The sequence below is a fragment of the Chanodichthys erythropterus genome, chromosome 5 (genome assembly GCF_024489055.1).
Source record: "Chanodichthys erythropterus isolate Z2021 chromosome 5, ASM2448905v1, whole genome shotgun sequence".
In the NCBI taxonomy this organism is placed as follows: Eukaryota; Metazoa; Chordata; class Actinopteri; order Cypriniformes; family Xenocyprididae; genus Chanodichthys; species Chanodichthys erythropterus.
In genome coordinates, this window is record NC_090225.1 from 245,630 (window position 1) to 389,808 (window position 144,179).

Genomic DNA, 144,179 nt, shown 5'->3' on the forward strand with positions numbered 1-144,179 from the left:
CCAGACAAAGGTGGACTGTAGATTGACTGCTTAAGTAGTGTGCTGTGATGAGCTGGTGCAGGTGTGCAGCGGAATTCCAGTGATTGGGATCATGTGGGTGGAGCTGAGAGGTCTGGTGTTGAGGGTGTGACAGGCTCCATGACATTTAGTTAACATTTAGTGAAAGACATATACATATAGATTGTGACAAATCAGTCTCCATTAATTATCTTTCAAATTATGTCTGCAAACAGAGCTCCTTGAAAATCAAAATCATATAGACTGAGAAAATTATATATGTCCACTATTCTACGTTCACAAACATTGTAAATAAGATGGAAAAACTGTGAACAGCCGACCCACGAACCAACAACAAACAGATATCACGCGCAAGTAAATGTCACAAAACCGGTCAGGAACATGTTTCACCCCAAAATCAACATGACATGTTTTGAAAATAGGAAATGCAGCCTGGATGCCCAAACTGTCAAGAGTTTGCTTTGTTTGTTCCTGTCTTGACCTAGTTTGTAGTCTGTGTTAGTTTCAGTTCACCTGTTGTTCATTAATTAACTCATTAGTGTCTCGTCTGTGTTACTTCATGTAAAGTGTTTGGTTTCCCGTGATTTCTCCTGCGTGTTTGTTTTGCTTTATTATAAAGTGTTTCTTTGGACTCTCTATCGTTGTGCGCATTATATATCACAGGCATCCGTGACACAAACCTGGAGAATAAATAAAAAAATAAATAAATGTAATAATAGAAAAATAAATAAAGTAATAATTGTTTTAATTACATTTAGTCCTAAATTGATTGTATTACTATTGTTTATTATTTTCTGTATTATTATAACTTTTTTATTCTTTCATGTTTCTTTCATGTTAATTTTTTTAAATATCTATTTTTATATTTCTTTATTCCAACATTTCTTTATTTCCATATTTTTTTATTTAAACATTAATTTTAACTTTTAGATTCATTGTCAATGATTTGCATTGACTTTTTTCATGACAGTTAAGCACATTTTACACCAAATTATCATTATAATGCTGTGTTAAGACATTTTATGACTGGGTAAATAATACAAGTGTAACCAAATATAGATTCACATTCTATATTCACAAATGTATAAGGTACATAAACTTGACTTTAATGTGACTTGGTTTGAATATGAAGTATTGCATGTTTAGCTTCTTGATTTAGTCTTTGTAACCAGATTTTTGATGATCATTTCTTATAAAGTCTGGCTCACTTACAAACATGTTCTTGCCAAGAAGCGCACACTTAGACAGGAAGAGACCATCTGATATACAAAGTGACCAGCCTCAGTTAATTTTGTTTTTATTCTATTAATAGAGCTCCTCCACTAGAGGGAGACTTCAAACTCTGCTAAAAACACCACATTATCCCATCAGAGGCTGTTCTGTTTGAATGGAAGTCCCTAGACTTTAGTCAGGGTAGAGCCATATTTCATTTTTGACAGAAATGTAAATGTGGCTGTGAGAAGTTGTGAAAATGACATGAACTCATTTTCATTCATGTTAAATTCTATGTAAAGGTCTATGGAGAAGTTCCTCAGAACGCAAAATAAATTGCTTTTCTGTGGAGAACGTTTGTCTGAGCGTCTGTCTGCTAGCCTTAAACACGTTTGGCATGATGTTTTCATTTGGGAGTGAGCTATATTTGGAAACAGCTCAGAAAAAAACAAAAATAATAAAGGGTTATTAGAGAAGTTAATAAAGGGATTATGGAAATGTAAACTTTGTGATCAGAATTTCTGTCCATCCAAGGCTAATAAGTAGGCCTAATATCTCACAGGAAGAAAACTAAGCGGCATACAGTTTTGTTCATGAATATTTAGTTAGGTGTCGATGAAGTGAAACCTGCAGTTTCCCAATTCTACAGTCTTCTTTCAGCCATTGTGTTGTGTACTTTATTCTTCTGTGTGTTTGTCACGTCTCAAAGGACCATCATTCTTCCCTACTGTGACCTTAATCTGGTCATAACTCTTTCTTCTTTTCTAGTCCTTTGCCTATTCTTCACAGCACTAACTTTATTTTGAATGGTTCGTAAATGTCTCCCTTTAGTCTCCTCCTCCCATTCTCTAATGGTTTCTTTCTGTGGGATGCTCTTTACTTCTGACTTTGACATATTTAATATTTACTTCAGTGTGTTATTTTTTTAACAGCTTGTTTGGCTGATTTGTCCACTCTATCATCACCCACAGTACCTGTATGAGCAGGAATCCCAATCAGTTCAGCTGGTCATCATCTCAGCACAATTTCCCCTTATTCTTGTGTATATTGTCATTATTGTGGACAGTATATCTTGACGACTATTGGACATAGCTGTCATGAGACTGTACAGAGCTGACACTAAATCACTTCTGATTAAAGCTTTTTTAAAAGAAAAAATATTCTAGTGCCATTATGATGGCATATAATTGAACTGTACACACTCAAGATCATTGGTGGTTCATCTGCGGACCTCACCAGATCCAGTCCTTCCTGTTTCTGGATCCTTTGATGCATCTGTATAAATCTGAATATAATCTTTATATTTATAATCTGTATATTCATAAAATTCAGCTACCAGACCTTGTTTACCGTTTTGATTTGAAGTAATTTGAAATCAACTTTCAAGGTTTCTAGTATCCACACAGGGGTATCCACTCCTTTTCGTACACTCCGAACTTAGTCTCTAGCTGCTGCATCTCCTATCCACCCATTACGTAACTTTTGTGCTCTCTCCCTTTCCCAGTTAGCTTGCAGCTTTCTTTTGGTTGGATGACTATCTCCATGTCTCCAATAATTTACTAGCAACTGTTTGCGTTGAATGTTGCACACACTGGCGATGTTTTTACTGCTCCTAAGCATTACTCTCAGTGCTTTCTCGCAAGTACAGGTTTGGCTGCTGACCCATACTCCATACTCCCATAATCCAACCTTGATCTTATTAAACTGAGGAGGAGAGTTGAAGTCAGGTCAACTTTATGGTAATGAGCTATGACATGGCTCAGCGGCAACCAATTGGAATGTAGAGGTCCTCCCTTGAGAGGATTCCGATTGGTTGCCACAATTTGAGGGTCATTTACTTTGACCTTCCAGCCGGTGGCGGTTTGATCGCACAGTAAAACATTATATTAATGACTTTTTTACACTTATCCTCCACATTCCTAATATGTTCTCCCCATGTTAACCTTGAGTCGAAGTGCACTCCTAAAAAGCTGAATTTTTTTACTCTCTCCAAGTTACTACTTCCTTGATCTTCCTTGAAAATTTTAAACCCCACTTTATCCCCCACATTTCAACCTGCTGTATCCCCTTTTCTTAACTATGTGTTCTACATTTCTTCCTCTTTTGGTAACACAGGATTGAAAGGAAGGTTCAATTTGTATGTCCATCCTGAAGCTCAGTTGACCTGCTCACCTCTTCCATAAATGCATGATCCTCTCTTGAAATTTCTCTGTTCTCAGAAGCAATCTCATTAAAGTTGTGATTGTACTGTTTATTGAGCGTCTCCTCCAGCTTGCCTACAGAAATACTATTAACAGTAACATCTGTACATTCGATCTTGTTCTTGTTGTCCTTGCTTCCTTGGAGTGGTCCATTCACGGTTTATGACCTCCCAGGGCTCCATTACCTTGTAAGCATTTGCTCCAGTTAGCAGATCTACATCAGCAGGAATTTAAGGGATCTTAACACCTTTCAGGTATGGCCATTTATCCAAATCCCCTTGAGAGACAATGTTTTCTTTGGACACTGGTATTTTCTCCTGAGTGAAGACATCTGGAAGACTGTAAAAGATGTCGTCATGAGGGCTAGACACAGACCGTTGATTGCCCATTGTTTTCAAAAGAATATTAGTTTTCTTTTAATTTCAAATTGTGCATTAAGTGTTCAGAACTAAATGTTGCAGGATCCAAGAATGCACATGTTTGAATGACCTTTTGTCCTTTACTGGATTTGACTTGAACTTGTACAATTGATAATGCACATCCTCCATCGCCGGCCCCTGTTGGACCACATGCTTGAAGGGCAACAAGCGCACAACTTAGGAATAAAATCATCCATCACTGAGTACACTTTTGTTGAATATGCAGAATGCTGGGATGCATTTGGCCACACACTGTGCAAGTCAAGCACGTATCACAATCTTTGCTCATGTGTCCCACACAAAGACAGCCAAAGCAAATACATTTCTACCAGAAAGACTCGGGAGGCAAGATAACGTAACACTGATATTTATTACCAAACAGCAAGCGGAATATATAAGGTTAATGATCTTTGGCGTAGGCCCCGTCCGTAGCTCACGTCCTGAGGGTTGAAGACTTTGCATTTCCTGCCTGAAGCTGAAGGCAGGGGCGTAGCCAACCCCCGGGGAGTATGGACAGGGACCATCCTGGTGGTGGTGGGGAGGATGGAGGTGAAAGTTTGCGTCAGCATCTGTGAACTCAGACAAGTGTAAGTACCAATCTTTTATACCAATTATATACTAATCTTTTATATCCAAGTGTTACATAATGATTGGTTAGATCTGAATTGATAAGTGATGTAACATTTGAGTCTTCCCGGCAGAACTTGCACTCGAGCTTCATTTCTTGTGTAGAAAGTTCAGTTTTTCCTTATGCATCTTGTTTTGCATTTGTTTACTCTGCTTCAACAAGTGATCAAGTTTGCAGCACAAACATACAACTTGAGATTTTGATCTTAAATCAGAGTCACAACACTGAATTGGTTTACTGTTAGTAACAACTGTTGCTGCAAAGCTGTTTCTAATTTTATTCTGTTCTGTTTTTTTCACAATTCAAGTTTCCTAGTTATGCTACCTAGGGACTAAATTAAGTCACCCAGTCTCACAAAGACCAGACTATGAAACTACAGTCTGGAGGAGTATCAGAACCAAACATATCTTTCCAGATAAACCCCGTGATATAAGCATACAATTGGTTCAACATTGCCTGTTTTTTCGTAGTTATATTAAACATAAAAATGCATAATAAAACTACATTTTGCAATGTAGACATCTTCAACCCAGACACTTTGGCCAGTCTTAATATATACTTTATTTGCCCTCTCAAATTACTTTTTCATCATCTTGACATCTTAGCATTTCCATTTGCTTTACTGTAGCTTTAATAACTAGTGATGCAAGATGGCGCCTGTGTAATTGGCATGTCGTCTGCTGCTCCTTTTTTGTGTGAAAGGATGTCTGTTTGGTTTATGAAACGCGGCGCACATTTGATCTATGACCGACAATCTCTACTGGATATTCGCACCTCATTTATGGACAGTTTTAAGCCAGACGTGGAGCACGTTTTTAATCAAACGCACAGGAACCTTTTAACGGATATTCCAGCATGTATCCACTGGTGGCCTCTCAGCACTTCGCAGAGAAAGCGTAGGAGGAAACGTGGTTATCGGGGAGGACTTACCATCAAACTGAAGGCACACCTTTCCTGCGAGTCGTTATAGGTGGCTTCAACCTGTTCTCCCCTGTCTCCTTGGATGGACTTCCTCGGATCGGCCTCTTGTTTCCTGTTCAGCTTCTCCATCTCGACTAGAATGGTCCTGTTTTATTGGGCATGATTTACCATCTGCCTCACTCAGCAAAGGACTTCATACAGCAATTTATTGAATTTATCTGCAATATTGCCATAAAGTACGACTGCTTTTTATTAGATGGCGATTTTTACATCCATGTATGCCTGTCAGTCAAACCTGTTATCGAAGGAGTTTTCAATCTTATTGACTCTTTTAGTTTGGTTCAGTGGATAAAGGACTCCACTCATGTTCAGGGCCATATTTTAGATCTTGGAATTGAAAAAAGATAAATTACATATTTCATTTCAATTGTTTAAAGACAGTCTACTGTCAGTCTCCTGCTACATCTGCTAAGGCTACTTATTTTTCTGATTTAATTTAAAAAAAAAACATTCTACTCCTAAAGTTCTGTTCTCAGTTATTAATTCTGTTGTTAATCCTTCTGTTGACACAGTGCCTGTTGCCTCCGATGCTCTATGTGAAAGCTTCTTGAGCTGCACCCTGTTTCTTGGGATGTTTTTAATCTCCTTACAATCACTCAAAGACAACATTGCTAATAATAAACAATATTTTTGTCCTTATGACATTATGCAACTCTGTTGATTCTGTGGTCCTGGTTCGCTAAGATTTATCAGCAGCATTTGACACTGTGGACCACTCTATTTTGACATCTAGACTAGAGTCAGACGTTGGCCTAAAAGGTACTGTCCTTAAGTGGTTTCAGTCATGTCAGACTAGGTAACTTCTCTTCCTCTGTGGCCTCCCTCGAGGCTCGAGGCGCCCTCCTTTTCTTTCTTGTACATGCTTCCTCTGGGTTCCATTCTAAGAAGGCATGGGGTGTCTTTTCATTTCTACGCTGATGATACCCAGATTCATTTACCTATGAAGAAAAATTATCCTTCACTAAGGTGCTTAGACGAGGTCAAAATATGGCTAGCTCAAAGTTTTTTACATTAATTGAAGATAAAATGGAGGTAATTGTTTTCAATCCTACTGATCATTCTCAGGCTACCAGCCTAGATCTGGGCAGCTTACTGACCTTCAGATCTTCTCGTGTGTGAAATCTGGGTGTCCTTCTTGATGAGTCTTTAAAATTGGACAAACACATCTCTTCTGTAATTGGTTCGAGTTTTTACCAACTCCGCCTGTTGTCTAAAATCAAACACTTTTTACATTTTACGATGTTAGAGATGGCTGTCCATGCTTTTATTACTTCATGATTAGATTACTGCAACTCACTTCATTGCGGTATTTCAAAGTCACAAATTTCTCGCCTACAATTGGTTCAAAACACTGCTTCTAGATTTCTCCAAAATAGTTGCAAATGTGACCACATCACCTCCCTCTTTTGGCTGCCTATTCAATTTAGAATCGATTTTAAAGTTCTCTTACTGGTGTATAAATCTTTACATAACCAAGCCTCTAGTTATCTCTCAGAGCTGTTGCATTTTTATATTCCCACTAGAAATCTAAGATCTAGTGATCAGAATCTCCTTTTTAGTTCCTCAGTACAGACTAAAACGTATAGAGGGGATAGAGCGTTTTCTGTGGTTGGGCATCGATTATGGAACAATCTGCGGCTTGAGATTAGAGCGGCACCTTCCCTATCCATCTTTTAAAACACACTTGTTTGATCTGGCCTACTAATATCCTATTCTTATAACATTGTATTATGATCTTGTTTATCTGTCATTTCTGTGGTTTTAAATTCATATGTTATTTTCTTTCTGTTTTATGTTTTTTTACGGTTTGATTTTAATGTACAGCACTTTGGTCAGTCTTGTGGTTGTTTTTAAATGTGCTTTATAAATAAATAAACTTGAACTTGATCTTAATAAGGGAAGTACACAACAAATTAATATTGCAATTCCCAAAAGCATTCCTAGTTTAGCAAACCATGCTCCAAACTTTAAATCAAACCAGTTTTCTTTAACTTCCGCACTTAAGCTTTTTAACTTGATCATGGCTTGACTAAATTCTCCTCCTGGAGCAGTATTATTTGGTATAAAAGTGCAACACTGATCTTCAAACATAACACATACACCCTTTTGTCTGCCAATTACCTATTAAGGGCTTGCTTATTTTGCCATATTGTTCTACTTGTTCCATGTAATTGTTCTCATAATACAGATAAAGCATCATTAGTGTAATTAATACATCTCTGCTGATTATTGTACATATAATTAATCCATTCTGTGTTTTTGTTTTGCATGATCCATATAAATATTGATTTAAAATAGGGCTGGGTAAAAATATCTATTTCTCATTTTTAATCGATTCTTATTTTTATGAAGCAATATCAGTTCTTAAATCTGAAGAATCAATCTTTAAGTCAATTCTGGAAATGTTGGGATGTTTTTAAAATTTGAATAAAATGGAAACTAAAAGACTTTCAAATCACATGAGCCAATATTTTATTCACAATAGAACATCGATAACATAACAAATGTTTAAATTGAGAAATTTTAAAATTGTATGCATAAAATGAGCTCATTTCAAATTTGATGCCTGCTACAGGTCTCAAAATAGTTGGGACGGGGGCAAAAAAATGGCTGAAAAAGCATCTAGCAACTAATTAATTTAATTGATATTAGGTCTGTAACATGATTAGCTATAAAAGGGATGTCTTAGAGAGGCAGAGTCTTTCAGAAGTAAAGATGGGCAGAGGCTAGCATGCCCTTTAATCTCTCACTTAATGCATTGTGGGTTGCTGAAGCTGGTTGGTGTATCTTAAAGGGTTATATCACACAAAAATGTAAATTCTGTCATTAATTACTCACCCTCATGTTGTTCCACACCTTCATTCATCTTCAGAATACAAATTAAGATATTTTTGATAAAATTCGAGAGGTATATGACTCGTCCATAGACAGAAATATAATCACCACTTTCAGAATCAAGATGAATTAAGTTAATATAATAATTAACCAAATTTGAAGCAGCCTCCATAGTGATAATTGCCACACCTGTGCCACCACAGCCTGTGATGTCACTCAAAAGTGTTGTAGAGTTAAATATGACCCTGTTGTTTCTCAGTTTTGGCTTCGGATTGATCCTGTCACCCACTCTCTCTTCTTCTCTCTGCAGTCGTGCCTTTGTTCTCTCCACACTTGTTGCTTCCATTGATCATGTCACTGTCATTGAGGCCATCTGAAACTTGAACACTCAGAGATCTGTATGAATCAAATTTAACTTTTATAAATTATAGTTCAAATCACAATTTTAGCCATCAAGCAAGACACAGGATCCTACACAGCCACACACACATGTTTGTTTTTTTGAATTGTGGGGACTTTCCATAGGCCGCAATGCATTTTATACTGTACAAACCATACTTTCTATCAGACTACTACCTTCAACACAATGAAGAACAATATACTTTTAAAAATGTTTATCTGTCCATTCAGACCTTTACTGATTGACAACAAAGTGGTATCATAGATAAATCTTGTTCATTCAGACCTCGAACAGAGTGGTATTCATGAACTAAACGCCAAGCAAGACTTTCACACTAAACATCTGTTAAACATCTGTTAAAACAAGCGTTAACTGTACTTCCGTGTGCAAGCATTACTTGCCATTGTCTAGACACTTTTGACAGTGTAAACAGATCAATTCCTGATATACTTATCAATACTGTAAAAACAAATCATTATACATGAACTGTGCCCTCTGATTGTGCCTTTCCAATAGCTCACATGCAACAGTTCTCCACTTTTCCCTTAATAACAAAAACAGAGCATAATTCTGCAGTGAACTAACATCCTCTGATTTTACTGAAGGCCATCCAAGTACTTTCTCTATATGTGCAGCAGCTATTTTAAACTCAATGCCAAAATGTTCCTTTAACAATGCTTTGTGCATTCATGTGCTGGCGACTGCGCACGAGTTCCTCAAGTTGATACACACACGTATTGTTCCAAAAGTTACAAACCATCTGGATTATTGTTGGTCCTCTATTCCATGTTAAAATGCTCTGATGAAAGCTCTATATGGTTCAAGTTGTAACTCAGAGTTGGTTGAACCTTCATATTGTAGAAAAACACTTAGAATGACATTTTTTGTTGTTGATTTTGTTTCTTTGACACTGACCCACTCAGAATGGCCTTGCGGGTCAGCAGTTGAGAAACACAGCTCTAGTATGTAAATCGAGCTGTCCGATGAATCACACAGTGATCTTCCTCTGCAACCCAGGTTATTGCCCTTTGACTATAGTTTGTTTGTTGAGCGATGTACTGAAAGTCACATAGACACAAACAAGTCTGGTCAGCTATTGAAACGGTCTTACACAGGAACAAAACTTGTGATCAGCACAGAGTATTCAATCTCGAATGGAGTGACAAAGAGCAAAAAAATATTTTACACTTTGAATGAAAACGAGTCTTTATGCATAATGAGGAGATGGATATGTAACCATTAAATAACAATCTTCTTTTCTCGCGAACATGGTAGATGATGATGTTCCCTTTCAGTCGGTCACTACTGATGTACATCTCCGTTCCCTCCTTCAGGGAACGAGGATTACATACGTAACCGAGACATTTTATTTTATTTTATTTTATTAACATTGACACAGACAACAGCAGCAAAATTAGGCTGCTGTCACTTTAAAACCGAATGCACAGACCGAATATACTGACACACATCCTGTTTCTTTCTCAACTGTTTACCTGTGACATAACCGAGAGAATAGTTGCAGAGATGGGTATTTTGACATAATTTTATGTGTATGTGTCCGTTCTACCACAAGTAAACGCGAAAGAGGAATTAATTAGGTGTTCGAGTGCTGTCTGAAACATGTCTCTCTCTGGCTTTTCGTCCTGGTTTTCATTTGACTCATTTGAATGTGTAAATTGGTAATACAAAACACGTCCAAATTATAAACTTTCACTCTATGATGGTTAAACTTAGCAGTTTAAAAATAATTCATTACCTTATAAACGTGATGAATTTACGTTAACGTAAACCTGTACTTGCCAGATTTCTCTAAGGAAGCAACACTCCTACCTACATCTGAATGAAGATTTTTAATTGTGAATTGCTGACCCTTTTCCATTTGTTTTATCAATCAAGTAATTCCTTTCAGAATTATAATTCCTTCAGTACATTATAACATGCTCAACTGTTTCTTTAACACCACATACCTCACAAAAAACAATATTTCTGAATATTATTTTTTATTATTGACTTAATTTCTACTAAAGGGAACGTCTAGGTTACTAATGTAACCCCCGTTCCCAGAAGGAGGGAACGGAGACGTTACGTCGATACTGACGTAATGGGGTCTCGCTAGGGAGCCCAATCACCTCCAAGGATACAAAACAAGCCAATGGGAATTGGCCTGTGAGATTTACATGCCGGGCCCCTCCCCCGGCATCCGGGTATAAATAGGGCCGGCATACTCACCTTCATTCATATTTTTGCTGAGGAGCCGAGATAGGTATCTGGCCGCTCAGCGGTGGCACAAAGCTATGGCAAGGGAACGTAACGTCTCCGTTCCCTCCTTCTGGGAACGGGGGTTACATTAGTAACCTAGACGTTCCCATTCAGTCAGTCACGTTCGACGTTACGTCGATACTGACGTAATGGGGTCCCGTGGAAAACGCCATAGCAACTGAACCACGTTACGAGTGTTAGGGAGGCAGGTGCTGGCAGGCTGAGGCGTGCCAAGTGCAAATGCGGCCCATACTCGCAACCCTCCAGCGCCCAGAGTAAGCCCAGGAATGTCTTCCATACCGGTGGGATGGAGAGGACAGGGCATTACCGTGGAGAAGTCGAAGCTGCTGTTCCTACCCCACGGGGGAGAGTGCTTCGGAACTCAATCCCTCGTTTTCCAGCAACGACAAAAACGCCAGGAAAGCGTTCCCCGAGGAGGGGAAAGCTACGGAGACCACACCCTGCCTGAAGGGAGGTAACGTGTGGAGACACATATGGACTGGTCTGAGAACAGTAACGCATATGGAAGATCTCTGATGTAGGTCCTACCTTTCGGGAGGAACGACTAGCAATCAGAGACGGGGCAAAAACGAAGCCGCCCAGGGAAAGACACGGGTTTACCGTCAGGGAAACCTTACCGTGGACAATCTCATATGGGATTACCCGAGGGGAATCACAGCATATGGGCATCTAGTCCAGTACAAGGGCAGACCAACTGGGCATACACGCAAGTACTGGACCTGGCGCCTGACGCCTCCGCCGCGTCTGGCTGCCGCAGGATGCAGGAGGAACTCCACAGGGTTCGCCGTTACGGGGAAACTGAACTGAGGAGCGAAAACAGTGCTCGCATTCCCTCTCCCGAGGGAAATGGCACAGCAAGCGAACACCCATGGCTAACTACGAGTAGAAAGCACACGGGTGGACACCGGTTCCACTCGGAGGTTATAATACCTCGCGAATGTGTTTGGTGTCGCCCAGCCTGCAGCTCTGCAGATGTCCGCAACAGAGGCGCCGTGCGCCAACGCCCAGGAGGAAGCAACACCCCGAGTGGAGTGAGCTCGCAACCCGAGAGGGCACGGCTCGCCTTGGGACTGGTACGCCAAGGCGACGGCATCCACTATCCAGTGGGCCAACCTCTGTTTGGAGACAGCCTTTCCCTTCTGCTGACCTCCAAAACAGACAAAGAGCTGCTCAGAGCTTCTAAAGCTCTGCGTGCGGTCCACGTAAACGCGCAGAGCACGAACGGGACACAGCAACGCAAGGGCTGGGTCTGCCTCCTCCGGGGGCAGTGCTTGCAGGTTCACCACCTGGTCCCTGAAGGGAGTGGTGGGAACCTTGGGCACATATCCAGGCCGGGGTCTCAAGATGACTTGAGAGTAGTCCGGCCCGAATTCCAGGCACGAATCGCTGACCGAAAATGCTTGCAGGTCCCCAACCCTCTTGAAGGAGGCGAGCGCGGTCAGGAGCACTGTCTTAAGAGACAGATGTTTCAGCTCGACTGACTCAAGGGGCTCGAAGGGAGCTCCCCGAAGGCCCAAGAGGGCGATGGAGAGATCCCAGGAGGGAATGAGGCGAGGCCTAGGGGGATTCAACCTCCTGGCGCCTCTGAGGAACCTGATGATCAGGTCGTGCTTCCCTAGTGACTTGCCGTCGAGCACATCGTGATGTGCTGCGATGGCGGCCACATAGACCTTCAGGGTGGAAGGGGACAGCCTCCGTTCCAAACCCTCTTGAAGGAAGGAAAGCACAACACCGACCGGGCATTTCCAGGGGTCCTCCCTGCGGGAGGAACACCACTCAGCGAACAGACTCCACTTCAAAGCGTAAGCGCGCCTCGTCGAGGGGGCTCGGGCCGAAGTGATGGTGCCGACTACCGCGGGCGGTAGGTCACTCAAGTCTGCCGCGTCCCGTCCAGGAACCACACGTGGAGGTTCCACAGGTCGGGACGTGGGTGCCATATGGTGCCCTGCCCCTGAGAGAGGAGATCCTGCCTCAGGGGAATGCGCCAGGGATGGGCTGTCGCGAGGAGCATGAGTTCCGGGAACCAGGTCCGGTTGGGCCAGTACGGCGCAACTAGCAAGACCTGCTCCTCGTCCTCCCTGACCTTGCACAGTGTCTGTGCAAGGAGGCTCACTGAAACGCATACTTGCGTAGGCCCCGGGGCCAGCTGTGTGCCAGTGCATCCGTGCCGAGGGTCCCCTCGGTCAGCGAATAAAACAACTGGAAATGGGCGGATTCCAGAGAAGCGAACAGGTCCACCTGTGCTTCCCGAACCGGCTCCATAACAGCTGGACTGCCTGGGGGTGGAGTCTCCATTCCCCCGGGAGCGTGAGCTGTCGTGAGAGCGCGTCGGCCGCACGATTGAGCTCGCCCGGGATGTAGGAGGCGCGCAGCGACCTGAGTCGGCGCTGACTCCACAGAAGGAGATGGCGGGCGAGTTGCGACATGCGACGGGAGCGTAGACCACCCTGGTGGTTGATATACGCTACCGCCGATGTGTTGTCCGTCCGGACCAGTACATGCTTGCCCTGCAGCAGCGGTCGAACCCGGCGCAGCGCAAGGAGTACTGCCAGCAACTCGAGGCAGTTGATATGCCAATGGCGATGGGATCCCGTCCAGGACCCCGACGCCGACTGGCCACTGCATATGGCACCCCAGCCGGTGGCAGAGGCATCTGTTGTGACAACAACATGCCTGGACACTTGCACTAGGGGCACCCCGGCCCGTAGAAAAGCAATGTCCGACCACGGGCTGAATGTGTGGCGGCAACTCGGTGTGATGACCACACGGAGTGAGCCACGGTGCCATGCCCACCTCGGGACCCGGTCGTGCAGCCAGTGCTGAAGCGGTCTCATATGAAGCAATCCGAGCGGCGTGACCGCGGCTGCGGATGCCATATGCCCCAGGAGCCTCTGAAATTGTTTCAGTGGGACCGCTGTTTTCCGCGAGAACGAGTTCAGGCAGTTCAGCACCGACTGTGCACGCTCGTTGGTGAGACGTGCTGTCATATTGACCGAGTCCAGCTCCACACCGAGAAAAGAGATGCTCTGCACGGGGCAGAGCTTGCTCTTCTCCCGGTTGACCCGAAGCCCCAACTGGCTGAGGTGCCTGAGCACCAGGTCCCTGTGTTCACACAACTGCTCTCGTGACTGGGCCAAAATGAGCCAGTCGTCGAGATAGTTGAGGATGCGAACGCCCACTTCCCTGAGTGGGGCAAGGGTCCCCTCTGCGACTTTGGTAAAGACGCGAGGAGACAGGGACAGCCCGAAGGGTAGGACCCTGTACTGATATGCCCGCCCCTCGAACGCAAACCGTAGGAACGGTCTGTGTCGAGGAAGGATCGAGACATGAAAGTACGCGTCCTTCAGGTCGATAGCTGCAGACCAATCCTGGGTGTGAACACACGTGAGAATGCGTTTCACCGTGAGCATCTTGAACGGGAGCCTGTGAAGGGCCCGGTTCATGCGCGCAAGTCCAGGATTGGCCGTAACCCCGCCTTTCTTGGGTACTATGAAGTAAGGGCTGTAAAACCCAGACTTCATCTCGGCTGGAGGGACAGGCTCTATTGCGTCCTTCGCCAAAGAACCGCAATTTCCGCCCGCAGGACAGAAGCGTTGGGACCTGTCACTGAGGTGAACAGAACGCCGCTGAACCTGGGTGGACGCCTGGCGAACTGAATCGCGTAGCCGAGTCTGACTGTCCAAATGAGCCAACGGGACGGGTTGGGAAGGCGTAGCCACGCCTCCAAGCACCGTACGAGTGGAACCATCCGGACAACAGAAGTACCCACGGGGGGGCAGCATGGAGCACTGTGGCCTGACTCGGGAGGCAGTGCGCCCCGAGGTCGAGGCTGTGAGTGGAGTCCACTCACATGGCTCCGAGTGGGCAGGGTGGCGTGGGAAGGCGGTGCGTTCCCGGGGCGCCAAGACCCTGCCCGTGGCGAAGGAAGGAACGGCTGAGAGAGAGGGAGCGAAAGCTCGCTCACCCCCAGCGCAGACCTTCTTATATGACCCAGAGGTTTTTGGAAATTGCTCTTGTGAAAATGTGGAACAGAACACAGGATTCTCCCCCGGGCCCTCTCCCGGGGGAAGGAGCGGTGCGGTCACCGTCTCCCACAGAGCAGTCTCCAAAAACCACCGGGTCTCCCGTCTCAGGGCCGCTTCTCGCCTTTCTTCTTCTTAGAAGAAGGCTTGGCGGTCTGGGCGGGGGGCGTGGTCTTCCTGCAGGAAGCTCGGGGAGGAAGGGACGAGTCCGATCTCCCGGAAGCCTTAGCCACAGGAGGACGCCCTCGGCGAGGAGCAGACGGAGGCGCAGCCTGTGGCGGATTGGTGGCATCATCACGCCGGGGCAGGATGTGTTTTATGGCCTCTGTCTGCCTTTGCACTGCCGAGAACTGCTGAGCGAAGTCCTCGACAGTGTCGCCGAAGAGGCCGGCCTGGAGGATGGGGGCGTCAAGAAAGCGAGCTTTGTCAACCTCCCTCATCTCAGCCAGGTCCAACCAAAGATGTCGTTCCTGGACCACCAGGGTGGACATCGTTTGACCCAGGGCGCGCGCCGTGACCTTCGTCGCCCGGAGGGCGAGGTCGGTCGCCGTGCGTAGCTCTTGCAGCAACCCTGGATCAGCACTACCCTCGTGCAGCTCCTTAAGAGCTTTCGCCTGATGGACCTGCAAGATGGTCATGGCGTGCAGGGCGGAGGCTGCCTGTCCAGCAGCTGAGTAAGCCTCGGCCGCGAGACGGGAGACGCGGACGGTTCCGCCAGGTGGCCGCGGACTGCGGGCACAAGTGCACCGCAATCGCACGTTCCAACTGCGGGACCTCCGCGTACCCCTTGGCAGCCCCACCATCGAGGGTAGTGAGAGTGGAGGAGGCAGAAGAACGGTTTCTGGCCGTGTGAGGGGCCATCCACGTCTTCTGGAGCTCCTCATGCCCTTCCGGGAAGAAAGGCACTGGGGCGGGACGCGGCTGAGAACCGCGCCCCTAGCCCAGAAACCAATCATCCAACCGCGAGCGCTCAGGACACGGTGGAGGGTTCCACACGAGACCGACGCCTGCGGCGGCCCGGGCAAGCACGGCCGCCAATTCAGAGTCCGCCTCAGACTGAGCGACCGCCCCTGAGGGCGGAAGCTCGAAGTCTTCGTCTTCCTCTGAACCAGCAAACCCACTCCCCGATGCAGCGAGCGACATCTGATCCTCCTCCGGAGCGCCGAAAGTGACACGAGGCACCCCCGAGGAGGGCCCCGCGGCAGCAGCCGACGCTCGACGGCACATGGCATTGCAGAGGAGTGGGAGGTTTGTGGGGACGGACCCGACAAAGTAGCTCCCACTGTAACCCTCAGATCTCCCAGAGTACTAACCTGGCCAGCGGCCGCTACAGCCGCTGGCGCTGGGGTAGTAACAGAGGGGACTCTCATTTCTGTTAAAGAAAGAGAGTCGCGATCTCAATGCCAACATGGACATGCTCTCGCAATGAGGGCATGTACCATCCACGAGCGCTGCCTCAGCGTGGGGTTTCCCCAACACGTGAGACAGTGATCGTGGCCGTCAGAGGAAGTCAGGAAACGTCCGCATCCAGAAACACACGGACGAAAAGACATCTTGAAAAAGACGCTGATCGCCCGTGCTTGCTCTTTTAGAATACCTCACCAACCGAAGCACACAGGGATGAGTGCAGCACCGTCCTGTGGGCAGCGCACCGTCACACCCACCGCTGAGCGTGCCTTCCCAACCAGCTGGAGAGATACAAACAGCCACCAGAGAACAGACAGTAAAAGCAATTAAAATTGCTGTTTTCAGGACCGAGTCCTTAGCAATTAAAATTGCTGTTTGCTCTCTTAGTTCAGAAATTCACTCTTTGAGGAGGTGAAAGGATGATCAGCCGATCGGCTCCGAAGCAAAAGTATGAATGAAGGTGAATATGCCGGCCCTATTTATACCCAGATGCCGGGGGAGGGGCCCGGCATGTAAATCTCACAGGCCAATTCCCATTGGCTTGTTTTGTATCCTTGGAGGTGATTGGGCTCCCTAGCGAGACCCCATTACGTCAGTATCGACGTAATGTCGAACGTGACTGACTGAATGGGAACCTGTGTATCCACTATTATCTGTTTTTTGGCCTTTTTTTTTTTTTTTTGCTAATACATCTACCCTTTCATTACCTTTCAACCCAATGTTGTGAGGGAGCAGAGAGAGGACCCAAACGCAAAGGTGCTGAAAACTAGATTTTTTCAGTTCAAAAGATAACTAGAAGATAAAAGATCCTATGGCAGAATGGATGATGCTGGACACAGAACTGGAATTTATCTCAGGAAGACTCGGCTTGGAAACTCAGGAAAGTCTCGTCACAGAGAGTGTAGCAACGTGAACTCGCAGCAGACAGGTGGAAGAGAGCGAACATCCCCAGCCGAGACGCACAACACCACGGTCAGCGTCCAGAAGGAAACACACGCCGGTAGCAGAGTACTGGATGGGGAAAAGGTGAGACACACACGACAAGACAAAAAAGACTCAACCTAACTGATAGACTTGAACTGCAATACATCAGAAATAATTCCATGAGCATAACGCGTCCAACAATAAACAGGCAACGAAGCCAGAAACAGGGCGACATTAAATAGCACTGGAGAGGAGAACAAAGAGAAACAGGTGCAATAGCAAATCAGCGAGTGCATGATTGCAATGTAAAACAGGTGGACCAAGGAAGGAAGCAGGGAGAGAGAGAGAGAGAGAGAGAGAGAGAGAGAGAGAGAGAGAGAGAGAGAGCGAGAAAAACAAACCTAACTCATGACAAATGTGTGCCAGAACCTACAAAAAATGTGAATATAACTCCTGAATAAATTATATTATCATGTCTTGTTTTACTTCTGATTTATTCTCACTTAAACTCACTAATGCTGAACTAGAATCTGAACATATTGTAGCCTTTGAAATTTTAATCTCACTTATCCATCTTTGCATTCCCCCCATCCATCAACCCCTCAGGACGATTAAGAAGAAACTACAATATATATATAGTAATAGTAATATATGAATGTATATAATAATATCTAAAATGTATATAATAATAATAATAAAAAAGGGAAAGTGCATACATTCAAAACATATGCATGTATATTTATAAGTATACCTACATGCATGCAGACACAACCATACTGTACTGTACATAAACACAAACATGCTCACACACTGAACAATCGGAATGAGAATCTAGTGAGGTCAGAATCAAAGAAATTTAGAATGGAGAACCAAGTTTTGTAGAATTTCAGTTGAGCCCCAGGTAGCGTACTCAGTTTTTCCAGAGAAAGGAATGACATAAGATCTTTTAACCAAGCAGTAGTTGGGGTAGATCCTTCCAGTGTAGCAAAATGCATGTTCAAGCAGCCAGGGAGGTGAAGGCAATAATATCTGCTTGTTTTGTGAGAAGAGAAGAGAAAGCAGACACACTGAAGATGGCAACCATAGGACATGGAGAGAGAGACATATGTAAAGCCTCTGAAAGAAAGTCAACAAAAGGAAACCAGTATGAGGCAGGTTTATGGTAACTAAAAAAAAATGTATGTACATGGTCAGCTGGAGAAAAGTAGCATTATAAGAATCATTTCTCTGTTTCTTTGTGAAGTCAAGCTCTGAGTTCGGTGCAAGACTTTATCAAACTTAATAGGGCACGTGCAGAGGTCAGCTTCAGAAAGCTGAGCTCTAACTCTTTCTTTCATGTTGACTTCAGTCAGGAGAGAGATTAGGTTCTAGATAAAAGCGACATTTACCATCTGGTTACCATTTGTTGGTGCTGACAGTGATTTTTCTGGCAACTGGGGGAAACTAGGGAAATGAGTTCTTGCAAAAAAAGTTGCAAATGCCCAAATAAGCCTGTAGTATGTAAATATTTGGATATAAGGTTGTTGAAAGTTGCAAAGAATCATCAATGAAAAGATCTGAAGAACATATATGCCTTTATCAGTCCATGCTTTAAAAATGTGATCAACAGCAGATGGCAAAAACAAGTCATTGTTGCAAATAGGGTGACCAAGTTAGTGAAATTATTCTTAAAAAGAGATTTAAAAGAGTGAGAAATGTTTCCCCTCAATAACAAAACCCAGTAGAAGAAAAATGAAAGGGTAGGGAATTCTTTTAGGAATTGGACAAGAGTTGTCCAGAATGAGTTGTGGATGGGATGAAGAAATCCCTGCAGTCTTTGCACAAAACTGAGACAAGTTGCTAGAGCAGAGGTCTCCAAACTCCAAACTGTCCTGCAGAGTTTAGCTTCAACCAGCTCCAACAAATCTGCCTGGAAGTTTCTAAACTAAACTTCTAAGCTAAACTTTGCAGGACAGCAGCCCTCCAGGATCATGTTTGGAGACCTCTGGGCTAGAGGAACTCAAGCTACTTTTGAATGAGTTTCAGCAGATGCTTCATACCCAACAATTTCTGGGAAATATGCAGTGCTCAATTACACCACTTCAGCGATGCTAGCAAAATCAGCTATGGCACAGCTAGCGACCTACTGTACGCTAGCGGTTCTGTCCATGTTGTTTTTGTGATGGGTAAGGCAAGGGTAGCCCAACTGAAGGTGATGGCTATCCCTAAACTGGAATTGGCAGCCGCAGTTATTGCTGCAAAAGTCGGAAAAGAATGTTGAGAGAAGAACTAGAGGTAACTTTGGATGACTCATTGATGTCTACACTCGAGAGATCACTTCCGGCATTAGTGTGTTTTTAGACCTCACACACCGGATGCTCAAGGCAGTTGGACATAATGGTGAATTAGACATAAAAAAATATATAAATACTGTTTGGTTTCTTGCACAAACCAAACGTTTTGTGTCTTAGGACATCGATGTGTCGTCACAAGCCGCAGGGTTTAATCTGGATTTGTCCGTGCATGTTTTTTTTTTTTTTTACTCTTATAGATGGAGTTCCCATTGCCATGCATTATACGACTGAGATCACAACAGTTGAAGTTAAAAATCATCATTGGTGTTCTTCTGAAGAAACAAAGTCACCTACATCTTGGATGCGCTGGGGGTAAGCAGATAAACATCACATTTTCATTTCTGGGTGAACTATCCCTTTAATGTTTAATTATTAATTCAGGTCTTAGCATAGGTTGCAGTTGACAGGAACATTGAATGTGTTGTAGGAATGAATATTGTTTACATGTGGTCACTTATAATCGCTCATCAAATGAGGCTTCTCTGATATGAACTGATTGTGAGAAGCCTTTTTAATTCTGATTTTCAGTCTTTAATCAGTCCTTGGTGAGGAAAGATTGCAAAGTCACATTCTCCTTTTTTTCTGTGTCTAGATTCCTAGTACTCCATTACTTGCTTTTTTCAATGTTTATCTATTATCATTTCTGCTATAGTTTATTTTCCAATCATCTGTTGTAAGGACAACAGATTTGATGTCATTGATGCCAAATGCCACTGGTTCTCACATGTCTCCTAACTAAATGCAGTGCCACTTTGTGAATGATATTTGATTTTCAGTAAGTAGTGACGTAAAGTCAGTCAGTGTCTCAAATTTTATCAAATAAGTTTAGAGAAATTGGAATAGAGCACACAATCATTTGGATTACTTTAATGGTGACTACATTTTTGAGCTTATTCCATAGCATGAGTAAATGATGAAACAAATTCATTTTTGGTGAATTATTCCTTTAGCATTATTATAAATGCACTGATGGAAATATTAAATTAAATGAACTAAAAGCTTAAGAAAGCAACAAACATGAAGCTGTAAAGATTTCCTAAAATGGAAATCATGGTGTTGAGGTGTGGCTTGATTAGTTTTTATGAACAGTTTCAGATTTTTAGTTTCTCATTCAGAGTCTCCGGGTTGGACTCGTCCCTTCAGTGACTGGGTTCTGTGTAAGTTCACCTCTTTACTCTCTTCCTTTATTATACTTAGAGCACAGAGCTGTTTGCACTGAGGTAGTCTGAGTATAATCCATGAAAAGGCATTATGATGATACTATGTTTTAGGCCCAGTTTCACAGACAGGTCTTAAATTAAGCCGGGATTAGACTTTAGTTCATTTAGGGCATTTAAGGGCTTTTATAAATGTACCTTAGAAAAATTAAATTTTTGGTGTGCATCTTGATATATTGTAAGATATGTCAGTGCAAGTTGGTTTCAGTTAAAACAGCTCAAACATGCATTTTAGTCTTGGACTAGACTTAAGCCTTGTCTGTAAAACCAGGGGTTAGAGTATTTAAAAAAAATAAGCATGTAGAGATGTTTTATTCAAGCCTATTTTTTGTGGGTTCAGATCTCTCATGACTGTCATGTCCACATTGGTCCTAAATGCAATAGGAAAGTAGTATAGAGCTGGCACACACTATCCTTGCAAAAACTGGAAACACATTTGTTGCTTATTCCTATTGGCTTGGGATGAATATGAAACATTAGAAATGTTTTTGTTTGTATCCTGATGTGTATAAATGTGACTCTTGTCTGTTAAATAGCATTTGAAAATGTTTGGATATTTAAAGAAAAGGTATCAAGACAAGGTTTACAGACAGTATTTTGTCATAAAAATATTGGTGCTGTTTATGAAAGGCTATGCAGTATACTAAGTCTGCTTTTATAAAATGTGATATTGAATTAAATAATTCTTATAATTCATAATTGCCAAAACAACTCTGAGGCTGTATCTCTGCAATGCTTTGGCACCAAACATTGCATGTGTCATTATCACCTTACTCTGACCACACCACATACAATTCGGTCACAGTGCCACCTATTGGTCGAAAAATAATAAACCATTAAATCATATTGTTAGTAACTGTATTTTTTAGCCAAGAGGAGAACCCCTAATGGTGCCCCACATAATCAATTAGACAACAATGGATGTGTTTTAGATAATCTTTGAAATGTTTTTCTAAGAAACATGACATGCATACATTTTACATGTTTTTGTATCTGAAAAATGTGTTAAATCAGTTAATAGATATGGAGTCTTGGTCTTCTAGGCTTCCTTTGTTACTACACTAATATATTTTGCTGTGCAGCGCAATTTCTGCAAATGCTGCTGCATTGGCACTTGATGAAGTTTGATCTAACTTGTAGTAGTGGTTTCGAGGTAGGTCTCTCGACATTTCGTCACTAGCTGCGTAATTCCTTTCATGGAAAATACTGATGCCTGATTTTCTATTGCAACTGCAATAACCAATGCCTCCAGTTGCCAATTGCCCTCAGAATCTTTCTCCTTCAATTCGAAGCCTACATCGCCATGGACCTTCCGGTGAAGAAGAAGACAATAAGTAGTTGCTACAAGGAATGGGTGTCTGATTGCCATTTCTGCGAGGATCTGCCAATCAAGACTCTCCGTGCGAGGCTTGCTGTTGCCCTCAACAGAGACCCTCCCGCCGTTATCAAGCTGTGGCCGGGGAGGCTGCGATGTGTTCACTCGGGAGGCTCCCTCGATTAGATGATGCCGGCCCAGCGTCTGTGTCCTCATCGTTCCCAGCTGTCCCTGATCTCCTATTCGCCTGAGGTCAGCCTTTACCCTTCTCCTGATGTAGAGGATGACACCATGTTTACTTACACTTCTGATCCAGGCGCTTGGTCAGAAGCCCCGTTGGATGAGGCGCACACCACTTCAGTAGCCCACCTAGAAAATATGGAATTGCTGAATATCCTCACTGAGGCTGTCAGTGATCTGGGTCTGGAATGGTCAGCCCTGGAGCAGCCACGAGAAAGTGGATGGATGGTGCTTATCTGCAGGCTGGCTGCCAGCCAGATGCCCCTCAGAGATGGCGCCGTTTTTCCCTGAGTTTCATGAGGAGATCACACAGGCGTGGTCCCAAGTGAGTCCCCTGGGCCTCTTTGGTGATTCTATGGGTGCTTTCCAGAAAGGTTTAAGGAGTCTCACAAGCAGAAGCTAACAGTCCCCCTCAGGTACGATCCAGATCGCCATGAGTTATCCTCCTGTTCCAAACACGGGGGCGTGACGTGATCCGGAGCCGCCTATGCGCCAAAAATCCAGGGACAGGAAGCCCCGTTTCTCCACGAAGCAAGGTCTTCATCCCTGCTCCTCACTCGCTTGCACGGGTGCAATCAGGCTGCAGTATTTTCGGTGAAAGGAGTTTCCCCAAAGCGTCAGCTAGTGACGCAATGTCTCGTTCCCTACTCTCAGGGAACCATGGTTACATTCAACCCAAGACCTGTGATGGCCATTTTTTACACAAGTTAACTTAAAGTGTACCATCTGGGACAAGGCTGCTGTGTGGTAAGAACATAAGTATTAGTGGTTGTAGGTCCATTAACACAGAAAATCACTAGAATTCAAATCTCAGTCTTTACAAAAAGAATGTGAGTTAGTTTCATTAAAAAAAAAGAAAAAAGAAAAGAAAGATAAGTGGGAAGATCTCAGTGTTTCACTATAAGAACATCCCTACTACCCTAATAGATCTGTTCATGCTTTCTTAAAGCTAACATCATATTATATTTACAATTCTGTATGGTGATGTGACTGTTGAAGAAATTTTAACCTCATTGGTTGCTTTTTTCAGGAAACAAGGAACTCAAGCATGGAGAAGGAGTGGAGATTACTTGGCTTCCTTGTTCTCTCATTATGTTTTCTTGTCAGCAATGGCCAAAAACGTGGTAGGGGCAGGATTTACTAGATAATTCTAGATGATTATATTCAGTTTTGTCTGATTGTTGCTCAAATGAAAAGTCTGTTCCCTTTCGTGGGAACTATCGACGCTGCGTGAAACGCATCGGGAACCTTCTGCGTGATATCGTCATTGAAGCACTCCTGTATCCAACCAATCGTGTAACGAGAGATCAGAGACGGGTGACGTCACGGACCAGGAAACTATAAAGCATGCCCGGATGCAGAGAACACTAGCTTCTGCTATCTTCAGCAAGCGCTCCATGTTATCCCGTGTGTCTTATTTAGTGTTTGTCTGACTCTTTATCATCTTTGATTTCACTCTTTGTCTGAGGACAAGAGTTTCAGCAATACTGGTGTATATTGTGATTGCTGTTTGTGCGTCCTATTTAGTGTTTGTTTGTCATCTCTTTGTCTGAGGACAAGAGTCTCAGAACACTACATAACATATACACAATAAAGACACGATATATATATATATATAATGGTGGAAGGCAAGCGGTTCAGGAAGTGTGCATCTCCCTGCACTCGTTTCATTCCTGACGGGGACACACACGATATGTGTGTCATTTGCCTGGGGGTTGAGCACGCGCAGGCAGCTCTCGAGGGAGCTGTCTGCGTGCACTGTGAAAGGCTCACCCTTAGAGTGCTGAGATCTCGCCGGGCACTCTTTGATAAGAAAGAGGGTGCCTTGGTCGGTGTTCCCCGCGGATCGGGTCCCGCTGCTGCCGAGGCGGAGCAGAGACTCCATTCGTGGGGTTCACAGATGGATCTGGCAGCGGGGGTTGAGACGGGCTCCGCCCTATCTCTCCCTTTAGCTGCCAGACCCAGTGTCTCTCCTGCTGCGGTGGAAGCACGCCCAGCGGTTTCTTCCACCCGGGGAGAGACATCGGCGCTTCATCTATCTTCATCTGAGGATGTTGATGTGATGAGCGTCGACGCAGGGGAAGAGGGACCGCCATCCTCTTCCCCCGCACATGAGGAGCTCTTAGGGGTAGTGACCAGAGCTGTAGCCAAATTAAATATCAGCTGGCCTGAAGCAGAGCGGGGAGACTGAGGTGTCTAGATCCTGGAACAGACCAGTACAACATCGAGTGTTCAGCCCCCAGACTTCGGTCTATAGTAATATCGTGGGGCTGAAACAGCATGGTTATGCGGCGATGCCCCGGGTTGAAGAGATGCTCGCGGGCTATCTCTCGTCTGAGTCGGCATCGTCCCTGAAAGCACCGACGCTGCCCACCAAGCCCCTTAAGACTACATCTAACTTGGTGGGCAAGGCTTATGCGGCAGCAGGTCAGGCGGCAGCGTGTCTTCATACTATGGCGCTGCTGCAGGCTTACCAAGCCGACCTGCTGGGGGAAATTGATACCAGCGGGGAGGCCACATTTGAGTGCATCCAGGAACTGCGCATGGCGACAGACATGGCTCTCCGTGCCACTAAGGAGACGGCCAAAGAGGTGGGCCGTTCTATGGCAGCCCTGGTGGCCACGGAGAGGCACTTGTGGCTGAACCTCTCTGACATAAGGGACAGAGACAAAGCTGCCCTTATGGACGCGCCGCTGTCTCCTGCGGGCCTCTTCGCGACGCAGTTACAACTGTCGTCGAGAGGTTCCAGGAGACCAAGAAACAATCTGCAGCATTTCAGAGGTTCCTCCCCCGCCGGTCTAAAGTCCCCGCCGAGACTGTTGAATGGGAGCAGTCTCGGCCCGCAACGAGCTCCTCAGCGCACCACAGAGCGCAACAGAAAATAAGTGTGGCCGCCCGTGCTCCCCCACGTAGATTCTGGGGACAGGGGCGAGCCGCACAACAGAAGCCTTCCCACGGCAAGACGGACCTGCGGGCCATCATTGTAGCGCGGAAGGCTTCTAAGAAGCGGTCCTGATATCTGTGGGTCAGGACCCAGGAGGGCGGCCCCCGTCTGGAGGAAGCCTGGTGTTAATACATCTGACACCCGCTTCCCTCCAGCGCCCTCCGGGGACCTCGCTATATCTGTCATCCAGTGTGCGTCAGGTCCCCACCGACCTTCCGAGGAAGGACGGTTGTCACTTGATTCGGCTGACTTTTGCCGGCATGCCGTTTCAGAGCGCTGAGCCAAGTGCTCAAAAAACACCAGAGACCAGTCTCGAGAGACTGGTTCCCTTAGTAGATTTTCTAGAAGAATGGAAAACTCTACCGAATATATCAAATTGGGTGCTGCTCATGATAGAAAAAGGTTACAAAATAGCCTGCCCAGATTCAACGGGGTCCTTCCCACAGTGGTGACCCCCGAGCAGTCTCTGGTTATGGAACAGGAAGTCATGACACTTTTGCAAAAAGGAGCTATAGAAAGGGTTCCTCCTCCCAGCAAGCTGTCAGGCTTTTACAGCCGTTACTTCATAGTTCCAAAGAAGGATGGAGGACTTCGTCCTATCATAGATTTACGTGTGCTAAATCAGTCTGTACAAAAACTGAAATTCAAGATGCTTACACTCAGACAGATCATTCCCTAAATCAGGTCCGAGGACTGGTTTGTGACGATAGACTTGAAAGATGCATACTTTCATGTGTCCATCCATCCTTCTCACTGGAAGTTCCTCAGGTTTGCTTTCGGGGGCGAAGCTTACCAGTACAAGGTTCTTCCGTTTGGCCTATCATTATCACCCCGCACATTCACGAAGTGCGTAGATGCAGCCCTAGCTCCTTTGAGACTCCAGGGCATTCGCATACTGAATTACATCAACGATTGGTTGATTCTAGCTCGCTCAGAGCAACAAGCAGTTCAACATCGAGATGCTGTTCTGTCTCACATGAAAAGGCTTGGGCTGAGGCTCAATGCCAAGAAGAGTGTACTGATACCAGCTCAGACCACCAATTATCTAGGTGTTATGTGGGACTCCACAACAATGCAGGCACGTCTGACTCCTGCCCGTGTGAGCTCTGTTCTGTCAGCCGTAAAAGGGGTGAAGTCTCTCACTGTGAAACAGTTTCAGAAACTGTTGGGTCTAATGGCAGCTGCGTCCAACATAATTCCTTTTGGCCTCCTGCATATGAGACCCCTACAGTGGTGGCTCAGGACCAGGGGGTTTTCCCCAAGGGGGAACCCTTTTCGAATGATCAAAGTCACACGGCGATGCCTTCGTGCTCTAGCCGTGTGGAAAGACCCCTGGTTCCTGTCCCAGGGTCCCGCGTTGGGAGCCTCTGGTCGTTGCGCAATGCTTACGACAGACGCTTCCCTCACGGGCTGGGGAGCGATCATGAACGGTCGCTCAGCTCACCTCTTTGGGAGGACCATCATCTCTCCTGGCATATAAATCGGCTGGAGATGATGGCGGTGTTTCTAGCACTAAAACACTTTCTCCCAGACCTGAGAGTCTTATATAAACCATCAAGGGGGTCTACGGTCTCGCCAACTAAATTACTTGGCCCGTCGGATCCTCCTGTGGTCTCAGGGGAAGCTGCTTTTGTTGAAGGCAGCATATATCCCCGGAGTCAGAATGTGGGGGCAGACGCCCTGTCGAGGCAGGGGCCGAGGAAAAACTTTGGTCAGGCACAAGTAGACCTGTTTGCTTCGGGAGAGTCAACCCAGTGTCCTCTCTGGTGCTCCTTCACGCATCCAGCACCCCTGGGTCTGGATGCCATGGTACAGACGTGGCCGAGACTACGTCTGTATGCTTTTCCCCCGTTCGCTCTGCTCCCACGAGTCCTGGAGAAAGTACGCCAGGAAGGGGTCAGCCTAATACTTGTGGCCCCGTACTGGCCGACCCGAATATGGTTCTCGGACTTAGCAGGTTATCATCACTCAATGGCTGGCTGTCTAAGTGGTGTGCGCAGAATAATATAGGTTTCATAGACAATTGGAAAAGCTTTTGGGGCAGACCTGATCTGTTGAAAAGAGATGGTATTCATCCCTCCCGGGATGGTGCTGCTCTTCTCTCTAGAAATTTGGCAAATAGTCTTAGAGCTGAAACATGACAAACCAGGGCCCAGATCAGGACGCAGACAAACTGGCTAAACCGACCGTCTGCTAGCCGCCTCTCGTCACAGAACTCAGATAATTCACAGCACATAGAAACACTTTCACCTAGATATTATCACATAGAGACTGTGTCTGTACCTCGAACTAGTAAATACAAAAAACTTCCAAAACCTTTTAAGGGTAAAAATTTAATTGATGTTCAAAAAATGAAAATCACAGATAAATCAGATAAACAAATGATAAAGCTTGGGTTACTGAATATTAGATCTATTTCTTCAAAAACACTTATTGTAAATGAAATTATCACAGACAATAAACTAGACTTGCTGTGTTTGACAGAAACCTGGCTAAAACCAGACGATTACATTACTTTAAATGAATCTAGTCCTCAAGGTTATGATTATCGACACAATCCTCGACAGAAAGGCAAAGGGGGAGGTGTTGCTGTAATTTATAGTAATATATTCAGAATCATTCAAAAGAATTTCAAATATAATTCCTTTGAAGTGATGGTGCTTTATGTAACATTATGTAAGTTGACATTTGTGCTGGCTACTGTATACAGGCCACCAGGGCACCATACTGACTTTATCAAAGAATTTGCTGAGTTTCTATCAGAGTTAGTACTGGCTGCGGATAAAGTCCTTGTTGTTGGTGATTTTAATATCCATGTAGATAATAATAAAGACGCATTTGGATTGGCATTTGCAGATATTTTAAACTCTATTGGAGTTAAACAACACGTGTCAGGACCCACTCATTGTCGTAATCATACCCTAGATCTAATACTGTCGCATGGAATAGATATTGATGCTGTTGAAATTCTACAGCAGAGCGATGATATATCAGATCATTATTTAGTCTCGTGTATAATACAATTAGCCAAGGCTACAAAACCACCACCCAGCCATAAATATTGTAGAACAATCACGTCGGCCACTAAAGATTGCTTTATAAATAATCTCCCCGAGCAGTTTCATCGCCTTAGTATACCTGACAACTTAAAAGAACTCGATGCTGCAACAGAAACTATTGGCTCTCTCTTTTCCAGCACATTAGATGCGGTCGCTCCTTTACGTCTAAAGAAGATTAAGGAAACTAATCCAACGCCGTGGTATGATGAGCACACTCGGGCTCTAAAACGAACTGTTAGAAAAGCTGAACGTAGTTGGAAGAAAACAAAACTAGAAGTTTTTCGCCTTTCGTGGAAAGAAAAATGATTGAGTACAGAACAGCCATAAGAAATGCTAGATCTACTTATTTTCAAATCTCTTAATAGAAAACAAACATAATCCTAGGTATTTATTTGACACAGTGGCTAAATTAACTAGAAACAGATATTCAACTGCTGACGTTTCCATAGAGCACAGCAGTAATGACTTTATGAACTTCTTTACTTGCAAGATTGATAATATTAGAGAGAAAATTATAAACATGCACCCGTCTACAGTTTTTCTTCAGACAGTGCACTGTAGTGTCCCTGAGGTAAAACTAGAATCATTCGCCGCTATAGGAGAGGAAGAATTATCTAAACTTATCAAATCATCAAAATCAACGACATGTATGTTAGACCCAATGCCGACTAAACTACTGAAAGAAATGCTTCCAGAGGTCGTAGGTCCACTTCTTGATATAATTAATTCATCTTTAACACTAGGACACGTGCCAAAAACCTTTAAGCAGGCTATTATCAAACCTCTTATTAAAAAACCTCAACTAGATCCGAGAGATTTAGTAAATTACAGGCCAATCTCGAATCTACCTTTTCTGTCAAAGATACTAGAAAAGGCAGTTTCAACACAACTGTGTTCCTTTTTAGAAAGAAATGGAATCTGTGAGGATTTCCAGTCAGGATTTAGACCATACCATAGTACTGAGACTGCTCTCGTTAGAGTTACAAACGATCTACTCCTATCATCCGATCGTGGCTGTATTTCTCTATTAGTGTTATTAGATCTCAGTGCTGCTTTTGACACTATCGATCATAACATTCTTTTAAAAAGACTTGAAAACTATATTGGCATTAGTGGAATTGCTTTGGCATGGTTCAAATCATACTTATCTGACCGTTATCAGTCTGTGGTAGTTAATGAAGAGATGTTGTATCGATCACAGGTTAAATATGGGGTACCACAAGGCTCAGTATTAGGACCGTTGCTTTTCACTCTGTACATGCTGCCCTTAGGAGAGATAATTAGGAAGCATGGTGTTAGTTTTCACTGCTACGCTGACGATACTCAGCTCTATATTTCCTCGCGCCCTGACGAAACCTACAAATTCACAAAACTAACAGAATGCATAGCTGACATTAAAAACTGGATGACAAGAAATTTCTTATTATTAAATTCAGAAAAAACTGATTTCCTAATCTTTGGACCAAAAACTTCCTCACGAAAAAACCTTGAATACTCTCTAACACTTGACGGGTGCTCCATTAAACCTTCGTCCTCAGTTAGGAACCTGGGTGTGCTCTTTGATACCAATCTTTCATTTGAAAGTCATGTTTCTAGTATCTGTAAAACCGCCTTCTTCCATCTAAAAAATATATCTAAATTACGACATATGCTCTCAATGACAAATGCGGAACAGTTGGTTCATGCATTCATGACCTCAAGACTAGATTATTGTAACGCTCTACTGGGTGGTTGTTCTGCTCGGCTTTTAAACAAACTACAGTTGGTTCAAAATGCGGCAGCTAGAGTTCTTACTAGAACCAGAAAGTATGACCATATTAGCCCAGTTCTGTCAACATTACATTGGCTCCCTATTAAACATCGTATAGATTTTAAAATCTTGCTACTTACTTATAAAGCTCTAAATGGTTTAGCTCCCCAGTACCTAAGTGAGCTCTTAATGCATTATAGTCCTTCACGTTTATTGCGATCTCAGAATTTAGGCCAGTTGATAATACCCAGAATATCAAAATCAACTGAAGGCGGCAGATCATTTTCCTATTTAGCACCTAAACTCTGGAACAATCTTCCTAGCATTGTTCGGGAAGCAGACACACTCTGTCAGTTTAAATCTAGACTAAAAACACATCTCTTTGCTCTTGCATACACATAACACATTATCAATACATTAACATTTTTCAAACCCGTTAAAGGATTGTTACGCTGCAATAATTAGGTCGGCCGGAACCGAGAACATTTCCTATAACACTAGATATACCTGTACATCAGAACAAGAATGGCATCTACGCTAATATCTGTCTCTCTGCTTATCCTGAGGTTTGCCGGGTGCTGGATCCAGGCCGTATCCAGGTCAGATGGAGAACCTGCGTCTGGACCTGACTACAACGTAGCCCAGGATCCCCGTATCCGCTTACATATATTTATATATAATCGATTTTTAAACTCTATAATAAAAATGTACAATTCAGATTTTGATCTCCATATACATTTACATATATATATCCAAGGGGTTTTTTCCCTCCTAGGACTTTTTTCCCAGTGCTAGCACGCTGGGTTTTTCTCCTAGGGGGTTTTTTCCACCCCTGGAAGTCAGCCGACATTGGCTTAATGTAGCACCATCTTGTATATGTTACATATTACCACGCTTGTTTGTACAGTTTTAACCACTTCCCTTTTTTTTTTTCTGTGCTTCTAATATGTAAAGCTGCTTTGAAACAATTACCAATTGTAAAAGCGCTATATAAATAAATTTGACTTGACTTGACTTGACTTGGTGTCCATGATAGACGGCTCTCCAATGGAGCTTCCCCTAAGGCCGGATCTTCTATCTCAGGCGGGCGGCGCGATAATACATCCCCGTCCAGAACTATGGAAACTGTGGGCCTGGCCTCTGAGGGGGCCAGGTTCATAGAGGCTGGTCTCTCAACTGAGGTTGTTGAGACCATACTTAGCTCCAGGGCTCCCTCCACGAGGAAGCTTTATTCCTACAAATGGAATCTATTCTCTATTTGGTGTAGACAACATGAAACAGACCCTGTTCATGCTCCTATAAGCTCTGTGCTATGCTTTCTCCAAGAAACATTCTCTGAAGGCCTATCTTATTCAACCTTGAAGGTTTTTGTTGCGGCTATATCAGCCTACCATGTTGGGGGGGATTCCTCGGTGGGTCGAGACCCCCTCGTGTCACGCTTCCTCCGTGGTACACTGAGGTTGAGGCCTCCAGTGCGCACAAGGACCCCGGCTTGGGACTTATCAGTGGTTCTACAAGGGTTAGCCGAGGCTCCCTTTGAACCACTGGAGGAGGTGTCTATAAAGTTTCTGACTTTCAAGACTGTATTTTTGCTTGCTATTACTTCTCTGAGAAGAATTGGAGATCTTCAGGCCCTTTCAGTGGCCCCCCCCGTATCTGGAGTTCGCTCCTGGAATGGTGAGAGCATTTCTTCATGCTAGACCGGGCTATGTGCCGAAGGTCCCCACCAATGTCCCGGGTCCTATTGTGCTTCAAGCCTTCCATCCTCCTCCATTTACATCCTCGGATCAGGAAAAACTGAATCTGCTCTGCCCAGTTAGGGCTTTGGATGCATACGTCCACAGAGCTGCCCTGTGGCGGAAAACAGAGCAACTGTTTGTCTGTTATGGCTCCCCTAATAAAGGCGGACCGGCGTCCAAGCAGAGAATGAGTAAGTGGGTGGTCGAGGCCATCTCACTAGCATACAAAGCGGCCGGACAGGCTTCTCCATTTAATGTCCGTGCTCATTCCACAAGGGGTATGGCGGCATCAAGAGCTTTGATGTCCGGCGTCCCTATGAGTGACGTTTGTGACGCAGCTGGATGGTCAAGCCAGCATACGTTGATCAGATATTATAACCTTGATGTGGACTCCACTCCGGGCTCCTCCGTACTTTCGAGCTAACATGAACAAGCACTTGAAGTACGGCACAGTTGGGATTGCGTTCCCAATGCGTTTCACGCAGCGTCGATAGTTCCCACAAAAGGGAACGTCTCGGGTTACAGATGTAACCCTGGTTCCCTGAGTAAGGGAACAAGACGCTGCGTCTCTTGCCGTACCCCTGCATGCTTGCGAGTGCTTGCTTCAGATTTACCACAGAAGCTAGTGTTCTCTGCATCCGGGCATGCTTTATAGTTTCCTGGTCTGTGACGTCACCCGTCTCTGACATCTCGTTACACGATTGGTTGGATACAGGAGTGCTTCAATGACGATATCAGGCAGAAGGTACCCGATGCGTTTCACGCAGCGTCTCGTTCCCTTACTCAGGGAACCAGGGTTACATCTGTAACCCGAGACATTTTCTTTCTCTCAGTCTGTACACAGGAGACTGTGTTTTGCCATTTTTTAATGTGTACATCTTCTAAAAGATTGTCAGCTTTCATGTGTATTATAGTAAAAACCAAAGCCAGCGTGACTTTTTCAGATGACTTCTCACATTATAATCATTTATCTTTCCAGAATGCAAGACACCTGAACTGATTGACATAATCTTCCTTGTGGATGCCTCTGGTAATCCCAATAAAGATGGTTTCCTGGAATTTAAAAGCTTAATGGCATATGTAGTGAAAAATTCTGTGGTTGGAGAAAGACGGGTACGATTTGGAGTCATCACCTACTCTGACAGCTCTCAATCTGAGTTCACCCTGAAACAGTTCAAAAGTCAGGCTGATGTTCTGAGGGTTATCTCAAACCTCAGACCTTCAGGTGGAAGAAGAAACACGGCCCAGGCCCTTAACTATACCCTCTCCTTCTTTGGCGAAACACATGGTGGACGACGGGCGAAGAATGTACCCCAAGTGCTGTTTCTGATTACAGATGGCAAGGTTAATGACCCGAGTGGACTGGAAACATGGCCTGAATCCCTGGCAAATTCAGAAGTCAACTTTTTTGCTATAGGTACTGAAGATGCCGATGAGGTCCAGCTAAGGAAGATGGCGAGAGAGAAAGGAAGAGTGCACTATGCAAGCACCTACCAGGATCTGCGTGGACAACAAGAAACAATCACGCAAGAGCTCTGCAATCTTACCAAACCAAGTAAATTTTACTGGTATCATCTTTTATAAGTGCCTGAATAACTAGCTAAAATGGCATGCTACAAATTTAAGTCCATTTATCAGTAGCTCAGCTGTTTTTAATATTCTGTAGATTTTTTAATAACAAGCTTCCCTGTTATATTGATGTTCATTTCTTTGTTAATTTCTTTCTTCTTTCTCTTTCTTATGTTATATTAAGCCTAAATGTATTTGTATTTTATTTCTGCTTATTCACTTGCATCTGTACCATACTTGTTTTTAAACATTTGTGACTGCAAATTCGATCTAGACTTCCCATGCTTAATGACAATATAATTCAGTTTAAAGCTCTGTCTTCACTCCATATGCTTCTTGGTGTTTGTGGTTTATGGTTGCTTCATCTATGTGTCTCATCCACGATTGCTTGCTCACATGTGGATTGCTTATATATTCAAGTTGCGACTTGTTTACATTTCATACCACCTTCTGAGCTATCTGTAGCTATCGGTACAAATGCAAGATCTAAAGTGACCAAGTGTTAATAGTGCCTAAATTATGAGTTAAAATGTTGCTTCACCTACACTAAGTTTTTGTCTCTATTAATGTTGTTTGTCTTTAATGTTTTTTGTTTCTCTTTCTAGTTTGTGAGAAGGAGGTATCAGACCTTGTTTTTTTAATTGATGGATCAGAGTCTATTAAGGAACCAAGTTGGAGTATTCTCAAGAAAACCATGATTGACATTGTGAAAGAACTGCATATTGCTGAAGACAAGTGGCGAGTGGGTGTCGCCCAGTTCAGCGATATACTCTTGCATGAATTTTACCTGAACACATACACTAGTTTTGCAGAAGTGGAGCAAGCTATAAACAATATTGTGCAACGAAGGCAGGGCACAAGTACTTGGGGCGCCCTGAAATTAATTAGACACTACTTCACAAAAGAGAATGGATCCAGAATAGATGAAGGAGTCGCTCAGAATCTCCTGCTGATCACAGATGGATACGCTAATGATCCAAAAGACTTGAATGCATTAGCTTATCTCAGAAACAAGAACATAACAATAACTGTTATTGGGGTTGGCAATGAAACAAAAAAATCTGAGCTGCGTGAAATAGCTGGATTACCTGACTGGGTCCTCATTGAGACTTTCGAAACCCTTGAACTGAAGACAACCATAAGGAAAGTGTTAAATTTCCTCTGTGAAGACCAAAGACGACCTCCTGAACATGGTAAGTAGTTAGTTTTTACAGTATAATTCATAATTATTAATATATTCTAAATACTCTACTCTACTCTATATTATAAATACTCTATAAAATTCTAATATATCTACTAAATACTCACGATCTGAGGTGAATTATCCATGGTTGCTTTCAGTACGACTACAAAGCTGAGAACACAAAATGATAATCAAACTAGATACTTTTAACAATAAATAAAGCACATAAACAGTACTTACGATTATAATTGCTTTACTTTGTGTTGTTGTTCCAGCCGTGACATCTTAGAAAAATAGAAACCGTTTCTAAAATAGAATTGTTGCGTGTTGTGGATGGTTAGGACAAAAACTCTGATTAACATGGAAAATATACCTTTTATCACATGTTGCGCCGTTGCGTGTAGTTAGGACACTGTGTTATGAGGGATCTCAGTGGGTTTTGAAACAGAGCAAATTGAGCAATAGTTAACAGAAAGATGGAAAGTAAATCACTTGATCTTTTGAAAATGGAGTAAGGAACTTTCAGAACTCAAATGCCCAAGTCCAGTAAGACTTGTTCTAATCTTCCACCTCTTTCTGACCTCAGACAGTTGAATACATTGACCATGTGACCATGCACATCTACATGTCAACAATGCCATCTTAGCTTTGATTTCCACTAGGGATGTAGATGTTGACTGATTAACTGACCTTAATGATTTTTTAGGCTAATGCCATCAGTTAATTTACATGTTTTATTTACACATTTGTTTTATTTATTTTTATTTTTAGAAAGACTACTCTAATTACTGCCATATTAAAATTATATCCAGGAAATGCTTATTACTCTGTCCTTTAGAGACTTTACATTTAAGTACTTTAATATCCACAAGATGAATCTAAGACTTTTAGACTGTAGACAGTTGACTGTTTTGTGATTTTGGGAAACACTTACTTGTTAAAAAGTCCTCTAACATGGTAATATACTGCAGACTTACATATGCATATATGTATGAATGTATGTATTATATAAGTATTAATGATAATGATGTATAAAAATTTGTCTGTTCCCTTTCTTGAATCTGTTTGAACAGTTTGCGATTTTGACGCTGCCTTTGGGTTTGACGTATCCAGACAATCAACGCAAACTCTGTTGAGACCTCCGGTGGAACCGATAGTTACTGCAGCCATCCACCGTATCTCCATGATGGGTGATCTGTGCTGTGTCAAAGCAGACAACATTAAAACTAGATTTGGCTATAGGCTAGTGTCTGCACGAGATGGCAGAGTTCTGGGTGATTTTAGCTTTGAGAAGTACAACGAGGATGTGGTCAGGAAAGTGATGTTACTGAGACCTACGGAGCCCCTGGCCTTCAACGAGATTCTGTTAGATTCCTTCAAAGACATGTTTATCAACTCCAACGCCAAGGCAAAGGTGGGAATGTTTCTGAGATATACAATTGACCATCAAAAAGATTGTCAGCTATATATTACATGCTTTATGTGAATGTTCCCTTAAATTGCTGATGCTATTTCCTAATGATTGTATGTTTTTGTGATGTTTTACTGACTAGAAACGAATCATTTATACAACCAAGGAAAAACTATGCACTTGTATTTGCTATATTTGACCAAAAATGGTGATTTAAATTACATCTGTTAGAGGACTATTGGGAAAAAAATATGAATTTTAAAAATGCGAACATGGTTGGGAAATCAGATTTAGCATCTTAATCACTTAGATCCATCTTGGTCACCTATATCACATTAAACATTCATTTCTCATTCAAGATAGCCTGAGACAACAGAACTCACACAGAACGATGCTGTTCAATCCTCTGACATTTAATTGTATGTTTGTGTCTAGGTTTTAATAATCTTTACAGACGGGTTAGATGATAGCATTCAGCGTTTAATGGCGAGTTCAGAGAGACTTAAACAAAGTGGTAAGTGGCTATGTCTTTGTCTATGTCCACATTATTCTGGGTATGTTTGAAAACAGTGCTTTTTTTATAAGCAGTCTCTGTTCATGTTAGCTTTTACAAGCATTTTCCAAAAGTTGTTTGCTCACTGAAACTTCTAAAAAAGCTTAAATCACCTTACTGAGCATGCAGAAAACATAATAAAAGCTCACTGAGATGAGGCAGAGTGACAAGACATAATAAAGTTCTCACACCATTCTTTTGGCAAAATCATTTTATTAGCAAAGAGTCCCACAACTCACTGGTTCATCTAGGTCACATTTAAAATTGCCTTTGCATATACTCTAATGCGCAATTTTAGTGTTTTGCCACAGGAAATTTTTTGTCATATTTGCAGGAATATAATGTGAAGATTTTACAAAGAAATATTTATCTTTTAATATTTAAAACTTCAAGTGTAGAGACTGTGACCTTGACCTTAAACCAATTCAAAGCTATTTGTGCTCATTTCTGATGTGAAATCTAGGGGTCGATACGCTGCTGATTGTGTCTTTGGAGGGAAGAATGGATGTTCACCAGCCGGAATTTGGCAGAGGTTTCGGCTACATGCAGCCACTGACCATCAACATGCTGAATTTAGGCAATGCTCTTATGAAACAGATTGTAAGTATCAAAGCAACATGCCCTGACATTTGTGCTTTTTTTCCAGTTTTTTATAAACATATTAATGATATTACACTGTATTCAGCACAAACTTGGCTACTATAATATGTTAACAAGTATGTGCATGTTTGTATTTTTGAGAGTATTACGTATATGTGTTGTTTTTGATAAAACAAAAAAAAAAGTAAATGAAATAAGGCCTCAAAATGCATACTAAATGTTTTTTCACAAGACTTTTGGGAATTGTATATTTATTTGAGTTTTTGCTTCAAAATGATGTGGAAATTATCCTGCCTACTCGGACACAAAAAACAATGTATTGATTTTAAATTTCTAAGACACTTTTTGTTTAAGGAGCCCGTACGCAAAGAGGCGTGAATCTTCATGAATAATGCTGTGATTCACTCCTGAGGAGATTAAGACCCTGCCCCTACTGAGCCGCATATTGAGACATTAGGTCAGGAGTGTGACTGAGTCAACTAAGAAAGAATGCAATGACAAAAGACATATCATTTTTTGTTTGAAGTTTATTTAAAATATAGTTATCTATATAAATGAGAGTCAAAGACACATTTTGAGTACACAGTTATACCTGGAAATAAATCTTGTTCAGAGATATAAGTGAACATCACATACCTGGCATTTGGTGTTTCTGCAATAGAGGCAAAAATAAGGGAAAAAAAAAAGAAAACAAAAAAAACTTTCCTGCTTCCAGTCAGTGATCTCAGTTTCATATGCGCACAGTCCAGTGTGGACCAATATCTGGTCACTCTGATTCTCAAATCTGTGAGATAAAGGAAAAAAAAAAACCTTCTGTGAGCATGCTGATAACAGGATCATATCAGCTATCGTATTAACATTAATATAATGTCCACTCTTAACAGAAAACATGATTTTTGTGATCTGTCACGTTCTGTTTTTTATGTCACATGATCTCCTTTGTTCTGTTTTCCCGCCATCATTAGTCACCATGGACACTAACTCGATTATCACAGCTGTTTGTCATCTTGGTTAGTTACTCTATGTATTAAAGTTCCTGTTTGCCCTATGTTCATTGTCCGGACTTGGGTGGAGTTACGTCGGTTGGTGGTTTGGCGGGTTTGCAACAGCTGTGCTGTGAATGAGGAAGATGGATACAGGAAGTTGGGACGGGGAAGAGGAGTCTTCGTTAGTAGATGGAGAGGAATGGTCCCAGGTACAAACTACTCAGAAGCGGAAAAACAGAGGATCGGAATCGGATGGTAACAACTCTGAAGGAAAAGAAAGGGACAATAAGACTAGGAGGATGGAAGCTGAATTTAAGGTTATGGTAACACTTGCAGATAAAGTTGAAAACATCAGTAATCCGATTAAACTGACCAACCTAATTAAAAAGGCTCTTGGTAATATTAAAGCTGCAAGATATATGTCAAACAACCGTGTGCTAATGTATTGTGTGGATAAAAAACAACAAGAAAAAGCTCTGAAAATGAAGGAATGGGGTGGAGTAACTGTCAAAGTGCATATACCGGGAGAAATGGAGAATGTTAAGGGAGTGATCACAGGAGTACCAGTTACACTAGCAGACCATGAGATCAAAGTACAGTTGAAGGAAGAAATGGTGATTGAGGTGCATCGTCTATTTACTAATAGGAATGGAAGTAGAGAGGCTAGCACTACAGTGGCAGTAACATTTAACGGCAAGAGACTACCTGAGCGTATCAAAATAGGATATATATCCTATACAGTACGCCCGTTTGTGCGTCCGCCATTGAGGTGCTTTAAATGTCAAAGAATTGGGCATGTTGCAGCGGTGTGTAAGGGTGGAAGGAGATGTTGTAAATGTGGTGGAGACCATGAATATGGAAGATGTGGAGAAGGAGTGGAAGTGAAATGCTGCAATTGTGGTGGTCCACACAGTGCTGCATATTTAGGATGTGAAGCTCAAAAACAAGCCATGGAAGCTTTGAAATATAAGACTCTAAACAATGTGTCATATGCAGAGGCAGTTAAACAAGTTCAGACTGTTCACAGAGATGTCAGGAATAGTAACATTTCTCCTATTCAGGGAGAAGTAGGAAAAGGAGAATGCAAGCATAGTTGCCCTGTTAATGAAAATACACTTGTGGTTAATAAGGTCAAATTTGTAGCATTCATTGCTGATGTTATTAACTTTACTGCTCAAACAAATAAAAGAACTGAAAAACTGAAGATCATAATAGCTGCTGCAGCTTGTCATTTGGATATAAATGATACATCAATTGAGCAGATTCAGTATCTGCTAGGTCAACCAGAGGGTGCATCAAGCTCCCAGGAATCAAAAGGTGGTCAGAAAACTAAAACTAAATGACAATTATAATTCTACAATGGAATGCTAGAAGCATAATTGCAAATGGTCAAGAATTTAAAAAGTTTATAAGTGATTTACCAACATATCCAGATATCATTTGCGTCCAAGAAACATGGCTTAAACCACAACTGAACTTTGTCATACATGGATATAAAACAATTAGGAAGGACAGGATTGTAACGAATGGTGGTGGATGTGCAACATTTGTTAAAAATGGGGTGGCATTTAGAGAGATAATAATAGACACACAAATAGAATGTGTAATTATTGAAGTGTGGATGGGTATAGGAAAGGTTAAAATAGTGAATTTTTATAATCCTTGTAATCAATTAACAATAGACAGCTTGAATTCAATAGGAGGAGATGGTAAAATAATATGGTGTGGGGATTTTAACGCTCACAATGGTCTTTGGGGAAGTTTAACTACTGATAGAAATGGGATAATTCTAGAAGAATATATGGATGAACAGAATTTGGTATGTTTAAATAATGGAAAAGGTACTAGAGTTAATGTTAGAAATTCATCAGTGTCGTGCATAGATCTAACATTAGTTTCAGGATCTATAGCATTAAAATGTCAATGGGATATATTAGAAGATACCACAATAGGGAGTGATCATTTTCCAATTATGTGTAGTATGGGTTTGGAAGTGATGAAGGAAACCTTTTTTAAACTATCAAAGTGGAGATTTGAAAAGGCTGATTGGATAAAGTTTAATAAAATATGTAATGAAGAACTAAATAATTTCAACATCATGGAGGATATAGATGAATATAATAATAAATTAACATCTGTGATAGTTAAAGCAGCAGAAGAAGCAATTCCTAAAACAAAGAGTAGAGAAAGGAAAAAAAGTTGTACCTTGGTGGAATCAGGAATGTTCTGATGCTATAAAACAAAGAAATGAAGCTTTTAGGTTGTTAAGAAGGACATTAATACCAGAATCTATCATTAATTACCAGAGAAAGAGAGCTCAGGCTAGGAGAATTATTAAAGAGGCTAAAAGGAAATATTGGCAGACATTCTGCTCTTCACTAGGAAGAGATACGCAACTATGAGATGTATGGAATATGTTAAAAAAGATGAATGGTATTTATCGAACCAATAATATTCCTGTGTTAATAGGAGAAGAGAGAACAGCAGTAACAAAGGAAGAAAAAGCAGAATTGTTAGTCCAAACCTTTAAAAAAATACATAGTAATGAAAATTTAGATGATAAATTCAGGGAAAGAAGAAAGGAAATTTTGGAACAGAATCAAAATATATATTATCAGAAACCTAATGGACATACTGCATTAGATGCAACATTTGAGATGTTTGAACTTAAAAGAGTACTTAATCAGGTTAGACATAGTGCACCAGGAAAAGATAAAATATGTTATATGATGTTTAAGTATGCTGATGAAGTAGTGCTTAGAGCAGTATTGGGGCTATTTAATAAGGTGTGGGTGGAAGGTAAATTGCCAAGGGAATGGAAACATGCTGTAATAGTTCCTATAGCTAAACCAGGGAAAGATCCATCAGTAGTAGGTAATTACAGACCAATTGCTCTTACATCTAATCTATGTAAATTAATGGAGAGAATGATTGCAAATCGATTGTACTATATATTAGAAAGTAAGAAATTGATAGCATCATATCAACATGGTTTTCGCCCTGGACATTCTACTATGGATGCACTAATAAGGTTAGAAACAGATGTTAAAAAGGCATTGGCAATGAAAGAGGTACTGATAGCTGTATATTTTGACATCGAAAAGGCATATGACATGATGTGGAAGGAAGGATTGTTATTAAAGTTGGAGAAAATGGGAATAGAGGGAAGATTTTATAATTGGGTAATGAGTTTTATGTTTGGCAGATCTATACAAGTGAGGGTAGGAGATATTTTATCTAGTATCAGTAATGTAGAAAATGGTACGCCCCAAGGAAGCGTTATTAGTCCTATTTTATTTAATATTATGATTAATGATATTTTTGAAGGAATTAATCAGGATATTAATAAAGCACTATACGCTGATGATGGAATATTGTGGAAAAGAGGAAGAAATATTACCTTTGTTGTTCAAAAAATTCAAAAAGCAGTAGGGAGCATTGAGAGATGGTCACTAGAATGGGGTTTTAAATTTTCCACAACTAAATCTTGTTGTCAGTTTTTTACTCGTAAAAAGATAGGACCTGATGTTCAGTTATATATATATAAACAGCCATTGGAAAGAGTGGTGGAATTTAAATATTTAGGTTTATGGATGGATTGTAGACTGACTTGGAAAATACATATAGAATTTATAGAAAATAAATGTAATGGGGTACTTAATCTAATGAGATGTTTAGTAGGACAGGATTAGGGTGCAGATAAACTATCAATGATGGGAATATACTATGTATATACTTATATATATATAAATATACTTCTTCGCTCCATAGTAGATTACGGATGCATTGTATATGGGTCTGCATCTGCATCGTTGCTAAAGAAATTGGATGTTATTCAATATAGAGCATTAAGATGCATTCTAGGAGCTGCTAAAACAACACCAGTAGCAGCAATGCAGGTAGAGCTATCAGAAATGCCTTTAAATTTGCGCCGTCAAAAACTATCTATGGCATATTGGATAAGTTTAAAGGGCCATAATAATAGTCATTTAGCTAAGGAAGTATTAGAGCAAAGTTGGGAGATTAGACAATTACATGGTACAGGATTTGCATGGAAGGCTCAGGAATGGGCAAAAGAAATGAGGATAGAATCAAAAATATTTGGACCAACTATAACAATATCTCCAATACCACCTTGGTTGTTAAGTGAACCACAGATTGATTTGACAATACATGACAGAATTCAGAAAGGAGAAGTTGGAGGTGAAGTCAAATATAAAACAGTAGAATACATTAATACTGTTCATTCAGCATTTATTCAGGTATACACTGATGGTTCAAAAAATCCTGAGACAGGACGAACTGGTGCAGCATTTTATGTACCAGAATTTAAAAGTGGGAACAAAGCAAGACTAACTGACGCAACTTCAGTGTACACAGCTGAATTAGTGGCCATTCAGATGGCAGTTGAATGGTTTGAAGAGGAAAGGTCAAACTCTAAAAGGAAAGTTTTAATTTGTTCAGATTCATTGGCATCACTTTTAAGCTTGCAAACCTTTCAATCATGTAGGAAAGACATACTGATTGCAATTTTGATTATTTTATTTAGATTAAGACAATTTGGAATTGTAGTGCAGTTTTTATGGGTACCAGCACATGTGGGGATACAGGGAAATGAAACGGCAGATAAAATGGCCAAGGAAGCACTCAAAGTGGATAATATTGACAGAGCAGTCACTTTAAGTAGGGTAGAAGGGAAGTCATTGATTCAACAAGCTTGTGGGAGTAAATGGCAGAAATACTGGGACTCATGTAAGAAAGGAAGACATTTCTATAGAATACAAAATAATGTAAAACCAAGTCAAATTAGTCATAATATAAATAGAAAGGAATTTATTATTTTTACAAGATTAAGAATGGGGCACACCAATCTTAATGCAACACTACATATCATGGGCAAACACAACTCTGGTTTTTGTAATGTATGCCAGCAAATGGAAACTGTAGAACATGTTTTGATAAGATGTAAAAAATTTGAACAAGAAAGAATGGAGCTTATAAGAGAAATGCAAGCTTTGGGTATTACAGAATTCACAATATACAATATTTTAAAAACAGGAATAGAGTATGGTAGACAAATACAGCATTAATGAAGTTCTTAAGGAATAGTGGCTTGAAATACAGAATATAGAGAATCTTCCATGTAACAGCTTCTTTCATACTCCAGCACAGTAGGTGGCGGTATGCACCTTTTCAGTTGGTTTGCAACCCGCCAATAAATCCACAGAAGAAGAAGAAGAAGAAGATGTTCATTGTCCGGTCTCGTTTTCCATGAGTTGTGCTGCGTTAATTCCTGTACCTGTTGGATTTATCAAGTAAAGTCTTATCTCCTATCTCCTTCATCGTGTGTTTTCTGCGCAAGCAACCTCTAACATGACTTATGATTGCATGTATTATTGCACATCATGTGAAGAAAATTTGTAAAGGCCTATATTTTAAATTACAGTACCAGTCAAAAGATTGGCCACATTACTATTTTTAATGTTATGAAAGAAGTCTCATGCTCACCAAGCCTGCATTTATTTGATCAAAAGTACAGGAAAAAAACAGCAATACTGTGAAATATTATTACAATTTAAAATAATGGTTTTCTGTTTTAATATACTTTAAAATATAATCTGTTTCTGTGATGCAAATTGTCTAAACATTCATATTACCTCTATGGCATTTTATATATTATATTTGTTGTATTATAGAGCCTAAATGTTAATGTGCAGTTTAATAAATTGCTAACACATTTTATTTCAGTATTTATTATGTATTTCAGTTGATTTCACTCATCTCAGTATAGCAGTATAGTTTGGGAATAGCCATGGCAATTTACTAATGTAAGTCGATCTGCCCCATTAATTCACACTGAGACACACAAAACTTGCAGGATTCATATTTAAACAGTCTTTTTGTGGCTTAATATTCACAGACACTATATCACAATTAGAGTAAAGAACTAAAGAATAAAAAAATCTTACCATTCACTGTCATTGGCTTGAGTTGATCCTCGAAATGGCTCTTCCACTGAGGTAAATTCTTTTAGAATTATTCTTCACCGCATTTTAAAACGATGAAAAGTATCCTACATGAAAGTGACCAAGCTTGATGCGCTTTTCCGAGCTGACATGGGCGTTCACTGTGTTGAATGTATCGCCTCAGAATTTGCGTCTGAATACGTGTGCGCTCAGTGGGTGTGGCCGCATTAGCGGATAATGAGCTGATTCACAAGCGTCTGACAGCCTTCTCTTTCCAAACAGATTACATAAACAGAGAATATTTGTTTCGATTTGACTTACAAGATTTAAAACCTGACCTTTCACTGTTTCTTTAGACATGTCTCATTTTTTGTGATTAGTATTCACTAAGTTACAGTTCATTTTCTGAGTACTATCAGAATGGACTTCCTTCAGAGGGAGACGACAGATCACGCATCATGTTAGTTTTCTTTATTTTGCAAAAAGCACAACATTTTGTGTTTACACAAAGAAGACATTCTATAGTTTCAATTGATATATTACTTCTGTCTCTATAACAAAAAATTACAGAGCTTTTTAAGTTGATTTTGCTGCTATGTGAAAAAAATCCAGCAAAACGCTCCTCTATGTTTTTCCCGACTCTGAGGTTAAAGGGCACCTATTATGCAAAATTCACTTTTACATGGTGTTTGAACATTAATGTGTTTCGGCAGTGTGTGTACACAACCACCTTATGATAAAAATCCACCCACTCTTTTTTTAATCCCCATAAATCAAGAGCAGTGTCTCAAAACAAACCGTTTGAAAATTCTGGGCAAAGTGACGTCACTACTAATAGTGGATAAAAGCAAGATGACAACATGAGTTATAACCATAATTAAAATATACCTGTTCTATGTCCATGCAGCATTCTCTGGCTCTGTAGGCATCATTGTCCCACTCCGGTTAAAACTGAACACCACTGCCAACAATTTTGGATTGTTTCAGTGCATGAGATTGTCTTGTTTGTTGCATGAGCTCTTGAAGCCCACGCTTTTCTTGAAAGGGGGCCAGGAGCAGCAGCTCATTTACAATTAAAGGGACACACACAAAAATGGTGTGTTTTTGCTCACACCCAAAAAGTGGGAAAAGTGGTTTGCCCTGGAACAAGTGTCGAAGCATGCTGTGGTCTCCACAGATGCCTCTGCCACCAGCTAGGGAGCCACGTACAATGGGCATACAGTTTTGGGTCTGTGGACAGGACCCCAACTGCAATGGCACATCAACCGGCTCGAGTTGTTGTTTGCGAATGGTTTGCTACTAGGCAAGCACATACTGGTCCATACGGACAGCACTGTGACTGTTGCATAAATCAACCATCAGGGTGGTCTACGCTCCTGTCGCATGTCACAACTCGCCCGCCATCTCCTCCTATGAAGTCAGAAGTATCTGAGGTCACTTTGTGCCATTCACATTCCAGGCGTGCTCAACTGTGCAGCTGACGACCTCTCACAGCAGTCTCCATCCCCAGGTGGTTCAACTGATCAGGATATGCTTCGAGACTACACAGGTGGACCAGTTTGCCGCCCCGGACAAGTTTTATTGCCAGTTGTTTTGCTCCTTGATGAGGGGACCCTCGGCACGGATGCGCTGGCACACAGCTGGCCCCAGGGGCCCACGCAAGTATGCGTTTCCCCCAGTGAGCCTTCTTGCACAGACACTGTGCAAAGTCACGGAGGACAAGGAGCAGGTCTTGTTGGTTGTGCATTATTGTGTCGCCACTGTTGCTGCGCATTTGCATGCATTTGAAAGTAAGTCTTTGGGAAAGCAAGACCTGATAGTCAGGTTCCTGAGAGGGGCGAGGGGATTGAATCCTCCTTGTCTACACTCTTTACCTTCTTGGGACTTGTCCCTGATGCTTACGGCACTTTGGAGACTGACCTTTGAGCCCTTGCAGTCAGCTGAGTTAAAAACCCTGTCCCTTAAGACAGTTCTCTGGTCGCATTGGCTTCTATCAAGAGGGTAGGGGACCTGCATGCTTTTTCAGTCGAAATTGTGCCTATAATTCAGCCCGGGTGATTCTCATGTTATCTTGAGACCATGGCCCGGATATGGGCCCAAAGTTCCTACCACTCCCTTTTGGGATCAGGTGGTGAACCTGCAAGCACTGCCCTTAGAGGAGGCAGACCCAGCCCTGGCTCTGCTCTGTCCTGTTCATGCTTTGCACAATTAAGTGGACAGAACACAGAGCTTCAGGACCCCAGATGAGCTCTTTGTCTGTTACGGAGGCCAGCAGAAGGGAAAGACTGTCTCTAAGCAGAGGATGGCTCACTGAATAGTGGATACCATTGCACTGACATCAGGGGTGTTGCTTCTTCCTGGGCGCTGACATGTGGCAACTCGCTGACAGATATATCTAGAGCTACCTCGACTATAATTGTATTTTAATTGTACTTGTTTAGAATAACAGCCGCGTTTGCAGACTTTATTGGTGTTATTGCCCGCACTTAAGCTTTAGTTAGTTTCGGTTTTCAGCCATTCACGGGTTTAGGCTTTTGCAGTGCTGATTTGCAAGGCGGGCCTGGCGAGGCTGACCATACTTAAACTCGTGTAATTCAGAAGTGAGCAGGACTAGCGAGCTGGCAGTGGTGACGGACGCATGAGCACGTAAGTGTTTTGCTTAATATCTGTTCTGGGTCAGTTGCTTCGTTTATTATTTGCTGCTAGGAAGGATTTAATTCGTATCTGTGTTTGTCCTATTTCCTACCTCGACTATAATTGTATTTTAATTGTACTTGTTTAGAATAACAGCCGCGTTTGCAGACTTTATTGGTGTTATTGCCCGCACTTAAGCTTTAGTTAGTTTCGGTTTTCAGCCATTCACGGGTTTAGGCTTTTGCAGTGCTGATTTGCAAGGCGGGCCTAGCTCGTTTCAATCACGTGTTAATAAGTTAATAAGCAGTATATTAATTGTGTGTGCGCGCTGTCGCGGAAGCGTTAGCGGGGTGAAGACCGACTCGGGTAAAGACCTGCGACTCTACCTGCGCGACTCCACCGAGCAACGACACCGGTAGGCACTTAAGTTTCTTCCCTCCTTTCACACTTGTCCTTCTTCCTCTGCATGTGCTTTCAACTCATTCCTGTTGTCTCTCGGCAACGCTCCACTAACCCTCGTAAAAGGCAGCGCAATGCTTCTAACCTGCGTCCTGTTTACTCCTCTTCTAACACTAACACTCCTCTCTCTGTCTCTGTGGGTCTATGGAATTGTCAGTCAGCAGTTAACAAAGCTGACTTCATTCCAGCCTTTGCTACTAATTCTTCTCTTAATATCTTGGGCTTGACTGAGACCTGGATTCGTCCAGAGGACTCAGCAACCCCTGCTGCTCTCTCTAACAACTTCACTTTCTCTCATACCCCTCGCCAGTCTGGGAGGGGTGGGGGCACAGGTCTTCTCATGTCTGACAATTGGAAATACTCGACTCATTCGTCTCTGTGCAACTACAATTCATTTGAGTTTCATGCTATTACAATCTCAATTCCTGTCAAAATTCATATCGTAGTAATTTATCGCCCCCCAGGCCAACTGGGTACCTTTGTAGAGGAACTGGACATGCTGTTGTCCTCATTCCCAGAGGATGGTAGCCCACTTGTAGTTTTTGGCGATTTCAACATTCATCTAGAGAAGCCTTATGCTTCTGACTTCCACTCTCTGCTAGCCTCATTCGATCTTAATCGGCTCATAACCACAAGTACACACAAATCTGGCAACCAACTTGATCTCATTTACACTCGCAACTGCATCACCGACAACATTCTGGTAAAACCTCTGCACTTTTCTGATCATTTTTTCATTACTTTTAATCTTCAACTCCCCATTTTTTCACCACCAACCCCGCTACCAGTTACCTTCAGACGAAACCTGCGCTCTCTTTCTTCTTCTCATCTTTCCTCTACTGTATCATCCTCTCTTCCCTCACCCTCACAATTCTCATCTCTGGATGTGAATACAGCAACAGACACTTTATGTTCCACATTAACTTCTTCTCTAGATAGTATCTGTCCTCTGTCATCCAGGCCTGCACGTGCCACTCCCTCTAATCCCTGGTTATCTGATGTTCTTCGTGAACATCGGACCAAACTCAGGGCTGCAGAGAGGAAGTGGCACAAATCAAAAGATCAATTTGACTTTTGTAGCTATCAGTCTCTGCTCTCATCCTTTTCTGCTGAAATTCATGCTGCTAAATCCTCCTATTTCCACAACAAAATCAACAGCGCTTCAAACACACGCACACTTTTCAAAACATTCAACTCTCTCCTCTGTCCCCCTCCACCACCACCCACCTCATCCCTTACTGCTGATAATTTTGCTACATTTTTCACTGACAAAACATCTACCATCAGCAGTCAGTTCTCCGCTCCACACACACAGGAACTCAGACCAACCACACACACAGCCACACACCTCCTCTCTTCATTCTCTCCCCTCACTGAGACAGAAGTATCCAAACTTCTCCTCTCCAATCATCCTACTACCTGCCCTCTAGATCCCATCCCCACACACCTTCTACAAGCCATCGCTCCCACACTTTTACCAGCACTGACACACATCATCAAAACATCTCTCCACACTGGCACTTTCCCTAACACATTCAAACAGGCTCGGGTAACCCCACTGCTTAAGAAACCCACATTAAACACGTCTCTTGTAGACAGCTACAGACCTGTTTCTCTCCTACCATTCATAGCAAAAACACTTGAACAAGTTGTTTTCAACCAGGTGTCATCTTTCCTATCACAGAGCAACCAATTGGATGTCAATCAATCTGGTTTCAAGAGTGGCCACTCGACTGAGACTGCACTGCTGTCGGTCACTGAATCCCTGCGGATTGCAAAGGCTGATTCCAAATCATCAGTTCTCATTCTGCTCGATGTATCTGCTGCCTTTGACACGGTGAATCATCAGATCCTCCTGTCCACCCTCTCATCACTGGGCATCACAGGTACTCCACTTCTCTGGTTTGAATCCTATCTCACAGGAAGGTCTTTCAGGGTTGCCTGGAGAGGGGAGGTATCCAAAGCTCATCAGCTGACCACAGGTGTTCCTCAGGGTTCAGTTCTTGGACCCCTCCTCTTCTCCATTTACACTACATCACTTGGTCCCATCATTCAGGCACATGGTTTCTCCTACCATTGCTATGCTGATTACACACAACTCTTCCTTTCATTCCAACCAGATGATCCCACAGTAGCTGCACGAATCTCAAGCTGTCTGGCGGACATCTCGGCATGGATGAAAGAACATCATCTACAGCTCAACCTGGCTAAGACTGAGCTTCTCATCTTCCCTGCCAATCCGACTCTAAATCACGATTTCAGCATCCAGCTAGGCACATCCTCAATTACCCCATCAAATTCGGCCAGAAATCTTGGAGTAATCCTTGATGATCAACTGACCTTCAAAGACCACATTGCAATGACAGCTCGGTCATGCAGATTTGCACTATACAACATCAGGAAAATCAGGCCCTTTCTAACAGAACATGCAACACAACTTCTGGTCCAGGCTCTGGTCATTTCTAGGCTTGATTACTGCAATGCACTTCTGGCTGGACTGCCATCATGCACAATCAAGCCTCTACAAATGATTCAGAACGCCTCAGCACGTCTCGTCTTCAACGAGCCCAAAAGAGCCCACGTCACGCCTCTCTTCATCTCTCTTCACTGGCTACCACTTGCTGCTCGCATCAAATTCAAGGTGTTGACCCTTGCTTACAGATCTGCCACAGGCTCAGCACCCTCCTACTTCCACTCACTCTTACGAGTCTACACTCCTACCAGAAACCTGCGCTCATTAAAGGAGCGAAGGCTTGTGGTACCATCACAGAGAGGCACAAAATCACTTTCCAGAACATTCTCATTCACTGTCCCTTGCTGGTGGAATGATCTTCCTGCCTTCATCCGGAATGCGGAATCCCTGGCAATATTCAAAAGACAGCTGAAAACCCATCTCTTTCGTGAGCACTTAACCTCATCTTAAAAAAAAAAAAAAAACAAAACTTCTTATTCCTATCCTTTCACTTCCTCTAATCCCTCTCTGTTGTAGCTTAGGATAATCTGAGTACTGCCTATAACTTGTATTATGAGCACTTTTTGTCTATTTGCCTCGTCATGACGACTCGCTTGTTGTATTTCCTCACTTGTAAGTCGCTTTGGATAAAAGCGTCTGCCAAATGAATAAATGTAAATGTAAATGTAGAGCTGTGGGCTGGGCGACACTTAACACGTTCGCTAAGTTCTATAGCCTTGGTGTAGAACCGGTAGCCTCCTGCATAGTCAGCCCTAGTGGCCAGTAAACGCCAGAGCCCCCCTTCTAGTGTTAGCTTGCTGTGCCATTCCTCTCTCTTCGGACCGGATAAGTGTGCTCATTGCTCCAGTAAGTTCCCCAGTTGGCGAACCCTGTAGAGTTCATCCATCACCCCTTGTGGCCTCAGACATTGTGGAGTGTCTGACGCTAGGCCTAGCACTCGTATGCACTGCTACATGTGTTATGATTGGTGCCATATGTTGGGACTCCTATGGCAGTCCCATGTGTGTATTCTTCCACAGTAACTCCCCACGGTGAGCCAGTGTTTTTCCCTGGGCAGAGGCTGCTCTGCCGTCCCCGCCAAGTGTTGTCTTCCCCTTGTTGTCTAGAGCCACCTCAGGAACATTCCATATGTTGCACTGCCCTTGGTTGGCCAGTCCATATGTATGTTCTCCACATGTCACCTCCCTTCGAGCAGGATGTGGATTCCACAGTGTTCCATAGAAGGGCACGCTTTTCCAGTGTTTTCCAATAGTCTCACTGAGTGGGTCATGCGGAACAGCAGTGATAGACTTCTTGGCGTAAGCCCGGTTCCTCTTCCGCTCCGACGTGTGGGGGGATTCTGCGGCTTACGAGGGGCACTAGAAGGGCAAGTAACTGTGGCATTTTATTAGGGATACCAATTCGTCGGTTCACTGATAAGTCTCAGTTACGCTTGTAAATTAATTTGTGGTAAAATACCCTAAAATTTGTCAAGTCACATGGCCTGTGACTTCAACAACAGTAAACGGTTTCACACATTGTGCACCTTTCTCTCCCCTCAGGAAACAGTGGTGCTGAGGAAATGCTGCGATGTGTTTTGTTCATGCACTGGTGTACCTGGACCACGAGGACCCTCTGGAAGACCGGGTCAAAAGGTCAGAGATCCTGGTTATGTGGATTTAATGGATTTTTCTCACTGTCGCATTATAAGGATAAAAGCATTGCTGCTTTAGATTTTGACATAAATTAGTTATCCTTGAAAGCAGCATGATTTTAAATATCCTTTGCAAAGGGAATATGCTTATAATATCTTTAAGAATTCTACTTATGTAGGGAGCTCACTCAGTTTTGTGTGTCAGCATCTCTTTTTTTGTTTTTATTATTTAGGGCTCTACTGGTCAGAACGGTCATCCTGGATTTCCAGGAGATGATGGTAGTGTGGTAAGTGAAAGTGTAAAGGCCCATTCACACCAAGAATGATAACTATATAGTTCTAAAAATCGTTCTAAATATAAAAGAATAGCAGTGTCCACACCACAGCTATAACAATATAGAGAAACTATATCGTTGGGATCACTTTCAGTCAAGCCCCCTTTTCAAGGATACTTTGTCCCCTTGAAATCATTGTTTCAAATCAGTGTTTCATTTCTGAGTGTGTTTTGAAGAAACCGAGTAAAATCAATCTAATGTTGGTAGCATACAACATTTAGATGTGGTGCTTTACATGTTGATGTGGTGTTTTATGTTGTCGATGTATGTTTTCCATTCTTCTATATGATTTGTAAAGCGCTTTGGTGCAACTTTTAAATTGTGCTATATAAATAAACAAGACAAGACAAGACATATTAATGATTCAGCGGACCATTCATAAGACTTGTTGAACTTGAAGCGGCGCTAGTCAAGTCAAGTCACCTTTATTTATATAGCACTTTTTACAATGCAGATTGTGTCAAAGCAGCTTTACATGGATAACTTTTGGCTGCACAGCAGCTCTTAAAGAATAGTGTCAATGCAGGCAGATCAGAAGCACTGTTGAATAAATGTCAAGAATACTGTTGAATATCAAATGTCAAGTCAAATGTCAAGTGTCCCCAACTAAACAAGCCAAAGGTGACAGCGGCAAGGAACCCAAACTCCATCAGGTGACATCAGGTGGCAAACAAGTGGCAAATGAAAAAAAAAACCTTGGGAGAAATCAGGCTTAGTCGGGGGGCAGTTCTCCTCTGGCGAACAGTGCTTTGTTACAATCAGGTTGCTATCATAAGTCTGATAGGATCGCAACATTCAAAGTATTTATTTCAGTTCCATCCAGTTGAGGATCGTATTCATCACGCCGGTATGGACGGTTTGTTGAGGAACTGTGCTACTGGCTGTCATGCCGATGAGGCCTTTACAATGGATGATCTACTTGATTCGATCTCTGCTGATAATCCAGGGCTGCATTGTGGTCGTGTCCAGTTGAGGATCATATTCATCATGCCGGTATGGTCGGTTTGTTGAGGAACTGTGGCACTGGCTGTCGTGTCGATGATGTCTTCACAATGGATGATCTAGTCGACTCGATCTCTGCTGATACTTCAGGGCTGCATTGTGGTCGTGTCATGGCACCAGTCCTTGGTCTCATCTGGATACGGCCCGGATCCGGTTGACTATGGTAAACCTCCGGATAAACAGAAAGACTTATATTAGCTTAGATGCCATTCTTTTTCTGATGTAACGAGTACATCTGGTGTTATAGGAAGTGTTCCCGGTTCCGGCTGACCTTATTTATGCAGCCTAATAGTCCTTTAACGGATTTGAAAATATAAATTGATAGTGTGTTATGTATATGCCAGGTTAAAGAGATGCATTTTTAGTCTAGATTTAAACTGACAGAGTGTGTCTGCATCCCGAACAATGCTAGGAAGATTGTTCCAGAGTTTAGGTGTCAAATAGGAGAAGGATCTGCCGCCTGCGGTTCATTTTGATATTCTAGGTATTATCAGCTGGCCTGAATTTTGAGATCTCAATAGACATGAAGGACTATAATGCATTAAGAGCTCACTTAGATACTGGGGAGCTAAACCATTTAGAGCTTTGTAAGTAATTAACAAGATTTTAAAATCTATACAATGTTTAACAGGAAGCCAATGCAGTGACGACAGAACTGGGCTAATATGGTCATACTTCCTAGTTCTAGTAAAAACTCTAGCTGCTGCATTTTGTACAAGCTGTAGTTTATTTACAGCTCGTACAACAGACGGATTGGTGTATGATATCAAAGTACATCAAGAGCGATTCAAAAGCATACAGAGCTGTCTGCTCTCTATTCGCTCTTGTGCTACTGTACTACTTTGATGTCATGTCATTGGTCTGTGTAGCGCCGCTTCAAGTTCAAGAAGCTTTACTCCTGAATAAATACAGCCATTTGAATGAATCAAATGAATGAATGAACGACTTAATCATCAAGACATTTACCTTCACCTACTGGCAGTTTTAGTTTCTTATTTAGAGTCTAATTTTATTTTTTAAAAATAATTTAATATTTCCATGTTAATTAAAAACTAAAGGTATAGTTCACCCAAAATTAGATGGATTAAACTAGCTATTCACTTGAAACATAGCATGCTGAGGACATTCCGGAACTTCCAGGCAAGATGGCATGTTGAAAAATTGCTCGCATCAGAGACGGAAGCAAAATTGTCCCAAATAATTCAAAATAATTGTATAAAACTATGTTTTTTTTTTTTTTTTTTTTTAGCTTAAGTTATATATTGGAGTAAAAGCAGAAGGCTTAAAACTATCTTAGGTATTAAAAAAATGAATGTTGACCTCCTTTGGTTTACCCAACGTGAAGTAACAAACATAAAACTTGCAGTGAATTGCACGTATATTATATTCATTTACCCAATCAATCATCATTTACACTGCTCAAAAAAAAAAAAAAAAAAAAAAAGTAGAAAATATTAAATGAAATGATCAAAAATATTCAAGAAATATTCAATAAATGTTCAATGTTTTGATGATATGGACCAGAAAAAAATAGTTCACACTTTGATAAATAAGCATGAGGTTTCAGAAAAAGATTTATTATTATTGATACTTAATAGAATTTGATTTTGGTCTTTAAGAAATACAGTAGTATCATCAGCTAGTTATATTTTCAATTCTTTACCAAATATAGAGATACCTTTTAAACTGGGATTTTGTCAAATATTAATTGATAACAATTCAACAGCTAGAAGAAAAAGAAATGGGGCAACCTTGTCGCACTCCTCTATCACAATTAAAGCGTTTAGTAGTTTCAAAGCCAACCAAAACTGAGGAGTTAATGACATTATAAAGCATTCTCACCATGTTGATAAAAGTAAATACAAAACGCTAAGAGATTTAAAGGATTAGTTCACTTTCAAATTAAAATTTTCTGATAATTTACTCACCACCATGTCATCCAAGATGTTCATGTCTTTCTTTCTTCAGTCGAAATGAAATTAAGGTTTTTGATGAAATCATTTAAGTTTTTTTTTTTTTTTTCATATAGTGGACTTCAATGGAGTCCAAACAGTTGAAGGTCAAAATTACTGTTTATAGTGATCCCAGATGAGAAATAAAGGTCTTATGTAGAGAAACCATCGCTCATTTTCTAAAAAATAAATAAATAAATAAAAATTGTATATATATTAACCATAAATGCTCATCTTGAACTAGCTCTCTTCTTCTCTATTAGAATTCCAGCAGTGTAGACACTGCTAAGTATATTACTGCCCTCCACAGGTCAAAGTTAAAACTAAATTGTCATATACAATATTCAAGTGCAAGTATATAACCATTAGTTCAAACTTAATATATATATATATATATATATATATATATATATATATATATATATATATATATATATATATATATATATATATATATATATATATTTTTTTTTTTTTTTTTTTTTTTTGTGAAAATGAGCAATGATTTCTCTAGATAAGACTGGGTTCCTCGTCTGGGATTGTGTAGAATGCTTTGAAGCTGCAAAGAAACTGTAATTTTGACCTTCAACCATTGGTCAACTATATGGAGAAAAATCCTGGAATGATTTCATCAAAAACCTTAATTTCTTTTCAACTGAAGAAAGAAAGACATGAACATTTTGGATGACATGGGGGTGAGTAAATGATCAGGAAATTTTAATTTGAATGTGAACTAATCCTTTAAATCTCTAAATCTCTTAAACTAATCCGTTAAGCAAAAATTGGTGTTCTAAAGAGTCATCCATCAATGAATCTTGATTCTCTCTACAACAATTCTGAGAATTTCAACCATCTATAAAATAATCTTTCATACAGTTTCATACAGGTAGGCCTATTTTCCTTACAAATGCATCATTTATGTTGTTTGAAATGTTATGGGCTTATATTTTATAAATACGAAACTCACAGACAGAAGGCTGCTTTAAGTTTTACAGTAAATGCCCATGTGTTGTTTGTGAAGAGCGCTCGTGCAAGTGGCTGTGTGCGACTCCGTGTAAGTGGTTAAATGTACTCAAAATGCTTTTATGACGCAAAATTAATGTAAACACAGTCAATTAGATGTCTTCAGGAAGTAAGCAGACAGGGCAAAATCATCTTATATTTCAAAAGAGATCTGTGCATTAGTGTGAATGCAGCTTATTAGATCTTCCGCTGTCTATGATGACATCAGTAATAATCCAACAACCGTAGGGCTAAAAAAGAGAAAAATCCATTACAGCTTTTGAATGGAAAACGTACAAATACTCTTAAATACTAAAAGCTATTCTTTGTTTATTGCTTTTAATATTTCATTGTTCCTCCTTATTATTATTTATTAGGCTACTTGCTTTTATGTTTTGAAGCTGTTTATAGCCTAGATTTAAAAATCTTAACATACAGTTATATTTTTTAACTAGTAATTATTTAAAAAGTACTTATAATTACAGAGACTATGTATTAAATTAAAATAATAATAATAATAAGGTTACACAACTAATTAATAATAATAATAATTAAAAAAAAAGTGGATCAAGAATCATTTTGGAATCGGATAGTGACTCCCAGAATCAGAATCGGATCGGATTGTGAGGTGCCTAAAGATTCCCACCCCTAGTCTTCATCAGTTTTAGGGATCAGAGAAATAAGACCCTGCTTCATTGTGGGAATCATCTCTTCTTTTTTAATACACTTCTCTTTTAACAAACTATGTAGATGTTGTTTCAATTTTTGCATCATTAATGCCTGAAAACTTATCATGAATACTCAAAAGAAGATTTCGTAAAAGGAGTATACAAAGGTTGAGATCTGAGACCTGAATCTGTACATAAAACAACTTTAATATTTAAGTCAGAGAGAGAGATGTCTTTGTCCGATGTCTATTCTCTAGAGCAAAAAAGTAATTAGTGTTTCTTTCACACTGCTCAATCCATTTTGCTATAGAGTGTATAAAAGCTCCTTTTACAGTTTCTGTGTACGTATTTTCAATCTGCAATTGACGTGCTCAATTCTGCCTCATCATCTTTACTGGGATTTTCCTTCTACATTAACACACCTAATCTATGAATGAGTTCTGATTCTTGTTTTATTCTCTTTTAATTTGTTTACTTCTATTAACAGCAAGGTCTCTAACTTTAAATTTAAAGAACTCCCAACTAGAGCCAAGGTCTCCTTCAGTATTACTAAACATAGAATTAGCCAGCTGAATTACACTATCATTAAAATTGGTGTCTTCCAAAAGACAATTGTTAAATTTCCAATAACTCCTTGTTCTATTTAACTTTCTATATTGTGCAAGATCCAAAGAAATTAACATGTGGTCAGTAAACAGGCCAAATTGACGATTAACAGCATGGACATCTTTCAAAATGTTCTTAACAATCGAACGCAGATCCTCATTCTTGGTTTCAGGAACCCCATGCACCTTTAAAAACAAACTGTACCGCTCAAGCGGCTCAATCTGAGATTTGACATCTTTGTCTGAAGATTTAAGTTCCGTAATGTCTCTTGCAATTCTGCATCTTCTCCAAGTGCTCATTAACATCAGAAACAAACTTCTACACTACCACAGACAGGTTGTCATTGGCTTTTGTTGTAGCATCAGTTGAGTCCTCGATGGAGATTGGCTTTTGGAAAGTAGCATCTTGTTTTAGAAACAGTGCTTGAATGGCATTTCAAAATGTCTGCGATATCCCCGCTTGTTTCAGACTTCTTTTTAGATTTTTTAGAAGGAGGACTTTTTGCAAGTAGCTGGAAAAGGCATCGCTAAACAAAGATTGAGATCATGTTTCGTATCACCTGATGCAGGAGGGTCAGCAAGCACAGCGAACCTGTTCAGGCAAGCGTCAGAGATTAGTTTAACTTCGGCGCCAATCTTGACATCCATAGCTTTTGAAAAACCAAGTCTCTTTCTTCCCATTTAGCAAAATTCGATGCAAATCAATGCATAATTTTCACATAGAAGACCGTATAGTTTATATGAAGAATTAAAATAAACTGATTGATCACATTACTACCACAACTGTCAGGGCTAAATATTACACGTCCGTCCTCCATGACACCATCTTGGCCCATGTTTCTGGAGGAACTGGAGCTTCTAACAATAGCTGCAGTTACCCATCGGCCATTGGCTCTTTTATTAAGAAGGAGGGACTTATTCAGACGTTGTACTTTCTCCCATTCATAGAATACAATTACACCATATATATAAAGTCTTTGCTTCAACATTGAAATCATACAGTAGTTTTAGCGATTTTATGTTTCAAATGCAGTTTCGCCCTAAGGTGAATATATAGAACAGAATACACATGTTCTAGAGAGGATGTACATTGTATATGTCATGGATAAATAGTCTCTCTCCCGTCATGTTTCTGGTAGGGAGAGCGAGGACCACCAGGGCTGAATGGAACTCAGGGACACAACGGTTGCTGTGGAAACAGAGGAATCAAGGTAATGTAACGGGATTATCATGTGAATTAGATGTGAATTAGAATTATGTGTTAAGAGTGACTGAATCTGCCGCCCCGATCACGAATTGTACATGTTCAACATGTTGAATAGCAGAAATCCTGATGTGTGGGGAGAAGTAATTTCCATTAATTTTCTGTCAAAATCCTTCCAAACACTATCATCACAATTCGTCCACCATGTTTATTCTGAAGTCTCAAGAGATTTTGCGAGACTTCCTGTGTTCACAGTCGGGACTCTGGTGTGTGGTGTGTTGTCTTTGTCACATCACGGTACACCACACACTATTGGAGCAAACAGTTAAATCTAGGACTTTTTGTCCTCATGTTTGTGGTCTCTCACATTTTAAGTTAAATGAGATTGTGTTTTACAGCTGTGATGAATAAAGGAAATGTTTTAAAATCTCATTTCTATAGGGCCAGCGAGGCTACAATGGAAATAAAGTGAGTAATAAGTCGTTTACTGCCTGTTAGGTCTATTATTGCTCCGACTTAAACAATTACTGTTTGGACAAAAATATAAGCAGGAAAAGATAAAAAATAATTTTCTAAAGTGCTTTCTGAGTATCTTTGGCTTGTTTTTGAGTTTTTGAAAAATAAACAGCTTACAAGATATTTTCATGAGAAGCAAAAATTGCATGAGATATTAAGAGTTTTTATAGAATGTTTGCAGTGCAGTCAATGTTTGTTAAAGCATTTTTTGGTATGATTTTTTTCAAACATCTGATGTTATATTAAGGGTCATTAATAAGTACAGACTCTAAGATTTATTTTTTCAGTGGTTGTTGATTACTTCCCTAAACATGAATGTAAGTGTGTGTGACCCTTTGACCTCTGACTGACAGGGAGAAGATGGGGAGGACGGGCTGGATGAAGTGGATGGAGAACAGGTTATTTCTCTACTTTGCATTCACAGTACCTTAAATAAATATGATGAATGTTCCATTAATTAATCTATATTAAAACACTGGATGAATGTATTCCATTCAAACTGCGAAATTGTTTTAAAAAAATTAAATTACAGAATTAAGTTAGAAAAACTCTAGGTTGTAAACTCTAGAACAATAAAAAGGAATGCAAGAAAGACCACAATACACAAATTTAATTAATCAGGGTTCCTAGAAAGTTTGGAAAAGTATGGAATTTGATTTGAGTAATTTCTAGGTCTATGAAAAAAGCTTTGTGAAAAAAGCTTGAAAAAATGTATGAGTATGAAAAAACCTTTGTGTTTCCCCTAATTGGTTTTGTAAAATCTAAAATTAAGAATTTCTACAAAAAAAAAAAAAAGAAAGAAAGAAAAAAGTATCATACAAGCAGAGTGATTTTATAGCAAAAGTTTAGCCATAGCTTAGTGATTTTCGAACACGACTGAACAAATTCAATGTGCAAATTTTAATTATGCATAAAATTGTGGTTACTAATGTAACCTTGGTTCCCTGAGATAACGTGAACAAGCATTGTGCCAGTTACTGAGGAAAACTTAGTTTTTCGAAGAATACTGAAGTCTAATTGGTTCTCATCTGTGCACCTGCACAGACAATTGGCATTTTAGCCAGCCAAAATGGCCGGGGCCGACTGCCTATTTAAGTCGTGCTGAATGACATATCATCAGAATCTTTTGACCCAAGGCAAAGCAAGGAAATTTTATTTGTATAGCACATTTCATACACAATGGTAATTCAAAGTGCTTTACATAAAGAAGAATAATACAAATAGAACATAAGGAATAGAAATAACAGTAAAGACAGAGAATTTTGCTATCTGGATGGATGAGCTAGGAAGTCTTAGGGAGTTTTTGTTGTTGTTGTTGTTGTTGTTGTCCGTCAGAGTGGACCTAAATGGATATATCCATCAGAGCAGATCAGAATGGATCTTCCTCACACGACAGGACTGCTACCTGTTAAGGCACTTCAAACTGATAAACAAAGCTTCAATCTACCCTTTTGCCAAGACGCCTCAAACTGCACCACACAGCCCTAATCCCCCTTCCGGAGATATCTATGCAATGCAGTTCAAATTTCCCCTTTGGAAAGTGTCCTGACTGTAATCCAGAGATATCTTAACCATTCACCACAGCTCAAATTTCCCCATTGTTTGTCCCCTTATCCACATTTACCAAATTTTAACCTAATCACAAATACTTTCTTTCTAATTCTCCCAGGTCTATCAACCAGACAGCAATATTTAAAATGCATCAAAAGTTAGAAATAACAAGATGATACATAAAAGATATAAAATACATTAAAAATGAAATAAAAACAGGAAAAGGAATTATAAGATTAAAAAAATAATAAAATCAAATGCAAACAGTTCGGACATAGCAAATTGCTCAATCAGCAAATGCATAGATAAAAAGATGTGTTTTGATTCTGGATTTTAATGTAGCTACTGTTGGAGCAAACCTGATCTCTTCTGGAAGCTGGTTCCAGCTGCGGCTGGCGTAACAGCTGAAAGCAGACTCTCCTTGCTTTGAGTGAACCCATGGTATTTCTAAGTGACTTGATCCTGATGATCTGAGTGATCTGTTAGGTTTATATTCTATGAGCATATCTGCAATGTATTGAGGTCCTAGGCCATGGAGTGATTTATAAACAAGTAACCCTACTTTAAAATCAATTCTAAATGCAACTGGAAGCCGGTGCAAGGACCTGAGGAAAGGTGTGATGTGTTCATATTTTCTGGATCTGCTCAGAATCCTGGCAGCAGCGTTTTGTACGAACTGGGAAGACCAGTGAGGAGCCCATTACAATAATCCACCCTGCTGGTGATGAAAGCATGAACAAGTTTATCTAAGTCTTGACTGGAGACAAAGCATCTAATTCATGTAATATTTTTGAGATAATAATATGCTGATTTAGTTACTGTCTTTACATGGCTACTGAAACTCAGGTCTGACACCAAAATCACACCAAGATTCCTGTCTTGATTTTTAGTTTTTTGACCCCTGGAGTCAAAGTATGTGTTCACTTTGAGAACATCATCTTTGCTTCCAAACACAATGACTTCAGTTTTGTTTAACTGAAGGAAGTTTAGGCACATCCAATTTTTAATTTCATCAATGCACTGGCACAGGGAGTCAATGGGGCTGTAGTCATTAGGTGATAGGGCTAGGTAAATCTGGGTGTCATCTGCATAGCTGTGATATGCAATTTGTTTCTTTCTCATTATTTGGCTCAGTGGCAGCATATAAAGGTTGAACAGGAGGGGTGCGAGAATTGAACCTTGAGGGACTCAGCATGTCATTGATGTCCACTCAGACTTATGGTCACCGATACTCACATAATAACCTCTCCCTTCTAAGTATGACCTGAACCATTTAAGGACCATCCCAGAAAGCCCAACCAGTTTTCCAGCCTGTCAAGAAGTATGTTGTGATCGACAGTGTCAAATGCAGCACTGGGGTTAAGTAGAACCAGCACTGTTAATTTACCCGTATCTGTGTTTAGGCGAATATCATTTATTATCTTTATGAGTGCTGTCTCTGTGCTGTGATGCGGTCGGAAACCAGATTGAAAGTTGTCAAAGAATCCATTCAAGCTTAAGAACTTTTTCAGCTGATTGAAAACAACATTTTCATTGATCTTGACTATGAAAGGAAGATTTGAGATTGGCCTGTAGTTGCTCAATATGGTGTTATCCAGATTGCTCTTTTTCAGGAGGGGCTTAACAACTGCAGTTTTCAGGGATTTTGGAAAAGTCCCAGAGAGAAGTGAGGCGTTTACCACTTCTAGGAGATTTGCTTCTAAACAGTTAAACATGCTTTTGAAAAAAGATGCGGGAAGTTTGTCAAGGGTGCAGGTTGATGATTTAAGGTGCTGTACTGTTTCTTCCAAAATTTTACCATCAATTGCTTCGAAAACAGACCCAATTCAATAGCGCTGTGCTACTAGCGCAGAACGGAAGGCCATCTTGCTAGCATGTAGCCCAGGGGCGCTTGTAAAAACTGGCAACGGTGAGAGGCGAGGACCAGCCGGTTGCCGCACAGATGTTCCCCAATAAACACTCCACTAGATCAGGAGTCAGCAACCTATGGCACCCGTGCCAGTGTTGGAGGGGTAATTGCTGGCACGTGAGCAAATGCAAGAGAGGTGTATGTATTTCATTCAGATAAAGTACCTCGTACCTGTATACAGATCTACATTTTGAGGTAATAATTCCTCATAGTAACAGAACTTGTTTTATTAAGTTATGAGTTATAAATACTATTAAAATGTGAGAATTATCTGCGCAAGTCAATGAAAGCGCACACCTCTAATTAATGCGAGCACTGCGCATCATGCACACACCCTGACTGACAATTTACAGCTTGTCCACTGTGCTTGTTCACCAGGATGCCCACCACACACCAGCTTATTGGTGGAGAGGAGACAGAGTGATGAAGCCAGTCAGTATATGGGGATAATAAGAAGGCCATGGTGGACAGAGGCCAATGGGCAAATTTGGCCAGGTTGCCGGTGTTTCTTCCCTACTCTTTTTGAAAGGCATCCTGGGATTTTTAATTACCACAGAGAGTCAGGACCTCAGTTTAATGTCTCATCTGAAGGATGCTGCTTTTTGACAGTATAGTGTCCCTATCACTATACTGGGGTGTTAGGACCCACACAGACCACAGGGTGAGCACCCCCTGCTGGCCTCACTAAAACCTCTTCCAGCAGCAACCTACATTTCCCAGGAGGTCTCCCATCCAGGTACTGACCAGGCTCAACCCTGCTTAGCTTAGGTGGGCAATCAGCCTTGGGCTACAGGGTGATATGGCTGCTGGCAATGACCAAGTCGTTTCTCCCAAATTGCCCCTCCCGCTTGGGAAAGGAGGTCCCTTCTCAACGGGATTGGCCATAGAGCTGCTGATAGCAGTTGAACCATCCCCGAAAACTACGGTTGATTCTGCCAGAATGGTGCCACGAGTAAAATCAAGCTTCTATCCTCCCTGACTGAGTTGATGACCTGAAGGAGCAGAGCTACCGGGGGAAGGAATAAAGGTACAGAGGGTGTCACCTGTGGGCTAATGTGTCTTTTTCCTTTGAGAAGAAAATTGGGCAGTGGGAGTTCTGTTTCGATGCAAAGAGATCCACATCTGCTCGTCTGAAGATGCTCCTGTTCATGTGAACGGTCTGGGAGTGGAGCCTCCACTCCCCCGGGATGGTCTGTTTCAGGACAGCATATCTGCTCCTGTGTTCATGGAGCCCAGCATGTGCACTTCTCTCCAGAGGACCAGGGCTTAGATGCAGCCATGGGTCACCCTGATAATTTAGGTGACCCTCGTGCCATGCTTGTGATGGGATGCGGGTCTTCAATCAGTCGTGTAGTGGCTGCGTATGTATTAGGCCCAAAAGAACTACTGAGGAGGCTGCCATGAGGCCCAATAGCTTTTTAAATGTTTTGAGGGGAAGGATGTTCCCAATTCTGAATGATGCCACTAACCTCTGAATCTTCAGAGAGTGCTCCTGCAAGATCCAGGCCCCCATTTGGGCCGAGTCGAGGACTGTCCCCAGGAACGAGATTCGTTGGCTGGGGGACAGTGAGCTTATGCTTAGATTGTGATGAGGGTCTATCTGGATGTGAAAGTATTCATCCTTCAGATCCACTGAGAAAAAACAATCCACTGATGGCACCCCGGGTGCAGGAACCATTTGTCGAGGTGACTGTGGGCAGGCTCTTCCGGGCATCACCTGGCTCCTTAGGCATGCGGGATATGTGCCAACATGAGCTCACTTACTCCCATCCGCTCAGCCCCACAACTCCACAGTTTCTTCCTGTCAGGCTCCTGAGAGGGAGAGAATGGTGAAGCAGGAGGCACTGCATGAAAAGAGATGTATGTGGTCCCGTAAACCCGTACAAAATTACAAAATTCTCATTGGGAGATTTTTCAAACTGTAATACTAATTTTTAGTATTTTTATAAGTACAACATTCCCTCTTTCAATGTAAGTCTATCAGTATTTTTTGACTTTTATATCATTCACCAAGTGAAATTCATAGTTTGACTGCTTTTCCTCAGCAAACTGCATGATTTGATGAAGCCATAAGTATAAGAAAATAGTAACAGTATAAATAAATGTTTTGAGGAATATCAATACAGTGCTTCCTTGTAAACACTGCAATAAATGAAACCCAATATAAGTGACCGATGAAACTGCAAGCACTGCATTGTCACTGAATGAGTTATTGAGTCTCTATTTCTGTTGTGTGCAGGGCGATGCTGGTCTCCCTGGGCTTCCAGGACCTAAAGGAGACCCGGGCAGTGCTGTAACTACACAATCATGCACTGTTTTGTTTCATCACAGATGTCTGCTTATTACTGTTAATATAAGCAGGAATAAAATGTAAAAATAACTCCTCACTAGCTCATGTTATTTTTGTCTTTCAGGGTGTGAAGGGTTTCAAAGGGAGTCCTGGAACTAAGGGACACAGCGGTCTAAGAGGAGATCCTGTAAGGTGTTCCTGTGTGTTTATGGTAGTTGTTTTTTAATGTGTAAACAACCTGACTTGATTTTTTCTGTATATTATTCGGTTTACATTACAGGGCACACCAGGAATAGACAACAATATTCCAGGTCCAAAAGGCGAGAGAGGAGATACTGGGCTCCCGGTGAGGGTCCTTTTTTCTCTCCTTATGGAAGATGTTAGCACGATTTGTTTGTGTGAGAGCGACCGATGTTTCTGTTTCAGTAGTGATCTGCTTCAAGTCAGATGTTGTGTAATTACGTTCGTCCTGTGTGATTGTATAAACACACTACTGTAAAATCCTCCTTTATAGGCTCCTTTTATAGGCTGCCAAAGTTAACATGTTTACTTTTGTGATAATATGTGTTTAGTGTTGTTAATTTTAACACCACTAACACATTTCAGCAATTTGAAATGGACACACTTGTACTGATCCTCTGAAATCTCTTACCTTCTTGGCTGATGTTACCAATAGTCCTCACTTGACTGTTTTCAATGAAAAATTTCAAATTAAGAACTTTAATAAAAGAGGAGGATCAGGTGATCAAGTATCAGAAACATATCAGATTTAGAACCACATTATTCAGCATGTTACAAGAATATGATGTCTAACTGTTATCAGTAAAAGTGTGTTATGACTGTGTTTTCTTGTCAGGGTGAACAGGGGCCTCTTGGACCCCCAGGCAGACCTGGAGATAAGGGGGATCCTGTGAGTATTACCTGTACTGGTATACTAGTACTGTGGTAACTTCTAATCTATAACTACAGCTTTTGTACTACTCAAGAGTCACTCATTCCTTGTGTGATTGGTTGATAATCATGCTAATACATTTGCACACAATATTACATAGCATTTACATGTGTTGCAGGAAGATTTAGGTAGTAGATACTAAGGTTCAAAAGATCACCTTTATAAAAATGGTATACTTTTATTCAACAAGGATGCATTAAATTGATTAAAAATTATAGTGAACACATTTGTTATATTACAAAAGATATTAAAGGATCCTGAGAAAAGATCCCAGATTGCAGTTTCATGCACTTTTATTAAGCAGTACAACTGTGATAATAGTAATATAAAAAGGTTTCTTGCCAAACCAGCATATTACAATGATTTCCGAAGGTTCATGTGACCCTGGAGACTAGAGTAATGCTGAAAATGGAGCTTTGGCATTACTTATACAATTACATTTTAAAATACAGTATCTCACAGAAGTGAGTACACCCCTCACATTTTTGTAAATATTTTATTATATCTTTTCATGTGACAACACTGAAGAAATGAAACTTTGCTACAATGTGTAGTAGTGAGTGTACAGCTTATATAACAGTGTAAATTTGCTGTTCCTTCAAAATAACTCAACAGACAGCCATTAATGTCTAAACCACTGGCCACAAAAGTAAGTATACCCCTAAGTAAAAATGACCAAATTTGGCCCAAAGTGTCAATATTTTGTGTGGCCACCATTATTTTCCAGCACCGCCTTAACCCTCTTGGGCATGGAGATCACCAGAGCTTCACAGGTTGCCACTCGAGTCCTCTTCCACTCCTCCATGAAGACATGACGGAGCTGGTGGATGTTTGAGACCTTCTATTTGAGGATGCCCCACAGATGCTCAATAGGGTTTAGGTCTGGAGACATGCTTGGCCAGTCCATCACCTTTACCCTCAGCTTCTTTAGCAAGGCAGTGGTCATCTTGGAGGTGTGTTAGGGGTCGTTATCATGTTGGAATACTGCCCTGCGGCCCAGTCTCTGAAGGGAGGGGATCATGCTCTGCTCATTCATGGTTCCCTCAATGAACTGTAGCTCCCCAGTGCCGGCAGCACTCATGCAGCCCCAGACCATGACACTCCCAACACCATGCTTGACTGTAGGCAAGACACAGTTGTCTTTGTACTCCTCACCTGGTTGCCACCACACGTGCTTGACACCTTCTGAAACAAATAAGTTTATCTTGGTCTCATCAGACCACAAGACATGGTTCTGGTAATCCATATCCTTAGTCTGCTTGTCTTCAGCAAACTGTTTGCGGGCTTTCTTGTGCATCATCTTTAGAACAGGCTTGCTTCTAGGACGACAGCCATGCAGTCCAATTTGATGCAGTGCGCGGCGTATGGTCTGAGCACTGACAGGCTGACCCCCAACCCCTTCAACCTCTGCAGCAATGCTATCAGCTCTCATACGTCTATTTCCCAAACAAAACCTCTGGATATGACGCTGAGCACGTGCACTCAACTTCTTTGGTCGACCATGGCGAGGCCTGTTCTGAGTGGAACCTGTCCTGTTAAACCTCTGTATGGTCTTGGCCCTGTGCTGCAGCTCAGTTTCAGGGTCTTGGCAATCTTCTTGTAGCCTACGCCATCTTTATGTAGAGCAACAATTCTTTTTTTCAGATCCTCAGAGGGTTCTTTGCCATGCGGTGCCATGTTGAACTTCTAGTGACCAGTATGAGAGAGCGAGAGCGATAACACCAAATTTAACACACCTGCTCCCCATTCACACCTGTTTGGATATTTTCACTTAAGGGTGTACTCACTTTTGTGGCCAGCGGTTTACACATGAATGGCTTTGTGTTGAGTTATTTTGAGGGGACAGCAAATTTACACTGTTATACAAACTGTTCACTCACTACATTGTAGCAAAGTGTAATTTCTTCAGTATTGTCACATGAAAAGATATAATAAAATATTTACAAACATGTGAGGGGTGTACTCAATTCTGTGAGATATTGTATATCAAAATAGAAAACAATTCTTTCACAATATTACCATTTTTTTCACTGCATTTTTGACCAAATGCAGGCTTTAAACATTAAAATATCTTAAAGGTGGTTGAAAGTTTCCTCATATCCTGATAGCAATCACTATGTTAAACGGTATAATTTATAAATTTTATAAATATATATCGTCTGTGGAAGATGTAGGACCATAAAATATTCATTCAATTATTATATTCAGTCCAAATTTAATAATACAATGCCCTACCTGCCTGTCAGCATGTGTTTGTACATACTCTTGCACACCCTGTTCGCACAGACATCACACGTCATCAACACGTTTCAGGCTAAGCAGTTTATACAGACAGACCTCAGTCACGGAGCACTGAGCAATCTGCTGCAGTCAGGTACAAGCTCTCTAAGTTGTTTACATTCATTATTATTGTTATGTTATGTGCTTTGACACAAGAGGTAGTTTAACGCTGTCTCCTGTGAGCAGCTGTGTGTGTTTCTTCATGTGTTTTGGAGGAGGCATAGCCTTGGACGGCAATTTGCAGAGGGATCGTATGCTTTCAGTGCTAGCAGGCTAATGTTAGCATTTCCCAGCTCACCTACTGCACCTTTAGTGATCAGAAACTTTTGAATGCTACCTGTGTTTTGTACCACGATGGTCATGATTTGTACATCTGACATGTGGTGTGAGATATTTAATATTTTCTGCCTCAATATCCTTCATAAGAAGAGAAAATGAGTTAAATAAGTGTAAATAATGTGTAAATAAATGTAATCCTTCAGATAACTTCTCAGTGTATTTTGGCAGGGTGCTCCAGGAAGAAAAGGTTCACAAGGATCCCAGGTAATGTAGCATAAAGCACATACATAGAATTTTGTTCTATTTCATTCTAATTTTTATTTTTTTATTTTATTTTTTTTAAAATCTGTTCTATTCTACTTGGTTATATTTTAATTTAATCTATTTCATTATTTTTTTCTTTCTTTTTGATTTTTTTTTTTTTTTTATTCTAATCTACTCTTAATTATAACTGGTGATTATAACAGATTCTGGTGTTTATTATATATATTCTTGTATCTGGCATGGAATCAACGCCATCATTAACACCAGACCCTTCAGCTCCACCCACCTGATCAACCTCTCCAGAATTCTAACTCCTGCTTGCTATCTGCATCCTGCAAATAAATACTTGTTCGACTGAGTTACCTGGTGTGTCTCATTTTGTATGCTGACAGAAGACCAGACCTACCAACATGCAGCAAGACGCTGAAGCAAGCGAAAAAATGTCAGCCAGATCCCGATGCTCCACATATGGTGTTTGCATCAGGAGCCAATGCCATTTCTGGTGTTGGAAGGTTCCACTGCAGATATTATCTTGGGATGTCCATGGATGACACAACATGCACTGCGGGTGAACTGGAATACTGGGAAAATTACTCAGTGGAGTGAGTATAGTGCTGACTACTGTCTTTCCTCTGTCAAGAAATGATTCAAGGCTTCACCTGTCCAGCAAATCACAATTAACTCCTCCACCATTGAGAGTCCTGAATTCACCATCAGACCTGAAATTCCCCATGAGTACTGGGCATTCCAAGATGTATTCTGTAAGCAGTTGGTTACGGAATTACCACCTCATCGGCCATGGGACTGTGCAATAGACCTGCTGTCTGGGGCAACCTTACCCAAAGTGGAAATTTACCCCTTGTCCATCCCGGAGCAGAAGGCCATGGTGAAATGCATCAATGAGGCACTCAAGCAGAAGTTCAAAAGACCATCAATCTTTTTTGTTGGCAAGAAGAACAGAGGCTTGAGGACACATATTGATTACCACACTCTGAATGCCCAAACCATCTGCTACCCACTTCGTCTGGTCTCAGTCTCCCTGGAACCATTGCGGGGAGCTTGCATCTTCACCAAACTGGACCTGCAGAGTGTATACAACCTCATTAGAATTTGTGATGGTGATGAGTGGAAAACCGCCTTCATAGCACCAGCAGGCCACTATGAATATCTATACCTATGGCCTATCCAACTCACCCTCTGTATTCTAGGCATTCATGAATGAGCTGTTCCTGGAGTTCCTCCATTGCTTTGTCATCTACATCAACGAAATCCTCATCTACTCCTGGAACCTGGCCGAACATTGCCAACACATGACGCAGGTCCTCCAGAAGCTGAGAAAAACACCACCTTTATCTCAAGCTGGAGTTCCACCGCGACACCATCCATTTCCTTGGGTATGTCATCACTGAACAAGGTATGCAAATGGACCAGAGGAAGGTAGATGCCGTCTGAAACTGGCCACAACCCACCACAATCAAGCATTTCTCATTATCGCAGCGGCATGGTGATCCTCCAGTCCTCCATCCATGTGTCTTCTTCTCGAGAACACAGTCCCCGGCGGAGCGGAACTATGACATCAGTAACTGTTAGCTATTGGCAATTAAACTGGAAGAGTTGAGACACTGGCTGGAGGGAGCTAAACATCAGATCGAGGTGATAACTGTTCATTGCAATATTGAATATCTCTGAGAAGCCAAGAGGTTGAACCCATGTCAAGTACGTTGGGTGCTGTTCTTCTCATGGTTCAATTTCATTGTTACTCAACACCTAAGGATTAAAAACATCAAGGTAAATGCCCTCTCACTTGCATCATCCCGAACCAGATCTTTCACCACCCGATCCAATACTCCCTCCAGCCATCATCGTGAGTCCCATCCAGTGGTCAATGGACGATGGGCGACAAATTGCCGAAACCACACTCTCTGAAACGTCTCCGCTGGGAGGTCCTGAGGGACAGCTACGTACCATCAGCCTTATGCCTCTCCCTCATGGACACCCAGGCAGCCAGCGAACCCTCTCGCTCCTCCATAACAAGTACTGGTGGTCTGAAACCCAGGATGTCTCCCGATATATCGAAGCATGTTCAGTCTGTGCCATCTCACAAACTCCCCGTCATTTTCCTGCAGGCAAGTTGGAACCTCTGCTCATTCCTAATCATCCATGGTTACATATTGGTATAGACTTTGCCACGGGTTTAGCATCTTCAGAATCCTACACATGCATTCTGGTTATCGTAGACCAATTTTCAAAAGCCTGCAAACTCATCCCCTTAAGAGGTCTATGCACAGCACTTATACAGCACCGCTGAATCACTATTTCAACTAGTCTTTTGTCACTTCAGATTGACAGAAACATGGTATACAACCGTGGACCCCAATTTATCTCCTGAGTCTGCTGCTGGGTATCTCCGTCAGCCTCTCATCTGGATACCACCCTCAAACCAACAGCCAGACTGAACATAAGATCCAGGAAATCGTACGATACCTGCAGTCCTACTCCCACCAACACTAGCACAACTGAGGTTGTTTCCTTCCCTGGGCAGAGTATGCGCAGAACTCCCTCTGTCAAACCACCACTAGACTAACACTGTTTCAGTGCATGCTCGGCTACCAGCCTCCCCTGTTTCCATGGTCAGGGGAGCCATTGGACCTCCCTGCAGTTAAATACTGGTTTCAGGAAAGCGGGAAGGTATGGGACTCAACTCATGTCCATCTCCAGCATGCAGTATGAAAACACAAGAGCCAGGCCGATGCCCAATTACTGCCACTCCAGCTTGAAAAAAAGGTCTGGCTCTCAACCAGGGATATCCATCTTCATCTGCGCTGTGGATACCATCCTGGACTCCTGACGACGGGGCGTTTGGCTCGAGTACATGGTTGAATGGGAAGGTTATGGCCCAAAGGAAAGATTGTGGTCGTAATGACATCCTAGATCCCTCACTACTAGAGGACGTACACACCAGTCACCAGAATCGTCCTGCTTTTAGAGGTCGAGGCCCCAGTCTTCGAGAGCCACCATAGAGGTGGAGGGTACTTTCATGGGATCAACGCCATCATTAATACCAGACCCTTCAGCTCCACCCACTTGCTCAGCCTCACCAGAAGTTAAGTAATGTTCAACTTACCTGACTACTCACCTGAGTTACTTACCTGTGTGGACCCCTGTTATCTTCAACCTTCATCATCCGTCATATTCCATGAAGCTAAGTCTGCTTATATTATTGAATGAACACTCACCTGTTTCTCCTGCTTGCTGTCTGCATCCTGCAAATAAATACCTGTTACCAGTGTTGTCTCCTTCGTTATGCTGACAGTATCTCGATTTGATGTTGTGTTATTATTATTAACAACTGTGTAATTATGTAATCTATTCCATTTTTAAATTGTATTCTGTTCTTCTCAGTTCTGTACTAATATACTATTCAATTATGTTTTTAAATAAGTCTATTATTTTCTGATATTCTATTCTCTATTCTGTTCTGTTTTTTCCAGTACAATATGTCTGTTCATTTCTGCTGTGATAATGTGTGGTAATGTGTGTATCCATATAGGGTGAATCTTTAAATAAAAAAGGAGAAGCTGGACAGCCAGGGCCTCCTGGTTACCCTGGACCAGTGGTGAGATCTGGGACTGTTCACACTCATTTAAAAAGAAACGAAAGATTTCAGATGTTAGTGATTGAATTTATGTGTTGTGTTATGCCTCTCTGATCTTTTTTTCCCAGGGACCACCAGGTATAAATGGGTCTCGAGGAGAAGATGGTCATTCAGGTGTACCTGGAATTCCAGTGTGTATTTGAATGTTTAATCTAGATGCATGTTCATGTATTACCCTTAGAGCATAAAAAATATTTGATATAGAACACAGAAAGAAGAATACAATGAATATTAAGAGAATTGTCTGTGTTTTCATAGGGTCCCTTTGGCCCTCCTGGAGCTAAAGGTTCAAAGGGAGGTCGAGGACCCAGAGGGCCAAGGGTATGAAAAACTGATGCATACATGTTCTTCCTTCTTCTTCCTTCTGATGCATAAATCTTCTTCCTTCTTTCTCTTTTCCTGACTCTAGAAAAGTGTGTAATATAGCTGTTTGTGAATATAAAATGTCTGCAAAGTTTTAAAGATCAAAGTGCACGCACAATTAAGTTATTGTCTTCTAAAAGAAAGAATAGATTCTGAACTGCTAAAATGAGTCGTCTGTGATTCCATTCTTCCAAAACAAAATTAAGAACCTTTACAATAGCATAATAGGGGCACTTCAAACTTTCACTTTAAACACAAATAACCAGAAATATAAGTGATAGTTACAGATCTGAATACCAAAAGCATTGCAAAGTTTGACTGGCTTTTATTTAGCCAAATTCATAGCTGGTTAGTGTAAAGTATATTATGTAATACTGCCATTACCATATGATGTTGTAGAGCAAATTTGTGCTCCTCTTTTCTCAAGTGTGCCTGCTTGTGTTTAGGGTCTACCGGGTGACACAGGGATCAAGGGAGCGCTGGGGCCAGAGGGATTCGAAGGGCCTCCGGTCAGTTGGTGCATTGGTGCATTTTTTACTTGAAAATATTAAAATGTCCATCAAAATCATATGGAATAATTTGGTGTGACTTTCCAATTTAATGTATGACTCCATGTAAACAGGGACAAGATGGAAGAGATGGGTATGGACCTGCTGGGCCCAAAGGACACAAGGTACCTGTGATAAATTGTAAATCTCCTAAAATCGTTATTAATTTTGTGTCCCAAATCAATGTCAAGCATACATAACATAAACCAGCACACATTTGGACTCTCTCACTGTAGTGTCTCATTGGCCCAGTTTGCGAGCCCAAGTTTATTTGTATAGTGCATTTCCCACACACCATTAGTTTCAGTTTGGCTTTAAATAAATTTGTTTAGGCTTGGCGTCTATAATGCATGTTGTTCAAAATGAATGCCACTATAATTTGTTATGCTTTTTTCATTTTTTTTTCTTCTTAATACCTTTAAATTGAACTGATTTGTTGTAGAGTGAGGTAAACTAAAGACATGTGTTTATAATGTTTGTAAACATTTTATTTATTTTATTTCTGAATGTAGTAATAAAATGTGACTTGCACAACAATGCGACTTATAGTCAAGTGTGACTTATTTTCATGGAGATAAAAGTAACTTGTTTTCTCTCTCAATTTCCTTTGTGTGCTTTTATGAATATTCATTTAACAGAATAAATTTGCTTTTAGGGAAACAATGGATACTTTGGCCTCCCTGGTTTGCAGGTGCGTTAAAGCTCATCACTGGGAATTTTATGTACTTGTGTAAATGATGATGATAATAATAATAATTTTAAATTACTATAACATAACATTATTAATAACAGGGTGAGGATGGTACCAAAGGATCCAGTGGAAGTAAAGGACACAAAGGTTATCGAGGAACACGGGTACAACTTCATTTAATTTTCTTTTTGCTCATTTATTAACCTTTTGAAAAGTTAATGTCCAGCAAAGCAATCATGTTATTTGTCAATCATGTTAAAGTATGTGCACAGTAACTGTCACGATCACGTCTGTTCCTGTTTTTCCCATGATCCTCCATTGCTTATTACCTGCACTCACTTCACAATCACTCCACACTAATCACCACACCCAGCTGCCACACATTACCTGGACTATAAAAGACTCATACACACACCACCTCACCGTGAAGTCTTGATGCCTCTGTGTACAATTCCAAGCGTTTATCTTGTCTGCCTGTCTGTTTCCCGTCTACGATCCTGTGCCGCCTGTCCTGACCTTTGCCTTGTCTGCTGTTCTGTGAGTGATATCTGCCTGCCTCGACCTACTGCCTGTACCCTGACTACGATTCCGTCTGTTCCTTGCTGTACCTGTTTGCTGTAATCTGACCCCTGCCTGTACGACCACGCTCACATTTAATAAAGCTTGCATATGGATCTTACCATGAGTCCCGAATCGTTACAGTAACATATAGAGAAGGTTCTGTATGTATGCAATATGCTATAAAGTTTATGCAGTTATGCTGTGTTATGTATTGATGTGATCAGGGGAACAGTGGTCGTCCGGGCATGCCAGGTGCTCCAGGAGAAAACGGGATGGAAGGACACAGGGTCAATCATTTGCAAACACTTTCTAATATATTCAATAAATATTGATTTAATTCACAAAATGATGTAAATCGGGTATACTGATGTTTTACTTTAACTCAATTTTATTTTTAGGGTGAGAAAGGACTTCCTGGGATCAATCCGATGCCTGTAGGTTCCTATAACTATAAATGAACTTTAAACCGTATTCAAGAACTAGGTTCAAAAAATTTCATTGTTTTCTTTCTGACCTCCTTTTCTGCCTCTCAACATTAAGGAATGTGACCTGGTCAAATACATACGCAAGAATTGTGGTAAGCTCAGAGCACCTAATATCCGACGAATACCAAGCAGAATGACTAGTGATTTTTAGACATTAAGATTATTTCATTGAAATATTGTATTTGTCTCTCCATGATCTCTTAGGCTTGCCATTTAACTTGTTAAACCTTGAAATCATCAATTTTATCTTTCATTTTGTGTCTCCACAGCTTGCTGCGCTGGTATGCTTTGCCTTATATTTTAACTACATTTTAATGCCTCATTTATCAATAACTTTTATAATCTTTTACAACTACAAACCTTTTACAAATAGCGAATTTATTCTTTATTTTTTCCCCAACAATGCTTTCAGGAAAGCGTTTCCAGTGTCCAGTTTACCCCATAGACCTGGTGATAGCCTTGGACATGTCTATAGGTGTATCTTCTGATGTGTTCGAGCGGATGCGTTCTGCTGCACTCTCCTTACTGGAAGACATTTCCATTGCTGAGACAAATTGTCCATGGGGAGCTCAGGTGTCTGTGATCACCTACAATAGCGAGTCCAGGAACCTGATCCGCTTCGCCGACCACCATAAGAAGAAGACCCTTCTGGAAGCTCTAAGATCAATCGCTAAAGAGAGAACCACGAAAAACAGGGACATAGGACAAGCCATGCTCTTCGTGGCACGGAACATCTTCAAACGAGTCAGAAAGGGCAGACTTATGAGGAAGGTGGCTGTGTTCATCACAAACGGGCCGACGAATGATGAATCAAGACTCGCCACAGCAATGCTGGAGTTCAAGGCGGCAGACATTGGCCTCGGAGTAATCGCTTTACGACCTGCTGATGATGTGAGCCGAGCAATGCAGGTAGATATGAAAACCATCGGATTTGAATATGCCAATATATTTAGTGACTGTGAAGACAAACAAAGAACATCAATAAATGAGCTCAAATATAAAATAATCTAATAAATGAACATATAAGATCCAGAATGTTAAATTCTGTGGATGTTTGAAATCCATAGTAAAATGTGGAACTTTCTGCTATTTTCTGTTCCTCTTAGATTCCCATAGAATTTGAATGCCCTTCATTTACATATTCTATACATCCACATGCAAGTTTGTTTATTGGGTCACTGGGAAAGAAAAGCATGAACTATATCTGTGTACAGTAGTTATTAATTCACCTCAAATGTTTGTCTCAGGTTGACGACACGAGAAGCTACATTATTGTTGATGGCAGAGAAGTGAATCGCATTAAAAAGTGCCTCATTTGTTTTGGTAAGCTCCAGTGCAGACGCATACACTACTGTTCAGTGTCACATGATCCTTCAGAAACCATTCTAATATGATGATTTAATTTTTTTTTCTTTTTGTTTTTTTTAGTATTCTTTGATAAATAGAAAGTTCAAAACAGCAGCATTTGTTTGAAATAATTAAAAAAATTATTATTTTGTCCAATATTTCTGTGCATTATTTATGTGTATGCTTACTAGAGTGTCGTGCCATTATCTTCCCAATGAGGAGCTGGTTTTGTGTGATGCTCAGAGTTGCTGCCTATGTAGAGTGATCCAGATCAGTCATTTATGAGGTTCTGCTTCAGTTAGGCTGCAGTCTTACAAGGCATCTGCTTATATAGGCAGGTTTTGTAACATGGATGTCTTTGATTACTGTGTTTATTCTCCTCCAGATCGCTGTAACCCAGACCCAGAATGTGGTATAATTCTGCAGCCGCAACCTCTACAGATGGACTTGGACCTGTCTTTGCTGCTGGATGGGTCTAATAACCTGAACACTCAAGAGTATTCAGATGCGAAGGAGCTTCTTCTGTCTCTGTTGGACCGGATCGGCGTGAGCAACGAGCCAAGCAGAGCGGACGGGAAAACCAGATTGGCCGTCTACCAGCAGAGCTCCGTTTACGGCTCCTCTTACATCAACGAGGAGTTCAGCTTCACCAAGTTTAAAGATCGCAGTATCATGAAGCGGCATATTACTAGTACAGTGAAGCAAGTGGGCGGGACATCCCATCCTGAGTTTGCTTTGGAGTGGCTGATTACTAACATTATCCTTAAAGCACAAAGACCACGAAGCAAACGGATGGTTGTGGCTGTTTTTGGTGAAAACTCTGAGCACAGCAAAGCTCAGCTGGATTATTTGTCTAGATTATGTAAGTGTCAGAATGTTGTTATGTTTGTCCTCATGGCGGGACACAGATTCGACTGGACCCGGATGCAGGAGCTCACCAACTCTCCTCTGGAGCAACACCTGGTATTCCTGGATGACAGAGAGTACGCCACACGCTTTGTTTACGCCTTCCTGCAGATGTTCCACAGTAAGGAGTATTCATGTTAGACCGGTGTGATAGAACTGCTTACTAACCTGGTCTGTGTTTCCCTAAAGCATTGAAAAAGCCTAAGATGTTTGTCAAGTCAAGTCAGTCAAGTCAAATTTATTTATATAGCGCTTTTACAATTGGTAATTGTTTCAAAGCAGCTTTACATATTAGAAGCACAGAAAAAAGGGAAGTGGTTAAAAATAAACTGTACAAGCAATCGTGGTAATATGTAACATATACAAGATGGTGCTACATTAAGCCAATGTCGGCTGACTCCCAGGGGTGGAAAAAACCCCTAGGAGAAAAACCCAGCGTGCTAGCACTGGGAAAAAAGTCCTAGGAGGGAAAAAACCCCTTGGAAGATATATATAATATATGTAAATGTATATGGAGATCAAAATCTGAATTATACATTTTTATTATAGAGATTAAAAATAGATTATATATAAATATATGTAAGCGGATACGGGGATTAAAAATCTGAATTATAGATGCAGCCAGAATTGGATCTTTAGGCCCATTGTCTCCTGGGCTACGTTGTAGTCAGGTCCAGACGCAGGTTCTCCATCTGATCTGGATACGGCCTGGATCCAGCACCCGGCAAACCTCAGGATAAGCAGAGAGACAGATATTAGCGTAGATGCCATTCTTATTCTGATGTACAGGTATATCTAGTGTTATAGGAAATGTTCTCGGTTCCGGCCGACCTAATTATTGCAGCGTAACAATCTTTTAACGGATTTGAAAAATGTTAATGTATTGATAATGTGTTATGTGTATGCAAGAGCAAAGAGATGTGTTTTTAGTCTAGATTTAAACTGACAGAGTGTGTCTGCTTCCCGAACAATGATAGGAAGATTGTTCCAGAGTTTAGGTGCTAAATAGGAAAAGGATCTGCCGCCTTCAGTTGATTTTGATATTCTGGGTATTATCAACTGGCCTAAATTCTGAGATCGCAATAAACGTGAAGGACTATAATGCATTAAGAGCTCACTTAGGTACTGGGGAGCTAAACCATTTAGAGCTTTATAAGTAAGTAGCAAGATTTTAAAATCTATACGATGTTTAATAGGGAGCCAATGTAATGTTGACAGAACTGGACTAATATGGTCATACTTTCTGGTTCTAGTAAGAACTCGAGCTGCCGCATTTTGGACCAGCTGTAGTTTGTTTAAAAGCCGAGCAGAACAACCACCCAGTAGAGCGTTACAATAATCTAGTCTTGAGGTCATGAATGCATGAACCAACTGTTCCGCATTTGTCATTGAGAGCATATGTCGTAATTTAGATATATTTTTTAGATGGAAGAAGGCGGTTTTACAGATACTAGAAACATGACTTTCAAATGAAAGATTGGTATCAAAGAGCACACCCAGGTTCCTAACTGAGAACGAAGGTTTAATGGAGCACCCGTCAAGTGTTAGAGAGTATTCAAGGTTTTTTCGTGAGGAAGTTTTTGGTCCAAAGATTAGGAAATCAGTTTTTTCTGAATTTAATAATAAGAAATTTCTTGTCATCCAGTTTTTAATGTCAGCTATGCATTCTGTTAGTTTTGTGTATTTGTAGGTTTCGTCAGGGCGCGAAGAAATATAGAGCTGAGTATCGTCAGCGTAGCAGTGAAAACTAACACCATGCTTCCTAATTATCTCTCCTAAGGGCAGCATGTACAGAGTGAAAAGCAACGGTCCTAATACTGAGCCTTGTGGTACTCCATATTTAACCTGTGATCGATACGACATCTCTTCATTAACTACCACAGACTGATAACGGTCAGATAAGTATGATTTGAACCATGCCAAAGCAATTCCACTAATGCCAATATAGTTTTCAAGTCTTTTTAAAAGAATGTTATGATCGATAGTGTCAAAAGCAGCACTGAGATCTAATAACACTAATAGAGAAATACAGCCACGATCGGATGATAGGAGTAGATCGTTTGTAACTCTAACGAGAGCAGTCTCAGTACTATGGTTTGGTCTAAATCCTGACTGGAAATCCTCACAGATTCCATTTCTTTCTAAAAAGGAACACAGTTGTGTTGAAACTGCCTTTTCTAGTATCTTTGACAGAAAAGGTAGATTCGAGATTGGCCTGTAATTTACTAAATCTCTCGGATCTAGTTGAGGTTTTTTAATAAGAGGTTTGATAATAGCCTGCTTAAAGGTTTTTGGCACGTGTCCTAGTGTTAAAGATGAATTAATTATATCAAGAAGTGGACCTACAACCTCTGGAAGCATTTCTTTCAGTAGTTTAGTCGGCATTGGGTCTAACATACATGTCGTTGATTTTGATGATTTGATAAGTTTAGATAATTCTTCCTCTCCTATAGCGGCGAATGATTCTAGTTTTACCTCAGGGACACTATAGTGCACTGTCTGAAGAGAAACTGTAGACGGTTGCATGTTTATAATTTTCTCTCTAATATTATCAATCTTGCAAGTAAAGAAGTTCATAAAGTCATTACTGCTGTGCTCTATGGAAACGTCAGCAGTTGAATCTCTGTTTCTAGTCAATTTAGCCACTGTGTCAAATAAATACCTAGGATTATGTTTGTTTTCTATTAAGAGATTTGAAAAATAAGTAGATCTAGCATTTCTTATGGCTGTTCTGTACTCAATCATTTTTTCTTTCCACGAAAGGCGAAAAACTTCTAGTTTTGTTTTCTTCCAACTACGTTCAGCTTTTCTAACAGCTCGTTTTAGAGCCCGAGTGTGCTCATCATACCATGGCGTTGGATTAGTTTCCTTAATCTTCTTTAGACGTAAAGGAGCGACTGCATCTAATGTGCTGGAAAAGAGAGAGCCAATAGTTTCTGTTGCAGCATCGAGTTCTTCTAAGTTGTCAGGTATACTAAGGCGATGAAACTGCTCGGGGAGATTATTTATAAAGCAATCTTTAGTGGTAGACGTGATTGTTCTACAATATTTATGGCTGGGTGGTGGTTTTGTAGCCTTGGCTAATTGTATTATACACAAGACTAAATAATGATCTGATATATCATCGCTCTGCTGTAGAATTTCAACAGCATCAATTTCAATTCCATGCGACAGTATTAGATCTAGGGTATGATTACGACAATGAGTGGGTCCTGACACATGTTGTCTAACTCCAATAGAGTTTAAAATGTCTGCAAATGCCAATCCAAATGCGTCTTTATTATTATCTACATGGATATTAAAATCACCCACAACAAGGACTTTATCCGCAGCCAGTACTAACTCTGATAGAAACTCAGCAAATTCTTTGATAAAGTCAGTATGGTGCCCTGGTGGCCTGTATACAGTAGCCAGCACAAATGTCAACTTACATAATGTTACATAAAGCACCATCACTTCAAAGGAATTATATTTGAAATTCTTTTGAATGATTCTGAATATATTACTATAAATTACAGCAACACCTCCCCCTTTGCCTTTCTGTCGAGGATTGTGTCGATAATCATAACCTTGAGGACTAGATTCATTTAAAGTAATGTAATCGTCTGGTTTTAGCCAGGTTTCTGTCAAACACAGCAAGTCTAGTTTATTGTCTGTGATAATTTCATTTACAATAAGTGCTTTTGAAGAAATAGATCTAATATTCAGTAACCCAAGCTTTATCATTTGTTTATCTGATTTATCTGTGATTTTCATTTTTTGAACATCAATTAAATTTTTACCCTTAAAAGGTTTCGGAAGTTTTTTGTATTTACTAGTTCGAGGTACAGACACAGTCTCTATGTGATAATATCTAGGTGAAAGTGTTTCTATGTGCTGTGAATTATCTGAGTTCTGTGACGTGAGGCGGCTAGCAGACGGTCGGTTTAGCCAGTTTGTCTGCGTCCTGATCTGGGCCCTGGTTTGTCATGTTTCAGCTCTAAGACTATTTGCCAAATTTCTAGAGAGAAGAGCAGCACCATCCCGGGAGGGATGAATACCATCTCTTTTCAACAGATCAGGTCTGCCCCAAAAGCTTTTCCAATTGTCTATGAAACCTATATTATTCTGCGCACACCACTTAGACAGCCAGCCATTGAGTGATGATAACCTGCTAACTATCTCATCACTCCGACGAACAGGAAGAGGGCCAGAACAAATTACTTCTGCTGACATTGAATTTGCGAGTTTACACACCTCTTTAATGTTAATTTTAGTGATCTCCGACTGGCGAAGTCGAACATCATTTGTGCCGATGTGGATAATGATTTTAGAATATTTACGTTTAGCATTAGCCAGCACTTTTAAATTTGCTTTGATGTCAGGTGCTCTGGCCCCCGGCAAACATGTGACTATGGTGGCTGGTGTCTGTATTTTCACGTTCCGTGTAATAGAATCGCCAATTACTAGGGCACTTTCAACAGGATTCTCAGTGGGTGCGTCACTGAGTGGGGAGAACCTGTTTGATGTTCTAATCGGAACGGAAGAGTGGTGCTTGTTCTTGCCATTATGCCGCCTCACAGTCACCCAGTTAGCCTGCTGCGTGGCTTCTACAACCAGAACCGAATGTGCAGTGTTTACTAGGCTAGTCGCATCCAAAGCAGTATCTAAGGCCCTTTCATTCTCACTATCCTCAATTAAAGTTTGGATGCGTGTCTCTAATTCTGAGATTCTCTCTGTCAGCCTGACAATATCCCTGCATTTATCACATGTGTAAGTCTCACTGCTGACAGAAAGAGCTAAGCTGTACATGTTGCATTTACTACACATGATAATTGTCTGACATGACTGACCGTGTGTTTGATGAACGCCGTCCGAAAAACTGCATCGCACACGGGACTCGCTGGCTGGATGTCTCGGTCGCTTGCCGGTGCCTGGGGCGAGGGTGATGTGCGGGACGCTGTACCTCGCGGTGGATCGATGAATGCCGGGCAGCAACGTCTCCACAGCTTCCCGATCTGGCGAGGACAGATCAGAATAACATACATCGGATAAATCCGCCATTCAATCGACAAGGAAGGTTGGTTTAGAGGTAGACGGTAGCTAGCAGGCTATGGCTAACACTAGGTGATTACGCTGGTGGATTGCTAGTAATAAATCGTTCCGTTTAGTAATACTATGCAATAGGTTAAGTAATCTATTGAAAAATAAGAAAGTTATATTATGTGAATAGGAATAAAGAGAAGGATTTAGGATAAACTCCACGAAGCTCAGAGCGTAGATCAGACAGCTGGCAGGCAGCAGCGTTGAGCAGCGTTGAACCCTGCTCAACCCTGCTCAACCCTGTTTGTAGAACAATTGCCACCAATGCTTACGATGCTTTTGGTTTGCTTAGTTGGGGACACTTGACATTTGACTTGACAGAGCCACACCTGTCGCCATACCTCCTGTCACTCACTCAGTACAGAGCCACGCCTCCTGTCACATTTGACTTGTCATTTGATATTCAACAGTATTCTTGACATTTATTCAACAGTACTTTGATCTGCCTGCATTGACACTATTCTTTAAGAGCTGCTGTGCAGCCAAAATAATGTACCAGTTATCACTGTAAAGCTGCTTTGACACAATTTGCATTGTATAAAGCGCTATATAAGTAAAGATGACTTGACTTGATTTTTGGGAAACACAGCCCTGGTCTGGTGTGTAAACTTGCGTACTCTTTTAGCATTTTCTGTGAAAAATATATGAAAATCTCTCTAAACAAAAAATTTAGTTAACGTTTAATTTATTTCAAGTAATGAAAATGTTTTTTTATGATTTTAGTTTTAGTTAAACAACTGCTGTTGTTTTGTAGGAGGAATCTTGCCCCGGTCACTGATAGATACCCGTGATTGCCGTGGTTTTGTGCCGAGGCCTGTGGGATTTGGACAAGGATCCAGAGAGAGGTGAATCTTTGAACATAAACTCAAAAGCAGCATCAGTGTTATGTAGGCTGAACTCAAAAGCAAAGGACAGCTGGATCCAAATGCAGTGAGTTTAATAATAAAATAAACATAATAAATCCACCACAGTGAACAGAATGAGTGCACCAATCCATGTAGGACAAGACTGGACAAGGAACACAAGAAACACTGGGGTTTAAATACACAAGGGGTAATTGGCCACACCTGGGAACAATCAAAGAACTAATCAACTAGAAAAAGGACTACAAAGCATGGCACAGAACAGGAAATAACATAAAAGTCCACTCAAGCTCAGAGGAACACAGGCTGGGATCGTGACAAGCAGAAGCATTTTCTTAGCATGTGTTTGTGTAAATGCTGTAGATGGCTGTAGCTCTGGGCTCAATAATCCAGAGGCTGTGGGTAGTGATGGGCAAATGAAGCCTCATGAAGCACCGAGGCTTTCCCCTCATTGTTCCAGGAAAAGATTCAAAGCTTCAAGATTGTCGAAAACAGTGCCATCTTGTGTTTAGTAAAAAAATCAAAGCAGCCAAAAACACGTGAAAGAAGCGAGACAGCAGCCACCACACATTCTGTAGATAGTCACATCACTAGTTGTAGGTTTGAACCCTGCTTAGGGTGGTCTAAATATTTTATTTTTGAGTCTGTCTTTGCATTGTCAAAAGTGTAGGCTGTGCTTGCCTTGGCCCCGTCCGTAGCCACTTGCTTCTTTATTTACCTGAATAATCACAATAGCAAGGTGTGAAAGTATTTCTATGAATAAAACAAGAAAACATAAGAATTAACTCCAGAGATATTATTGTCGATGCAATAAACCTTTGCTACACTGGGCTGTTTTTTCTTTTTTTCTTTTTTTTCTTGTAAGTTGAAATACAAACAGATGTTGGAATGTTGGACACTAATTAGATTTACAAGACACAGTCTGTGCTTTTTAATGAAATCAATCCTTCTGAATGTGTTTCAGAGATATTCTGCAGACGTATGCGGCCATCGAAGGGTCCACTGTCACAACAGAAGAACCTCTGGAGGAATATGATGTTTATGATGAACAAAACGCAGAACCAACTGCTGAAGCTTATCAACTTCAGTTCACTGAACATTTTACAGAAGATCCCACCAAGCATCCAAAGACTAAAGGTGCTGAATCTCATATAACTGCTCTTCTTTTGAAATTGTGTGTATCTTTGAAGTTGTGTATATCTCTGGCACAGTAGTGTGCATGTATCCTCACTCACATTAAAAATGCACAAGCTGTTTCTCTGACATAGTTCAGTATTCAGTGCCATAGGGAATCAGTGGAGTGTACTGTTTGTTTCCAGCAGCACGGTGTTTCCTTGAGAGAGATTCTGGCCGTGTGTGTGCATCGTATGTGTCCAGATGGTACTACAGCCAGCAGACTAAGAAATGCATGCAGTTTTGGTACGGTGGTTGTGACGGAAATGAAAACCGATTCTTGACAGAGGAAGAGTGCTTTAGGGAGTGTGGGTCCTCGGGTAAATTCACCACAACTTTTATTATTACTTTTGAATGTGTAAATATACATGTATATATACTATATATGAATATATAAATATTTCATGTGTTAACTAATATATTAAGGGCCCTATCTTGCACCCAGCGCAATTGACTTTGTACACCGACGCATGTGTCATTCCTAATTTGCACCCGCACAAAGCGCGCTTTTCCCTCCACAGAAGCACGTCGCTAAACTAGTGAATGAACTTGCGCTCCCTGGGCGGTTCAGCGCAAAAAAGGAGGCGTGTTCCGGCGCAAACAATCCCTGGTGCTATTTTGCTGTTCCATTAAACAATTGCGCCACTGACCAGAAAAAACCTAGTCTAAAGTCAATGGCGCAATATTTTTTTGTTAGAGCGCGTTGGTAGAAACTGCACCTCTGGGCGCGTCCACAGTGCGCGTTGACTTTGCTTATTACACACAGGGATGCGCATCACACAAACATGCCAAACATTAAAAACAAAAGGATTATAGTGTAAAAGAATATTATTGTGTAGGCTACATAAATATAAAAATGTAATGATGAATAGTCATTGCGTGTATTAGAATTAGGCTACCTATTTTCAGTTCAGCCTGCTATTACAAATAATGATGAACGAAATTGGCTAATTAATTGGACAATACACACACACATATATATTAACCGACTCATCGCGCAGAGCTATTTGAAAGCCTGCATCCAACGCAGACGACTGAAAGATTGACTGGCCACTTAACAGGCAATTTCAGCTTTTCCGCCAACAAATTCCGTCATGTATATATCAATCCGCCATGGCGCGAGCGCATCTCGCTCTTAAAGGGAATGGTAGATGACACTCTGATTGGTTTATTTCACGTTACGCCCAAACCACACCTATGAATAATGAAGCTACTTCAGACCAACCCATTTTAGATTTGCGCCGGGCGCAAGAGCCATTTATCCCGCCGGGAAAATAGCAACAGCGCCGAGACCCGCCCACAAAGTTACTTGGGCTTCGCGCTTTGACACTTGCGTTTCAGATCGTTAAAATAGGGCCTTAACGCTTTAATACATATTGCATTAATACCTAAATTACATGTAGGGTTTTAAGCATTTATAATAATTTATTTCTAATATATAAATTATATGCTTTCTTTTATGTATCTGTACAGAGTTTTAAGATTCAAATTTCTCCCACATAATCTGAAAATCTTCGACAGGATGATCCCAGTATATTTGAGGGTAAAAGAGACATTCACTTGACAGATATGCCATAGACTACCACTGTTTTTATATCATTATAATGGTTATAACCCAAACCATAAAATAAAACATGTGGCATTTTTTAGAATAAAAAACATTGTTTGCTTTATGAATGTTTTATGAGGGTCATCCTTGATTCACTAAAACAATTATGCAAATAAAGTAACAAAATTGGTGCTGAACTCAATACGCATGCATCAGTGATGAAAGAATAACTCAAATACTCACGGCACAACTGTAGCACCCAGTTCAGTTAGACTGTGGGCTGTCTGTGAATAAGATGCACTAAAATACCACGTTAAAACTAAATTTTGTTTTGTTTTTGCCCAGATATTTGCCAGCTTGAGTATGACGCAGGAACTTGCTCAAACTTTGCAGTGAAATGGCACTTCAACGCCAGCAGTGGTGAATGCGCCCAGTTCTGGTATGGAGGCTGTGAAGGGAACAGCAACCGGTTCAACACGCAGAAGGACTGTGAGAATCGCTGTCTCAGGGGCAAACAAGTGTCTCCTAACATATCTAAACTGTGATATCTAATGAATTTCCAATGAATGCCAAATCCATTTATCTACATTTGGCAGCTTCTGTATTCATGACCATATTCCCATCATTAATTGTCAAATGGTCTTGAAGTTTGAACTAAATGTATTTGTACAGATGAGTTAATAAAGGCCTAAAGATTTAACAGCTGTTGTGAAGGACTTTAATTTGGAAAAGGAACAACTGTTTATTTGATTACAAGAGCAGAATTTGTTTAAAGGTGAAGAATGTAAGTTATGCATAATTAGCAAACCAAAAATAATTGTTTAGTTTCAATCACTTCAGTCATTGCTTGAATAAAGAAGCAGCCCCGCCCCAAACTCAGGCCATTGGCTGAGACAATGTTGTTGGACAGCTTAAATGAACAGATTGCAATTTGGTGCTATTAGTGGTGCAGAACAGGCATTCTTCACCTCTTTTAAGATTTTAGTTTTTTATCACATTTATAAAACCTGTATTTTAGAAAATTCCCATAGTTGGACTGACCATGCTTTTTTAAAGGCACATTGTCAAGACAGCTGTTAAGAGGAATAAAAATAATATGAAATTAAGAATCTGTTGTACATCTTTTTTTTTATTTTGTGAGTCACTTTTTGACAATCATAACCTAAGTAGTCTTTAATGCATGTTTCAGGCTATATGATGTTTAATAAGCACTAAACAACAAACTGTTTAACCCTTAGAGACCCAACATTTACATTGCATTCATTCAAGGTTTTATCAGTTCTTGCTTGGACTTGTAGTCCAAAACCCAAGTATTGATATAGATTTATTTTTCCTCCTAAAAAGGGTTTCTGTAAAGCCACTGGATATAAAAATAAATTGTTTACATTTTTAGGGGATGCTGGCCTATTTTTACAACACTAAACATTGGGAATTGAGAAAAAAACTTTAATAGGTAAAACATTATAGGACATCCAAAACAGTCAGTAACTGTTAATATGCATGCTGGGAAATGTCTCGGTTAAGTATGTATCCCTCGTTCCCTGAAGGAGGGAACGGAGACATCACGTCGGAACGTACTGATGAATTGGGCTCCCCCCTGCAGCATGGGTTTAAAGGCGGAAGTAGGAGCAACACACATTCAGGTTTTTCGCTGAGGAGCCGAGCCACTCCGCGGTGGTGCAGCAACTGTGGTGACGGGATGTGACATCTCCGTTCCCTCTTTCAAATTGACATATGTAACCGAGATGTTCCCTTTCAGTTGGAATTGGGATCCCTAACAAAGCGCCACTATTGCTGCCCCTTCCAGCGTCCCTAGTAAGCTGCCTGATCTGGAAGACAAGACAGGACTTACGCAGAGAGAGTCTATTACTGTTGTTCTGCTTGACCCATACAGTAAGACTATTGGATTGGAACACTGGGAAAGCATGCCCTTTCATGGGAAAAGGTACACTGGGGAATCCACATCCTGCCCGCAGGGAGGTATCATGGAGATTGCACATATGAACTGGGCATTAAGGGCAGTACAACTTATGGAATGTCTATGAGTTGGCTCTGGCCTAGTTAGGATGGAGTCAACACCAGCAGGGACGTCAGTCTCTCCAGTGTTTACTGGATACTTGAGGAGAGTACACGGGAAGACACTGGCTCTACACTGGCTCTTTCCCTTCTGCTGGCCTCCGTAACAGATGAAGAGCTGCTCTGAGGTCCTGAAGCTCTGCATATAGGCACAAAGTGTGAACGGGACAGAGCAAAGCTGGGGCTGGGTCGGCCTCCTGCAAGGGCAGTGCTTGCAGGTTCACCACCTGATCCCTGAAAGGCATGGTGGGGACCTTGGCCACATATCCAGGCATGATTCATTGACGGAAAATACTTACAGGTCCCTTATCCTCTTGATGGAAGCCAGCGCAGTTAAGAGCATTGTCTTTATTGACAGAATTTTCAGCTCCGCAGACGGCAGCAGTTTGAAGGGGCCTCTCTGCAATGCAGTAAGCACCAGAGAAAGATCTCAAGAGGGTACGGGGTAATCAGGTCATGCTTTCCCAGAGATTTACAATCTACAGGATTGTGATGTGTGGCAATCGCAGCAACATACACTTTTAGGGTGGAGAGAGACAGCCTTCGCTTCATGTTTGATGTACGCAACGGCCGCAGTGCTGTCCGTACGGACCAGTACGGGCTTGCCTCGTAGCAGCGTTTTGATGCGGCCCAGCGCAAGACGTACTGAAGGAAATTGATGTGCCAATGCAGATGGGGACCCATCCAAATACCAAGGCAAGGCAAGGTAATTGTATTTGTATAGCCCATTTCATACACAATGGTAATTCAAAGTGCTTTACATAAAGAAGAACCAACTACATAAGAATAAAAATAGAAAGCTTAAAAAATAAAAATAACAGTAAAAACAGAGAATACCACTATCTGGATGGAGGAGTTAGGAAGTTTCAGGGAGTTTTTTGTTGTCTGTCAGAGATCTAAATGGATCTTCCTCACGCTGGAGGGATAACTGTACTCAACTTTGTTGTCCGTCAGAGCGGATCTATACGGACAAATATTTATATTTGCCAGGTATCTGTGTGTTTAAACAGTACCCAAACACAGACAAATCTTCCTGGACTAACTCTATCCAGAGCTCCATCCAGGGAAAACTCTACTCAACTTTGCTGTCCGTCAGAGCAGATCTAAACGGATCTTCATCACACAGAGGGATAACTGTAAAAATATTTTTCAGGTAGCTGTGCATTTAAACAGTACCCTTACAGACAAATCTTCCTGGACTAACTCTGTCAGAGCTCCATCCAGGGATAACAAATGCTTACTTCCTAATTCTCCCAGCTCTTTCAACCAGACAGCAAGATTTAAAATGCATTAAAAGTCAGAAATAAAAAGATGATACATAAAAGATTGATATAAAATGCATTAAAAATTAAATAAAATCAAGAAAAAGAATTAAAAGAATAAAAAGATAATACGTATAAAATAAAGTGCAAACAGTTCGGACATAGCACAGTGCTGAGTCAGTAAATGCATAGCTAAAAATATATATTTTGATTCTGGATTTGAATGTAGCTACTGTTGGAGTACATCTGATCTCTTCTGGAAGCTGGTTCCAGTTGCGGCTGGCGTAACAGCTAAAAGCAGACTCTCCCTGCTTTGAGTGAACCCTTGGTATTTCTATGAGCATATCTGCAATGTATTGAGGTCCTAGGCCATTGAGTGATTTATAAACAAGCAACAGTACTTTAAAATCAATTGTAAATGCAACTGGAAGCAAGTGCAAGGACCTGAGGACTGGTGTGATGTGTTCATGTTTTCGGGTTCTGCTCAGAATCCTGGCAGCAGCGTTCTGTACGAGCTGCAGCTGTCTTATGGTCTTTTTGGGAAGACCAGTGAGGAGCCCATTACAATAATCCACCCGGCTGGTGATGAAAGCATGAACAAGTTTCTCTAAGTCTTGACTGGAGACAAAGCATCTAATTCTTGCAATATTTTCGAGATGATAATATGCTGATTTAGTTATTGTCTTTACATGGCTACTGAAACTCAAGTCTGAAGCTGCATTCCCGTTGTATGTGACACCCCAGCCGGTGGTGGAGGCATCCATGAAAACAACAGCATGCCTGGACACCTGTACTAGTAGAAGCCAACCTCTTCGTGGCTAAGTTGCTGTTGTTCCCAATTGCTTCCACTTTGTTATGATACCACTAGTAAGGAAATTTCACGAATGGACTTATTGTACAGGTGGAAACTATACGGAAACTACACGGTACCACGCTTGAATTCACTGAGCTCCTGAGAGCGACCCATTCTTTCACAAATGTTTGTAGAATCAGTCTGCGTGCCTAGTGCTTGATTTTATACAACTGTAGCCATGGAAGTGATTGGAACACCGGAATTCAATGATTTGGAGGACTGTGTCCCAATACTTTTTGCAATATAGAGTACTTTGGCTGCAGATGCCATATGCCCCAGGAGCCTCTAAAATGGTATCACTGGAGCCACAGTTCTGCCCTTGAGAGTTCAATTCCATACTAAGTAAAGAGATCCTCTGCATGGGAAGAGTTTGCTCTTTTCCCAGTTGACCCGAAGCCCCAGCTGGCTGAGGTGACTGAACACCATGTCCCTGTGTTCGCACAACTGCTCTCGCGACTGAGCCAGAATGAGCAGTCATCGAGGAAGTTGAGTGTTCTCTCATGGAAACAAGGGCCACCTCCATGACCTCTGTGAAGACGTGAGGCGACAGGGACAGCCCAAAGGGGAGGACTGTACTGGTATGCCCACCCCTCAAATGCAAAGCATAGGAATGGTCTGTGTCGAGGGAGAATCGAGACATAAAAGTAAGGGCATAGCGTTCTCGAACCGGGCCCTGCTGCCCGCTGGCGATAAAAGAGGGGGATGAGAATGTCCAGGCATAGCGTGACGCAACGTCATCCACACACCCTCTTGGGACCCAGATATAGGGGAAACTGCTCTTTTATAAAAAAAAGTTGTGTACAAAATGAAGAGGAAACAAAAGATTTTCTACCTGGCCCTCCTTCTGCCGGGGGAGGAAGTGATGCGGTCACCATCTCCTGAAGAGCTGTCCCCTCCATCTATGGGTCACCCGTCTCAGGGCCGCTTGGTATGGCGGAGGTCTGGATGGACAGCACCACCTTCCTGCGGCTAGCTCCCCACTGTTGCCTAGGTGGAGGCTGCTGCTGAGCTGTGCGGAAGCGGAAGTGGAAAAAGCTGCAGGGGGGTGCCCTCTGTGACGAGCAGGCAGAGCAGCGGGTCGCCGGGGCAGGATGTGTCTGATTACCTGTGTCTGCTTCTGGGCAGCCGAGAACTGCTGGCCAAATAAAGGTGCTGTCCAGGATCTTGTAACCTGCTCATGCACTTCCGGAAAGAATGGCACTGGGATAACAATCATCCAACCTCCAGGGCTTGGGACACAGAGGATGCTTGCAGTCTGTATAATTCATAAACACAACTTCATTCTTTATAAATCTCTCCAACAGTGTGTAATGTGAGCTTTAGCCACGGAGCACCATCAAACTCATTCAGAATCAAATGTAAACATCCAAATAAATACTATACTTATGCGATTAGACATGCTACATGACGAACACTTTGTAAAGATCCATTTTGAGGGTTATATTAGCTGTGTGAACTTTGTTTATGCAACGATAGAGTCGAGAGCTCGGGAGGGGGTGGAGAGCATGAGCAATTAAAGGGGCCGCAGCCCTGAATCGGCTCATTTCTAATTATGCCCCAAAATAGGCAGTTAAAAAATAATTTAAAAAAAAATCTATGGGGTATTTTGAGCTGAAACTTCACAGACACATTCAGGAGACACCTTAGACTTATATTACATCTTGTAAAAAAACGTTCGATGGCACCTTTAAGATATTGGAGTCTCGACTGTAACAACATGATAATCATCTTCCCATAGTGGATACATGACTCATCCACGAAAGCAACTTCAGCGTGATTGATGCCCAGACACATGAAGCAACGATCGTGACTGTCATCTGGCACCAGGAAATGACATCCAGAAACACGCGGGTGAAATGACATCTTTAGAAAGACGCAATGTTAACACCAGTGTTTTGCTCTTTTAGGGAAAATAAAGCACTCTGAAGTGCTGAAGCGCACAGGTGAAATGGCCGCTGCACAACTAGCAGGGAATAGTGCAATCTGTGGTGTGCTCAAAGCTCTTTTAGGCTGCAGCAGAAAATATGGTCTGGAATATCGTGACCACCGCCACACCAACACTGGAAGCAAAGGCTTCTTCCCATAGAGCACTTGCATATCACTCTTGTAATGATAGACAGAGCAGAATAGTTGAACTGCTTGGCTCTGAAGCGAAAAGCTGAATGTGTGTTGCTCCCACTTCCGCCTTTATACCCCTTTATACCCCTCATTTAGTTTACACTCAAAGGTGATAGGGCTCTCAGGCGATCCCAGTTCATCAGTATGGTCTGACGTGATGCCGAATGTGACCGACGGTGTCACGTTCACCGTCAGTTCCTGGACTCCATTTCCATTAATCCTCTCTGCCAGTCACATGCACACACTCCACACCAATCACCTGTCGCCACATACAGCTTAGTACATCATCTGGACTATAAAGGACTCACACCACCTGATCGCGAAGTCTTGTTTACCTCGTGTGCAATTCTAAGCGTTACCGTTCCTGCCTGTTTGCGATCCTCTGCTGCCTACCCGACCTGTGAGTGATATCTGCCTGTCCTGATCCTTGCCTGTATCCTGACTACGACTCTGCCTGTCCCTTGCTGTTCCTGTTTGTTCCTGTCTTGACCCTGCCTGTACGACCACGCACACTTTTAATAAAAGCTTTGCCTTTGGATCCCTGCCTGAGTCCCGCTTTGTTACAGACGGAAAGGGAACACAAATATTCCTGCCAAAACTAACACTCTTGATAGTCTGATCTGCTATTGCATGTAGTCTTAAACCATATTTAGTCATTATTGTATTGTTTCAGGGGGTATCTGAGGGTTTAGATGCATGCCAGAAGTGGACGCTGTCCCATGATAAAGCTGACGTGTGTTTTTTAGATGTTCAAATAAATTCTCCTATCCCAGTTTAATATGCAGAGACAGCTAAAATGATCCCATTTACAGCTAATAGGTTTGTGCAACCAATGGCAGTCAGTGGGAGTGCTCAGAAAACTTGTTTGAAAACTGTCATTAAGTTTGTCATTCCATATTCGGCTTTATGAGGTGTGACAGTAACAGCATAAAATACTTTTCAATTCCATGTATCAGATTTAATGACAATTAACTGGTTCAGGTTAGTGTGGTAAAAGCACACAGTAAAACTGAGAACATAGTACAGTGATTTCTGTCCGTTAAATCCCATAATGTTATCGACCACCATTGACAGTCCTGTCGGTTTAAGTGCAATCCTGGAGACCGGTCAGAATCCCCCGTGGTATTATTGCTGATGTGAAGCATGTTCAGCCCTTGTTTAGAGAGGAGGATAGTCTCCTTCTGAGACGACGTTGAGAATTTCCTTTAGAGAAACATCAGCACAAAACAGAAGTTCTCCGATTGGCAGTCCACAGAAAATGTTCTACAGCATTCATCACAGCAAAATTCTTTCTCACGCCATTTCAAATGACTGAAACCAAGACTGACATCATAATGAGAAAATGTAAAGTGGCCATTCACACAGAACGCGTATATTCCACTGCACAATTTTCCCATAGTTGTTCAATGCAAACGTGCTAGACGGACATCTCGTGCATGACACTGCATTCTGAAAATGCTTAACTTTTTAAAAACACATCTTTAGATTTTGCTGGGGTCTTTTATTACACTGATCTCCATCTTTCATTTTTAACAGCAGAAATGCGGTGTGGAATCGGCCCTTTAGAATGTTTAAATTACGTAGCCCTACTACAATACCTTTTATTAAAGAATAAACACTACATATAGCCTAAGGAAAATACACAACCAAACTAAAGTATGATATTTAGCGTTATAAGAGGTACTTTTTTGTCAATTCATCTTTTTCAGTACCGTGACAGTAGCTCAGCTGGTTTCAACAGTGTAGTTTTTCCAAAAACAAGTTATTTGTACAAGTAGCAAGGCAGTATAACAAAACCCCCATATTGGTTTTTATGTCATATTATATCACCCACTGAGGTGATAATCAATCACACTCTCCTAACACATTTAGTAACTTCATTTAGTGAATTATTTCAGATAAAAAAAACAACTCACTCGTTTGAGTCCCTGCATCTGCATGGCATTTTAAGTGCTTCTTTAATGGTGAAATATTTTGTTAAATGTTACTAAAATTTTAACTTGGCCATATAAATGAGTGTATTCTAGTTTGTTGTTGTATTTAGTGTAAATTTATCATGTTTAATTAAGTCACTCTAATTGAGAGTGTTTATTCATTTAAATCCCCTTATTTTGTACCAGAACCAATACAGATCTGATTAAATTATTCATGTTAAGCTTAAAAAGCGCATATTTTTCAGAGTATAGCTTTGATGAATTTCACCTTTCTTAAATGACGCGTGGCTTAAAGAGTTTTAAGTATCTTCCCCAGCACTGCTGGTTTAGTAAAATATTCGTTTGTCAAGTATCTCTGCAGGTGTAAACAAGAACACAATCAATAGAAGTAAAAGTCGCTTCAGTATGCTGAAATGAGAGCTGTCAGTAAAATTATTTGACAATATTCTTTCATCTCTGTCAACTCTTTTGAACCAGTCCAAAATAAGCCACCTATTCTCTGTACGAACGCTTCTCTCACAGGGAGGGAACAAGCGTTTTGAATAAACAAGTTTAGGCGAAGAAGCGCTTGATGAAGCCTTGAAGGATCTTGATATTCAGGACTGTTTATTAGTCTCTGACCACTCACTGTCAAATCTGACCTTAAACAGTGACGTCCAAATAGTCTGAAACCACTAGCTTACATTTTCTTCTTTATTTAATTGTTTATTTATTTAATTCCATGTTCTCCATCATGATTTGAGAATTTTGAGCAGTGTTTTTTTAGTATTTATATATATATATTTGTTACTATATTCTGTTAAGAAATTTTAAATTTGTTATGCACTTTTGTCGTTTTTATTAGTTTTAGTTTTTAGTTTCAATTTTAGTATTTTAAATTAATTATTTCAATTAGTTTCATCTAAGTTTTTAAGCATGCATCTGATATTTATATTTTATTCCAACTTCATTGGAAGTAGTTTTAGTTAGCAATAACATCACTGACTCACATGGTTAATATCACAAATTTGTCTGGAAATTGGTCAGAATCTTAAACATTTCTCATTCACTTCATTATAGCTGTCTGAAATATTACAAAATCCACAAACTTTATTCATTTCTAGGATTATTTTAAATCCCAGATGTGGTTTCAGAGATTTTAACCCCAGTGTTTGTCCTCCATTTGGTTCTTACTACAGATTTACTTCATTATAAAAGCCTTCACATCACCAATGTGGATCATGCCATTTGAAAAGGGTTTAAAGAGAAGACCAGATAAAGGCTCAAGAGTGTTCAAGTTTAAAAGACAAGTGTTCTGAATGGGTCTTTCCCCCTGCATTTCTTTCAGAGGGTTTTCTCTTGTCCCCGAACAGCCACAGATCTGTTCTCCAAACTGCTGGAGCCAGAGCAGGTCTGTGTGAAAGTTCACCTTTCTGGCCTCTCTTTCAGACGCTCGCTGTGGATTATTCCAGCTGTCATCGGGAAACTTTCGAAAATTCCTGCTTCCTGTTTTGAGGAGGAGCACATATGGCCTTTCTGCAGCCGTGTGGTAAAAGCGGAATCCTCTGAAGTAGAAACGACTCCCGTCACACTTTGATAATGTTCACAGATGGCGTTCGGTTATTGTTGTTGTTCTTGGGGAACTGTGGAGATGGAAGCAGATGTCTAACTTTAGTGAGAGGACAGAACATGGTGGAGTAAATGAAAAATGAAAGAGGTGAAGGTATATGGCAACATAAATTAAACCTCATTATGTCATAATTATTCTGACCAGCGTCACATTTATCATTTTCAGTGAGTGCGATCTCGTAATGCAATAATGATCTCTTAAGCATTTGCCTGTTTAAATCCAAACAGCTGTTACCAAAATTCATTATGGTAAGTGCATATTTATAATCCTATGAAATATGTACTGATGTTCACTGAGAAAATGATGCTTATATCCTCTTCTTTTAGACATGAACTGAAATGTTGATGGAGTTTGGTTGGAGTTACAATTCACCTGCCCAGTGTGGTCTGGACTCTCATGGGCTCGTGGTTATACCTTACTGCGCAGCAGGCCCCCCGATGGATGCTCAGGGGTACTGCATTCCGACGAGTTCTTGGCTTTGTCCTTGTTATTGTTCGGCTCGTTGTCTTTGATGATGTCGTACTGGCGGCAGAAGAGCGCGATCACACCTGAAAGAGTCAAAAATTCACGTATTCACCTTATTTTTAACGAAAGAAGTTTGTATCCTGAATGTTTAAGACGTCCGGAGTCATCTGCTTCAGTTATTTTAGGCCTAAATATATGCTTGATATTGCAAACTGGTATTTGTTATTATATTATTCACAATGTTATTTACACATGCTGTTTACACTCTAACAATAATTTAATTAAAGTGTAAAAAGCAATAAAAAGTATTGGTAACACTATGACGAGCATGATAGTATAATGATAGCTACATTTATACTTATTTATATGTAAGTATCACTATTTTATAAATATAAATACTCATTAAGATTTATACTGCATTATAAGAACAGTTATAGATGCATTTATATTATTTTTATAACTACTTATAAGCTATGCATTTGCTTTTTCAGTGTGCATGCTCATAATCTATTATACACTGATTTATAAATGATCACAGAGACACTTGTTTGCTGTATCAACTAGTTATCACGTCTTTAAAGTTTGCATTAGAGGTAATGAATGGTAATTTTGATTTGTTAAAATCTATATCTATGCATGGTATTGCTTATAGCAGTTTGGAATTATACTTTTAAAACATTGTTGCAGTGTTTTGCAAGTATGTAACATTAAAAAAAGATACTTTTTTTTCAACTATTTGTATTAATGATTTCTTTTTTAAATTTCATTACATTATTGTTTATTAGTTACATTTACAAGTAAGCTTAAAATGTAAAATGAGCACATATTTGTGATTTCTTAACTTTTGATTTAGGAAAATTGCATCCTGCTTTTTCACTTTACTTAAAGCCAAAAATGATGCATTTATAGAGATTAATAACTATTATTACTCACAATAAGTATTTATAAGAACACAACACGGCTATTAATAACAATATATTCACTAATTTGACAAATCTGAATAAAATTTCATTTTAACTATAATATAACATTATAGCAATGCAAGCTGCGTCTTTATAAATACATTCATGGAACCATACGACGGGCTAATTAATACTTATAAATCAGTGCATAATGAATTATGAACATGCATTGAAAGGGAAAATTATAAAAAATAATATAAATTTAACTATAACTGTTCTTATAAAGTGGTCTTTATAAATATGTCTATAAAATAGTAATACTTGCTTATAAATAAGTATAAATGGAGCTATAATTCATTGTAAGCATGGTCTGTTTTCTTTGTACTAAGTGTAAATAGTTGTTAATTCAAATTGTAGCAGATGATATTTACACTTCAGTATATTGTAGTACATTATAAAACAGTGTGCAATAATAATAATAATAATAATATATTCTGTGTATATAATTATATTTATTAAAATTATAAATTGATGCTGCCTTATTGGGATGTTACCTCCCCTACATCTGCTCCTGTTAAACAGTTTATTCCCACTATTACATACCGCAGGCACTTTATTTCCACTTTTCGAATATTTTCTTAATTTTTTATTTAAAATAAACGCCACTCCAAGCTGATATGCAACAGGAAAAGGGAGAAGAATAAGTTCAGTAAAAGGTGGATTCCAACGTGTGTCCGTTGCCCAAAAGCTTAAGCAACTCGCTTACGCCACAGATTTCAATCAGGTAATGGTGGGCGGATTCATGCCATCAAGACTTGGTGTAAATACACACTCTGTTTAATGTATTATCATAATCATAAACACTGGTTTGTAGCGCAAATATTTTTCTGTTTACTGCACTTTGTTATTATTTACCTATAGGCACTAATGAAACCGAAGTCTCGCACATTCACAGAAATTACGTTTGTGTTGCAAAATAATGTGGATTGTCTGAATTCTCTGAGTCTGTGTCCATCACACACTACTCAGAATCCATCTGCACCAACTGATCTGCCTCTGATTTTTGCCGATATCATCCAGACTGTAAACTGGGGAGAAAGTCATGCAGTGTATTGCAGCCGCTATGAAAGTGTATTGAAGCAGGGTTTGAGTGATGTAATGACGGTCCAGCGCTCACCTGCCCACATGATCAGAACCACCACAATGATGATGAGCTCTCCCGCCCTGAGCTGAGCGTTCGGACCGACTTCCTCCATGGTCACTTCGTCTGTCAACAATATAATGCTGTGTTATCAATAACATCTAAAGCTTTAAGAAGAGCTGTGCTGTGCATGTATTTCAGACTGTGTGTTTGTGTCAGTACCTTTGCTCTTAGAGGCCTGTGTTTCTGCTTCTTTCGGGGTTTTGAAACGCAGCGGTTCACTGAGAGGACTCATCCCGCTTATACCGATAGACTGAACATGCACGATGTAGTCCGTATCTGCCTCCAGATCCCACAATGCACAGCTCTGCGTGGTTGTGTTCACTTCTTGGATGAAGCGCAGCATGCGAACATCTTTTTTCTGTTATGGACAGATAACACTAGTATTTAACCAAATGCTTTCTGTTTTGTGAGATGCTTTCTACTAATGAGCATGCATATAGAGTATGTGACCTTTCCTCTCTACCTGTTGTGTGATGGCAAAGCCGATGACTGTCTCTCCGTCCGGGGTGTCCCATGTCAGCACAGCTGAGCTGCCCTTCAGATCTCTGATGGACACGTTCACCGGAGCAGCCAGACTGTCTAAGAAGAAGAGAAGGAACCTTTTTTGACCAGGTCAAGATCTTTCTGACATGAACTTACAGTTACACACACCTTCTCCAAATCTGACATCAAAGTTTACTCCGTTTACTTTTTTATTAATGCACGTTCCTGGTCGCATTGTGCACGATTAAAGAGCTGTGAAGATGGAAGTCCCACAGAAACGATGCATGAGGGTGAGTAAATGGAAGATTTTTCATATTTTTGCTTTTTTTGCTGAATAAATTGAGGAAGATCTCCATCTTTAAGCTTTAATCTTTAGATATTTTATAGCTCTTTCAGTTCTCGTATGAGCCGCAGTTCTCTTTTGCTTCATGTTGACCTGTAATATAATGTGTTTTTGTGTGTTCGGTGTTCAAGTGTTCTCAGGTTTGTTGAATGAGAGCGCAGGCGCTGTTCTTCCTCTTCTCCACCTACACTGTTTCACACACACTGGATTAAAACATATTTTTGGAAGTATAAGCAGACGTGGTTATGAAGCCGTTTGGAGGGATGACATGCGAGAATCTCACCCACCAGTAGAACTTATGGTGGTACAGATACAATTTTTATGTCTAAAAAATTGTAGGTTATTTTTTCTACCCAAGTCCTGGGTTATTTTTTTGGGGTCATTTTTTTGCGTTGTTTTTGTGTTACCCAGCTCCTGGGTCAGATGTAATAACCCAGGGGTTGAGTTATTTATCACAGGCTTTTAGCGCCCTCTTCAGGAGAGAGCAGTGCAGCTCCGTCAAACTGGTGCATGTCTTCGGTAAAACACAGGTTTGAGTATGTTTTATTCATCTAAAAAGGACAACAGAGACTGATCAATTACACTTGAATTACTTCTACATTTTTATTTTTTACTTCTAATATCTGTTAAACGAGCTGTAGGCAATATGTATTAAAAACGCTATAAAATATGCTATAATATATCGTAAATGTGTGGAGTATTTAAAAATTTAAGTTAAAAAGATTTAAGTTAATAATCCGTAAACATTAATTCACATATGAAGTAAATAAAAAAACTAGTATTATAGTAAAAATGAATCAACCCATTATGCTGGGTTAAATAAACAACCCAATTTGCTGAGTAAAATCAACCCAACATGTGTTCTGTCCTATATTGACCCAGCCCTTGGGTTATTTTTAACCCAGTGTTTTTTAGAGTGCATGTGATGATCAATACTGGTTGTAGTTCTGCTACAGTGAGCAGAGAATCTTAGTATGTGAAAATTGATTGCGTTCATGTTTTATGCATGGGATCTCTGAAACACCATAATGAAGCTATGCATCATTGTTTTGATCTTTTTGCAAACTATCTGTGAACATTTGAAGATGTAGAGATTTTTATATTTTATTGTATTTTATTTTATGTTTATCCTCAACAGCTGCATGAAAACCTGTTCTAGTAGAGCGCAAAAATAACATCAAGACTTCGAGAAAGAGCATTTAAAGAAAGAGAAAGAATTCCCTAAACGATTGTGCCACTTTCTCTTGGGCCGTGATTCTCTTCAAACTGATAAATGACCATGGAAACGGCAGTTTATGCTAATGCTACAGCGGCCGTTGCTGAGAATGTGCACATGCATTTGTCTTCTGAAGTGTGCTCTGACATATTTGATGCATAAAATGAAGCTTGTGTAGCTAGAAGCATCTGTTGAGTATGTTTCGGTTAGACATACAGTGGTAACACTTTTCAATAAGGTTCATTATTTAAACATGTATTAATGTATTAACTAACATGAACTTACATTTGTTACTGTATTTACTAAGCTTCATTAATGTTAGTTAATGAAAATACAGTTGTTCATTGTTTGTTCATGTTAGTTTACTGTGCATTAACTACTAATAATCTATTAGTAAAGGTGGAAATTAACATTAACGAAGATTAATAAATGCTGCATGAGAGCAGTTCATTATTAGTTCATGTTAACTAATGAACCTTATTGTAAAGTGTTACCCATACAGTTTGATGCTTGCAGTAAATAGAGCTCTCTATACGCTGTAGAAAGGCATTCTGGGAGCAATAACATTCACATGATGTTGAATTATAAATGAAGCGTCCCACATAGATGTAGAAGAAGGGCTGAAACACATAAACATGTACGCTTCATTTCATACACTTTTTTCTGCATTTAATTCAAACAAAACATTTTTAGCAGTACAACACTTGATTTTTTGTTGTTAAAATAGAATAGCATGAACAATTAGCCGTACTTCATACGGTGATGTTAAATATTTTATTCAGCCAAGTTCTAGTTTGTTTAAAGGGGTGTTTGATTATGATTTGACTTTTTTTAACTTTAGTTAGTGTGTAATGTTGCTGTTTGATCATAAACAACATCTGCAAAGTTACGAGGCTCAAAGTTCAATGCAAAGAGAGATATTTTCTTTTACAGAAATCGCTTTTTAATGGCTGATAGGGACGACATCGAGCTTTTTTCTGTGTTAGTGACATCACAAACCCTGAAATTTACATAAACCCGCCCCTGAGAACACACAACAAAGGGGGCGGGGCCATGTTGGGCTGCTTTAGAGAAGAGGAAGAGTTGTTGTAGTCGAGTGTTGTTGTCATGCCGTCATTTTACACCAAACGAGGGTCAATTCAACACAAAAGATGAACATGACGGCACATGCTAGTGGATGAGTTGAATCAACTCCACAGCAACTACATCAATTTATCCACTAACCATTCAGAAACGTCTAAAAGTTGTAACTTCTTCCTGAGTCTCTCCATCAGTGTCGACTCCGGTTTGAACAATGTAAGGCTGAACACTTTCCTCATTTTGGCTGCGTGAGATTCTCCAGCTTTGTTGTTGTTGAGCTGTTAAAGCTCCGCCCTCTTCTGGAGCAGCAGCTCATTTGCATTTAAAGGGACACACACAAAAACGGCGTGTTTTTGCTCACACCCAAATAGAGGCAAATTTGACAAGCTATAATAAATGATCTGTGGGGGATTTTGAGCTGAAACTTCACACACACATTCTGGAGACACCAGAGACTGATATTACATCTTGTGAAATGGGGAATTATAGGTCCCTTGTAATTTAATCTCCTCACAAAATCAATTGAGACTGAAAATAAAGAATGACCCAATCTAGAAAACAGATCAGATGATTGTACTAAAGTGTAGGAACAAAATGAAGGAAGGCTTTTGAGTGATGATTTTGTTCAAAGATTGCTTTTGAGTTTATGCAACTGTTTTACACAAAATTAATAAAGCAATCAGCCACATTACAGTGGGTTTACCATAGGGCATGTTAGAGTTTAGTTAATTAGCTGAAGACAAGTTATATTTCCCAAGCAATGTTGTGATATGATGGCAACTATCCATTTTATAAGAATAGCTCTTTCTGCGGATAAAACTCCAGCTCTAGTGAGTCAGTATATGATTATAAGGGATATTTTAACTTCACAAGGAAATAGGTTTGTGCTCGGTTGCTATGGAAACATAGAATACACCAGTAGGAATGTGTTTGGAAGGAAAGGAGGTGAAAGGTCCATGTTAATGCCAGATTGCAAAACGGAGCATATAAATATAAGATTGTATATAAATAATGACTTGCTTTCACACAAAGCTATATGACTCAACTCTATATTGCACAGAGGTGATGTTGGCAGCTTTTGGAGCTTGATAGCCATGCCTGAACTGTTCACTGTAAGGAAAAGATTCACTACAAATTGTGTTCCACAGAAAAAACAACAACATACTGGCTTAGATGAGACATGAGGGCGAGTGAATCATGACATAATGTGCATTTTTGGGTGAACTATTCCTTTAAGCCATTATTATTTTTACTATGCTGACCTGATTTGTTCATCCACGTGCTTGGGCCGTTATTTTTGCGTATTTCTCTCTCTTCGTCTTCTCTGCCACAGTTTCATTTCAGTGTTTAATGCTTTTCCCTGAAGTAAACTCGCTCGCATTTGCTCCTGAAAGCTCGACCTGCCACTGGAGCCTCTAAAAGCTTGAAGGAACTGATGGTTGAGCTGCCAGGAGCCTGTTTACATCCTGATTCATGGCTTCTCCCTCTTTACCAGGAGTGAATATGGTGCATTAAGATATAAAATTTATAGCTCATTAAGTTGATGTAGTTGTAGTTTGGATTTATTATTTTGCTGTTTCCGGCTGCATTAGTGAAGGCTTCTTTATGGTGTAGCATTAATGTGTCATGCTTAAATTAGGTGGTGACATTTATTCAGGACAGAATCACTCATTGTCTTTCTCTAATTGCACTCTGAAGAGATCTGCATGCCAAACTATCAAAAAATTAGCAAAAATATCAGTAGCATACATTTAATATTGAATATTGCACAATAATATTTGTAATAATTCTTTATATTTTCACAGGCTCCCCAAATCACATCATTACACATGCCACATGTGCCCACAACTATCTAGCAATCCCTCATCGGGTGTCATAATGAAAGGGATGTGCAACAGTCCTGCTCCATTAGTATTAAAGGGATGAAATCTTGTAAACTTACCAGCCAAGACCCACGACGCTCCGAAGCAGCTCAGCAGGAGCAGCGGTGTGTTCGTCAAGACCCTCCTCATGCTTTCCGCGCAGAGGCTGGATGTGAATGTCCGCCGCTGGTCTTTCATTCACGTCGATGAATGTCTCTGTGGGTCTGAAGGCTTCAGCACCGCGGACAGATCCACATCAGATCCACATCAGATCCACATCACCCCGACAGACTCGCGCGCGACGCCTTACATCCTTCAGCGGATGTTGATTTGAGGAAATTCAAACGAACCCCTTTTTTGTCTTCGCGATTTTTTCACACGGCTGTCATGAAGCCTGTCTGCAAGCCTGAAGAGGCTCAAAACCTGACTGAAGGAGCGTGTGTGGAGCCTGTAGCACCTCTCTCTCTCTCTCTCTCTCTCTCTCTCTCTCTCTCTCAGACGCGCGCTAGCTTTCTGATTCTTACACTAAAAAATGCTGGGTTAAAAAAAAAGGACAAACCCAGTGGTTGGGTTAAATGTTTGATCAACCTGCTGGACAGTTTTATTTAACTCAACTATTGTTTAAAAATGACTATATGTCTGGCTTAAAATTAACTCAAAAATCAGACACATAATTAGAGGCAACAATAATAATCAAAAGGTGAACATTTATTAATAAGAAATTTAATAAATGTTAATTGTAAAATTATTATTCATTAAACATATTAATTAAACATCCATTCGCTGGGTTAAAACAACTCAATCACTGGGTTAAAACAACCCATTCGCTGGGTAAAAAGTAAAAACAACCCATTCACTGGGATAAAAGTAAAAACAACCCATTCACTGGGATAAAAGTAAAAACAACCCATTCACTGGGTTAAAAGTAAAAACAACCCATTCACTAGGTTAAAAGTAAAAACAACCCAGTCACTGGGTTAAAACAACCCATTTGCTGGGTAAAAAGAAGAACAACCCATTTGCTGGGTTAAAAGTAAAAACAACCCATTCACTGGGATAAAAGTAAAAACAACCCATTCACTGGGTTAAAAGTAAAAACAACCCATTCACTGGGTTAAAAGTAAAAACAACCCAGTCACTGGGTTAAAACAACCCATTTGCTGGGTAAAAAGAAGAACAACCCATTTGCTGGGTTAAAAGTAAAAACAACCCAGTCACTGGGTTAAAACAACCCATTTGCTGGGTAAAAAGAAGAACAACCCATTTGCTGGGTTAAAAGTAAAAACAACCCATTCGCTGGGTTAAAACAACTCATTCACTGGGTTAAAACAACCCATTCGCTGGGTTAAAACAACTCATTCACTGGGTTAAAAACAACCCAATCGCTGGGTTAAAACACCCCATTCACTGGGTTAAAAAACAACCTAACCATTGGGTTAAAAGTAAAAACAACCCAATCGCTGGGTTAAAAGTAAAAACAACCCATTCAATGGGTAAAACAACCCAATCGCTGGGTTAAAACATCCCATTCACTGGGTTAAAACAACCCAACCATTGGGTTAAAAGTAAAAACAACCCATTCGCTGGGTTTAAAGTCAAAACAACCCATTCGCTGGGTTAAAAGTAGAACAACCCATTTGCTGGGTTAAAAGTAAAAACAACCCATTCGCTGGGTTAAAAGAAGAACAACCCATTTGCTGGGTTAAAAGTAAAAACAACCCATTCGCTTGGTTAAAAGAAGAACAACCCATTTGCTGGGTTAAAAGTAAAAACAACCCATTCGCTGGGTTAAAAGAAGAACAACCCATTTGCTGGGTTAAAAGTAAAAACAACCCATTCGCTGGGTTAAAAGAAGAACAACCCATTTGCTGGGTTAAAAGTAAAAACAACCCATTCGCTGGGTTAAAAGTAGAACAACCCATTCGCTGGGTTAAAACAACTCATTCACTGGGTTAAACAACCCAACCATTGGGTTAAAAGTAAAAACAACCCAGTTGCTGGGTTAAAACAATCTAGTCACTCGTTCAGTTAATTTCTTTGACAAATAAAAAAGAAAGGTAAAATGTACATTTTTAACCCTTTTGACCTTACATACATTGACCACATTTACATGCACATTATTTTCAAATTAAGAATCATATTATGCTTATGACGTTTTAATTCATATTCATGCACAATTCATTCCATATTATTATCTAAATATAAGCTTATTCTGATTAGATATAAAAAATATAACAATATTAAAAATAAAAATAAATTATGAGATTAAATCTGTTCATTATTTTAAGAAATAGATGTTTTGTTTTTGTTTTTTGTTTTTTTATCCCAAGATCTAAATGGGTTGCTGGTGTTCTTTCTATAATACATCTAGAGTTATTTAGCCTTTTTTAGTGTGAAACTCCAGATAATGTTTCTTTCGTCATGATTCCGTCTCCTCTCTGAGTGTTTTTGTGTCTTTAAGTATTCCTGCAGAAGGAAAGGATCAACTGGGTTTTCTGATGCACTTCATCTTCAGTTCGATGTGTAGCATGTAAGTGTTCATTTGACCTTTGACAAACATCATATAGTTTATTTTACATGAAGCACTTAGACAGAATGAGACTTCCTGACCGACATGAAAAGCGACCGATTATCTAGGGTTGGATTATCTGAAAAAGCTGACAGCACAATAATAGACAGCCGTGGAAAACAATTAATTCAAATAGTAGCGCAGCAGTCTTTGTGAATAATGCATATAGACTTTGTGATTTCAGTCCATCCAAACGTAATAAGCACTGGTTATTTCACGAATGTCTCGCTCTTCTTCAGCATGAGGACTGATAATGATTGACAAGTGGAGGATAATCTCATTACTGAAGTCCTTCACTCGTGTTCGCTCTGACGCTTCAGCACGAGTGCAGAAACATGCTCAAACACACAAACTTCTCTGTGGAAATGAGAGATTCTCCTGAAGCTTCTTACACAAGAGCAGCAGGAACTCCGTCTGGATTTGCCACACAGCGACAGACTTTTCTTCCGTCCATTGCCAAATTATTATACACCCTTATTGAACATTCTAAATATATATACAACAAAGTGCCTATCCACCTTATTCCTGACCAGCCCTTCGAATTATGGGTTGCACTTCCGGTTTGGGGAACTTCCATTTAAAAAGACTGAATCGAATCGTTTCAAATCATAAGGTTGCCCTACAAATAAACGTATCCGTCAGTTTGACTGAATGAGCTGTCAATGTTTCTTTCATGTTTTATTTTCAGACATCATGAGGATAATGTAACGCTTATTTCAACGTGACGTTATAACAAGAACATCTATGGCAAGAGCTCTTTTCTATCCACGTGATTATTTTCTTTTGTCTCTTTGCATACCGCTTTAATAGTATGAAAAAGGACAACATCTACTGCAAATTTGTGCTGTGTTCTCCTGATGTAATTTACGATATATCCCATTAATAATTCACTGGAATACACAAAGAATCTCTCGTTTTTCTCCTCAAATCCTCACGTCTCTTTCCAGGTTTGTTTTCACAGGTAAATACAATTTATTATCCGTAAAAAGGATGGAAATCACTATGAAATAGTATCACGCAAAGTTCATGAACATTTTTTATTAAGGAACATATATTACATACAGATTTATGTCACTATAGTTATATTTAACCCGTCCGTTATTGCTGTGGAAAGAATCACGTTTTTTCATGGCCTGTTAAAAAGTATCTTGTTGATGCTTTTACACTTTAAATGTCCTTATAATGTTCATTATTTGAAGGGCTGAGAAGAATAATGTCATCTCTGTTACAACAGAGACACCGGAAGCAGAGATAAAAGCAGTTGGGTGTTTATTGAGACAATCAGCAGAGCAAACAGGTAAGTGACTGGTGAATATGAGGGTCTTGGAGGTGAAAGAGAGGTAATACTGTCCTTATTCTTTGTATTGCAGGTGATGGTGGAAGGAGACGCTGGAGATGGGTGACTGGAACACTCACACACACAAGCAGGTAGGGACACGAGGAGTACTGGAGACAATGGAGACGAAGGAGATGATGTAGACAGGTAAGTATCGTTTTGAGAGTCCTTGAGGTAGGTGAACAACGAGGTGTATCACGAACGAGACCGGACAATGTGTGTGTGTGAGTGTGGGGTTCTTATAGTGAGGCTGATGACTGTGGTGATGAGCTGCAGGTGGCGGTGATTAGAATTCCGGTGATTGAGTGCGCGGGTAAGGGAGTGAGGTGGAACCTGACGTGTCTGTGACAGTACCCCCCCTCCCACGGCCCGCTCCTGAGGGCCGAGGACCCCGACGTCGTGGTGGTCGTCCTCGAGGTCGTGGGGCAGGTCTGTCCGGGTGGTTGGTGTGGAAAGTCTGTAACAGAGTAGGATCAAGGATATCATTCTTAGGGACCCATGAGCGTTCTTCGGGACCGTAGCCTTCCCAATCCACCAGATATTCTAACAGACCACCACGGCGCCGGGAGTCCAGGATCTCTCGAACCTCGTAGGCAGTTCCATCGTCCAGGATGAGTGGAAGGGGGGGCTCGACGGCTGCCACGTCAGGTTCTGTGGAAGGAAGGACAGAAGGGTGGTGAGGTTTTAGGAGTGACACATGGAAGGTTGGATGAATTCTTTTATATTGTGCAGGAAGTTGTAACCGGTAGGTGACGGGGTTGATCTGTCGGAGGATGGTGAATGGGCCAATGAAGCGGGGACTCAGCTTCTTGCAGGGCAGGCGCATCCTGATGTCTCTGGTGGACAGCCAGACCTTCTGCCCCGGTTGGTAGTTAGGAGCGTGGGAGCGCCGAAGGTCGGCTGTCATCCTGCGCCTGCGCAGGGCTCTCTGCAGCTGGTGATGAGCTGAGTCCCATACCCTCTCGCTCTCCCGGAACCAGTAGTCGACCGCTGGCACGTTGGAGGGTTCCCCGTCCCAGGGGAACAGTGGGGGCTGGAAGCCGAGCACGCATTGAAAAGGTGTTAATCCTGTTGTAGCTTGACGGAGGGAGTTCTGGGCGTACTCGGCCCAGCCCAGGTACTGGTTCCAGGAGTCCTGGTGGCCATGACAGAAGGTACGCAGGAAGCGCCCAATCTCCTGGATCTTCCGTTCCGTCTGCCCGTTCGACTGAGGATGGTATCCAGACGATAGGCTGACGGTCACACCCAGGAGGGAGAAGAACGCCTTCCAGACTCGAGAGATAAATTGGGGTCCTCTATCAGAGACTATGTCTTCGGGGATTCCATAATGGCGGAAGACATGGTTGAACATTAATTCTGCTGTGGCCATGGCAGTGGGTAGACCTTCCAGGGGGATCAGACGGCAGGCTTTGGAGAAACGGTCTACGACTACTAGAATACAGGTGTGACCATCAGATTCTGGGAGGTCGGTAACGAAGTCTACTCCCAGGTGTGACCAGGGTCTCTCAGGAACGGGCAGAGGATTGAGCTTGCCGGTTGGAAGATGGCGTGGGCTCTTGGAGATGGCGCACTCCCTGCAGCCCTGCACGTACCTTCTGACGTCGCTGGCCATGTTTGGCCACCAGAAGCGCTGTTTGAGCAGCGAGAGGGTCTCATTGACCCCCGGGTGACCAGTGCCAAGTGAAGAGTGTACGGAGTGCAGGAGTGGAGTGCGTCGTGTCCTGGTGATGTAACGCAAGCCTGGGGGACAACCCGGCGGAGTGCGTGAGGAGGCATTGGTGGAGGGTAAGGTCTCCTCCGACCATTCGATGGGGCTCATGAAGAGAGACTCGGGCAGGATAGTTTCAGGGTCATCGTTCTTCGCTTCGGGAGCGTGGAGACGTGAGAGAGCATCGGCCTTGAGGTTCTTTGATCCAGGGCGGTATGAGATGGTGAAATTAAATCTTGAGAAGAACATTGCCCATCTGGCTTGACGTGGGTTGAGTCGTTTGGCAGCTTTCAGATACTCAAGGTTTTTATGGTCAGTAAGAACTTGGAAAGGGTGGTTAGCTCCCTCCAACCAATGCCTCCACTCCTCAAGGGCGAGCTTGACAGCCAGGAGTTCACGGTCCCCAATGTCGTAGTTTACCTCCGCCGGGTTGAGCTTGCGGGAGAAGAAGGCGCATGGATGGAGCCTACTTGGATTCCCCTGCTGCTGTGAGAGGACCGCTCCCACTCCGGTGGTGGAGGCGTCCACCTCCACGACGAATGGTAATTCTGGATTGGGGTGGACGAGGAGGGGAGCGGTGGTGAAGGCTTTCTTGAGGGTCTCAAAAGCTTCTGTGGCAGGTTGGGACCAGGACAGAGACTTGGGCTGTTTACGGAGCAGGTTGGTGAGTGGGCTGACGATGGTGCTGTAGTTCTTTATGAAGCGACGGTAGAAATTGGAGAAGCCGAGGAAACGTTGGAGTTCTTTAATGGTAGTGGGAGTTGGCCAGTTCTGGATGGCGGACACCTTCCCCTCGTCCATCCTGATGCCACTGTGGTCAATCACATATCCCAGGAAGTGGACAGAGGACTGATGGAAGGAACACTTCTCTGCTTTTAGAAAGAGTTGGAACTGCCGTAAGCGCTTGAGGACCTCCGCAACGTGGTGGTGATGTTCGGCCAAGCTCCGGGAGTAGATGAGGATGTCATCAATACACACCAGAACGAATTTGTGGAGGAACTCCCGGAGCACCTCATGGATGAAATCCTGGAATACGGAGGGGGCGTTGACCAGGCCATACGGCATCACAAGATATTCATAGTGGCCGGTGGGCGTGACGAAGGCGGTCTTCCACTCGTCCCCCTCGCGTATCCGGATGAGGTTATACGCGCTGCGGAGGTCCAGCTTGGTGAACACAGTGGCACCGCGGAGATGTTCCAGGGCCGCTGGGACGAGGGGAAGTGGATACCTGAACTTCACGGTAATCTTGTTTAATGAGCGATAATCGATACAGGGCCGCAAGCCTCCGTCCTTCTTGGCCACGAAGAAGAAGCTTGAAGCAGCAGGGGAAGTAGACGGGCGGATGTATCCTTGGTTAAGGGCCTCTTTAATATATTCCTCCATGGCCTTCTCCTCCGGTACTGATAGGGGGTAAATGCGTCCCCTAGGCACTGGCTCACCCGGTAACAGATCTATGGCGCAGTCCCATGGCCGGTGTGGAGGAAGCTTGGAGGCGCGTTGCGGGCAGAAGACGTCACTGAAGGGGGCGTAGTCGGGTGGAACATCGACGGAGCGTTTTTCCACAGGACTTTCGATGGAGGTAGCGTTCACGGAGATATTCTTGGAGAGAGGAGATCTTGGAACAGGAAGTTCTGGGAAACAGCTGGAGAAGCAGTGGTCGCCCCACTTCAGGACTTCGCCCGTGCGCCAGGAGATGGTGGGATTGTGGAGTTCCAACCACGGGCGCCCTAGAACCACGTCAGCGGTGGATTCCTCCAGAACCAGCAGATGGATGGTCTCAGAGTGGAAGATACCCACTTGCAGTAGAAGAGGACCAGTGACGCGACGAACCATCTTTCGGCTTAGGGGTTTGCCCGTGATGGAGTGGACCTGGTAGTTAACCGGAGAAGGCGAGGTCTTGAGCCCGAGGTGTCGGCAGAGGGCGCCGGAGATGAAGTTTCCTGCTGACCCTGAATCGAGGAGCGCCACCACTGGAACGGAAGCATTAGCAGCAGTAAGGTTTACGATAGTAGTGAGTGGTTTCATCTTTTGGATTGAAGGAATGATAGCACTCACCACAGGTCGAGGAGGACGGGTTGGGCATGTGGAGATGACATGCCCAGGGGATCCACAGTACAAGCAAAGATTCAGGGTCAGCCTTCTCCGCCTTTCTGCTGGAGACAAACGTGAGTGATCCACTTGCATGGGTTCGGTGGCTGGTTCTGGAGAGCTGACGGGTTCGGACCGACGGAGGAGGGTGGTGGTCAGTGGTTGGCCCTGGTGCTCAAGGAGACACGACTGCATACGAGAACCCACACGGATGGCGAGTTGGATGAATTGTTCGAGTCCCATGGAGTCCTCGTATGCAGCGAGATGCAACCGCACATTAGGCTCCAAACCTTGTCGAAAGGTGGTGATGAGGGCTTGTTCATTCCAGCCGCTGGTTGCGGCGAGCGTTCTGAACTGCAAGGCATAATCGTTAACAGTCTGGTTTCCTTGTTTTAAATTGTACAGTTTCTCACCAGTAGAAGAGTCAGCCAAAGGTCTTCCGAAGACTTCTCTGAAGTGGGAGACGAACGCTGGATAGGATTTAACGACTGAGCCTTTTTGAGTCCAGAGGGAATCCGCCCATTGAAGGGCCTTACCTTGCAGTTGGGAGATTATGAACGCTATCTTCGCCGTTTCGGTGGGATAGAGGTGCGGCTGCATCTCCAGGACCAACTCGCACTGAAGAAGGAATCCGCTGCAATCCTCCGCCGATCCTGAGTAGGGCGCTGGTTTGGCCATGGGACTGGCGGTGTAAACAGGTGAAGCAGCGGTGACAGTGGATGCGGAAGTGGCAGCGGTGAGGGGTCCTGGCGACGGTGACTGTGGTTGAGGGGTGAGTGCTCGTCGCAAAGCGTCCACGAGCTCTTGAAATGGGTCATGGTAGCTCATGCTGATGTATGGCTGTTGTGGTCCGGTCTTCTGTTACAACAGAGACACCGGAAGCAGAGATAAAAGCAGTTGGGTGTTTATTGAGACAATCAGCAGAGCAAACAGGTAAGTGACTGGTGAATATGAGGGTCTTGGAGGTGAAAGAGAGGTAATACTGTCCTTATTCTTTGTATTGCAGGTGATGGTGGAAGGAGACGCTGGAGATGGGTGACTGGAACACTCACACACACAAGCAGGTAGGGACACGAGGAGTACTGGAGACAATGGAGACGAAGGAGATGATGTAGACAGGTAAGTATCGTTTTGAGAGTCCTTGAGGTAGGTGAACAACGAGGTGTATCACGAACGAGACCGGACAATGTGTGTGTGTGAGTGTGGGGTTCTTATAGTGAGGCTGATGACTGTGGTGATGAGCTGCAGGTGGCGGTGATTAGAATTCCGGTGATTGAGTGCGCGGGTAAGGGAGTGAGGTGGAACCTGACGTGTCTGTGACAGTACCCCCCCTCCCACGGCCCGCTCCTGAGGGCCGAGGACCCCGACGTCGTGGTGGTCGTCCTCGAGGTCGTGGGGCAGGTCTGTCCGGGTGGTTGGTGTGGAAAGTCTGTAACAGAGTAGGATCAAGGATATCATTCTTAGGGACCCATGAGCGTTCTTCGGGACCGTAGCCTTCCCAATCCACCAGATATTCTAACAGACCACCACGGCGCCGGGAGTCCAGGATCTCTCGAACCTCGTAGGCAGTTCCATCGTCCAGGATGAGTGGAAGGGGGGGCTCGACGGCTGCCACGTCAGGTTCTGTGGAAGGAAGGACAGAAGGGTGGTGAGGTTTTAGGAGTGACACATGGAAGGTTGGATGAATTCTTTTATATTGTGCAGGAAGTTGTAACCGGTAGGTGACGGGGTTGATCTGTCGGAGGATGGTGAATGGGCCAATGAAGCGGGGACTCAGCTTCTTGCAGGGCAGGCGCATCCTGATGTCTCTGGTGGACAGCCAGACCTTCTGCCCCGGTTGGTAGTTAGGAGCGTGGGAGCGCCGAAGGTCGGCTGTCATCCTGCGCCTGCGCAGGGCTCTCTGCAGCTGGTGATGAGCTGAGTCCCATACCCTCTCGCTCTCCCGGAACCAGTAGTCGACCGCTGGCACGTTGGAGGGTTCCCCGTCCCAGGGGAACAGTGGGGGCTGGAAGCCGAGCACGCATTGAAAAGGTGTTAATCCTGTTGTAGCTTGACGGAGGGAGTTCTGGGCGTACTCGGCCCAGCCCAGGTACTGGTTCCAGGAGTCCTGGTGGCCATGACAGAAGGTACGCAGGAAGCGCCCAATCTCCTGGATCTTCCGTTCCGTCTGCCCGTTCGACTGAGGATGGTATCCAGACGATAGGCTGACGGTCACACCCAGGAGGGAGAAGAACGCCTTCCAGACTCGAGAGATAAATTGGGGTCCTCTATCAGAGACTATGTCTTCGGGGATTCCATAATGGCGGAAGACATGGTTGAACATTAATTCTGCTGTGGCCATGGCAGTGGGTAGACCTTCCAGGGGGATCAGACGGCAGGCTTTGGAGAAACGGTCTACGACTACTAGAATACAGGTGTGACCATCAGATTCTGGGAGGTCGGTAACGAAGTCTACTCCCAGGTGTGACCAGGGTCTCTCAGGAACGGGCAGAGGATTGAGCTTGCCGGTTGGAAGATGGCGTGGGCTCTTGGAGATGGCGCACTCCCTGCAGCCCTGCACGTACCTTCTGACGTCGCTGGCCATGTTTGGCCACCAGAAGCGCTGTTTGAGCAGCGAGAGGGTCTCATTGACCCCCGGGTGACCAGTGCCAAGTGAAGAGTGTACGGAGTGCAGGAGTGGAGTGCGTCGTGTCCTGGTGATGTAACGCAAGCCTGGGGGACAACCCGGCGGAGTGCGTGAGGAGGCATTGGTGGAGGGTAAGGTCTCCTCCGACCATTCGATGGGGCTCATGAAGAGAGACTCGGGCAGGATAGTTTCAGGGTCATCGTTCTTCGCTTCGGGAGCGTGGAGACGTGAGAGAGCATCGGCCTTGAGGTTCTTTGATCCAGGGCGGTATGAGATGGTGAAATTAAATCTTGAGAAGAACATTGCCCATCTGGCTTGACGTGGGTTGAGTCGTTTGGCAGCTTTCAGATACTCAAGGTTTTTATGGTCAGTAAGAACTTGGAAAGGGTGGTTAGCTCCCTCCAACCAATGCCTCCACTCCTCAAGGGCGAGCTTGACAGCCAGGAGTTCACGGTCCCCAATGTCGTAGTTTACCTCCGCCGGGTTGAGCTTGCGGGAGAAGAAGGCGCATGGATGGAGCCTACTTGGATTCCCCTGCTGCTGTGAGAGGACCGCTCCCACTCCGGTGGTGGAGGCGTCCACCTCCACGACGAATGGTAATTCTGGATTGGGGTGGACGAGGAGGGGAGCGGTGGTGAAGGCTTTCTTGAGGGTCTCAAAAGCTTCTGTGGCAGGTTGGGACCAGGACAGAGACTTGGGCTGTTTACGGAGCAGGTTGGTGAGTGGGCTGACGATGGTGCTGTAGTTCTTTATGAAGCGACGGTAGAAATTGGAGAAGCCGAGGAAACGTTGGAGTTCTTTAATGGTAGTGGGAGTTGGCCAGTTCTGGATGGCGGACACCTTCCCCTCGTCCATCCTGATGCCACTGTGGTCAATCACATATCCCAGGAAGTGGACAGAGGACTGATGGAAGGAACACTTCTCTGCTTTTAGAAAGAGTTGGAACTGCCGTAAGCGCTTGAGGACCTCCGCAACGTGGTGGCGATGTTCGGCCAAGCTCCGGGAGTAGATGAGGATGTCATCAATATACACCAGAACGAATTTGTGGAGGAACTCCCGGAGCACCTCATGGATGAAATCCTGGAATACGGAGGGGCGTTGACCAGGCCATACGGCATCACAAGATATTCATAGTGGCCGGTGGGCGTGACGAAGGCGGTCTTCCACTCGTCCCCCTCGCGTATCCGGATGAGGTTATACGCGCTGCGGAGGTCCAGCTTGGTGAACACAGTGGCACCGCGGAGATGTTCCAGGGCCGCTGGGACGAGGGGAAGTGGATACCTGAACTTCACGGTAATCTTGTTTAATGAGCGATAATCGATACAGGGCCGCAAGCCTCCGTCCTTCTTGGCCACGAAGAAGAAGCTTGAAGCAGCAGGGGAAGTAGACGGGCGGATGTATCCTTGGTTAAGGGCCTCTTTAATATATTCCTCCATGGCCTTCTCCTCCGGTACTGATAGGGGGTAAATGCGTCCCCTAGGCACTGGCTCACCCGGTAACAGATCTATGGCGCAGTCCCATGGCCGGTGTGGAGGAAGCTTGGAGGCGCGTTGCGGGCAGAAGACGTCACTGAAGGGGGCGTAGTCGGGTGGAACATCGACGGAGCGTTTTTCCACAGGACTTTCGATGGAGGTAGCGTTCACGGAGATATTCTTGGAGAGAGGAGATCTTGGAACAGGAAGTTCTGGGAAACAGCTGGAGAAGCAGTGGTCGCCCCACTTCAGGACTTCGCCCGTGCGCCAGGAGATGGTGGGATTGTGGAGTTCCAACCACGGGCGCCCTAGAACCACGTCAGCGGTGGATTCCTCCAGAACCAGCAGATGGATGGTCTCAGAGTGGAAGATACCCACTTGCAGTAGAAGAGGACCAGTGACGCGACGAACCATCTTTCGGCTTAGGGGTTTGCCCGTGATGGAGTGGACCTGGTAGTTAACCGGAGAAGGCGAGGTCTTGAGCCCGAGGTGTCGGCAGAGGGCGCCGGAGATGAAGTTTCCTGCTGACCCTGAATCGAGGAGCGCCACCACTGGAACGGAAGCATTAGCAGCAGTAAGGTTTACGATAGTAGTGAGTGGTTTCATCTTTTGGATTGAAGGAATGATAGCACTCACCACAGGTCGAGGAGGACGGGTTGGGCATGTGGAGATGACATGCCCAGGGGATCCACAGTACAAGCAAAGATTCAGGGTCAGCCTTCTCCGCCTTTCTGCTGGAGACAAACGTGAGTGATCCACTTGCATGGGTTCGGTGGCTGGTTCTGGAGAGCTGACGGGTTCGGACCGACGGAGGAGGGTGGTGGTCAGTGGTTGGCCCTGGTGCTCAAGGAGACACGACTGCATACGAGAACCCACACGGATGGCGAGTTGGATGAATTGTTCGAGTCCCATGGAGTCCTCGTATGCAGCGAGATGCAACCGCACATTAGGCTCCAAACCTTGTCGAAAGGTGGTGATGAGGGCTTGTTCATTCCAGCCGCTGGTTGCGGCGAGCGTTCTGAACTGCAAGGCATAATCGTTAACAGTCTGGTTTCCTTGTTTTAAATTGTACAGTTTCTCACCAGTAGAAGAGTCAGCCAAAGGTCTTCCGAAGACTTCTCTGAAGTGGGAGACGAACGCTGGATAGGATTTAACGACTGAGCCTTTTTGAGTCCAGAGGGAATCCGCCCATTGAAGGGCCTTACCTTGCAGTTGGGAGATTATGAACGCTATCTTCGCCGTTTCGGTGGGATAGAGGTGCGGCTGCATCTCCAGGACCAACTCGCACTGAAGAAGGAATCCGCTGCAATCCTCCGCCGATCCTGAGTAGGGCGCTGGTTTGGCCATGGGACTGGCGGTGTAAACAGGTGAAGCAGCGGTGACAGTGGATGCGGAAGTGGCAGCGGTGAGGGGTCCTGGCGACGGTGACTGTGGTTGAGGGGTGAGTGCTCGTCGCAAAGCGTCCACGAGCTCTTGAAATGGGTCATGGTAGCTCATGCTGATGTATGGCTGTTGTGGTCCGGTCTTCTGTTACAACAGAGACACCGGAAGCAGAGATAAAAGCAGTTGGGTGTTTATTGAGACAATCAGCAGAGCAAACAGGTAAGTGACTGGTGAATATGAGGGTCTTGGAGGTGAAAGAGAGGTAATACTGTCCCTATTCTTTGTATTGCAGGTGATGGTGGAAGGAGACGCTGGAGATGGGTGACTGGAACACTCACACACACAAGCAGGTAGGGACACGAGGAGTACTGGAGACAATGGAGACGAAGGAGATGATGTAGACAGGTAAGTATCGTTTTGAGAGTCCTTGAGGTAGGTGAACAACGAGGTGTATCACGAACGAGACCGGACAATGTGTGTGTGTGAGTGTGGGGTTCTTATAGTGAGGCTGATGACTGTGGTGATGAGCTGCAGGTGGCGGTGATTAGAATTCCGGTGATTGAGTGCGCGGGTAAGGGAGTGAGGTGGAACCTGACGTGTCTGTGACAATCTCATTGTACCCAGTTTTTTAAAAAAAATGCATTATTGTGTTCATAGAGCGAGCCTTTCACTGACTGTTTACAGCTTAACGGAAGTTGCACCCATAATTCACGCAAAGCGTCAGGGGGCGTTGGAATAATGTGGATAGAATATCATCATACCTCTTTGAATCAGCTACTTTATTTGTCATAGAGCCAGAAATCAAAACCCATTCCAAAAAAAAAAAAATAATGTAAGGCTGAACACTTTCCTCATTTTGGCTGCGTGAGATTCTCCAGCTTTGTTGAGCTGTTAAAGCTCCGCCCTCTTCTGGAAAGGGGGCGGGAGCAGCAGCTCATTTGCATTTAAAGGGACACACACAAAAACGGCGTGTTTTTGCAAATTTGACAAGCTATAATAAATGATCTGTGGGGGATTTTGAGCTGAAACTTCACACTCACATTCTGGGGATCTTATATTACATCTTGTGAAATGCATTAACATCCCTTTAAAACAATACCCATTTTAATATTCAATACATCTGCATCAGTTTCAGGTCAAATTAATTTAATTTAACAAGATTTAACAATGTTCCTTTCTGGTTTCTACAGGATTCAGAGTTTCAGAAACGGAGAAGGAGCATCTCTCACTCTCCATCATATCAGAGCTTTGAGTCGTTATATAACGAGCCACAGCGATTCTCATCAAACCTCACGGCCTCTCGCTGTCTCCGGGGTGTTTCTGGGCATCTGAACTCACGACTCGTGACATCAGGAAGAGTTGAGTCTCTTTCTCCTGCTTCATCAGAGGTGTGTGTGTGTGAGGCTCGCCTCCTGACCTCTACGGGGTGACAGGAAGTTCTCAGAAATACTGACATCACGCTTCCCTCATCTCGTTAATATGTATGATTTGGCCGACTGACATATGGCGTGTTCTACATCACTGTCAAACTGCACTGAGATCAGAATGAGGCGTAACCGGTGTGGAGATCTCTATGAGAGACACTTTACAGTAACGTTACATCAAACCAACAATGAAAACACACTTATAAGGAATATATTAATCAATTTCAACATTCGCTAATACATTATTAAAATCAAAAGTTGTATCTGTTAATATTATATAATGGATCTGAGCTAACATTAACTAATAATGAAGAGTTAACTAACATTAAACAAATACAAAAGAAATATCGTAATTAATAACAGTCAACCACTGGAACAGAAAGTGCCACTGGCTGTGAATAATATTGCATTCATTTATTTTTTTATAGAGTAATTGCTCCCTGTGTCTCATTTGTATTCCTCGTGTGTTTATTATACAGTAGGTGAATCAGAATGAGATTCTGGAGAAAAAGCAATCCAATATCTTACTGATTTATGAGATGCAATGTTTTGTGTATTTGCTTATAAACGAGTGTGCATATGAATATGTTTGTGCCTCTGTATGTGAACACTTATGATGTTTATGCATATTTTAGTTTTATTTATTCCTTCATTTTGCATATTGCTGGTTATTTATGGAATAAGGAATTGAATGTGTGTTCAAATGCAAAAGTGGGATAAATAGCGTGAATTCAGAGATGAACGAGTGTGAATTTGTGTCATTTCATTATGTAAGCGAGCACACTCGAGTCTTCAACATCTGTGAAGATCACACAGAGAATCCCACGATATTACGTCTGACAGAAGAGAAATATATGATTCATTTCTACAGTTTAAAGTGAGGTAGATGATTCTGATGACTGTCATTAGAGCGCCATTTTATTGGATAAAATATATTATATTTATAAATCAACACTTTTCTTGATTCATCTGCAATTTTAGATTTTTTGTCACCAAGATTGTTGCAATGCATTAATATCTCCTCCACATCATGTTCAGAGGAAGAATTTGCTGACTGAACGTACAATTGTTCAAGTTTGTGCACCTTCAGAGTCTCTCCTATCCTCATTTCTAGTGTTCAGCATCTGCTCCAGTTCTGAACTGAATGTATGCACAGACAGAGCCATTAAAAGAGTTTAATGTGATCGCTGGAGTGTTCCAGAACGTTCTGTACGAAGGTCACTGCCACTCAGCAGTTCTCATGGGTCGCTTCATTTTAACACACTGCGAATGAACCAAGAGAGGAACAGAATGAAACTGCGAGGAGAAGTTGCAGTGAAAACAAAGGATTGTTTCTGTATTAAATCAGCATGATTGCTCTGTTTCTCTCCACTGTACAGCTGATCTGCTGTATCTTTGATGGTCTGCTACACTTTTATCCTGTGTATTGTGTCCTCATTCATCTTCTGTCAGATCTTCTGTAATTGCTCATCATTAGGCTGGATTTATGTCATGTTTTTCCTCTATGACTCTTGTTCCATTTTCATAAGGTTCTTCATCCCTGGAGATATTTTGGTGGCAATTATGTTAAACAACCACAAGCCATCAGCAATAAGACATAAATAAAAATATACAATATATGCATTAACTCAAAGAGAGAGAGAGAGTATTTTTAAGTATTTTGTCTTTCTCTTGGGTTTTTCTTTCATGTCTGTTAAAAGTGATGTCATCTTTATGTAAATTCATTTTTGAGTGGATATGCATAATTAAAATCCAAAGTTTTGACAAAAGTGTACCAAAATTTCTCTTTCAGTAGAATGCATCAGCCAGATTCCAGAAGTGCGCACAATAATAAATCACATTAATTTTCGATTTTTAGTAATATATTTTTAGCTATATAATTTTTTAGCAGTTATATATATAAATTACAACATCTACAGTTGCAAGAACAACTTGCAGAATCTGTGAAAATGTGAATAATTTTAACAAAATAAGAGATCATACACAATGCATGTTAGATTTTGTTTAGCACTGTCCTGAGTAAGATATTTGACATAAAAGATGTTTACATATAATCCACAAGACAAAAAAAATAAATAAAAAAATAGCTGAATTTATTAAAATAACCCCATTCAAAAGTATTTGAAAAATAACATGCATTTTGTATGATCTCTCTTATTTTGTTAAAATTATTCACATTTTCACAGATTCTGCAAGTGGTTCACATACTTTTCTTTCCTATATATATATTGCAATAAGCTGTTTTATTTTTATAGTCACTGGAAGAAAATTATTTTGAATTTCTTTGAAATTTTAACAAGAAACTGATAGTAAATTTCACAAAAAAATGGCAAGTAAAAAATGTAATCTAAAGTGAAATTTTGAAATAGAAAGATTGAAATAGTATCTTCTTAAAACATGCTCCAAAATTCTTATTGGATTAATATATTTCGCTCCAAAATAAAGTTTGTTATGTGATTATCTCCGAGCTGGTCAGTCTTTACTGAGTTTATTTTGAATCCCTATGGAGAAGATGAATTAGAATCATGGCTATAGATTGAATCGTTTGCTAAACGACTCCCTGCGACCATCAGAGCAGATATTCATCATCAGACAGCTCCATTAATGTTCATATCTCGATCTTCTCAACTCATGCTCATCTCATCCAGATGCTCTTCAGACCTGTGCTCCCGTTACCGTTCATCCCGGCTCTCCTGCTGTTATTAAAAAGAGATGAAAGAGATGCAAAGATCTTGTGAAGCTGGATGGGGAATGTTCTGCCCACAGGGGTTCCCAAACGCTCTCAATCCCACAGAAACAATTACGTAAGCATCCGCTAAACTCAAACATTCCCGCTAAAAGAGTTTGTGATGACCTTATTAATCTTTCAGTATATTAATCATTTAATGTCACTATCTCAGGTGGACACGGTTGCCGTCTCTATATTTGGATGGTGAATCCAACACTTGTGAATCCCCAAGCTTCCTTTCTTCATGTTTCTCCATCGCTCACCACTTTAATTCTACAAAAAGTGCTAGAAAATCAGAATATGAGTTCTGTGAGACCCTTTATTTTTTCATTTTATTCAAATCTTACACTATATACAGTATATACACATGCTCACCAAAGCTTTTGAATTTTAAAATATAATTTATTCCTGTGATCAAAGCTGAATTTTCAGCATCATTACTCCAGTCTTCAGTGTCACATGATCCTTCAGAAGTCATTCTGATATGACGATTTGCTGCTCAAGAAACATTTATGATTATTATCAATGTTGTGCTGCTTCATATTTCAGGAGGTGGGGCTAATTAGCATATTTATACATTCAAGCTATTTTAAGGCATGTAGAATTTTTTTGGGTGATCAAAGATGAGTTTTAAGGGATGAAATTGTTGACTACAGGAGGACTTTAACATTATAAATGTATCTATGACACTTTTGATCAATTTACTGCATTATAAATGTATTAATTTCTTTTAAAAAATCTTACTGATCAGTTGCGCACTGTTCAAAAGTTCAAGTTAAAAAACTACTTTTACTTTACTCTCTTTCTACATCCTGCTGCTCCAGAGTGAGTGAGAGATGGTGAATTGCTATGAAGAGCTCAATAATGGATGCCATAGAGAAGTTTTGCATGTTTCATGATGAGAAGAGAAAAACTGCATATACTCATTTCAAACTCTTTTCTCTTCCAAAAGGCTTTTGTTCAGCATACGCGTGTGAGCACAAGTTAAACTTTTCTTGTAAATGAGAATCTTTTCTTTTGGAAATATTTGAAATATATTTGAATTGTTCTTACTGAAGAGAGAAAATGAGGTCGAGTTTATTATGTGAATATTTCCAGTGACAGTATTTTGTATTTGTAAAGAATATCTTTCTCTCTCTCAGTGTTGTAATCCCTCAGTAGATGAACGTACAGCCGATTCATTCAAGAGAACAGGATTACTCTGAAGAGGAGGAGGACTCGTCCCTCAATTCTGGTAAAAGAATTATGGAAAAAAAACAGCCAATATGGAAATAAAGAGATGGGGTTAAGAAGGTCCTGCAAAATCAGTTTGAAGAACTTTACAGTAGGCAGACGCTTTTATCCAAAGCATTGCATTCAAAGCTATCGTTTTATCAGTTCATGCATTCCCTGACCTTATCATTGCTGGAGTTTGAAGGACTCTGTTAAAGGATTAGTTCTCTTCAGAATGAAAATGTCCTGATAATTCACCTCCAAGATGTTAATAAGTGTGCTTTAACTGTAACTTATGATGTAACCATGTTGGAAAGGTCACCCGGTACGGCGAAAAACTCCATCTCATTTTCTCCTCCAACTTCAAAATCGTCCGACATCACTGTTTTACCTTATTTTGTAAAGGGTGTTTGACTTGTCTTTGCATGTTCACTTTGTAAACTTCCGCCCGTGTCACGCGTGACCTTTCCAACATGATTACGTCATGCGTGGAGCATCACAGAGCAGTGCAAGATGAGCATTTGTGGTTAAAAACTATATAAATTGTTATTTTTTTAGTAAATGTCCGATGGTTTCTCTAGATGAGACTCTTATTCCTCGTCTGGGATCATGTGGAGCTCTTTGAAGCTGCACTGAAACTGACATTTGGACCTTCAACCCGTTGAACCCCAGTGAAGTCCACTATATGGAGAAAAATCCTGGAATGATTTCCTCAAAAACCTTCATTTCTTTTCCACTGAAGAAAGAAAGACATGAACATCTTGGATGACATGGAGGAGAGTAAATTATCAGCACTAATAACGTTTATCTGATGGTGTAAATGTAAATCAGTCTCAGTGCATTATACACTATTGCACAAACGCAGTTAAAGAAAACAGCACAAATGTGACGGAACACACAGACAAACTCTTTCTCAGATTCTCCTTGTTTAGTTGCACATTTTGCTTAGTGTTCGTGTTTTTGACAGTTTAGTTGTGTGAAGGAAGGAATTGCGCTGATTAATCTTGTGTAGAAAGGCTGCGTTTATTTACGGATGGCCTAAGAGCTCGTGTCTGTGATTCAGGAGACGTCTGAAGAATGAATGCTCAGAGACGGGCGGCTCCCAGGATCAGCTAATTAATGCAGGACTGAAGAAGCTGCTCTGGTGTGTTTGTACAAGAATCAGGTTTAGAAAATGGATTACAGCATTTCATTAGTGTTCAGGGTCAACACCAACAAAACCTGCTGATGTGTGTGTGTGTGTGTGTGTGTGTGTGTGTGTCAGTCCTGCTTTTTTACAGTTCTGGACAATGTAATCTCTATGAATTTAAATGGAAAATGATTTAAATTTAGATGAATCATTAAGATACACTCTTGCTTTCCTTGTTGTGATGTCATAGTTACCAAAAACATCCTCAGCTAGAGCAATTAAAATTCATAGATTGAATTATCATAAACACAGTTACAGCTTTACTTACAGAGCAGCATTAATAAAACATCTCCAGTCTGCTTCAAATCAGATTTAAAATACAACAAATAATCTGTTTTTCTCCACAAGAGACTAACACAAGGTTTATTTATTTATTTATTTTTATTTTCCCCAGATACGTGTTTAACATTGTTCCTGAGAATATCCTGACAGTAATCAGATAATGTGGGTTCATTTAAAATATATTATAATTTTTTATGTAATAAAAAATGTTTATTAAAAACATTTATTATTAAAAATAAAAACTAATAAAAAAATAAAATATATATATATAAATTAAATAATAATCATTGTTAAATTACATAAATTACATAATTATTAGATAAAATTGTTATAAAACTAGTAATTTTTATTACTAGTTGCAATTTACACTAACTAAACATATTCATGATCTGATGTGTTTATTCTCTGCTCCTGCGGTTCTGCGGTTCTGAGGTTCTGTGGTTCTGAGGTTCTGAGGTTCTGAGGTTCTGTGGTTCTGAGGTTCTGTGGTTCTGAGGTTCTGAGGTTCTGAGGTTCTGTGGTTCTGAGGTTCTGAGGTTCTGTGGTTCTGAGGTTCTGAGGTTCTGTGGTTCTGAGGTTCTGAGGTTCTGAGGTTCTGTGGTTCTGAGGTTCTGAGGTTCTGTGGTTCTGAGGTTCTGTGGTTCTGAGGTTCTGAGGTTCTGTGGATCTGAGGTTCTGAGGTTCTGTGGATCTGAGGTTCTGAGGTTCTGAGGTTCTGTGGATCTGAGGTTCTGAGGTTCTGTGGATCTGAGGTTCTGAGGTTCTGAGGTTCTGTGGATCTGAGGTTCTGTGGTTCTGCGGTTCTGAGGTTCTTAGGTTCTGTGGATCTGAGGTTCTGAGGTTCTGTGGTTCTGTGATTCTGAGGTTCTGTGGTTCTGCGGTTCTGAGGTTCTTAGGTTCTGTGGATCTGAGGTTCTGAGGTTCTGTGATTCTGAGGTTCTGTGGTTCTGAGGTTCTGAGGTTCTGAGGTTCTGTGATTCTGAAGTTCTGAGGTTCTGAGGTTCTGAGGTTCTGTGGTTCTGAGGTTCTGAGGTTCTGTGATTCTGAGGTTCTGTGGTTCTGAGGTTCTGAGGTTCTGTGGTTCTGCGGTTCTGAGGTTCTGTGGTTCTGAGGTTCTGTGGTTCTGAGGTTCTGTGGTTCTGAGGTTCTGAGGTTCTGTGGTTCTGCGGTTCTGAGGTTCTGTGGTTCTGCGGTTCTGAGGTTCTGAGGTTCTGAGGTTCTGTGGTTCTGAGGTTCTGCGGTTCTGAGGTTCTGAGGTTCTGTGGATCTGAGGTTCTGAGGTTCTGTGGATCTGAGGTTCTGAGGTTCTGAGGTTCTGTGGATCTGAGGTTCTGAGGTTCTGTGGATCTGAGGTTCTGAGGTTCTGAGGTTCTGTGGATCTGTGGATCTGAGGTTCTGTGGTTCTGCGGTTCTGAGGTTCTTAGGTTCTGTGGATCTGAGGTTCTGAGGTTCTGTGGTTCTGTGATTCTGAGGTTCTGTGGTTCTGCGGTTCTGAGGTTCTTAGGTTCTGTGGATCTGAGGTTCTGAGGTTCTGAGGTTCTGTGATTCTGAGGTTCTGTGGTTCTGAGGTTCTGAGGTTCTGAGGTTCTGTGATTCTGAGGTTCTGAGGTTCTGAGGTTCTGAGGTTCTGTGGTTCTGAGGTTCTGAGGTTCTGTGGTTCTGAGGTTCTGAGGTTCTGAGGTTCTGTGATTCTGAGGTTCTGTGGTTCTGAGGTTCTGAGGTTCTGTGGTTCTGCGGTTCTGAGGTTCTGTGGTTCTGAGGTTCTGTGGTTCTGAGGTTCTGAGGTTCTGTGGTTCTGCGGTTCTGAGGTTCTGTGGTTCTGCGGTTCTGAGGTTCTGAGGTTCTGAGGTTCTGTGGTTCTGAGGTTCTGCGGTTCTGAGGTTCTGAGGTTCTGAGGTTCTGTGGTTCTGAGGTTCTGAGGTTCTGAGGTTCTGTGGTTCTGAGGTTCTGAGGTTCTGCGGTTCTGAGGTTCTGAGGTTCTGTGGTTCTGAGGTTCTGAGGTTCTGTGGTTCTGAGGTTCTGAGGTTCTGTGGTTCTGAGGTTCTGAGGTTCTGTGGTTCTGAGGTTCTGAGGTTCTGTGGTTCTGAGGTTCTGTGGTTCTGAGGTTCTGAGGTTCTGAGGTTCTGTGGTTCTGCGGTTCTGAGGTTCTGTGATTCTGAGGTTCTGTGGTTCTGAGGTTCTGAGGTTCTGTGGTTCTGCGGTTCTGAGGTTCTGTGGTTCTGAGGTTCTGTGGTTCTGAGGTTCTGTGGTTCTGAGGTTCTGTGGTTCTGAGGTTCTGAGGTTCTGTGGTTCTGCGGTTCTGAGGTTCTGTGGTTCTGCGGTTCTGCGGTTCTGAGGTTCTGAGGTTCTGTGGTTCTGAGGTTCTGCGGTTCTGAGGTTCTGAGGTTCTGTGGATCTGAGGTTCTGAGGTTCTGTGGATCTGAGGTTCTGAGGTTCTGAGGTTCTGTGGATCTGAGGTTCTGAGGTTCTGTGGATCTGAGGTTCTGAGGTTCTGTGGATCTGAGGTTCTGTGGTTCTGCGGTTCTGAGGTTCTTAGGTTCTGTGGATCTGAGGTTCTGAGGTTCTGTGGTTCTGTGATTCTGAGGTTCTGTGGTTCTGCGGTTCTGAGGTTCTTAGGTTCTGTGGATCTGAGGTTCTGAGGTTCTGAGGTTCTGTGATTCTGAGGTTCTGTGGTTCTGAGGTTCTGAGGTTCTGAGGTTCTGTGATTCTGAGGTTCTGAGGTTCTGAGGTTCTGTGGTTCTGAGGTTCTGAGGTTCTGTGGTTCTGAGGTTCTGAGGTTCTGAGGTTCTGTGATTCTGAGGTTCTGTGGTTCTGAGGTTCTGAGGTTCTGTGGTTCTGCGGTTCTGAGGTTCTGTGGTTCTGAGGTTCTGTGGTTCTGAGGTTCTGTGGTTCTGAGGTTCTGAGGTTCTGTGGTTCTGCGGTTCTGAGGTTCTGTGGTTCTGTGGTTCTGCGGTTCTGAGGTTCTGAGGTTCTGAGGTTCTGTGGTTCTGAGGTTCTGAGGTTCTGTGGTTCTGAGGTTCTGAGGTTCTGAGGTTCTGTGGTTCTGAGGTTCTGAGGTTCTGCGGTTCTGAGGTTCTGAGGTTCTGTGGTTCTGAGGTTCAGAGGTTCTGTGGTTCTGAGGTTCTGAGGTTCTGTGGTTCTGAGGTTCTGAGGTTCTGAGGTTCTGTGGTTCTGAGGTTCTGAGGTTCTGAGGTTCTGTGGTTCTGAGGTTCTGAGGTTCTGAGGTTCTGTGGTTCTGAGGTTCTGAGGTTCTGTGGTTCTGAGGTTCTGAGGTTCTGTGGTTCTGAGGTTCTGAGGTTCTGTGGTTCTGAGGTTCTGAGGTTCTGAGGTTCTGTGGTTCTGAGGTTCTGAGGTTCTGAGGTTCTGTGGTTCTGAGGTTCTGAGGTTCTGAGGTTCTGTGGTTCTGAGGTTCTGAGGTTCTGAGGTTCTGTGGTTCTGAGGTTCTGTGGTTCTGAGGTTCTGCGGTTCTGAGGTTCTGCGGTTCTGAGGTTCTGAGGTTCTGAGGTTCTGGGGTTCTGCGGTTCTGAGGTTCTGCGGTTCTGTCCTCACAGAGGCTTTCAGGAGAACAACAGGCTGCAGTGAACAATACAACACACAGATCAAAGCTGGAGGACCGTTTCTCATTGTCACTTTTTTTGACACTCTTATTAGCATTTTGTGCTTCACAGGAGGGCTGTGTGAGAGAAAGAGCGTGATACAGAGACAATGAAAGAGAAACACATGCATAAAGAGCAAGAGAAACAGACGCTTTCCTCACACGGTACAGTCTGATGTGAACATTTCAGCATTAGAGGCAAACGTGTTTCAGAGTGAGAACTTTTATCTAACATTATTTATTACATCAAAATGAATTAGGGTTTGTGAATCTGGAACATAATCTGAGCGCTGAACGCTCCGGCTGTTTTTGCTCCGTCTCCATATTGATGTGTCTGATGTGTCTGCAGGGGAAGATCTGAGCTCATTGATGAAGACTTTGGTGTTTAACTCTCTCTATATTATCTGCTGGTTTAACATGCTCACATTTACATAAAGACAAAAACAGGTAAAAGAGAAATCATTTTTAATGCATGATTCAAATAATGTTGCACTGAATTTTCTGTATAGGTTCCTCACGGTTTCAGTTCATTTTCTTAACTGAAAGAAGAGTATAAGGATTATGAAGTTTTCTATGACATATATACATACAGTTGCAAGAAAAAGTATGTGAACCACTTGCAGAGTCTGTGAAAATGTGAATAATTTGAACAAAATAAGAGAGATCATGCAAAATGCATGTTTTTCATTTTAATAAATTCAGCTTTTTTTTTCAACTATATATAAACATCTTTTATGTAAAATATCTTATTTAGGACAGTACTAAATAAAAAATAACATGCATTTTGCATGATCTCTTTTATTTTGTGAAAATTATTCACATTTTCACAGATTCTGCAAGTGGTTCACATACTTTTTCTTGCAGCTGATATATCTCTTGATAGTAGAGAGCGTGTGCTCATCTTCATGTCTCTAGGTGTGATGTTCTGCAGTGTGTTCTAGTTTCTGAATCATAATGAGTAACAGTGTTTTCCTGAACATCCTTGCATCCCCAGAGAGCCCGGACCACCTGCGCTTCTGTACAATTACCGGCAGCCGTCTCCACGGAGACCCTGCAGGCCACCTGACTGTGATAAATCATACAGTACTTCTGTGGAGAGACTGCTTCATACTGCGGGAAGAGTATCGATCGCCTCACTGCGCCTCAGATCCTTCACATATATATTTAATAATCAAAGCTGAATTCGAAACTAAACACAACTCAGTGCAAAAATATTTTATCGGGCATTAAGGGTTAAAGACAGGGGCAAGTTGTCTCAAGTTTTTTACAATTTCTTAATTGTTCTGTGTATGTTTAATTGATCTGAAAAATACATTTTAAATAAAGATATGTTGTGAAAGTAGTATTTAAAACAAATAAATGTATTTTTCTGAAATCAATATTATTAAACAGTTGTGACGACCTGTGTTCAGTGTACTGAATCTTTTTTTCCTGTGGAATAATAGTGGAAATGTTGAGTAGACATTAAGGTATGTGTCTAAGGGGCTGTTTTTAACTAAAACCGAACACTTTTTCATGTGTTTAGGTTGTTTATTTACATGATAACAGTGTTTTGGGGCCTGAAATTGGGTTTCAAAGTGAACGTTTTTGAAAACAATACCGTTATCAAGACCATGTAAACAACAAGAACGTGAATTTGTGGAAACTGTGACGTCATGCGCAGTGTTTCTTTACAAAGTCACATCGCCATCTACTGGTCTGGAGCAGAATACAGCGTTTTTAGTCGTTTTCGTGGATCCGTGTGATTGTTGTCAACTATAAGCAAAAAAAAAAATGTTTTAGTTCATCATTGTCATGTAAACATACGAACCCACCCTAAGAAATATTTACTGGAGTAAAAATAACTTGCCCTGGTGGTCTCCTCTAGTTCATGTTCACGCTGCTTTGCTGGGTTATTTGTTGTGTAAAATAAGTCAAAAAACGTTCTTGCGGTCCCTAGTTCTTATCTCTCACAACTTCTGCACTTCTTGGTCTTTTTGCTTGGTGACAATCAGACTTTGATCCTCTGGTTTGGTAAGGTTTCATCATTACTCATTCAATCATAAAAGTGAAATAATGAACTTCATCTGTCAGCAAACACAGTTTTGATCTGTCTTCATCCCGGTCTTGTTTGTCCTCACAGGCACTTTTGACGGGTTTCCTCCTTCAAACAGGGCTGGAGTTTTATTTTTAAGACAGATTTCATGTTTTCACTCTGATCACCCTTCAGGAAGAAAAGAGCGATTATAGAAATGTGCTGAAGGTTCACATGTTTGTGTTCTGGTGGAGCTTTGAAGACTATTACTCTCTATCTATTAGTGCTGTTTGCATCACTATAGCTAGGGCCTAAAATTAACACTCGCCAAGTGCCAAAAGTGAGCAAAAATCGATGCCGGCGAGTATGTGAAACGGTGTCAATCGCCAGTTGGCCGGTAACATTTTTAAGGATTCTAACAATACAATGTTCTGAGAACATGAATGTGAACAAACATGAACGACAGATGAGGCAGTACTGCTTCGTTAAGAAAGCTATTTTAATATCCAAGCGCAAGAAGATGCCAAAGAGAATCAAATTCATTACTCACACGCTGTGTGGGAAGTTTAAATATCAGAAGTGCGCACCCACTTGAGCGCTTGCAAACAAAACCCATACATTCATTTGCCCTTATTTGGGTGTGAGCAAAACATGTGTGTGTCCCTTTAAATGCAAATGAGCTCCGCTTTCCAGAAGAGGGCGGAGCTTTAACAGCTCAACAACAACAAAGCTGGAGAATCTCACGCAGACAAAATGAGGAAAGTGTTCAGCCTTACATTGTTCAAACCGGAGTCGACACTGATGGAGAGACTCAGGAAGAAGTTACAACTTTTAGACGTTTCTGAATGGTTAGTGGATAAATTGATGTAGTTGCTGTGGAGTTGATTCAACTCATCCACTAGCATGTGCCGTCATGTTCATCTTTTGTGCAAAACCCGTACGGACGCCCACTATACATAGTGCACCTGTTTGTCACACAGAGCCATACACACCAGACTAATGTTTATGATTGCTATCAAATGCTGTGTATGATCTAATATTTTTTTCCAAAATATCGCTTTGGATGTTTTTTATCAATCGATCTTGTCAGGGTCAACTTCAGGCTATCCAAGCTAATGAGACTCTAAATAGCGTTCAGTGCTCGTCTGTGCAGCAACGACAGAACAGTTAACATGCTTTGTTCAAACTTTTGCCATGGATTTAGAACTGGTACACCGATGTCACTTGTGAAAACAAAATGGCGGGGCCATGGGTGGAAACATGCAGATTAAGGGGCGGTGATATTATAATAAGATCGAAATCTGAGCGGCTCGTTTTTTCACATGCTTGCAGAGAATGGCTTACCAAAACAAAGTTACAGGGTTGTCCTTTTTCACGTTTTCTGGGTTGATAGATGCACCGGGGACCCGATTATAGCACTTGAACACAGAAAAAGTATGATTTTTATGATATGTCCCCTTTAAGACAGTGTGTGAATACTGAAATGAGCTCTGGTTTAAATAACATAGCACTTGAACGGACAAATTTACACAAAATTCGACGGGTACCCTAGTAAACACAGTCGGATATGGCTTAAGTGAACGCAAACAGTCGAGAAAGTGTGTAACAGAATATTGGATCCGTGCATTAGTCTTAAAGTGACAGTAGCACAATATTTCTGTGTTTAATGTTAGTCAAACTGAAAAGCACAAAGAAAAAATCACTCTTGACTGAATAACTTTTGAAACTTTTACAAGGATTAATCTATGTTTCATTTATACTGTGCATACTATGTAGTGTTATTTTTCATTTGATTACTTTATTCGGAGTCTCTACCTAAAAACTACTCTTGTCTTTAATAATGTTTTAAATTTATATTAGTTAGGTTAGTAGTTTTAGCTGCGGTGTCAAAATTAAAATAGAGAACTGTGAATATTCACTGGTATCTAAAATTTTGGTGTCATAACTGGATGTTTTTGCAAAAATAGTTTAATTGCTGTTAATAAAAAATATATTTATGGCCGGTACATTTTCTTAAATCACTGGCCATTCAAAAAGTTATTTTTAGGCCTGTTTGGGTCATAGAGGGACCCAAGCAATATCTAGAGACCAGAATATGGACATCTTGCAGCCATCAAAAACACCCTAGCAACTGCCTAGCAACCACATCCTGCACTGTCAGAATGCACTAGAAACTACCCTGAATGCTCTAACACACTTGACTTGAAACTTGAAATCCTGACCTCTCTCTCTCTCTCTCTCTCGGGTTAGAAATGTTCAAGCAGGCGCATGAATAAGTGAAGACACTCAGATGTTACCCTTATGTTACATAATATCTGGATGTTGAATGCATGGATAATTGAAAATATATGCTTTTGAGTTCACATACAGTTAATAAATAATGCAAAAAAAAAATTGCATTTGTTTTTGACAGTTTTCAATATACTGTGTATTACTGGCAATAAATTGACTGTACATTTTTATTGCCAAATAAACAACATTAATAATAATATATCTATATTCGTTGTCATAAAGTATTAAATAAATAGGCAACAGAAGCATAAATAAGTAGCCTGAATGGATTAAGGTAATTTACATAACGCCACACAATCATCAAGCGAGATTAATGACAGGATGTGTAATATAATCGAACTGCAGCGAAAGCAGCGGCTCTTTCCACTTCATTATGTCTTTGTCATCTAAATACCAAAGTGCATCTTCAGCTTCAGAAGGTCCTCTGGATTCAGCTGTGAGTGTGAGGCGCTTATATAACGCCACATGCTTTAATAATGCAGTCTTCCTCTCCTGTCCTTCTGTCTTCCAGTTACTTCCTACAGTCCTTAAGTCTTAGTTTGTTTGCCCCTCACTTTTGAAATATATTCCTAATATACAGTAAGTTTTCATGTCCCATCATAATGTAGGCCTGTATAGGGTCAAATATTAAACTCACAGTTGGAAAAGATGAAAATTATATTTCATGTAGCGTGTATTTTTGCCCAGGTGTTACTTATTGTCTCATCATCAAATAACAAAACATGATTTCTCTAGGATATTATTTTAATTGTTTATCACCTTTTTTCTGTCTTTTGCTCATTCATCCTGCAGGAAGTGACATCATATTGGAGGGAAAACAACTAACTAACATGTTATGGTCAGTGAACGCTTTCCTGAGGTAAATATAATGTGATTTGTGGTGTTACTTGTTTTTTTGTTTGTTTGTTTTTTTCTGACTGTAGATCATGTTACAGAAATCGGTATAAGATTTCAAGAGATGTCAAATTAAACTTCAAATTTACACTTGAAATCATGCAAACACATGCAATCATATTAAACTAACTCTCAATCCCTCAGTGAGCAATAGCTAACCATTATTTCCACCCTGTTCAGTTGATTTGTGTAAATAATAGATAACCAAAATGAAATGTCTTTATGACATATACATGCAAAGTATAGAAAGCAGGGGTGTTTGTCTCTATTTTCTTCAAAGTCAACCAGATAAAACGACAGTCAGTTTTATAATAATTGATGCTTTGTGATTGTTTGTTGAGTTCGTTTTCATAAACACATCGAAGCACTACATTAAACTACCACTAGAGGGCGAAATGTGCCGTTTTGAGAAATAAGATGACGTGCATAACAGTGTCTTACAGTACTTTGGAAACTTTACTTCTTGGAAATCACTGTATCTATAAATGTATTTGTAGACAAATAAATAAGAACAAATGATGTATAATGAAGAACATAAAATGCATTTAAGTATTCACATTTTAGATGTTTACTAAGATCCTTCTATTATCTACTGAATCTCACAATAATATTTAAAATATCAGTATGATTAATATATACAAAATCATCATTTATTGAGTACTTTCATTTGGGAAGAGTCTGTCCTGAACCCTGACCCCTACATTCAGCTTCTGAAAATGACGATGAAATAATTTTTGCATTTTTCCCCATTGTTCTTAAAAATATATTTTTAAATTTAAAGTAAAAAAAAAAAAAAAAAATCACTAAACTTTATGTAAAAAAAATAAAATAATGTGTCTCTCATTTTCATGTCACCACCGGAACAGTGTGTGTTTGAGTCTGATTTTAACACACTTCTACATTTCTGATCAGGAAATATTCCTCTTTCACAGCAGATAGATCATCATTCTGAGTTAAATGTGTACAAAAGTCTGAAAATCTGTGTGGAGCTTTAAGGAACGTCACTACAAACACCTTTTTCTGCAATTAAGCAAACTTTTTTGACTGTTATTCCATAAAATGAAACATGTGGTGAAGTTCTGGTACATACATAATCATTTATTTGGGGAAAATAAACACAATTTTAGTTCATTTATGCAAATCATTAGTATTTTAATGTTAAATTGTGTCATGTGATGTGGTCACTACCAACACATTACTGTCACGACTGAAACATGTCAGGAATAAAGTATATTGAATGATCAGCTCAGATGTTATTATAGTGTTTGGTTCAATGTTTATTCAAACTAATGAATCCTTCAGTTTGAAATCAGTTTGATAAACTTTATGACTTTTACAAAGAAAGATTGGATTCAAAGTACAACAAATCTCATAAATTACACTTGAAATATTGTTAAAATTGTTATTGATTCACCTGTGCAAACATTTTTAAAAAATAACAAAAAATATATTTACAAGGTACAAAAATCTTAACAGGTCAATGTGATTCTTCTTATTAAATGATTTATTATCGTGTTTCGTTAGTGACAAATTTGGGGAGAGGAAAAATATTCCAAAACTTTCTGAAAATACAATATGAGAATTAACTGCACAATTACTAGAAATGTGTAGCTTGGATATTATACGATTTGCAAACAGACAAAATTTGTGGAAAAGGACATTTTTTTAAGACGCTTCCAACTGTGATCCGGTTCTGCAGAATGACCCGTATACTTTCTCTTTACACTTCGTCACCAGCATGCGTCAGATGCTTAAAAATATAATGAATTCATTTACATGGTCTTTAAATAATCCAGATAATCAGCTTACGTTCTTTGTGAGTCTCTTTTCTTTCAGTATAACTGCAATGCATCGCATTTTCAGTGTGATCTTTTGAGCGCTTCTGTTTTGACATGTTTAGATGCATCTTGTTAAATACAGATAAATACTGGTTTATTTATTGTTGTGTTATTTCAATCCCAACAATCTTTAGTTAAAATAGCCTCCACTTTGATATCTAATAAATAATATTTGGAGCCAGTGTATTTCCACATCAGCGCACAGCTTCATTAATGCCATGTGTGTTTTCCCATCTCATTTGCATCCTGATCCGCCCCCATGTTGATAGGCTACCTGAGCCGACTCTTTTCCTGTTCTATTTGTTTTAATCTCTGCAAGACCTTCCCCGTTCTCGTCCTGACAGCACGTTTATTTTCTTTAGGAACAAAAGTTCTCCTGCGGGGCCCCGAGCGAGCAGTTTCTGGGTTCCCAGCGCGGGACCTCTGAGGAGAAACGGTGACGTCCTGAACTCTTCAGCATCAAAGAGATCTGCAGGGGGCGGAGCTGAGACACCACGCATCACAATGCCGCTCCACCTACTCTCTCCTGCTCCGGTTCCTCACTTCCCTCAAGTATGCGAATATGAATGACCCCTGACCTCTCTGTCACATCATCGCTGGTACTTTAATCCTTTCAGCTGATGACTTTTTGTTTAGATTTATTGAAAACTTGATTTTCTGATTGAATTGATCAAAAGTGACAGTAACGACACTGATGATGTTACAAAAGACTCTATTTCTCTATAGAAATTCACGGCAGAATCCAGAATCACTTTCCACAAAAATATGAACTATGAATAATAATCAGAAATGTTTCTTGAGCAGCAGATCAGCATATCAGAATGATCATGTGACACTGAAGACTGGAGTAATGATGCTGAAAATCACAGGAATAAATTACACTCTTATTCACATAGAAACTCTATATTCACATTAAAAATTTTAGGTTTGAAACATTTCATATAACCAGATTTTATAAACATCAGTAGTTTTAAAGCTGTTGAGAAAAGTGCAAAACAGTTTAAATGTGAGGGTGGCACAGCTGCAAACACGGCTCTGTTATGATGAATTGACAATAGCAGTAAACATGATAATGCATGAGACGGTTTGTAGATCTCTCTCTAATACTGCTAAAACTGCTAATGTCAAGTATGGGTTGGTTGGTTCACTTTCAGTGTCAGCTGGTATGGAGTGTATTATCTGGTTGTACCACCTGACATAAAAACAGTCAAAAGTGATTTAAAGACTCTGAAATGTTATTTAACAACTGAAACTTGTTTAAAGGGTTAGTTCACCCCAAAATGAAAATTATGTCATTAATTACTCTCCCTCATGTCATTCCACACCCGTAAGACCTTCATTCACCTTCAGAACACAAATTAAGATATTTTTGATGAAATTTAATTAAAACAGTCATGTGATTGCAGTGGTTCAACCTCAATGTTATGAAGTGACGAGAATACGTTTTGTGCACCAAAAAAAAACAAAATAACAACTTTCCAACAATATCTAGTGATGGACGATTTTTCTAAACACTGCTTCATGAAGCTTTACGAATCAAATGAGCGGTTCGAAGCGCCAAAGTCACATGATTTCAGCAGTTTAGCCGTTTGATTGGAGATCCGAATCACTGATTTGAAACAAAAGATTCGTAAAGCTCTGAAGCAGTGTTTGGAAATCGGCCATCACTAGATTGTTGAAAAGTCATTATTTATTGCCACAAAAATCTCAAAAGTATGTTTTTTTGATATATATATATATATATATATGAGCAGTGTTGGGGAAACGCATTACAAGTAACATGAGTTGCGTAATCAGATTACTTTTTTTAATTAACTAGTAAAGTTAAATTTACAAGAAAATATCTTTTTCAAATAAGTAACTCAAGTTATTCTCATTCATTGGTTGAGTGTACATCAGTTATTGCGGTGCATTGTGGGATTAAATGAGTGCGCTCAACTAATGATCATTCAAGCACAAGAAAGTGCAACATTTCAGAAAATTTACTTTCCTTTGCATTATTTCTCTTTTACTTCAAATTTCATTAGGCCTACTAAAATATCTTTATACCTATACTATAAATATTTTATTTACCATACTAAATGTAAACAGCAGTGTCTCTCATTGTTACAGAGTGTAATATAATTATATAATACTATTACTAATATAATACTATTAATTGCAGTAGTCTGGTGCAACTTCTCACATCCAACAAGGTGCATGGAATAAAAAATGTAGTAATTTAGGAACAAAACTAGCAACACTTGTGGCATGGAGGGGTCAGAAATAAACAAAAAAATGGAGCTAAATCAACTTTATTTTGCCAAAAAATAAAAATCTCTCATTGTTACATAGGTACATTATTAGTTTTTAACATTTAGTGGAAGTATTTTCCCTTACTTTGTTAGTTTAAATAACAAAATCTTGCACTGAACAACACTGTACTGAACAAATACAATCCCAGAATACATTTGTACACTCTTCTGTTTCTTGACAGACACCTGGCAGCGCATTTGTCCAAGATGCCGTTTGAGCATCGGTAACGTTTAATGGTTGCATCGGACGCGTTTCGGTGGTTTAAATCGACGCTCGTGACTTAAAGTCGATCGCTTTTACTTTGATTTATTTAGGCAAGCGCGCTCATAATAGAAGTGACGCGGTTGAGAGCGCGGCTCATGGTTGCATAGCAACGACAGACAGCACTGGAGCGAAAGCGCATTGGAAAGAAGGAGAATGCGGCGCGGCCGCTTATGTGACGCGATATGTGAATGATCCTTAGAACGGCGACTTTTTCTTTGCATATCAGACAGGTAGTAACTAGAGAATAATAATAATAATAATAATAATTTAGCGGGGCCGGATTATGTTTTATTTTTGAGATCAGTTGCGGGCCGGGTAGAGAGGGCCCGCGAGCTGGGAGTTTGAGACCAGTGATTTAAGGGTATAGGGCCGATTTCATTTGCTCATTTACTTCTTCTCCTGCATCCTATTCTTCTGCCTTGTTTGTTTGAGCTGCGCCCTCTACTGTACAGGCGTGAATCTGCATTTCCTTCATCCTGAGGATTATTCATTTCACTTTTGGTGTGAAAGGGACTTTACATTTGCCAAAAATATAACTTTTTTTGTCGTTATAAAAACAAACAAAGTACTGCAGAAGTAACGTAACACATTACTTTCCATAAAAAGTAACTAACTGAAATAGTTTCTCTTTAGGGAGCAACCCAATATTGTAATGCATTACTTTTAAAACGTTCCCCAACGAAATAAACAGTTACGCTTTTTTTGGTTTTGCTCTTTTTGTGCCTATTATCGAGGGAATGTGAACATTCAATGTTGCTTTTATAGTCGATGATATGTGTGTCTTTCAAAAGCATTTCAAACCAGCCAAAGCTGATTTAAAACATCATATGGCAGTTCTTCATTGAGACACACTCCACAGGTTAGTTAAACATTAAGAGTCCTGCAACTCACACATCATTGTCTAGTTAACATCTCACCCTGACATCACCTTAGCACTTCACTTAAACCCATAAACACCCACTCACACACACACACACACACACACACTCACAGCTGTCAGGACCCAATGAGACGTTGAGATCTATGGCTGCAGCACACGCCAGAACAACACGTGCAGGAGCACAATGTAAAGAAACAAATCCTAAAACAGAACAGATTGGACCGACACACACACACACACACACACACACTCACACACACACACTCACTCCCCCTCAGTGAGTCTCTGACAGTGATAAACGTGTTGTGAAAGGGACAACAAACAGACAGCAGCTTTTTTCCACAGTGTGTGTGTGTGTGTGTGTGTGTGTGTGTGTGTGTGTGTGTGTGTGTGTGTGTGTGTGTGTGTGTGACACAGGAGGAGCATCCAATTAGAGTCTGGACACACGCGGGGCTGGGGACGCAGGTTTTGTTTTCTTGAAAAAGTGCCATAAAACAACTCTGCTTAATTGGTGCCCTATAAAATTAGCATTTGCAAGAGCGTTAGATTTCCTCTGGCTTTGTGCGAGTTGTTGACCTTATTCACTTTCAGTTATTTCTTTGGTTTTATTGCAAAACAGAGCAAAACTGAGAGGAAACTGGTATGAAGCCTCAGTCGCGCTTCATTCTGACGCTTTGATCAGGTGTGACGGCTGTATTGTGTGACCTGGAGACATTCATGAGTTCATCATTAGCACTTTAAGCAGGTTTCATTTTAGACTTCATTCAGCCTGTCGTGAGATTTCAGATCTTACAATGACGTTTAATGATAAGCTGTAATGACAGATGTCATATAACGCTCATTAGTGCATTAGTGTAAATGTAGCGACATTTATAGAGAGAAAAGGAAAGTTTGGCATATAAAAAAATATATAGATAAGCCTTTAAGTTTGAAGATTATACAGGCCATTATTTTCATTCATATTCTTTTGAGATTAGGGTATATATATATACAGTGGTGGTCAGAATTATTGATAAATATGATCAAAGATGACTATAAAAATAAATCTGCATTGTTTATCCTTTTGATCTTTAAATCATAAAATTAGCAAAAATATAACCTTTCGTTGAAGGAAAAGAATTGAAAGTGGGGGGGAAACTCACATTATGAAATAAATGTTTTTCTTCAAAACACATTGCCCACAATTATTAATACCCCTAGAATGTTTTATGAGTAAAATATCTCTGAAGTATATTCCCATTCACATTTACATTTTTTAGCTCACCGGGGTGATCATGAACATGAAATTGTCCAGCCATGACTTCCTGTTCCACAGGAGTATAAACATGAGGAAACACAAAGGCCAAATTCCCATAATCATTCATCACAATGAGAAAAAACAAAGAATATAGTTCTGATGTGCAGCAAAAGATCGTTGAGCTTCACAAAATAGAAAGTGGCTGTAAGAAAACAGCTAAAGCATTGAAAATCCCCATTTCCACTATCAGGGCAATAATTAAGAAGTTCCAATCAACTAAAGATGTTACAAATCTGCCTGGAAGAGGACGTGTGTCTAAATCATCCTAATGCACGGTGAGGAGGAAAGTTTGAGTGGACAAAGACTCTCTAAGGATCACAGCTGGAGATTAGTTGAGTCTTGAGTCTCAGAAAGCATAAAAAAAACATCCCCACAAGATGTTCGGAAAAATCCTCTGCTCTCATCCAGAAACAATCTCCAGCATATTCAGTTGTCAGACACGACTGGAACTTCAAACGGGACCGGCTTCTGTGGTCAGATGAAACTAAAACAAGAGCTTTTTGGCAGCAAACCCACCAGATGGGTTTGGTGCACACATGGATAAAAAGTGCCCCATGCCCACGGTTAAATATACTGCTGGATCTTTAATGTTGTGGGCCTATTTTTCTGCTGGAGGTCCTGGACCTTGTTCAGATTCATGGCATCATGATTCTATCAAATACCAACAGATGAAAATCAAAACCTGACGCTTCTGCTAGAAATCTTATAATGTGCTGTGGTTGGATCTTCCATCAGGACAATGATCCAAAACAAACATCAAAACCAGCACAAAAATGTGTCTCTGAGCACAAAATGAAGCTTCTGACCTGAACCCTAAAGAGAATGAGTGGAGTGAACTGAAGAGAAGAAGCACCAGCATGGATCTGGAATCTGAAGGAGTGAAGGAATGATCTCTGATCTCTTGTCAGGTGTTCTCCAAACTCATCAGGCATTATAGAAGAAGACTCAGAGCTGTTATCTTGGCAAAAGGAGGTTGAATAAAAGGGTGCTAACAATTGTGGGCAACGTGTTTTGGAGAAAAACATTTATTTCATAATGTGACTTTCCCCCACTTTCAATTCTTTTCCTTCAACGAAAGGTTAGATTTTTGCTAATTTTATGAATTAAAGATAAAAAGGAAAAACAATGCAGAATTATTTTTATAGTCAGCTTTGATCATATTTATGAAGGGTGCCAATAATTCTGACCATAACAAATTTTGTATTATATATTATGCTATATAGCAAAATGCAAACAAGTTATTATATATATATATATAAAATATAAAAATAAAATGTGTATATATTAATATTATTAATATAATAAAATTTTTAAACAAATTTTGTATTATATATAATATAGCAAAAAGCAAAAAAGTGAATATATATATATAAAATAAAAGTTATAAAAAGATAAGTTAAAAAGTTATAAAAATTTATAAAAGTAAGTTTTTAAAAAAATTATAACAAATTTTGTATTATATATTATATAGCAAAAAGTAAAAAGCAAAACAGTTAATATATATACATCAAAAATATAAAAAATGTTTAATATATACATATATTATAACAAATTTTGATATATATAGCAAAAAGCAAAACAGCTACTATATATACATAAATGTGATATATATATATATATGTGTGTGTGTGTAAAACATACAAATAAAATGTTTTAAAATATTTATAAATATGTTGTAAAATGTATTTAAAATAATATTATTTCAAGCTAAATATATTTTCTATTTTTTAGCATTTTGTTTTTCGGGTGAAATATGACCCAGGCATGTCTTGACAGGTTTCACCACAGTACTGTCTTTTACACCATTTATTTACATCTGTTGTCGTCATTTGCCTTTTAACTGGTTACATTTGCTTGTGCTGCTTCACCATGACAACCCCCTCCACACACACACACACACACACACACACACACACACACACACACACACACACACACACACACACACACACACACACACACAGGTCCCATCTGTGAGGGGTCTTGTGCCATGTGTCCATTCTGTGGTTGCCGTGGGCTACAGCGCCCATGTGTGCAGTGTGTGTGTGCAGTGTGTGTGTGTGTGTGTGTGTGTGTGTGTGTGTGTGTGTGTGTGTGTGTGGACAGCGACAGGCCTGCTTTCAGTCACTCGTCGTTGACCCAGAGGTCGCGGCGCACAAAGAGGCGTGAGTTGGTGGCCACTGTACTGCAGTGTGATCTGAGGATGATTAACGACGGACAGAAGTGTGTGTGAGCTCTTCTGAGGAGATCAGATTCATTAGTGCCACATAATCGAGCGTATTGACTTATATGACTTTAATGAAGAGACACTGAGCTCTGTTCACACAATGAACTGTTCCTGCGTAAATTCAGCCTGCAGAAAGTTGATGTTTGTGGTTCATAACTCACTCACAGGGTTAATCAGGTGTGTGTGTGTGTGTGTGTGTGTGTGTGTGCTGCACACCTCATGTCGCCGTCTTGTGTGAACTTGTGTTTTTGCTCCCGCTCTCAAATCTGGACACTTTTCTGTATTCGTTTCTCATGACCTGAAGGCTTCAGCTTACATGCTTGAAATTAGAAATTGTAACTTATTAGAAATAAGAAATTTATAAAATAAATAAATAAAAATTAAATCTTTTTAAAATCGTAGATTATTTTATTTTTCATAACATTGTTATATTTTTATATTATTACACTGAATTAAAAATTTTATCTATTTTAATACAAACCTTTTTTCTGAGCCATGAAAAAGCAATAAAATATTTATGCAGGAATATGTTTTTCTAAATTTTTTTTGGTTTTTTTCCTATTTTTTATTTTTATTTCTCACTTGAGTGTGTATGCCGTCTTTTTGGGATGTGATAATGTGGTGTCTCTCTCTCTCTCTCTCTCTCCTTCTGTCGAGTGTGTGTGTGTGTGTGTGTGTTGGAGGTTAACACAGTCTGCACTCATTGTAAGCATGACCATCTGTGTGTTTCCAGCACTCCTGTGTGTGTGTGTGTGTGTGTGTGTACTGATCTCTTCATTTGGATTCAAAGCCACTTCACGATGTTTAAACACACACACACACACACACACACACACACACACACACACGCAAACAAATCAGCTGAGAAAAAAAATTGTTACAGATGTTTTGTTAAGCCGCCTTGTGTGTGTGTGTGTGTGTGTGTGTGAAGCATAGAAATGTGTGTTGTTTTTGGCCATTTCATGATACTTTTTAATGCTTTTGAAAAAAAAAAAAAAACAGTACTACTGTAAAATATTATTTCTATGTGAATATATAGTAAAGTGTAATTTATTCCTGTGATTCTCAGCATCATTACTCCAGTCTTCAGTGTCACATGATCCTTCAGAAATCATTCTGATATGATGATTTGCTGGAAACTGAGACACATTTTTTTCTTTTGGTGAATAGAAAATAAAAAAACAACTTTTATTTAAAATACAAATGATAAATGTCATATAACATTATAAAAGTCTACTGTCACATTTGATCAATTTAATGCATTGCTGAATAAAGCGTTACATTGTTATGAAAAATACGTTTGAACAGTATATTTGCCAATACAAAGAGTTTTTTTTTTTTTTTTTTTTTTTTTTAAGAAGACTGTAAAACTATAATACGACTGTAAAGTAGAAATAAAACAGACACAAACGAGTCAATAGTTGACATATAGTAAGAGTACACTAAAAAATGCTGGGTTAAAAACAACCCAAGTTGGGTTAAATATGGACAAACCCAGCGGTTGGGTTAAATGTTTGATCAACCTGCTGGTCAGTTTTATTTAACTCAACTATTGTTTAAAAATGACTGTATGTCTGGATTAAAATGAACCCAAAAATGTTAGAAATTAAAAATCAGACACATAATTAGAGGCAACAATAATAATCAAAAGGTGAACATTTATTAATAAGAAATTTAATGTTTATTGTTTAATTATTATTCATTAAACATTCTAATAAATGTCTGTTTCCAACATATTTTGGGTTTATTTTAAACAAGTAATACAGTAATTTTTAAACAATAGCTGAGTTAAATGAAACTACCTAGCGGGTTGATCAAACATTTAACCCAACTGCTGAATTTGTCAGTTTTTAACCCAACTTGGGTTGTTTTTAACCCAGCATTTTTCAGTGTATATTGCTGTTTGAGCTCAGTGTTACTCGTGGCAAATCTGAGATCTCTTCTGAAACGTGTGTGAGATGTACAGTGCGTCAGAATATGTCAGTCATTCCTCTCTATTTCATCTCTTTATTCAGCAGAAGCAGATGAGGTTTGAAAGAGAATCTCATCTGCGATTGTTGAGTTTTCAGCAGTGATTCTTGTGTTTCTTCTGATCTCACTTTCTCTTCTTCACCCCCTCTCTTGTTTTCTGCCTCTGGCAATCATTCCCTCTCCTCCTCTCCTCTTCTTTTCTCTTTCTCTGTTCTAGTTGTCTGTAATTTATGATGTTGCAGCAGCAGAATGAAGTGAAGACGCCTGCTGGCACACTTTACCCCCTCTCTCTGTCTGTCAGGGAAAGTTATTGGGTTGTTAGTGACGCTCATAAACAGCTCGGGGCCGTTCACACTGTGCTGTCATGATGTAGTTTAGTTAATGTCATTGTTTCAACAGGGTGAAGTTAATAAATCACTAACTCACCCACCCACACACACACACACACACACACACACACACTCTCTCTCACACACACACACAATCTGTTTTGTAAAACTTTTATAAAAACTAGTTTGTACAGGATTCACAATATATATATTGCTAAATGGTTATTCATATGCATGCAAAAATAAATAGGTAAATGAAAATATAAATTAAATATAAATACAATGTTATCATGTCAACCAAATAATAAATAAATACATTTATTGTTAAATATTATTTATCAATTAAAAAAACATTTATGTGACCCTGGACCACAAAACCAGTCATAAGGGGCAATTGTTTTAAATTGAGATGTGTGAATAAATAAGCTTTCCACTGATGTGTGGTTTGTTAGGATAGGACAAGATTTGGCCGAGACACAATTATTTGACAATCTGGAATCTGATGGTGCAAAAAAAAAAAAAAAAAAAAAAAATCTAAAGATTGAGAAAATCACCTTTAAAGTTGTCCAAATGAAGTCCTTATCAATGCATATCCACTCACAAAAATATATATTTTTTATATATATTTGTGGTAGGGAATTTACAAAATATTTTCATAGATCATGATCTTTACTTAAAATCCTAATGATTTTTGGCATAAAAAAAAAAAAAAAAAAAAAGATAATTTTGACCCATATAATATATTGTTGGCTATTGCTACAAATATACCTGTGTGACTTATGACTGGTTTTGTGCTCCAGGGTCATATATATATATATATTAGTGCTGTCAAATCGATTAATTGCATCTAATATAAAGGTTTGCAAATATATAATATGTTTGTGTATAAACTTTTATATTAGATGCAATTAATCATGATTAATCGGTTTGACAGCACTAATATATATATATATGAAGATTAAATCAGTGGCATTTTTGGAAATTCTGAAATTTGTGGAAGAATTAAAGTGTTTCTCACCTGCTTTGTGACAGTAACTGTAACTGTATTGGTGATTAGATGAGATTAAGATCAGCTTAAGATCTCTAAAACAAGTGTGTGTGTGTGTGTGTGTGTGTGTGTGTGTGTGTGTGTGTGTGTGTGTGTGTGTGTGTGTGTGTGTGTGATCTCAGCTCTAATCCTCACTGATCTGTTGAGACACACACGGCTGTGATAATACTCTCATTTTCTGCTCACCTGAACACTGACAATTCACACACCATCTCCCTCACACACACACACACACACACACACACACACACACACACACACACACACACACACACACACACACACACACACACACACACACACACACACACGCACAGGTCTTTAACAGAAGCTTAGGAAAGTCAAACACTTTAATTCCAAGTTAAAGACACACAGATTAAGCATAAAA

At 41.1% G+C, this 144,179-nt stretch overlaps 4 protein-coding genes across 5 annotated transcripts; 2 read left to right on the forward strand and 2 right to left on the reverse strand.

The window, feature by feature from the left end:
- Positions 1 to 20,780: 20,780 nt before the first annotated feature.
- Positions 20,781 to 74,807, forward strand: LOC137020424 (collagen alpha-6(VI) chain-like). Its single transcript, XM_067385939.1, has 28 exons — positions 20,781 to 20,817; positions 23,463 to 23,556; positions 32,904 to 33,479; positions 34,099 to 34,686; positions 35,750 to 36,090; positions 36,523 to 36,601; positions 37,104 to 37,240; positions 51,300 to 51,392; positions 51,625 to 51,678; positions 58,095 to 58,166; positions 58,601 to 58,627; positions 59,029 to 59,073; positions 64,375 to 64,428; positions 64,550 to 64,612; positions 64,706 to 64,771; positions 65,282 to 65,335; positions 68,165 to 68,200; positions 71,751 to 71,816; positions 71,924 to 71,986; positions 72,114 to 72,176; positions 72,665 to 72,727; positions 72,841 to 72,891; positions 73,422 to 73,457; positions 73,559 to 73,621; positions 74,243 to 74,305; positions 74,417 to 74,452; positions 74,559 to 74,595; positions 74,773 to 74,807. Exons 2-28 carry the CDS (start codon positions 23,481 to 23,483, stop codon positions 74,805 to 74,807), a joined length of 2,937 nt encoding a protein of 978 aa, XP_067242040.1. The 5' UTR covers positions 20,781 to 20,817; positions 23,463 to 23,480.
- Positions 74,808 to 74,920: 113 nt separating this feature from the next.
- LOC137020282 (collagen alpha-6(VI) chain-like) lies at positions 74,921 to 86,372 on the forward strand. Of its 2 annotated transcripts, none has more exons than XM_067385570.1 (7): positions 74,921 to 75,412; positions 75,751 to 75,826; positions 76,236 to 76,877; positions 82,593 to 82,683; positions 83,666 to 83,838; positions 84,021 to 84,194; positions 85,769 to 86,372. In XM_067385570.1, the coding sequence occupies exons 1-7, from the start codon at positions 74,969 to 74,971 to the stop codon at positions 85,966 to 85,968; spliced, it is 1,800 nt and encodes a 599-aa protein (XP_067241671.1). In that variant the 5' UTR covers positions 74,921 to 74,968; the 3' UTR covers positions 85,969 to 86,372. The 2 variants fall into 2 exon arrangements, with proteins under 2 accessions (XP_067241671.1, XP_067241672.1); XM_067385571.1 differs by having other exon boundaries at positions 84,024 to 84,194.
- A 9,311-nt stretch (positions 86,373 to 95,683) lies between these two features.
- fndc5a (fibronectin type III domain containing 5a) lies at positions 95,684 to 102,980 on the reverse strand. Its single transcript, XM_067385047.1, has 5 exons — positions 102,911 to 102,980; positions 98,310 to 98,425; positions 98,006 to 98,204; positions 97,820 to 97,909; positions 95,684 to 95,823 (listed from the first exon to the last, which is right to left on the reverse strand). The coding sequence occupies exons 1-5, from the start codon at positions 102,978 to 102,980 to the stop codon at positions 95,684 to 95,686; spliced, it is 615 nt and encodes a 204-aa protein (XP_067241148.1).
- A 20,239-nt stretch (positions 102,981 to 123,219) lies between these two features.
- On the reverse strand, positions 123,220 to 127,349 carry LOC137020429 (mucin-5AC-like). The gene is made up of 3 exons (XM_067385981.1): positions 127,295 to 127,349; positions 124,335 to 126,420; positions 123,220 to 124,282 (listed from the first exon to the last, which is right to left on the reverse strand). Exons 1-3 carry the CDS (start codon positions 127,347 to 127,349, stop codon positions 123,220 to 123,222), a joined length of 3,204 nt encoding a protein of 1,067 aa, XP_067242082.1.
- Between the last annotated feature and the right edge of the window lie 16,830 nt (positions 127,350 to 144,179).

What these genes read in the sequence shown, in the direction of transcription:
- LOC137020424 (XM_067385939.1), top strand. Translation starts at nt 23,481, where the DNA reads ATGGAGAAGGAGTGGAGATTACTTGGCTTCCTTGTTCTCTCATTATGT. An exon ending in CAGGAGATGATGGTAGTGTG is followed by an intron (nt 51,679 to 58,094) that starts GTAAGTGAAAGT and finishes TGTTTCTGGTAG; the next exon opens with GGAGAGCGAGGACCACCAGG. An exon ending in AGGGATTCGAAGGGCCTCCG is followed by an intron (nt 72,728 to 72,840) that starts GTCAGTTGGTGC and finishes CCATGTAAACAG; the next exon opens with GGACAAGATGGAAGAGATGG.
- LOC137020282 (XM_067385570.1), top strand. Translation starts at nt 74,969, where the DNA reads ATGTCTATAGGTGTATCTTCTGATGTGTTCGAGCGGATGCGTTCTGCT. An exon ending in AAAGTGCCTCATTTGTTTTG is followed by an intron (nt 75,827 to 76,235) that starts GTAAGCTCCAGT and finishes ATTCTCCTCCAG; the next exon opens with ATCGCTGTAACCCAGACCCA. An exon ending in TAGGGAGTGTGGGTCCTCGG is followed by an intron (nt 84,195 to 85,768) that starts GTAAATTCACCA and finishes GTTTTTGCCCAG; the next exon opens with ATATTTGCCAGCTTGAGTAT.
- fndc5a (XM_067385047.1), bottom strand. Translation starts at nt 102,980, where the DNA reads ATGAGGAGGGTCTTGACGAACACACCGCTGCTCCTGCTGAGCTGCTTC. An exon ending in GCTTTGCCATCACACAACAG is followed by an intron (nt 98,205 to 98,309) that starts GTAGAGAGGAAA and finishes TGTCCATAACAG; the next exon opens with AAAAAAGATGTTCGCATGCT. An exon ending in ACAGGCCTCTAAGAGCAAAG is followed by an intron (nt 97,910 to 98,005) that starts GTACTGACACAA and finishes TATTGTTGACAG; the next exon opens with ACGAAGTGACCATGGAGGAA.
- LOC137020429 (XM_067385981.1), bottom strand. Translation starts at nt 127,349, where the DNA reads ATGAAGATGAGCACACGCTCTCTACTATCAAGAGATATATCAGCTGCA. An exon ending in TATATCAGCTGCAAGAAAAA is followed by an intron (nt 126,421 to 127,294) that starts GTATGTGAACCA and finishes TGTTCACTGCAG; the next exon opens with CCTGTTGTTCTCCTGAAAGC. An exon ending in AACCTAAGAACCTCAGAACC is followed by an intron (nt 124,283 to 124,334) that starts GCAGAACCACAG and finishes TCAGAACCTCAG; the next exon opens with ATCCACAGAACCTAAGAACC.